Below are 144,179 nucleotides of genomic sequence, written 5' to 3' on the forward strand. Positions count from 1 at the left end.
GGGAGAATGAAGCGATAGAAATTGGCAATTAAGTTTATTTTATCAAGCTATTAGCACACCACTGCGCCAAAACCACCAAGACTGCTCAATAGCTTTGTTTAATCGAAATCTGCCATCTCTGCCTGCTTTTGTCTGTGCAGCACTATTTCCTGATACACTGAAGAAGGATTAGAAATGTCTGTTGACCATGATTAAATGCAGAGCAAATGACTGATTGTCTTATATTGAATGCAGTGTCCTTTGCTAGCCCTAGAATGCAGCTTGGCAATAAATCAAATGTTTAAATTTATTGAAGATGCTCATGCTATACATCATGATAAGCCATATGGCTTATCATCATATATAACTGCTGCCCTACACCCCCCATCTGTGGTTCTGACTCTCACTCTTCAAGAGGAAAAATCCCCTTTTCTCATCTTAGTGTGAAAACATGCACATTGCACAGTTTCTAGGAATAGTAACAGGTGAAAATGTAAGATGTCTTTGTGGATTGTGTTTTCTAAGGGTGTGTTAAAGCCAAGCTTACTGGACTTGTGAGGACCCTTGTTGACTTTGTTCATTCCCAAACCTTAAACCTAGGCTTTAAAGTGTTTTTTCTGCCAATTATCTCAGTGGCTCCTTCCTCATTTCTGTTGGTGTGTGGATCCAGTCAATGTAGTTAAGATATCAGGGTTTGTTTTGTTTCAAAGGAAGTTGGGGTGAAAAAAAATTAATGGCATTCATTTTTTGTGCTGTTTGAAAAATAACTTCCACAGACTTGAAAATTGCTTGTGCCTGGTAATCCATCACAATAAACAGGACGCCTTAATTTAGTTTTCTTATAGTTGCTGTGTTATTGTTGTTTCATTGGGAGTCAAGGTTTTTTTTTCATATTATTTCACACCTACGCTGTGCTTGCTGTCAATCACCTGACAGCCACAGGAAGAAATGGAAGTCTCCAACAGAAAATAATCCCTCACAAATGTCACCTTTTAAAGTCGTACAATTTTATTTTGGGCATATGATTTAGGTGGGACAGTTGACATGTTTTGATAGCCTTAAATATGTTTTGATAGCCTAAAATGTGTTTTGATAGCCTAAAATATGTTGTTGTTTTTTTTAAATACATGTGTGAATAAAAATATCTGGTTATCAGAATATGAGCTATCAGTTAGAGTGACTATTGTTGCCAAAACATGACCCTAACCTGACCAATGTCAATATTTTGTTCACTAAAAGTTTTTCCTCCTGCTTTGGTTATATTTTCCAGATACTTTCACTCACCCCAAGAGTTTGAAGTGCATCTGAACCACAGGCATCACTCTGTGCTCTCACTGTTCTATGGATGAACTCAGCCCCCCGAAAAAATGTTAATAACTTTCCATCCTCAGGCAATATGGACTTCATTAGAATAAAAATGCAAGCAACACACACAAACACAAACTTGTATATACTGTATGTGGGCGAATGGTATTGTAAACAATAGGAATCATTTGTATACAGTATTTGGGTGAATGACTGTGTCAAACACACACACACACACACACACACACACACACACACACAGACAGATTTTCTACCTCCCACTGCAACTTCCCTAAACATACCGAATTTTTATCCCTGACAATACTTTCTCTCCATCGACACAAAAGGTTGATGACACCGCGGCTGACTCAGCCAGACGGTAGAAATCTTCATTGTGCTAATTAGATCCTTCGCTGTCTGTTAAAGACTTTTATCTCTCCCACATCTCCATGCCCATCTAATCTGGCTTTATCTTCAGGCTCCATCTCAAGGTGATTGCTGAGATAGTCTCTGCTATAGAGTTAAAAGGAACACTATTGTCTGAGTGAGCAGAAATAGTATCTCATTTCCCCTCAGTCAAACTTGTCCAAAGTCAGGCTTCACATTAGTGTTTGTGTGCGCTTGTGCATACTGGTCTTTTTGAATTTGCGTGTGTATTATCGCCATCGCCCTGGGGAAAATTCTCTGAATTGGTACAAAATGTAATTTTGTCACTGCAGGCCATCATGCAGCAAACAAAACCAGACACACACATGGAGCTACACAATAAAGTTAAATAAAAACACAGCTGGCTTGTTCAAACCCCAGACAATTGGTTTTGTTGCAGGATAAACATTTTTATTCAATGCCACTACCAGCTGTGTTCAGGTCGTTTTCATAGTGTTTATGTACTTTTCTGCTCACATTTGGTTTGCTACATTGGGAGCACCTTAGGGACTCAAACTCCTGCGTTCTGCTCAAGCAAACATTTCTGTGAAAAAGGCTCCAGATGACTTGGATGTGGTGGTTTGACTGTGTGTTGACACTGCAGTGAGCATCCATTTCAGACAGCTGAACACATGAGACAAGCTCAAAAGCGGTGGCCATGGCTCGCCTGTTTGTAGGAGAAAGGAAAGATGCCTGCAGCTTTACTTTTGTCCAACAGTTTGGCAGGAACAACACATAGAGAATCCGCCTGCTGCTGCACCACCAACACCAGCACTTCAGGTAGCGAGTTCATAATCGCTACATTATTACAATCAAGTTGTGCAAATTGGCTGGTAGTGATCTGAATATGCAATGTGATCTAGACTCCCTGTTGGAGTTGAAACTAAATATGTATTTACTTCCCGGGGATTGATGTAGAAAATATAGAACAGAGATTAGGCTCTGTTTATGCTCAGTATGAGTTTTTAGAATTCCACACAGAATGGTGAAGATGGGTAGACTCACTTCATTATGCATGGGGCGGGGTGGATTAAATCAAAAATGAAATAGCAAAAGTTGTTAACTCAAAGGTAACCATCTGGTTGAGATTGAAAAATGTACTTTTATTAAATAGTTTCCCAGCAGTTTATGTTTAAAGGAAAAATATTTTTTATAATTTAATATTATCTTAATGTGTCTACTGCAGACTGTCCTGCCAAAATATTTTAGATGAAATCTTTGGTTTGAGATGACATTCAATTTGACCTGTTTCATTTGGTCAAGTGATTACAACAGCTTGTAATATTTAAAGAGAAAAAAAGCTTTATAAGAGTTATTTTTTTTCCCGGTGGTAGATTCCTTTTTAGTGATAATTTGAGCCATTTTCCATTCATTATCCAAATTGCTAAATTCAATACAATTATAAAAGTAGCTGCACACTCCAACTTGGATGCAATAATCGATCGGGACATGAAAAGACGGATCGGATCCACCCTGATGAAGGCCTGATCATTTCCATTCTATATTTTTTATGTCAATCCCCATATTGAAATTTCACTCCACCAGCTAATTTAGACAACTTGATTGTAGTAATGTAGTGATTGTGATCTTTCTACCTTAAGCCATCAAAGTTGTTTTTTTTATTGTTCTAGTAAATTATTACTTTGCAGCTAGAATGTGCAGCTACTTTTTCTCCCATGCTTTTGTAACTCTAAATGGCACCTGCAAATAAGTATAGTGAGGTTTAACATCTCTTCACCTCTTTTATGCTGAGAAATAGGCTTTTATGGAGGACACTTTGATGCACAGTAGGACAAACACAGCTATTACGGTTTAAAAAAAAGAAAAAAAGAATGCGTGTCATTGGGATTTCTAGGCCCCACACTCACAAATTCACCTACTGCTTTACTCAGAAGATTCTTGGGGAAAATCAGCTACTGTGTTGGAGTTCACGCAATTGCTGGGTTTACTGAAGTAGTCTTTTTTGTTTGGATTTTTCACTTGTTCACTTATCTTAAAATCTGCATTTACATTTTTGTCTTTTTAACACAGAAGACTTATGCAAGAGAGAGGCAGACACAGAGAAGGCAGGAGAAAGAAAAGGCACAACTTTAAATGAAAACTAACTTCTGAATCACATGAGGTGATCGCATTAATATTTCATAAGCAAAGTATTGTTGAGATATTGCTTTTCACCCACTGTTTAATTTGCAAGATGTGCCGAGATATCATTTCAGTATGTGTATGTATATATATATATGTATGTACTTATGTGAGCCACGGAAATTACATAAAAAACGTAAGTTACTTTGAAAAAACATTACTTTTGTTTTCAAATGAGACACGAATCCCGTTTTCCTGGGTGAAAGTCCACCGTTTGTTGTTAAACTCTGCATCGCTGTCAAGCATTACTAATATGTCAGCAAGATGGCAGCGGGGGTCTAATACATAAATAAGAGTTGAATTTTCTGCCTGTACAAACGCCCTATATTGTCGTTTTTGAGGGGAGACCAGTCTCCCAATAAGTGTTTAGATATTTCAGTCCCTAAAATTTTCAACCCTAGAGACACATTGCAATAGCGTCTAAAAATAACAAACCTTCAGTTATAAGCTATGATGCATCTGGCCAAAACCATCAAAGTTATCCATTACATTTAATGTGTTTTTTATGTTGTCACTGCTTAAATTAACAATGTAGTTGTTTCTGCATCTGTGTGCAAAGATACACAGACCAATCAAGCCAAATTTCTCACATTTGGCTTTGAAGTTGGCATTACCCACATTACCAATCTGTGTTTACGATGCCCGAGCCCCATGTGCGCTGAATACAGGACATTGCATCAACATGGTGGCATCTGTTTGTGCATAAACTCATGAGCACAGTAGTTCAAGAGTGGTACAGACTTCCCCAGTGGCTGCATCAATTGATCTTATTAGATTTTGAAGCACCTAGTAGCATTAATTTCCATGTTAGTCAGGTTAATTGATTTAGGGTTCATATTAAGGTTGCATGTGAAGACAAGTGTGTTAACATATTAATATGTGCTAATTAATGCTTTAACTTGCTTGATTAATGGCCTCATCAGCATGGACTGCTATCTTTAATACACTTTATCGTAGCGATTATTGCAGGATATTAAACAGCTCAAGTGGCTCTTAAACTATTATATACAAGCCTCCAGTGACCAAAGCAACAGGATAGATAAAGGTGTCCCTGTCTTCTGCAGGTTTAATTTCTACCAGACTCTTAATATTTCAACACCTGCTGCAGAAATGTTTCTTCAGCTGTGTCTTGTGATACTATGATGAATGCATTCCCTTAAGATTGTTGTGTATATATATATTTTTTTGTTTCTGGTTCCATGAGACACTACACAGAAGCATCTACATAAAGAAAACTTTACTTTTCTTTCCACAACACTACCTCTTTTTATCTTCCTGCAGTACTTTTAATGGTAACTCTGCCATCTGAGATTTTTCTCAATGCTGCAACCGTCTGAGATTCCCCATTACAAACCTGTCATAGATTTAAAGCATTTGGAATGTAGAGGTACAAAATGTGAGGAATAATGTGCTGTCAGAGACCTGTCATTGTTCGTAGTGGTTAATAATAAAGTGCACTGCAGTCTTATTTATTGGCTTGAGGCTTGGGTGAGCTTTATAGTGGGGAGATGATATTGTAAAACATAATGTAAACGGTAATAAGAAGAGTGGAAGTTTATAGTTTAAATATTAATCAATAATTAGTTAATAATTGATTACATTATATTTATAATGAACAGCACACAGTCATAGCCAGTCTGAATTCAATGACACAGACACACATACACACACACACACACACACAGACACACACACACACACACACACACACACACACACACACAAGACAATTACACTTGAGCCCTGAACACCCACAGGGAGCAGTGTCTACTGGGAAAGAGATGGATCTAAAGTGAGTTTATCACACAGATTTAAACATTAATATCAAAAGCACAGTTGTGAGTCTAAGCATAAAGTATCACACACACACTCTTTACACCACACAAAGACACACACAAGTCACTGCCTTTGAAACATTGAGGGTTTCATTTTTAAGAACCAACACATTTCATTATTGCTTTTTCTTCCTCTCTCCTACTTTACTCTGATCTGGCATTCTCCCATGACAATTTGCTTGTAGAGTAAGCAGATGTCGTGACAAATTCAAAGACCGTGCTTGTGTGAGGGTGTGCACATGTGCGTGTGCGCTTTGCAATGATGATGTTCTACTGTAGTGCTTTTCATCATGTTCATGTTTTGATAGCAGATAACAAATAAGGTTAACTTCATAACCTATCTTTAGCAACAGCATTTTGCAAGCAAGTTTTGATGAGTTTTGTAAACGATCAAATTGGCCTTGTTGTGAACTTGTTTTTATTTTTTACAAGACTGAACCCCTGATTAGAAGTTCAGAAAGTGATAATTAACACAGTTGAAACTGATACCAAGTTATTATCAAATTTTAGAAAATGAATTGAAAGAAGAGTCTCTCTAATTTAATGGTGGGGTATACACTATTTAGAGTATTGAGTGATGGCGTCCCGGCCAGAGAATAAAGTCGCACTCCCTTTATGTGTGGGTTTCTAAGCTTCTCAGTTCAGTCTTCACATTAGTGCGGTTGAGACCCTTCATCTGCACTGTGCACTACCTGGCCCGGTATATGCAGGAGAGCGGTGTTCAAATAGGCTAAAAATGACTTTCTCCTGATCCAGAGTGATGGCATTGTCACAAAAGCAGATCGTGAGTGTGAGCTAAACCGCATTAGCACTGTTAGCTCTGTCAGAACTTTTGTAGTTCTTAGCACTGTTAGCTCAGCTGATAATGAGCTGAGTATTATCTAACCCCTATTAACACTATTATGCTTTGTCAGCACTGTTGCGAAACTGCTGAGGACACTGTTCCAACCAAGAGGCAACCTCTGGGTCTGAGCAGTAAAGCAAACCAGGAAGTGCGCTCAGTCAGGTTGGTGTAGAGAGGCGTGTAGTCAGTGTCATCAGATCCCTCTCGCTCCTCTACAGTCCAAATATGGTCTGCTCCCAGTTTCTGAAAAGATGGCAACAGAAGATGACAATGAGTGTAACGCTGAACCTCCATGCATCAAACGGGCAGTCCACAAAACAATGGATGACGTCATGGTGACAACGTCCATTATTTATACTGTCTATGGTTCCAACCCATGGTGCCGGTAAGGCATGATCAGCCAGGTCACTGTGAGTGTGAGTTAACCCTCATTAACACTGTTAGCTCTGTAAGCACTGCTGCTGTTGTTAGCAACAATAGCACATCTAGCATGGCTAACACTGATAGGCGTCACCAACTGGTCTTTGTCATGTCCATTTGCTTGTGATGTCTGAGGTGAGAGCTGTGTGCAGTTAATTAACCATCAAACTCTGTTAAGAGGTACAGGTATCTTTACCAATCATGAGATTTTAAGTGTCTACTATAGTTAAGACCTAAATTATGAAAATTGCTTTTCTGCATTTCCTATAAGTTTCTCGTTTTTCTAATGAATCACTGATTGTCCTGTTGTTGAGGAAATATACTGTGTTGATTTATTGGCAGTTTACATTTGTACTTAAATTGTTATTCATTTTTCAAATGTTTGCAGTGTGTTACTAGCACTGCCACATCTGGTCTTGTTAATAGTCAAAAATTAGCATTTATTAAAGTCATTTTAGTAGTTCATCTAAAATAATTCATCACCCGGAACAGGGAATGTAATATTCAAGTTTCAGAAGGCAAGTGCTGTTGACCTCCCTGCTCCCTGTTGGGTTGTGCGTATTGTGGCTGAATACCAACACATAGTGAGTTTATCTGTATGTAGTCTGGTTCCCCAGCTCTCCACAAACACCCCATTCTCTATGCATCCTCACTGTTTACAGGTAGGAGCAATGTTACATTCAGTTTCTTTGTTGAGGTTTATGCTACTGCTTATGTTATTTACATCAGGTACTTTCAGTTTGCGAAAAAGTATATAGTGGGTTTCGCCACATCTGATGCTAGCACCAACAACCAAGTCTGTGATTCCTCAGAGCTGCAAGAAGACTAAATGTCTTGGGACTGACTTGTCTTTGAGAGTATATCCTCTGCTCTGATTCATGGTTATAACAGCTGAAGTTGCACAAAGCCCATTTACCATTATTTACAAGACATAAGAAATTCAGTGTGTTTTCCTCAACCAAGATAGGAGACACAACCAATCAACCTATAAATTAGAGAAGCATTAAAACTCAAAATTAATGGAGTTTTAGCCTTCACATGAATTACATTGAAACTGCTGAGCTCTGGTTTTACACACGGCCACGCTTATTGCCATTACGCTTACATCCATGTACTAATGGTCATCATCATCGTGTCACACCACATAACATTTGATAAGAGACTGTCTTCTCCAAGCAAATATGTGATTTTAATATGCATGTCAGGGACTAATTATCTGCTGTGCTAGGCTTAATGTATTCTTGCAGTGAGCAATGATGTCAGAGCCTATAGATGCCAAATATCAACTCTTTGCACATTTTTAAATTCATATAATAATGTGCTCAACGTGACTGGGCTGACTGATGCTGCCTGATGCTGCCTTATTTTTTTTTTTGTTGCCTTTGATTTTCTCAGAAATTCTTATTTCCTGTTTTCTTTTCCATGCCTTCTTCTCCTCTGACTCACACACACACACACACACACACACACACACACACACACACACACACACACACACACACTCTGACACCTACACACGCACACACAAAGGCACTCAGCAGGAGGTGAGACATTAAGTTACAACCACTCAAATGTGGCTCAGCATCTTTTCCAACAACATGTCACTTGAACAAAACAGCTATGAGAGGCAAGGACTTAATGGCCCCACCCCACCCCCGTCAAGACACCACTGCATTGTGGGAAAACTTTTGCTTTTGTAACAAGGAAAGGGTTATCATGGAAACCTGTGTTCAGGAAACGTGGTGACCTGCTGGGGAAGGACGGAAACTCTGACTGAAAGATTATAAATGGACTGTGTGTATTCATACAGTAATAACCAAAAAAATCAAATTGCTGCATGAAAGCTGGATATCTGATCTCAGGCATTAACTGTAATTCAAACATGACAGCTAGTCTCAGCACAAAATCATGGCAGAATAAATAAAAACCATTCAGAAATGACATTAAATGCAGATTAATCATCGACTCGCCTACATGTTTGTGGAATGACAGTTTGTTGCAGATATTCCTGGGCACGATCCAGTGATGTCTTGGTTACTTAAGTTCTTTGCCTCTGTGACAACTCTTACTCATGTGTCCTCCATGCCTGCCCACCACACATCAGTCAAATTGGGCACCACTCCACGTCTCTGCATCACTCAGTTTGCACGGTGATACAGAGGTCTGCTGTACATTCAGACACCTACATTACCATCCATATGGCTGTATAATTTAGTCAGTGTTATCAGTTAAACACACAGAGGATTTGTGGCTTCTTGCTGGCTGTTTTTAAATTTAACTGAGAGCTTTACAATGCACACTGGTATATTATGCTTCTGGAGTTATTTGGTTGCATTGATTTACACTAGGTACTGTTTCCCTCTGTGGAAAATTGAAGTACCACCTTAAAGTTTCTGTTCACCAAAGTTACAAAAAGAAATTAGAAATATTTAATTTGCTCTGAGATTTAAGTCTCCACTACAATAAAATGGAGGTAAATGGCATTTTGTTTGAGGTGCTCACACTATTGAATATTATTTCTTGCAGATAAAAAGCCATCATCTCTTTCCGAACACAATGTACACTGAGTTTAATCGTAAAAAGTTTTCAAACTGTGCACAGCGAGCATTATTCAGAGTAACCATGGCACTGATTCTGAAAAGAGTTGCAATTAGATTTTCTGAATGTGATTTTTCAAGGCTACGAGCAGCAGAAACAAAATTCAATCCACCTCCAACAGTACCGTGATGAAAGAAGAAATCTCACAGAGAATATTTCAAATATTGGGCATATAAAACTGAAACCATCTCATGGTCAGATCCCACCACAGGTAAGTAAGAAAAGACGTCCGTGTCAATAATGCATGTGGTTGGGAATCTGCTGCCCAGTTCCATTTGCCTTTCGGCCCAATACTACTTTCTTAGATCGGAGCTTCAATTCCATGCCCTTCATAAGAAAAGTGTCCCGGGATAAGCACATGGTAGTTCTATTCTAAACACTCAAATAAATTCACGTGTTGGACAAGACATGGACGGGAATTAAGCAGTCCCTGTTTTGCAGGCTCTCCTATAGAGCCTGACCTATGTGAGATTTTTAAGACCAATACCAATTTCACAGGGGAACAATACATTGATAGCCAATATACTGTAATGAATTTTTGAGCTGGATCGACTTTGCAAAGACATTCTGAAGGTTGCTTTCTGAAATAAATAACTTTATAAAAGAACAGTATAATGCATTACTATGCATCATATGTAGTGAACCAATTTAAGTAATGATAACAGATAAAAATAAAATATAAAAAATAAAATGTATCTACATCGGTATGAATACAATTAAAAATAAATATAATAAATAATAATAAAGATCCAAATAATCACAAGCATTGTTTTCTGCATTATATCTCGTGGCTATCTTGTTTTTGTATCTTTATATACACACATATACTGATAAATACCATCATGTCTGTGATAAATCAGTGAGCTCTTGACTAATCAATAGAAAAATAATCGCCAACTTTTAGTATCATAGGTTATTCATTAGTGTAATTTTTCATTCAAAAATGAAATGAAAATGCTGTTTTCAGCCTCCGAAATATGATGATTTCCTGCCTCTCTGTTTTATATCATTAAACTGAATATCATGAGGTTTTTGGATTGACAAAACATGACTTTAAGAGAAAAAAACATATTTTCTATCACTTTAAAGACCAAACGATTAATCAATTAATCGAGAATATAATCAGCAGAATCGATAATAAATAATCAACATTAGTTGCAGCCCTACTATTGTAGAATAAGAGAGGCTATAATGTACTACAAGACACCTTTATTCAAACTGGCTCTATTATCCACTGAGACTGAGGAGCTTAATTTTTGCATGTACTTATAAGCAAAAAAGAACAGTAATTCACATAATTTATAGCCACGGAGGATGAGGCAATAAAATCGCAGCCATTAAACAGGGTTTTCAGAGATGAAATTAGTTTTCATGCAATTACGAGTCTCCACTAATTCTTGACACACAGGCACTGAGCATGAAGAGGAGGAGGTGCTGTGCATCAACAAGGGGAAACACACACACACACACACACACACACACACACACACACACACAGAGAGAGACACCCCCACATTGATACTGTCATACAAGGTGCAAACACTCTTTCTGGGGCATGATTGAGTGCCGTTGGTCTTGTTAGTACCTTGTCATCACGGGAGAATGTAGTTAATTAAAAGTACATGTGATGTTTATTAAGATTGCTAGCAAGGCATCCGCCCACGCTTCCTCAAACCTCTTTCTTAACTTCATTAGCTCAATCCAACACACTGCTCCACAAACACACTGAAGATGATTGGTTTCTCACCAGCGCCTGTGTCTGCGCACTTTAACACAACCCTTTCAAAAATGTACGAAAATGATCTCATTCTGATTACGCTACTTGAAATGCGTGCGTGATTATGTGTGTCCCTGCGAGCGGCACGCACAGACACACGGGCTTGTGCGTCTACATGTGTAAGTGTGAAGGTCCTTTGATTGAGGATGTCAAAGGTGGCTGCCCACGCAGCAATTAGAAGTGCTGGGAGAGTGCATGAGTGTGTATGTATGTAATGTGATCGTGGATTCTCTGAAGGAGTTTTTAATAGAGGTGCAGAGACAGATGGCATGCATTCATTACAGCATGATAGGTTAACACATCTGAAAGGCTCCTCTTCCTATCTGTCTATCCCTCTCAATCAAATATTCTCCAGCCTTTATTTCTCAACCCGTGCTCCATTGCTTGCAGACACAAAGCCCCAACAATCAATGCATTCAGCTAAGACACAAGACCCTGCAACGGCTGCACGGGCCTTGTATCATTTTCTCTTTTACTGGAAGGAAGCACCATAATCAGATACTCTGGTATAGCACATATTCCACACAAAACACTCAAACCCCACTTCAACACAGAAATAGGTTTCAGTTGGAAACGCATTCACAGCTTTGGAGAGGGATATCACTTGCACAAGGAGAGCTGTGTAGAAGCTCTAATGCAGTCCAGAACCATAATACCTCAATAGGGGAGTTGAAATATTAAAACTACCATTCGGCCATGAAAAAAAACTTATGAAAACTCCTGAAATGTATGAGATTTTGTCCGTTCCCACCAGCCCGCCCGCCCCTGTGCTCCAATTTCCTTTCAGAAGAGATTGAAAAGTCTCTTAGAGTCTTCCGTCTCATTTCTACGCCTGTCAAAGATCTCTACGGTGAAAAAAAGGAGAAGAGTGCTAAGAAGGGTGCGTATAGATCAAACACTTTATAATGTAGCCCAATGAAGCTGGGAACTCCAAACGCCATTACCCGCAATGACACGCTGCCAAATCACCATCAGAACCTCCCTGTCAGCTTTTAAGGAAATAGACTTCATTTCTTTTTAAAGAAAAAAAAGAGCTTTTGACAGTTAAGGGGTATGGGGGAAGAAAAGGAGGCTGCTGAGAAATAAAGTGATAGAGAAAGAGGAAGAACAGGAGGAGGAGTAGATAGGATGGGATGAGAAGATGAGAGGTAATTGCCTCTATTAGAAAAGAGGGGAAAGTTGAGGAGGGGAGTGTGTGGGGGTGAGAAGACGAGGATGCGAGATATTAAAGTCACGCCATTCGACTTTAAAAGGTCACCTGTGATGTCTATATGCAGATGTGTCTTTTATGAACACACAGCTGCACTGCACACACCAGGATGGAAGTTTTCTGCTTGCTTCAGTGGTTTTGTTAACCACTGCCTGTTCTATTATCGTGTATTCGCTATATATACAGTGTGCACGTAGTTTGACCCCCACACCGTCTGTATTTGTCAAATGTGAGCCTGGTGCCACTGCCCTCGTAGCCTGGGAAAAAAAGCAATTTTCTCTTTAAATGGAGAGAACAAAAGTGAAATGAGCATCAGCCTTGGTGGTAAAAGTTGCCTCTGACCCCTCCGTATCTCTCTGCTCTATCGGTCTTGTATCTCTGATGCCGGAATGCATAAGTGGCTAACCTGTCTTCACCTCTGTCTTGCTTGTTCAGCTGCCTTTCCTCTCCTCTCCCACCCCTCCTTTCACTCACAAGACCCAAAGGAGGTTTATCAGCACGTCTTTTCTCCATTTTCTTATCTGCCTTCACTCTGCACTTTCTGTTAAGATCTCCCATGTTACAGAGCTTTTTTTCCCCCTTTTTGTTCGGAGTCATCAACATTCACCTTTGTGTTAGCCTTTTCTAGTGTAGCTCAATCACTCTCCTCATTTATCAAGCCTTTTGCATCCCTCATTGGCCTTATTACTTCTCTGCTATCCTGCTCTTTTTCCTCATGATATTACTCTTCTCACATCTTCCCTTCTCTCTGTCCACTTCACCTCACCCCATCCTCTTAAAATCCCCCATTTCCTTCTTAAATCTCTCCTTTCATCACTCATTTAGTCTCGCTCAAATCCTTCCTTTTCTCCCTCTGCTTCATCTCTCCCTCAGCTCTGCTATCCCTTCCAAACTTTGCCCTGCTTTTCCTCTCGTCTTTCTTTAGTCTCCTTTTACCCTCCTCCCTCCCCCACTTTTCTCACTGCCTGATTCCCATGCTCTCCCCCTTTCTCCCTCCCCCTCGCTCCCTCTCGTTCACCTGCCGCTGTACCGCCAGTGAGGCTGTCTGCGAGATAAGCAGCCCCAGTGTAGAGCCATCAGGTTCCTGACAAGATACAGCCCCACGTGTTCAGGCATGACCTACAGCCAGGCAGCCATTGAACTTGTCAGAGAAAAACTGGCGGCTCAGGGCACAAGATGGCTGCTGGCGGACAATGCTCGGCCTCGCAGAGGGGACCGTTTAAAGTATGAATTGTTGTTTAGACACACCGGAGAGGTTTGACCTTGTCCAACCTCAAGCGTGCTGTCAAGAGTTGTAGGCTGGATAAGGTTGAGCAGGGGGCAGACAGAGAGAGTCTTGGGAAGTGACAAAAGCACAAGCACTAGATTCAGTTGTACTAACTCGCTCACTTATATACACACAGACAAGAAAGGAAAATCACAAATTATACTGGGTAAAAGGATATGACAGATAATAGCCCACAACCAGAGACATGACAAGGCTTACGCGTACGAACAAAATAATCATGCATACGTCTCATATTAGAAAAAGTCATCATCATTCTCTCGGCGAGCACATCCGCCCATACACATTCGCTCCTGAATACCTAATCAGCCGCCCACTTACAATCACGCACACACACATACGCGGGCGCACACCAGAGTCCCTGTGGGCCTGATGGCGCTGCGTTTGTCTTGTAGTAGGGCCTGTGGCTCTTACCAATTAGCAGAGCAGAAGAGAGAGATTTAAAACATGATGACACCATGGTGTTTTTTATCCCACAGGCCAACGAGGCCCCAAAAGCACAGATCACAAGTGATCAGATCACATCAAAGTGCTAACACAGGCCAGATGACACACACGCACACACTTACTGTACTTACCTTCACAAACACACACATGCAGGCAGCACACACACTTTACAGTGTACAGTGATGCACATGGGCATTGTGAAGAAGCATTTAAAAGTGACTGCAAGAGACTGCTCATAAAGGGAGCCTGCAAACAAAGCAGATGAATGGATCGAGAAATATACAAAGTATCGTGCAGCATGTCCAACATAATCGATCCTCAACAATTAACGGATGCCATCAAGGTGCATATTATCAAAGAATGTGATTGTGTGTGAAAAAAACAAATGAAAATGGAATGCATCTTGGCTTTATTACTATTATTATTTTAATCACACTCAATGGACATAGGTACTTTGTGGAGTCAAGAGCCATGATAATTGCAAACAAGAGGAAAAAATCTAAGGCACTCCGAGTCCTGAGTATGATAAAAAGCCTTTAATATTACATGGCTGACATCAACGCATCTCGGCAGGAAGCCTTTGTCACGGTGTTGAGGTGAAATACAAACACAGACACTTAGTAGCACAAGGCACGGCATAAATGAGTTACAGGTGAACAGAATTTAATTTGATGTACAAAAACATAAGACTGAAGCACAGGAGACTGCTGCAGGTCAAGGGTTTTTGTGTTGTTTCTTTACAAAGCATGGCCATAATAACCATAATAACCATGTGATTATCAATTATCATAAATTGGTAAATTGTCCTCTAAATTTTATAAAAGTAATTTGAACTGAAACCATAATGTGGAGTAATAATTTTTCTTTTCTCCATATCTTCTAGTCATCATGTCTATGCTTACTGGCTTCAGAGCAGTTTGGTTGAGCAGGTAAATAGAGAACGGATGTGGGGCTGTCAGATCCACTGAAGAAAGACAGCAAACTGGTTTGTAATTAATGGTTTAAAATTCACTTGTGCTGATAAATGGGGCTCAGTGTGCAGACACACTGCCGCTCCACCAGAAACATCTCTAAATGCACAATAGGGCGGCGATCCTAGAGATTAGTTATAATAGCTTAATTATCTTGAAAATTAGTTAACATTGACTTCATAGAAGAAAACAATCAATCATCCCTTCAATAGTCAATACATGATCTGCTCACCGATCAGCACAAGCCCATAACAAAGAATTTGTTCTAACCTAAACCACAATGTCTGGCTAGAACATAGTGTTCTTAGATCTGTTTGTTCAACACTGAATTGTAACAGTTCTTGAGAACAGACAATGCCTCCTTGGGATATTCTAGAGGGCATAGACAATATTTGTTTTTGTTTACTTTTAAATTTGAATGTCATCGACATCGTGAGTTATGGGGTGGATAAATGTGATAGTAAAATCCAATTTAAATGTCAGATGTTACTCTAACAGGAGAAGACAAAACTGTATATTAGAAAATCAGTACCCCAGTAGTAATTGCTCACTTTCAAGTCACTCAATTGAAATTCATTAAAATGAAAACGACAGCTCAAATTTAATGTCAGGGCTGCTTTTTAACTCACTTTCTGTTCAGTGACAAGGCAAAATTGTGGAATTAGAGAAGGGCAGCAGGTTGCCCTACAAGTGATTTGAATGCTGGCTTATGACTCCAGAGTAGAGATGTAACGATATGAAAATATTATATCAGTTACTGTGACCAAAATTATCACTGTTATCAATATTATCAGGGTATTGTAAAATGTGTTCAAAAATTTCAAAAAGTACTGACATCTGACAGTCTTTAACCAAGTTTTATTTAAAAAAAAGAATACTTTTCTTTACATTCACTGCTCAAGACTAGATCTAGTCTAACAGATCCTAGAACTGGTACAGAAAGAAAAGTCACTGTTTTATGTACCTTAAGTAGAAATTCAAATGTACAGATGAAAGCAACACTACCATTTTAAACAAAGTAATGTGGCAGAAACATTAAAATAATAAATAAAAATAAATGTGAAAATTACGCAAGATTGCACCTTGTGGCCATAAGAGGTAACTGCACTTTGAGCATGTAGATAAATATACTTGTTGTACCTTAGGTAGAAATCAAATGTGCATACACTAACATCAAACAAAGTAGTGTGGATGTATACACAGTCCCATTCATATTGCAGTCTGGCGTTGCGGAACGAGGTGGAGGAGACGATAGTGATGTGCGACAGAGCAGCAGCAATGCTACACAGTTAGCTCTGTAGCAGAACAGTATGTATGTGCTGCAGCAGTATATGTTCACTTAGCGACCTCCGTTTGTTTACAACAAGCACTGGACACACAGTTAGCCATGCCAGTTAATTTACTATCAGCAGTGGACACCACGTGTACAGTTAGGCCCGAGCTGGTGCCTGTTATGTTATGTTGCCATGTTATCGCAGGACACACAGTGCAAACTGCGCATGTGCACCCGGTCAGGTGCTGCTGCTTCTCCAGGAAATTAGCAGTATCACCGTAAGTTTTTCTGTAAGCGATCATGGTTTTAATGACAATTAAAATTAAAAGCTTGGTAATTTTACCACGGTTTATCGTCATACCGGTAATCGTTACATCCCTACTCCAGAGTTTAGCTTTCTTATCTACACTGTGCAATTATCTATTTTTCATCACTTGTGAGAAAACTTTTTTGTTTTGAAAAGCAACATGTTTTATCTTGTTTTAAATTGCAAGCTTGACTGAAAATTATAAGTTAGAGGAAGCATTCTGTCAAAAATGTCATTAATAATTTAAGTGGTAATTGGAAAGTTAAATATATATATATATATATATATATATATATATATATATATATATGGGTTAAAGGTTGATTGAATTTATTTTGAGGAAAAATAGCTTAAGTCTGTGACCACAGTGGATACATGGTCCTGCTGGGTATATGCACATTTGTTCAGTGTCTCTGCAAACTATTTATCATAGTGTTCTGAGATTTGTTAGAAACAAAAATACAAAAAATACAACAAAAATGAACACAGATTTTTTTTTGTCCATGTGCATGCTCAGTCACTGTGGTATCTTATATTTATTCATGAATCCATTCTGTCTGTTCTCCCCTTATTTATGTATTTAGATTACAGACAACTGTAGCTGTGGCTGCAGCAGGAGTTCCCAAGATTCCCTTCTGCTCGCTGTCCCAAAAGCTTTGTCAACAAATATGGACTGGGAATCCATCTCGATGTCTGCCCTCGCTGTGAGGAACAGCCTGCAGAAAGATTTCAGATTTAAAGAACGAGCTCTTCTCGCTGAGTTCAAAGCAGTTGGTACAACTATGAAAGATGATTCTATTGGGAGTTGTTAAGGCTTTGAATTAGTTTCTGTCTGTATGGCATTTATATTGTACTAACCCCCATCTCCTGCTCGCTCTCTCTCACTCTCGCAGTCTTTCACATGCTCGCTCTTCCTCTGGTTCAGCATTTCTGTCTTGTCTTTCTAGATGCATCGTGTGGCTTTGCATGATCTGTATGTCCTGCTGTGTTCTCAGCTTGGCTTTCATCCTGCCTCAGTGGGAATACCTCGCTAAAATAAAGGCTACAGGTTTACACTGTGCGTGCCTGACCTTGTAAAGAGCACCATATGTGATCAGTTCACATGTTAAAGGGGTCCTGTTGAACTTGTGAACTGTATGTGTGTGTTGGAGTGTGCGTGTGTGGCTTCAGTCGTGCTTGTAGGCAAAGTGCCCTGAGGGGGGTCACAGTGAAACCACTCAGAGGAAGGATAAATAACCTCTATCTTCAGTCATTACCCCTCTGTTGTCTTTCTCTCTTTCCCCCGATCTCACTATGATTCAGGAAGGAAGGCTTTCTATTCATCTATTTTTCATGCGCCTTGTGTAGTTTTCATCTGTGAAAAGGGTGCAGTCTAAGCTCTCTGCTTCCCTTCTCCCCCTAAATATAAGATACCCTTAATATCATCCACTACCTGCAACCTTCCATCAACTCATCTCCCCTCTCTGCCTCGGGAGGGTTGTATGTAAGTGTGTGTTGTAGCTTCAAGTCCGTGCATCGTTGTGTGTGTGTACTTGTGTGTTAAGAGTGTGCTTGAACGTGTGTGTCTGTGCAGGAAAAACAACTCATCTCCTTACTCATCTCCTCCCGGAACAAATGCTTCCTGAGTGAATTTTACTTTCAGAGGCGCAATCTCCCCTCCAACAATAGTGCTCCCTTTTAAAAGACACCAAGAAAAACACACACACACACACACACACACACACACACACACATGCACATACATGAAGTCTTCCGAACATAAAACCTCCGCACTGGCCTTATGCTTGCCCTAGTTAGGACACGATGTTCACTGTTCCTCAACATGTATGTGGAGGAATAAACATTGGTGTCATGTCAAGAATGACATTAGCAGAGCAGTGGAGTAGAAGGAGGGCAGGAAACGCAAGGCACTGCGTGTGTGTGTGTGTGTGTGTGTGTGTGTGTGTGTGTGTGTGCGCGTGTGTGTGTGTGTGTGTGCCTGGTGGTGGAGGGGTAAGATTTTTATGGATGATTGAGTTTTCTGCGTTTCTCTTTCATTGGAGCTGACCATATGTGATCTGCTTGTGTGTGTGCTTGTGTTCTCATTGTGTCTGAGCTCCTGCTTCCCCTATCTATATGTGGACGATATAAAAACTGCATTTAAATGCACTTCATAATGAATTGTTTTGGTAGCACAGTGGAGACATACAACATCGCCACATCCAAGATCAATTCAGACCTTTTTTCCACGTCCTTTACATCTTTCTCCATGACAGTAATAGTGTATATATGTGGATGTGTGTTTAATGGATGGGAGAGTATTTCTCTAGAGGAGGATATGGAGGGAGCTAGGTGGGTGAGGAGGCGTGCTTGGTAGTGTCCCTCCATGATGACTTGAAAAACAGGATGGTAAATAAATTTTCTGCCAGTGGTTGTGGTTGTGTGCTTCTGCCAGCCAGTCACAGTGCAGTTTACATTCATGTCTGTCCAGACGCATATGTAGCAAAGACAGTACACAATGCTTCAAATATGGATGTTGCTGCAAAGAAGCTACAAAATGTAGATGCTTCACACACATTCAAACCAGCAGCACAGAAGATCCATACAAACAGCAAAGTCTCAAGGTGAGCACCGAAGATTAAGGTCCCCAAGTCAATATCCAACCAAATGTCTCCCCTTCTGTTACTCAGTTATGGTGTTGAATATAGGCCAGAATAGTGTTTATGCAGAACATTTTAATATCAAAGTGAAGTTGACCTTTAACCCTTTGGATATAAAATGTCCTCCCTTCATTATACTTTCTGATTAAATGCCTTTGTTTTAATTAGCGTATAAATTGTTGAGCTTGAGGTTAAAGTGACCTTGACATTTGACCACCAAAATCAAATCAGTTCATCCTTCAGTCCAAGTGGGCGTTCATGCCAAATTTGAATAAATTCGCTCCAGGCGATCCCAAGAAGAAGCATTCACTACAATGAGATGGAAGGACAACCTGACTACATAATGCTTCAGGCCACGGCTGTTGCTGGAACAGAGGCATAATATAAAATGGTATAATGCAGCAATTACTCAATTTCCAATAGAGATGGGGGTGTAAATTATGTGATGTGCTATGTGTCTGTTTACTTTATATTCATAGTCTAATGTTTCTTTTATATCTTTTCTTAATGCCATTTTATGTCTAATGTTCATCCTTTGAAATTGCCTTGTTGAAAGGTGCAATACAAACAAACCAGCTTGCCTTATATGGATGTGAATGGGTGTCAAATTAAAGGAAGAATCAACATATAATACCCTAAATTGTTTGGCCACTGCAAGCTGCCAAAACAAATTCAGTGCTCCTTGGCAAGATATCCTCTCATTTCATTTTGATGGTGGTGGAGAGCGCTGTCTAAATGTCAGTTTAAAGTCCTCCACAGGTGTTAAACTGGGGTGAGATAATGTGACTGCAAGGCGGTAGCATAGGATTCACATCTGCATTTGTTATGTTTTTCCACTTTTGTATTCAGGTTTTCATAAAAATGTGTTACCTGTAACAACTGTAGGCATTTGAATATGCACTGCAACAATTTAAGGTATGCAAAGTGTTTCCGACCATCCTTTGCATGTGAGATGTTTTCTGTGTGTATGAGTGTGAGTGTCCAGGGTTTAGTGGATCTAAGCAGCCTTCCTGCAGAGTCAGTCCGGTCATATTGCCATTGAGCCGGCTAAGATGCCCCATAGGTCACGCCTTGTCTCTTCTTGTCAGCGCATGCAGGTAACATCATGTAATGTATCCCTCCTCTCACCATTACCCCATGGCCTGGGGTTTTGGCACAACTTCTGACCGGTGTGTGCAGCAGTGCACGGGCCATCCTCCCTCCTAATTGAATCATCGGAGTGCAAAAACAGGCATCAGACGGGATTCATGTCAGACTTGCCCCTGAGCATCCAGCTAGCCGTCCAGCCAGCCAGCTAGGCAGGCAGGCATTCTCTGGTTATTCACAGACAAGACAAGCACAGTGTGTGTGGATGCATGCAAGTCCATGTGCTAAGGGCAGGAATGTGTGTAAGTCCAAAGCATTGCGCATGTGTGTGAGTGTGTGCCGTGAGGCTCCGAAGAGAGCACTCTAATTTCCGTCTCAGAGGAAAGTGTGATTGAACACAAACCCTTTTGCCAGCGGGTCGAAACAGTCACACGCTGCAACAACACAAGAGGAGATAAAAAAAAGGAGAAGTCTTATTCTGTCCTTTATTTTCCCTCTACTCTGCCTTTATACTGCCCTCTCAGTTTTTCCTTCTCTTTCATCTTTCATTTTCCCTTTTCTAATTGAATATCTTTTAGCCTTTTCTCGTATTTTTTTCTTTTCTATTTCCACCAATTTGCTGTTAGTGTAAAAGTAATAATGTGTGGAGAGAGGTTAAACAAATTTACTGTATTTTCAGATTGCTTTCCTATGAGAATTTAGGCTTCTGGCCGTCCTCGTGCCTGAATGTGTGTGTGTGTGTGTGTGTGTGTGTGTATGTGCTCGCGCCATCTGGCCACGGGCAGACCTGACTATGGATACGATCACAACAGATTAGAATGAGGTGGAGGGGAAAGCTTCTCTTCTCTCCTTCATTTAACTCGTCCCTCCTTGTCTCCCTCGCTTCATTTAACCTGCTCCACTTCTTCACATTGTGTTTGTGTGCGCGTGTGTCTTAAGTGTGTGCTCGTGTGGAGCATTGGAGCATCTGTGTGTGTCCAAGCTTCTTTCTGAAATGTCACTAAGTGTGATTATCTTTTATTGGTCAGTAATTGAGAACAAGTCACCTATTGGCTGCTAATGGGACGTGTTTAGCTTCTGTGGCTGTGGCTGACATCATGACTAACCTGCTGAATGTTAATCCCCACTGGGTCGGCATGCGGCTAACCCTGATGCTAACGAGTGCGAACACTCCGCTGATTAAAAAGATTAATAAGGCTAATGGGTGAAAAACAGCGTCAGTTTAGGCTTAAGCACTGAGACGAACAGGCATGAGGGGGCACAGACAAAAGGAGGCAGAGAGAGAGACACACACAGAGACAGAGAGAGAGACAGAGGGAGAGAGAGAGAGAGAGAGAGTGTTTGGGCTCCCCTCATCTCTTCATCTGCTCCAGTCTGTTGGCACTCATTCCCCACGAGTAGCTGTGACCCCAGTTTTGGCATGCCGTCAGAGTAAGCTGTATGAGTGAGTGAGTGTTAATATGTGTGTGTGGGTGGGTGGATGCTTGCATGCATTATAACGCCACGGTTCTATGGCTCTTTGTGTGTGTGTGAGATTGTATGTGTGTTTGTTCAAATTTGGCTCTGTGTGAAAGAAGCTAAGTGGGAGTCACCCAGAGAATGATTTTGGGCAATTTGTCTCATGTGTCTGCAGCCCCACGGTGACGTAGCTGCTGCAGAGTCGTTCTGTTCTCGTCTCCGGACCTCCGAGCGAGTGGACCATGAGGACTGAATGTGTCTTACTGACAGACCGATTCCCCGTTGTTAAAATGTGTATTCACGAGATGAGGCGTGCAGTGCACTTGAGGCGAGATGAGAAAGCGCCACAAATTGACCTTGATGGGATGTCGTGGGGAGAGGAGTGGCTTTTAGCCCTTTTCTTTATCTTTCCCCCTGGAGTAGTTCTTGGCACTGTTATACATTTCATTCTTGAAGCTTCATTCACTCCTGCCGCTGGATATTATAATGATGTGCTCTACAGCTTTTGGCTGTTCTTATATAGTGTCCAACAGTAATCCTAATAGAAACCCTGTCTCCTATACAGCAGTGTTCAAAATAATAGCAGTCCAATGTGACTAACAAGATTAATCCAGGTTTTAGTATATTTTTTATTGCTACATGGCAAACAAGGTAACAGTAGGTGAAGTAGATTCTCAGAAAACCAACAAGACCCAGCATTCGTGATATGCACGCTCTTAAGGCTGTGCAATTGGGCAATAAGTTGAACACATTTAAATATAAATAATCTGCAACAGCAAATACATTTGGGAGGAAATGCAATTTATGCATTTCTTGTAGCATAATGAGGAAATTTTGTGAATTAATGCATTTAGAAAGTTGTAAAAATGGTAATGTCGAACATATCAGTACAATGTTCACTGACAAAAGGACTGTTTTTTTGTGCCAAAATATCAAATCTTGCAAAACGATGTCCACCTGTAGTGACTCCAGCATCATTAAAATTTGTATTTTTTAAAGCTAAGGCTGGCACAGTGGAGCAGTTGAGTGAACAGGAAGACAGTTCTGGGTTCAAACCCTTCTGTGTGAAGTTTCAGTATCGTACATGGGTTTTCTTTGAGTTCTCCAGTCAAAGACATGCAGATTAGGTTAACTGGGGTCTCCACATTTCCTGTAGGTTTGAATAGTTGTCTAAGTAGGGTTCTAGTGTGAGTATTTCACTCACATTTGCCCCTGAAAATATGGAATTAGCTAGTGAACGTTAACTACATAGCCAGCCGCTAAATTATTAATTATGCTTCATTTAGACATTGATATAGCAGTTAATAACTATTTACCATTTAAAGATACAGTGGAGTAATGATGACCTGACCAGAGACTGAAGTCACATTCCTTCCGTTTATGTTTTAGCTTCTCTGTCCTTTCTTGATAACTGACAGCAAAACATTTTTGTGGTAGCCTGTCCAGCTGCATAACAGTTGCCTTGAGCCATGTGCTGGTTTGCACCAGGTGTAAGATGAGGCCTTTGTGTTTGATGTTTTAAACGAGATTGGCATGGACTGAAGCCTAGTAATTGGAATGTCATTGAAAATCCATGCACACAAAATTCAATGTTAGGCCTACTCATTCACCTAGGAGTAACCTCAGGTGTATCAAAACCAAGCAGCATGTGTGCTTTGCTTTGTAGGCAGCAAAAATCATTTGTGGAACAACCTCAGCCTCAAAGTTTCTAACTAAAGCGTCTATTAAGATTTCATGGATCTTGCAAGGACAAAGTTCTAAAGCAAACATACTAAAAGAAACAGTAGCAGTAGCTTTTAAGCTGCAACTGACATTATATGCAGACCTTCATAACCTTGGAATTACAAGGTACATAAAAGAGTAGCGTTATCCATAAAGACTCAGACTCACAATGTGACTGATGGTACCCAGCTGTGTGTTTGGCTTAGGTTGCTGAAAGAAGATTTTTCTTTCTAGGAAAAACTGTTTTTTTAAACTACAGTTCACTTTTGGTGGAGATACTAATGTTACATGTATTAACATTTCATCTAATTTCTTCTTCACTTCCTTGGAGTTAAGGATCATGAGCTGAAAGTCAACAGGAACAGAACCATTCTGCTTGCAACTCAAGCTGTGCACGTTTTAAATACTAACTTACACTATTAATTTTACCGTAGGCAAAATACGTCCTCTAATTAAAAGTGCTAGCTTTACAGCATCCTATGCTCTGTAAATCTGTAATATAATTACAATTTTTCTGTCAGGTAAATGTAGTACTGTAATGTTTTCCTCTGAAGTAGAAGTAGTCCTAGAAGCACACAGAATTAGAAGACAGTAGAGTTCCATACATTGAAGTGCTTTGGGAGCCTGATGTAAGTAATTTCGGTGTACAATGATAATGAATAGGAACAAAATTCAACATTTTTCATATCTGAAGAATCACAATGGATCTATGGCTGTTTGGGGATCTTTTAGCTGGGGCCCCAGGCAGTCTGCCCCTGGTCTTTTGTGTATTTCACAGGTGTTTCTGACTGTGAGTGACTATGACCTAGGTGTGTGACGCAACTATCATCAACTGTCATGAGAGGTGTATTGGTCAAGACCCAAGAAAGTGCAGTGTCAAGTGTGAAATAGTTTGGAAAAGCAGTTCTTGATAAAAGCAGCAATAGCCCGTTCTGAACAGGCATGTTTTGATCGTGCACTGCACTAGTTCCTCTTTAATGAGAGAAAACTTGCAGGGTTAAGTCCTGCAACTGTGTGCACAGATGGCATCTCCAACATGCAGGGAAAACAGGAGGAACTTGCCGACTACGAGAATTCATAGAACATCTTAAACCAGAAATCACTCCTTTGAAAACTTAGAAGTAATAATGTGCAAAATATGATTTGGTTCTGTGTTTTAGTAGTTGTATTATCCACAGTGGCTTGGCCACTGACAGTTCCTTGGACACAACGGTACAGAGAACGGTGACTAGGTGATGCAAAGATCGGTGATCACTTGTCTCAACATTTTAAAACAATGAACCATTTGGGCTGACAGAGCATGTTTGCCTGAATACATGTTGGGACCATTGTTACCTCATTTGTCAATACTTCTGATTGACTTAACAGTGCAGAAAAGGTTTGACGTTCAGAGAGGAAATAGTGATTATTTTCAGTATTGAATCATTGCCAATTAGTTTCTATATTAATCAATTATTGGTTGCTCCATAACATGTCAGAAAGAAATTGAAAAATGCCATTCAAGTCACTCAGTCTAAGGTCATGTTTTTAATGGCGCTATCTAACACCCGGGGCAAAACGGCACACAGCCCAGCACAACTGTCATTGCTCATTCAAGACCGATGCAGTTGTCATTTTCATGGCCAGTGCCCACATTGTGGAAGTAGTAAATGCACTTGTGCCTATCTGTGTGCCCATGGGTGTGTTGGATGAGGTGTGGTCAGGCAACATTGTTTGTGCTACACAGTCAGCAGAAAGTGATTGCACCATTGATCAAGCACAGTCTGCTTGTTACACACTAGTGACAAAGTTAAAGTCACTGATCGGCAGGTCAGGTCAAAAAATATTAATTACATTCTCTATAACTGATTATTTCAGGAGCTTAAAGTTCAGTTCTGTCTCCTCTGTCAAGTTTATAAACAGCAGTTTTTAGCTTTTCTGCTTGAAAGTCATTACTGTGTGACATTACTGCACGCATGGAAACATTTTCAATCACCGAAAGCAGCCTCTCTTATCAGTAAAGTAAATCATTAGAGAAAATACTGATACATCAATACAATACATAACACAGCCTACAGAGACTGGTAAAGAGGGAGGGAAATATCCATGTGTGTGCGGGTCTCTAAATTGGAGAAAATTAATTTGGATGGGTGGAGGTTGGATGGTTTATGCGTACTTGTGGATTCAGATGATTCAAAGCCGATCCATGCAATCCTATTACAGACAAAGGGGCGTAAGGTAGCGCTCCTCAGTTAAATAGGTTTTCAGTGCAATTGCTTACATGCAGTCAAATGGAGTTTTTGATGGGACAGAGGATTGGAAGATGGCAAAAACTGCTCGCTTCCCCTGTTTGCTGAATCCACCCTGTAAGTCGCAATGAGACAGGGGCAGCTACACCTGGCTTTTAAAGGGAATGGAGATGGCACTCTGATTGGTTTACTCAAAACACATCAATTAATAATAAAAAATACAACCCATTTCCCCATTCACTTTACTTGGCGCCCAGATTATGCGCTGTGTAACTGGCAAAAGAGAATTGGACAAGCCCTGAATGCACTTTAGACCATGCACTACAGATTGTCTATAGGCCCAAAATGTCTTTTGTCAGCACAAAACCTGTATATATTCAGTTTAACATGATTTTAAAAAAGAGAAAAGCAGGAAAGTACTTTATCGGTCATCAAGATAGTTGAAGATTTGATTTAATCATTGCAGCTCTGATTGTGGTTACGCATACTTTATACAGTTTTATGACATAGAAGCAATTTGTCTGGTGATCATATGAAGACAGCAGCCTATCTAGCAGCCTCTTTCTGTTGAAGTTCACAAAGTTTTTTTAATCCATCACTGAACCCTAATTAGTCAGTGATGAGAAGACATTAACATGCACAGATATCTATGATGATACAGAATAATATTTGTTGAGAAAAAGAAATCCATCTACTTCTGATTGACTTTAATTGGGAAGGAACAGCCCCTTTTATGGCCAGATAGTAATGCTTCAAAGGTTTCAGTTTCTAACAAACACAGCTGGGTCTGTCTGAACCATGTGTTACCCTTCTGTACCTTTTACATGTTTTTTTCCCCATGTCTGTATTTAGTCCCATTCCCCTAATCTAAAAAATAAAATAAAAATCACAGAATTTGCAACAGAAAGAATTTTTGTTATTCTATCTACTGTGGTGATCAAAAAGCATCATAGCACAAGCTTGGCACCCAGTTTAACTGGTGATAGGCAACACCATGATAACAGAATATTGGTTCAAATTGGCCACTGCCTACAAGATGCTTTACTGACTGGGCGAGGATGTTGTTTCAAATTCAACTGCACCTGAACTATCTTTGAAGCTTAATTATACATCTTTGTGGAGACTGTGTCAGAGACATTTCAGTTCAAATGTATGCTAATTTCTACGGCTTGTGGTGTTGATTATATTGCATTGTAAGAGGTTTCAGTTCTTTTGTATCCTTTCAGAGCCTGCACCTCTGAAAAGAATCAACCTAAACTGTATGATTAAAGCTGCGGAATTGCAGGGAAGTTGTATTGAATTTCACACACACTGTACAGGTGTGCATGTTATTATGTCCACTCTGGTAACAAGCCCTCCAAATCAAGTGAACAAAAAAATACATTGTTTGTCCGTGCCCTCTAGAAAGACACAACGAAGACATAATTTCTCTTCAAATCACCTTTTAAAAGTAAAAGTTTTATGAAAATGAGCCAATGTTATGATGTGAAAATGCTATGGTTAGGGTTTGGTTATAGGTTCAGGGACAAAAATTACTAAGTCAGGTTTATGGAAAGATCCTGGATTTTGGCTAAAATAAGGTCTTTGTTGAGAATAGGAAACTTCTGTTGTCGTGGTTACATAAAAACACGTAAAATGAATGGGTAAAATGCAACGATCATGGCTGTCCTTTATAAAAACAAACAGTGACTGTCAGTTTGATACAGGAAACAAACAGCAGTCTCCTGTGTTAAAGTCTGATGTTTTGTTGGCCCATCCATCCACCACTACCCCCTACGGAGACTTTACCTGACTTTCTGCTTTGCTCCTGTCATAACAGACCTCTTGCAAAGCAGACATTTTGGCATATCACAGCAGGAAAAGTAAAGGTGCAATTAATAACATTTTAAATGACTGCATTCCATTTAGGTGAGCCTGTTTCAAGGTCCTGGTATCAAGCATGTTCTCACTGGCATGACTTACTGTGACACTTGATTAAACTGCCGTTTATCGTTGTTAATGGGATTTTGTTTCACCTTTGCTTTTCCTGCTATGTGAGGTCAAAATGTTTGCTGCGATAAAGGTCGAACAAAGGGAAATATCTAAAACCAAAGAGTCAACCCCTATAAAAGAGGCAGAACAATTGCATGATTAAAGTTTAAAAGAGACTCAACAATAAGCTCAAACTAGTTCATTTTATGATGTTGTTTCGCACCACAGAGAAGTAAGGTTCATCTTAGCTACCCAACTAACCAGGTCGTCCATAAAGTTGGAATCATTTTGTTTTCAGACACAATCCTCTGTTAATTGTGGTTTCATTTTCATTGTGATATGTTTGCAAGAGATTGATTAATAACGTTTTGAGAAGATATACACTAAATCTGCCAATAAATGTAAATAAATTTGTCTGTAAATAAAATTGTCACAAGGATTTCATGGAAAGAGGTAAAAAATATTTTATTCCAACTTTATGGGCTGCCGTGTATAATCGCAGAAAATGGTGTTTCCACTTCTTGTGGCCAATCAGCAGCAGCGAAAAATGGCCAACTTTAATCCAAGAACAAGAACAAAAAGGTACATAATCTAGGACAAAGCATTATGATCGGGTGATAACTATACAACCTTAACTATAGGTAGTACAAAAAAACAACTATGACATCGACTACAACAAAAGGTAATGTATTGGTAGTTTTCAGTAGTTCATTAGAAAGCTATCCAGCCCTATATATTTGCTTGTCAATGTGGCATAGACTATATTTATATGCAACTTTTACTTGATGTGTATGCACTTTATTTTGCCATTGAGTATGCATTGGCAACACAAAACAGCTGGTATAATATATGCACTTTCACCCTTTCAAGTTATCCTATCTAGTGAAAAGTTGGAACAATTTCAGCTGGTGCAATACTTAAAATAGTATTAGCCTATTATGAAACTCTGAAATTACATTCAAACTAAGGTATGTTTCAAAGTGAAGCTGGTGAAACCCACTGCTGGTACTTAACATTCATTCAAGTGAAACACATATTCCTTCTCTGTGTGCCATTTATGCATGCAGAGACAGTTTCCCAAACATTTGAAAAACTTTATGCTGTGCTCACAAGTTTGTAACATTTTGAGTCATTACATGTGTCTCTTTATCACAGATAATGGGATAATGGTTTCTAGTCTACTGTAAGTGAAGAGGTGAACATTTACATTTAGATGCGTTTATGTTCATAATATTACCGTAAGTGTCATATTTTCCACTCTGTGTATTCACAAGGAAAGAGAGACAAAGAGAAAGCATGTGCAATCAGAAATTGGAAGGTGAAGGCTGTAATCAAGCCTGCCCCTTTTTTGCCATAATGCAGTGAAAATTACTGACTGTTATTTGAAACCACCCCAAAATACTATTTTTCTTCTTGTACGAAACAAATTTCCACTCAAATAAAATGAATATACACACCAATGGCCATAGGGCTGCAAATAACACTGTACAGTGCTAAATGGAGATGAGCATAGTGAGTCTACATAATAGATGTACTAAACAGCCAGTTTGTCTCCAATGGCCTCAATAAACAGCCACATCGCCATCTAGTGACACTGAGAGGAAACACAAGCTTGGAAGCTGGCAGCTGAAGTTACATTAGCAGCTGCTGTAATGCAGGATAGTGCTGACCTTGTATCTGTCATTGGGAATATAAACATCCATTCAGGTATTCTACACACAGACAAGGTGTACAAACAAATGCACATATCACACAAACAAACACACACAGAGTCCACATAAAAGAGAGTCTGTGCAGAAAGGAAAGAATGCAGCTCATTAAATCATTTTTAAAGATAAGTACTCAAATAGTGACTGCAGACACAAGTAGGATATTGACGAGTGCTCTGTTCATGAGGACAACCATATAAAGCACATACAACTAAACAAAACCAAGTGCTTTGAATACATCTGCTTCCTGATAGATGACTCATAGTCTAACATTTACAGAAGGGCTCTACAGTGCAAGTATTGGACTCACATTTGCCCCTAAAAATAGAAATGTGCAAACCAAAAAAATCATTTACAAGCACAGTGTGCAGGTAAAGATAATAACCTACTAGGGGTTGACATTTCAAGGTAAAATATAATTTGATTTTCACTGTTAACTATTGGACAATTAGTCCAGGATCAGACCTGTGACAAATAAACATGTTGAGTGTAATGTTAACTGAAAATAAACTGCACAGGGTGTACTTTATCTGTGAGGCAGACCTTTTCCAGCTGAGCTGTGTGCACGAGTCTGTCTCACCAGCAAATGTTGAACAGGACTGAGGAGAAAAATCTAACATCCTGGACACTAAAAAGGTTAACATTAATAAACTAGCGTAAAATATCTATGCAACACACTTCATGTAAGAGATGTGCTTTTTTGCTGTGCTGTTCTAAAATAAATAAACTGAATGTGCCATACAGATAATAGTTGTATACACTATTATTTTTTTGGATAATTTAATGACTATTCTGAAATTTCAAAAATCATGACCCTTCCTCCTGTAATCATTTTCCCCCCTCCACTGCTAATCATTCAAAAGCTGCATAATTCCACAAACCACAATGAACCAATCATAGAAGAGTTATCAGTGATGATGCAGCCAATGTCAAGTGAAATGTGAACAACACTGAAAAAAGTAGTGGTACGATAGGCTATGCTATACAAGGTTAACTGACATGGCTTCGCTCTTTGCATTACCTTAACATTTGCATGGTGGATAGTTACAACCAGGTAGCTGAACGAAGCTGAGGTCACCCCTCAAGTTCATAATTCGAAGTGTATATTTACAAAGAACAAATTTTGTCAGTTTGAACATGAAATAGATACTGTTTTTGTCATAATTTCTTATCTTTTTTGACACTCTACAAACTGAACACTGTATATTCTATGTATTTATGTTTCAGACAATGCGTCGCCTTCTTTGGAAACAGGGTTGTAAGTTTTGTTTTACATTTGTGTAATCTTTAACACTTTGATTTTAATATAGTTACTATATAAGATTAATATAATTTTACAAATCCACCTCGGTTACTTTTTCATTTAGAAGGATATCCCTTAGCACCTTCCACAACATCTCTCCGCATATGTACGTACAGTGTCAGACTAGAGCTTGTGCTCGGAGGACTCCCTGCTCTTGTCTGTACCAAGGCCACATATAGAGACTGGTAAATGGCTCTCATGTGGGCGGCTTCATTTTCTTTCACTGCGAAAAAAATGTAATTACAGACACGAGTGACCTTAAATGCTTTTAAACATAACCTCATAGCCTTTCCCTAATGTCTGAAATGGGCAAGTGCTGTGTTCTATCTATATTTTTAATGAATGGTTTAATAAGGAAATTGTGTGCTTTTAATCATCTTTTTTTTTACTTTTCCATATTTATTGTCTCTGTGTAAATGTTTCATAAGGTGATTTTGCTGCTATTTTGTCCAAGACTCCCTCAAATAATTAATTGCATAATCTCAAGAGACCGTCCTGGCTAAATAAAGGTCATCACATTGTCTTGTCATTACATCGACAACACAGTCATTCAGTCGGTAATGATTTGCAGGGCTCAAACATGTCTAAATGTTCACACTGCCCTGGAGGCCTGAATAAACTGTTTCCTGTGTTGTAGTTGCAAAAGCAAATGCAAAACACATTCACGCACACACACGCACACACACACACACACACACACGCACACACTAACACGGGGCTGTAGTGGGTGACCAAGCAGTTGACGTTTGACAAGTGGATGGAAACAGTTGTGGTTTCTGCAGGCCCCTCCCTTGATGCTGCAGAGGGGCTTGAGCTGAAAACAGCAAAGCTGAAAATCCTCTGGATAACATCTGCACCAACTCGCATAGCAACTGTATAGTGAAAATAAATGCACACACACTTGCAGAAACACACAGCCAGACCCGATGCACACAGAGACACTAAGAAAATATAAGCATCTTCCTTTCCAGCATGCCTTGCATTTTACTTCTGTTAATTTTTCAGCCCAGTTTAGTTCATTTTAATCAGCATCATCTAATAAGTCTCCAGGCGCCTCTCTGTCACACACCATTTCTGTTTACCACCCTCCTTGGACTCCAGTTCACTGCTAATTCTTTGGAAATGTAGTCTGCGTGATACTTTAAAATTTTAATGTAGTCAAAGAACAGACCACATCACACACTGTGAGCATTATGCTAACCATGTGATCATATTGGGGCTTGGAGTTATAGTAAACTTTGTATCGATTCTATAACCGTACAGCTACAACTATGTCTACCATCATTTTTATAAAATGCACACACACAAAAAAAAAAATCAAGACAAATATTTGGTTTGGATCCCAACAGGCTATGCAGGGTATTGTGTTTTAGAGAGGGAACAGGAAGAGATATTCTCAGCTTTCAACTGATCCATTTCCTTTTTCCCAACCTCCTTTATTGCAGGGAGACCAGGTGTAAGCAAAAGTCAACTGCCAAGTCAAAAAGTAAGCTGCCAAGTTTGGACTTGGCAGCATTGGTTTTCAAGTTCATAAAGTATGTCTATAATTTTTTCTGTTATATTTTCATGTCTATAAAATAATTTAAAAATATAACTACAACATATTGACCTTGTGAATCCATATACCCAGCTGTCTATTATGTTAACACAGAGTGCGACTGGAGTGTGGCCAATAATGTCATCTGTGTGTCCTAGTTTTGTGAGGCCTCAGTGTTTGGTCAGCAGCTGATTTGAATCAAAGCCACAAATGTAGATCACCAGATCAGAGTGGACCCTATGAATGATGCAATAGAGGGGTTGTTGATTTAGAATTTAGTTTATCAAAACCAATTTTTGTGAACTCAAACTTAAGAACGAAGGTAAAAGCATCGAGCGGCAGTTTGTAATTGTGGATTTCAAAGAAGGGATTATTACATCTTCAAAATTAATAGTGGGGTTGAGTTAAAGATCAATAATTAATTACTTTTGTTTAATATACTTGCTTATCCGAAAAAGGGAGAAAACAGATCTAATCACAGAGGTCTAGTGTCACAACTTTTAAACTGTGGCAGAAAGCTGACCTGGATACAACTTAAAAGACTTTATGATGTAATTAATATAAAAATAGCTTTGTGTTCTTACCACAGTGGACTGAAATACATCTACCCTCTTTACAGGCTGGTTTTGTTGCAATTCAGACACCAAACCTGAGTCACACACAGCTTATATGTGCCGAGTATTGTTTGCAAAAAAACAAAGCAATCTATGACAGCACAGTATCACACTATGAAGTACAGGCATGTGAAGAGACACACACAGTACACAGGCACTCGCTATCAGTGGGATTAAACTGTGTGTGCCCCTAGTGAAGGGAAGCGCATCACCATATTTTGACACTTCATTGTTTCAATCACCTCACTTCATCGAACAGATATCCTCTCAGGTAAAATGTGCTATCAGAAACTGTAAAAGTGTAGTACATTTCGTACTGTCGTGGTTGGATACAACATTAAATCTCCAAAATACCAAATGTTGTCATTTTGGGGCATTTCCTGAAACCCCCAATAGTTTATTTGTCCTCTAAGAGAAAAATTATTTTGACGGGTAAGACATTACAAAATGATGCTGTTGCTTTATTTGGGTGGAAGGAGTCTCGGAAAGATCTTGTAGTCGAGTTTGGCAGATTTCATACTGCTCATGTGAGTAATTTTGTTGGAACGGTCATGAACTTCAGGTTATTTTGTAGGCATCGATAATTGACCAATTTTTATATGAGGACTGAGAAGCTACTGGCCACTGTAAACTGGAAATACATGCATTTTAATCCCATACCATTGCAGGATCATAAGGTATACACCAATACATCAACCCTGAGGACATATATTGTACATACCGTTACCTACATAGGCACTACTGAAAGTTTCTCTAGGCTGAAATCTATCATGTAAATGGTAACACCTCCGTTAGATGTTCAGTTGTACAGGGGTTAATGTTACAGTATGTGTTATCAAGTGATCACGTCAAAAACATCAAAACCAAGATACCACGTCTTCACACCAATAGAACACAACCACAGAAGAGAATTTTCCACTTCATTGGCCAATCACCACTTATACTTCCTTTGACGGAAAAGTCTGCGCGGGGCATTATATCTGTGAGAAAGGCCAGCATCACACATGGACAGGCTGCACATATTTCTGTTCGCTCTCTTAGGTAATTCTTTAGATATTAATTTTGAATGATTTAATGACAGTTGTTAAATTGATTTTTGAGAATAACGTATATTTAGATTGTTATCGTTATTGTGTTGAGCAGGACACCTGCTGTCATGTGAACTCCTGTAACAGTTTTCACATTTCAATGTTTTTTCCAATTGTGTTTGTATTCCAGGAGTTGTTTCCTGCAGTAATGATTCAATTTCTGGATCAGTGTTGGAGGTGTCAGTCAGACCAGGAGACGACATCACTCTCTACTGCGACTGCAAATTATCAACTGGAGTATACATAGTGTGGTACAGGAACTGTTCTCATGAGAACCAACCTTCTCTTGTTCTCAAAGTAAAACGTGAGCGAAAAAACTCCCCAGACAATCATTTTAATCTTCAGATTCTCCCGCGTTTTCTGTTTGTGAGAAACTATTCATCTGAATCCTATGACCTGTTCATCACGAACATCACCATGTCTGATGAGGGCCTCTACTACTGTGGAACTGAAAGGAGTACAGTGGAGGACAAAGAACACATAACTCAGAGACATCTTTACACATATGGCAACGTCACAACAAGGATCACATTCAGTAAGTATTCTGGTTTGACTTCTCTTTGTACCTGCAGTGAATATATCACTGACTAAATGATCATCATAAAGTAGGAAAAGGAGCCCAGATCTTGTGCACTTATAATTGCTATCAAAAAGAGGAAACATTATGATGTATCTACTACACAACAGTGCATATCTTACATATATTTAAAAAAACTGGGATATTGTCTAAAACATGTAGTGAAAACTATGCAAATGATATATTTATGTTCAAGCTCATTAACCTGTTTTTGTAAATCTACGCTCTGTCTTTATGTTTTATAGAGCATCCCACTGTTTTTGTAATCAGCGATGTATAGGTATGTGTAGATTATGTATTTCCACAACTTCTGATTTGGAGAAAAAAATGTCTAATGGTTTATATAAATAATCTTTCCTAAAAGTGAGACTGCATGTACAAAAGTGTCTAAAAGTAATTTTTAAATGTGCACCCAAGACTTTCTATCCATATTTTTATGCATAGCGAGCTATGAGATAATTTTACTTTTTAAATCTATAGTTTAAACAAGGTCAAAGGTTGCATGATTCACTTAATTCTGGAATGAGCCGAAAATCTGATAAACCAGAGACATTATTCAAATGAGAATAGATATTTCTTTTCAGGCAATTCTGAATTGAGGCCAAAGTTGAAAAAAGTCTAGCAAGCAGGCAGGGTCAACACTAAGCATGGGTCTTGGCAGAACGAACAGGAATGTCAATGTAGTTTTTTTTCAGCTCAGTGAAAACTGGAGTTGTTCACAAACTCTACTAAGGTTATTCAGATCCCACAGTGCTTGGAAATATCTTAGGTTCTTGGTTCCTGGGGTCATGGAGCAGATATTACACGTGTTTCCACATACAAGTAAAACTTGGATCAGGAAATTGAAAAGTAAATATATTCTCAATTCTGGCATTTTGTTGCAAACAACAGTTTATTGAAGCTTGTTAAGACAAATGTGTTTTTGATTTAGATCCCAATGAGTCTCATCATGTGAATCCACGAGACTGTGGTTTATGTTGGATTTTGCTGTTCTCGATGTGTCCAGCTGTGGCTGTTCTCTCCTTTCTCTCGTCTCTTCTGGTTTATCACCTCTGTCAGAAAAAAGGTAACTATTGCAAACCTCACTTTCTGAGCTCTAGTTTTTTTATGTCGGAAATATCCATGACAATTAATCTGCAAAATGTATTTAAATCACAAAGAAATCTTGATTTCTTCTTTTAAAGTACTGTGAGTTTTGGTGTACCATGTTGTAGTGATTCTGTATTGGTTTTCTGCAGCTAAAGAACCTCAGGTTGATCAGCAGAGACCTCAAATACAACTGAATCAGGTAGGTTTAACATTGATTTATTCACAATGAATAATGGCATCCAATGAGTACACCATCACGATTCTAAATAACAAATGTCAAATAAATTTTAGGATGAAGATGTGTGTTATGCTGCACTAGAAATCCGTCAGCCATCACAGAGACCAAAGAAGAAGAAAACGCAGAGTTCTGACTACAGCACCTATTCTGCCGTCAATACTTCTAGGATGTGAAAAATGAAACAAATAGTAGTATAATTCAAATAGTATAATTTATCCGAGGTGATACATTTTGTCATCTATCTTCCCTGTTGAAAGCTAAGCAACAATCAGCATGATGTACAACCCCGATTCCCAAAAAATTGGCATGCCGTGTAAAGCTTAAATAAAAACAGAATTCATCAAATTCAGAATGTCAAAGTTTCCCAGTCTGAGCATTATTTATCTTCTTTGTAATGAATTTATTTTAATGTAGGTTTCAAAGCATTTGGAAATCATTGCTTTCTGTTTTAATCAAGTTTTTCACAGCATCGCAACTTATTTGGAATCAGGGTTGTATTGGGGATGCATATCGGCAGATATTGGCCTTGTTGACTGCCATCAACCGATCGGCAAGTAATATAACATTCACTGATGGCAGCGGCAGATATTTATTTTAAATGTCCTATCAGATTTGAGATGGCTACTTGTGGTACTGGTAATTTGCAGTCGGAACATAACAAAACAGTTTTTTCCCCTGGCACAACAGAAGGAATAAATAACCAAACAAAACAAAACCATAAGTGTTGGCATTCATGAGAGCCAAAATAGTTATTTTTAAAACATTGGCATCGGCCCAGAATCAGTGCATCCCTATAATCTTGTAATGATATGTATAAAAACCTGTACTCATAAAATACAGCTGTTTTTTTTTTTAATGTTGAAAGCAATGATGTTTTTAAAAAGTTGAGTCTAACTATTTCTAATTTCCTTACTATATATCAAATAAAAATCTCCAGATAGAAAATCTGTTTGTTGTTGTTGATTGCAATTCAGCTTCAGATTCACTTTTGATTGAAATCGATCTGTAACGTTTCATAATGGCTGTGATGGCTGCTTGTCTCTAACAAGACTTGATTGCAGTTTCCAGGCAATTTCCTGTTTTTATCTCAAGTTAGCCATCAGTCCCCATATACCTTTCACCAGTTTGATATAACTCCAAGTATTTGTTGTGTTAGAGCACATTCTGCTCCAAAGAAAAAAGAAAAAGTAAAAAAAAAAGTATATATATATATATATAGGACATATCATACAAAAGCCAAAATGGCTGCAGTTTCATTTTCTTACTTCGCTTACTGATGTAAGGATGGCCCTGCCGCACAGTTTCCGAGAAGTAACAAGACAATACTGAGGTGACAGCAAAGCTAACCCCAACCACACTGTGTAGCACCTTGTAATCAGTAAAGCTCACAGGAAACTCACAGTGACAAACAACCCCTCATACGACTGCAGAGCTTAACGTGCAGACGGACTGAAACTGCAGATTAGTGTACAGCTTCACTGTCCACAGTTCACTTTACATGCTGAGAATACAGATAATACTTTGAAATGACATGAGCCGTTAATGACAGAAAAGCTTTTGGTCTCATACAGTTTTTACATTATTGTACCTCAAAAATGCTTTAAAGTCATTAACTGTATAAACTGCTCGATGGCGTATTTCTTGAGCTTATGTCAGAGACACTTAGGATTTGATGTAATTTGGCGCACTTGAAACAACAAAGAGAAGGGTGGAGGGCGATGATGGTGTAATCTCTGTAGGCGACGCTAGCTGCAGGTGAAACTCTCCTGACCTCCAGTGGAGATGTTAAGTTATTAACCAGAAAGACCACCGAGCTGTCCCAAACAGCCCGAACGAGATCGAAATGTGCCATGTTGGTTCTAAATTGATTCACCGTAGTTGCAACAGCATCTTAACAAAACATTTTCTAAAACAGGCTGGTCCAATCATTCGAATGAATTTAACACAATAAAATCTGTATTTTACAGCATTTGCCAAGCATTACCTCCTGCTGAAATATTTGTTGCCAGTTTTCCAACTACATATTATCAATCTAATGTGACATTTGCAGATATTAAGAGTGTTTTGCACCCTTTAAGAAAAAGCATATCTCTATTGACTTATCGGTGATAATAAACTGACAATTCACTCAATTCCAATCCAACCGTTTTTGATTGTTTCCCATTGTTCTAGAGTATCTCCTCTATTGGGTGCATGAATGTATATGAATTCAATCATTAAAAAAATAAAAATAAAAGTTAAACATTTATCAGATGTACAAATTAACCTCTAGATAGAAAAGCGGCTTGTTGTTGTTGATTACAGTTCAGGTTCAGGGTTTTTTGTGATTGAAAATCGATAATTTCATTATGGTGGTTGGTGATTGCATCTTTAGACACAAAAGCTGTTTTCAGACAATTTCCTGTTTTTATCTCAAGTTAGCCACCAGCCCCCACATATGCTTCACCAGTGGTCGGATACAATTTCAAGCAAGCTTTACAGGAAAACCACAGCAACAAACAGCCCCTAACTGCAAAGCTCAACATGCACACATACTGCAGCCGCAGATTCGCGGGCCGCTAAGGTTGTTGTGGAATAGAGTTGAACTAAGGAAATGTTTAATTTTATTGTGGGGAAAAATGCTACAAACTGTACACATGGTAGGAATATACATCAGACCGTGAATACAGTGCACAGTTGTTTAGTTCAATCTTGTTATTTATGCTGCCATGCCAAAGCTCTGCAGCCACCTCAGCTACATTTAAAAGTATTTCGCAATTTGCGTCGTGTGTGAGGTGAGGGTAGTTGTGTGTGAGTGACGTTTGTTCGCAGACACAATTACAGTTTCATACACAAATACAATGGTTACCAGACTAGATCTGGGCTTAGACTCCAGATTCACAGTTTCAGATGGATGTTTGTTTGTTAGAATAAATTAAATATCTTTTATTTTGACTTCTGATTAAAATATTTATTCAGTCTTTTATCCACAGCAGCTCCAGCTGAAACTCTCTAGTGGAGACGTTAAGCAATAAGGTTTGACTCAAAGATGTCCAAATAAATGACACAGTGCTATATCATAATGCTAAATTTAGGCTACTACAGATGCTTGGTTCTATTAATATTATTTACAAAAACAGCGTTCTGGCCAACCAGCAATGCAGTGTGAGAAAATCCAAAGTATTCCCTGATGGAACAAAAACACAGTAAAAGATTCTGAAAGTCTTTTACTGTGGTACTTCCCGTGGCTGTATTCACATTGCACAAGAAGTATAATTAATGCATTTCTACACAGACAAATTCACAATGCCTGCATTCTTCGTTTAAGCAGCAACAAAAAACAAAACAAAAATCAGATTTGTGTCATGAATAGCTATCATTAATTAACTTTGCTATTGCTCCTACCTTACTGAAGATCGGTCTGAGTCAAATGCACCGCAAGTACTCAATATGCTCGTTAAATCCCAAAGCACAATTAAACCAGTCCAGTCTCTGCTCCCAGCTCAACATGTGAAACGGGTTTTTTTTTAGCTGAAAGTGCTCAAAATTCAGTTATGTCAGTCTGTCATAAAGCGTAGAAAGACCTTTCACACTGTATTGAAGGCATAAATTGAAGGTAAAAAACTTCCCAAACTCCCCACTGGACGGTCCACCACGACCACGTTAGCATCTAGGCTAATTTTTTAGCCAGATCCGGAACGCACCTGTGGCCCACGCCTCATCACAGGTGTGTTTGATTTGATCACATAGCCTGCTGGTCGGGTGGAGCATCTAATCAGTGATTACTATAGATGGGACTTTCAATCCATATTATTTTATGAAAGTCTTAAGCCCAACCCATAATTACATATTGCTTAATTTAATTTAATTTTGCACATTTTAGGCCCGACCCGAGTGGGGATAAGCGGTTAACGAGAATGAATGAATGAATGAATGTTCACAAAACGCTAGCCCCGCCCACGACACTAATCCTGACACTTGGTTCCTGAAGGTAAATATTTTTTCGAACATATGGCCGATTATTGTCTCCTCTCCTCCTTCCTGCTGCTAATGAGAGTAAATGTAATTCGTTTCCTTTTGTGCCCTCATTAGGTGCATAATAAAGTGTATAATAAGTTTATTTTCTAATAAAAAGCAACAGCACCCATTCTGGCATCACTCCATCTCTAGGCTGTATATAGCCTAAATTACATAAAATAACAATCTATTATTGATATGTATAAGAATCTGACACTTGAAACACAGTTGTTGTTGTTTTTTTTAAGGTGAAAATCAATGATGACCAAATTGTGTTTCTAATTTTCTTACACGTAGGCTATTCTAAATCAAATTTATATTAAATCAAACTTAAAATAGGAATCCTTTTGGTGTTGTTTGATTACAATTCAGATTCAGATATATTTGATTTTATGATTAAAATCAATCTGTAGCATTTCATAATGGTGTTGATGGCTGCTTATCTGTAACAAGACCTGATTGTTGTTTTCAAGCAATTTCCTGTCTTTATCTCAAGTTAGCCATCACCCTTCACCAGCACAGTTTGATACAACTCTAAGGCTGGTCAGGAAAGCTTTGCAGGAAACAGTGACTGCAGAGCTCAGCATGCACACATGAGAAGTTTATTATTAAAAAAAAAAAAAAAAAAGATCACATGGTGGGAATCTCCATTGCCTCTTTGGTGATCAGTTGTTTAGTTACATGTTGTTAAAACATACAGTCAAACCAAACCCTGGTTAGAATCCAGCAGCTCTGCAGTCTCCTCAACTAAATTTATTTAACATTTTATTTTTAGAAAGGTTAATTTTGAATCTGCCTAATGTCAGTGACCACATCCTAACTTTGTTAGATCAAACAAGGTCAACTCTTGCTGCTTTGTGTTGTGTGGTTGCATGTACAGATCCCGTAGCCAGTGAGGTTATACTCAAGATTTCTAACACCTCATGACATTTTTGGATTGATGCATGTTTATTTAAAAATATATATATATTTTTTACTTCTTCTACTATTTACATCTACATTTTTACCCATATGCACATCGTCATATGCAATTATTTGCAGTAAAGATTGGTAGTGGAAAACACTTATTCCTAAAAAGTTTTATTCTGGGAAAACAGAGAAGGGTGAAGAGATGCTGTTGGTGTAATGTCCAAACAGTTCGCCACATCAGCTCCAGGGAAAACTCTCCTGACTTCTTGTGGAGATGTTCCACAAAAATGACCTAAGACTAAGAAGTTTGACTGAAAGATCTCCAAACTTGATGACACAGTGCTATACCTTCAGTTTTAAATTTACCACAGCTGCTAGATTCTATAATGACTCCCCAATAACAAGGATTCAGTCCCCATTTGAAAGCTGCAGTGTATATCTCAAGAGATCTTCTTTAACCTTCTCATCTTCACATTACATCAAAACAAAACAACCACAGAAGAAAAGGTTCCATTCAAGCAGCCAATCACAACTTACTTGTCCTTTAATGGAAAAGTCTGCGCAGGTCGAGACATCCGGCAGCAAGACATGTTTCATTGTCTTTTACCACCACGTCACCATCACACATGGACGGACTGCATATTTTTCTCCTTGTTCTTCTGGGTAAGTTTTAGTGAATTTATTGAGTATTTAATTATGTTGATTATATTTTAATATTGAATACATTCTCTGTGCCGTTGTACTGAGCTGGTACCTGGATTTAATGTGACGTGAAACAATGTTACCATCAACTTCAATTAGCTTTTTTTATTGTTTTTATTGTCATGTAGTTGTATCCTGCAGTCCTGATTGGATCTCTGGATCAGTGTTGGAGGTGTCAGTCAGACCAGGAGACAACATCTCTCTCTACTGTGACTGCAGATTATCAACTGGAGAGAGTATAGTGTGGTACAGGAACTGTTCTCATGAGAAACAGCCTTCTCTCGTTCTTAAATATTATACTTCTGATGCATGGGGACAGAATGAAGTCATTGTAGACTTTCTGAATCCCATCCCTCGGTTCCACTTTGTGAGGAACTATTCCTCTAACTCCTATGATCTGTTGATCATGAACATCACTGACGCTGATGAGGGCCTCTACTACTGTGGAACTGAAAGGAGTACAGTGGAGGACAAAGAACACATAACTTTGAGACAGCTTTACACATATGGCAACGTCACAACAAGGATCATATTCAGTAAGTATGCTGGTCAAGAGTGAACTTAGGTAGTGGTGAAAATGCACCACTCAATAACAACAATTTTAAAAAACGGGGGAGGGGGAGCCATTTCTTCTTTCTTATTTTTACATGATCAGAATTACAACACTACATTTGCAGAGTTAACTTACACAACTTAATGTTTTATCCAGACTCCAGCCACACGATTACACACTGCCCAATTGCAGAAGACTGTGGTGTGTGCTGGAAGCTGCTGCTCTCTTTGTGTCCAGCATTTACTGTTCTTTCCTCAGTGCTCTCCTCCATTCTGGTTTATCACTTCTGTCAGAAAACAGGTAACTACAGTCTATGTCACTTTTCAACATCCTTCTTTCTTCAGGTAATTATATTACTTTGAGTTGAGGTCAGGTGACCAAAGTATCTTTTGTTTCTGGTCTCTTTTCTTTTTTAATCCAGTGCTTCTTCTATGGCAGGGGTCGGCAACCTTTACTGACAAAAGAGCCACTGTTGGCCAAAAAAAGAGAAAAAATGTCATAATGGAACTACAAACCTTATTGTGAGCCTTACAGTGAAGATATAACAGGTCTAAGTCTAAAGTATCCTACCAGCATCAATGAGAGGTCATAATGAACATTTCTTAGTTTAATTTACGTGGCGCCGTAGACTCTTGTGAGCATTTTAGTTGACTAAAATGTTAAAACATTTTTTAATGTCATATATAAGTGACACATTTTTTACAACTGATGAATACAAATTGCTTTGAACCTACACCAATGATAAATGAACATTAAAATGTAAAGAAATAACTGTTTCATTTCGTATAATTTTGTTGTCACAGCCACAGGGAGCCACTGCAAATGGCAGCCTCAGGTTGCCTACCCCTGTTCTATGGTATTGTTTGAATGTTGAGTGTTATATAGTATAATGATGCTGTATTCATGTCTGCAGCTAAGGAACCTCAGATTGATGAGAAAGGACATGGCACCAGAGGCCAAACCAGAGCGGATGAGGTAATTTACAGTATTCTTCATATGCATAGACCCTTTTCATGACAGATATTTTAAATTATCTGACATAGTGTAAGTAAGTAATGCCTTCTGTCACATCTGAATATACACCAATTAAGTCATCATATTTTTACTAGTTACACTTAGGACTTTTCCTCAACAAAATGTTGACTTTTGGAAATGTTTGTTGGTTGCCATGTTTCCATTTGCTTTGTGTTTAATAGTGTGTTGCAGTAAATTATAGTATCCCATTGATACAAGTTTATGATTAAGAATAATGTATGTATATGAATCCTAGGATGAAGTTGTTTGTTATGCTGCAGTGGAAATCCATCAGACATCACAAAGACCAAAGAAGAAGAAAGTCCAGAGTTCTGATTTTGACACCTATTCTGCCATCAACACTTGTAGCAGTTAAAGGGCCTATCAATGTATACAAACTTTGTAAAATGAAGTCATTAGAGTGGTTTTGTCTGTAATTAATTCCATTAAAAGTGACTTTTTCTCTAATTCAGTTTTTTTCTTGGAGTAAATATACATTTTGCAGTACTTAGTTGTTATGAAACTATTACACTTTCATCTGCATCCTCAACAAAGACACAACACAAAGAGACAATGAAGTTGACCTCCACCACATTGTGTTGTTCATGTGATCAGGTCCACAGGAAACCCACACAGGAAAACAGCCCCTCGTGCAGATGAGAATAGTCGTGTGTTAAAGGAGTTAGTGCATGGTGTGCATGATAATGATCTCATGATGCAAAGACAAGGCATACTTTTTTTTTTGACAAGACAGATAAAAGTTAAATTGATAGTTAGAAACTTTTATTGATTCAAATATTGTATATTTATAATTTTCTTATATGTAGTTTGTAATATGGCATTAGGTTGTTAGTTGTTGTCCACATGGAGTGACCAAGATTAGTTAGAAAAGTTAATTATTAGCATTAACCCTGACAATTAACAATACTGAATAATAATAGTCAGTTAAGGCAATGTGTTAGTGGTTAAAAGCTGAGCAATAAAATACAAACATCATCTTTGTACTTTCTATGTTGTTTCTATACATTATGACATGAACACACTGAAATACCTGTCAGACAAGTGAGTTTAACAATCAAAAGTTATTTGTAAAAGTTACTAAATATTACTGTAAAGATTCTCAATGATCCAGGTCATAGAATGTCTAGAGGGATTTAACTTTTAGATAGACTTTAAGATTTCTCTAATATCTCATGACCCGAATGACTGAAAACCTTCTCAGACATATATAATATATAACTCCTATACTTCAAGTTGAGTTGCTGACAACATCCCTAACATCTTATGTCTGGGGTTAAACTGTAAAAGGCCACAGGGCTAAAAGAACGGTCCCCTTCTGGTGGAGAATTGAAGCTCTTATATGTGCTCTCTTCAAAGCCACCAGACTCCTTTGACCAAAACAGTAATTTTACCTTGGAAGAACACTGGAGTTTCTGGCCTACCCCTGCCTTGATAAATATAGCAAATTAATTTGTTTTCTTTTCAGATGGGCCTTTTTCTATATGGATTAAATACGTTGCTGGCAGTTCATGGCTTCCTGCCTGCTTCTTCAAAGTGTAGATTAAACACTGACTATGGATAATTACCTTACACAACCCCACTTCAAAAAAACACTGCATGCATGGCTGAAGCATCTGAGGAACTCAGAAGAATCTTAAACCTACACAGCATCCCTGTTTTTCAAACTCAGCACCACAGTGAGACAAAAGCTTGTCCAGCATCAAGAGCACGCACCAAAACATAAGTCGAGCAAAGAAATACACACAGTCCATTGCAGAGCGAATTGCACAGACATATACATCACGTCGGGAAGATAAAACAGTTGCTGAGCAAGAGCATGGCCCGGTGCAGGAGGGCCAACTTCAGAGATCGATACTCAGCAGTCTGTTTACATTAAAGGACAAAGGTCATTCCTTTGAGGAGAGCAAAGTATTTATACCTATTGGACAGTGAACACGGGTGGTTTGACAAAGGACTGAAGGGCATCTATGTCAATCTGGAACAAAGGTTTTTGCAAACTGTGGGTCGTGCTCTCCATGGGGACACAGAGAGGTTGAAGAGGAGGTGCTGAGGGACAGATGAACTCCTTTGTATCTCAGTCAAAACTTAACAAACAGACACACAGCATTTCTAGATTAAATGTAACATAGAAATAATAGAAACAATACGCTCCACAATTTTTTGAAAAAACATAATGTCTTTATTGATCATTGTCAACAACACATTACATTAAAAAAAACATTTACAGAACACTTGGAAAATGCTTTGTTGTGGTTGATTACACTTTTCTTAATTTTTTTTGTCTGTCTTGGTTATCATTAAATGTCATTTGAAGCACACAGACACACACACACTGATTCCTCACGTTTGTTTTCTCGTCAACTATAGCATTAGGGCCTTTAGATTCTGACCTCTTTATTTTTATTTCTTATCATAAAAGACAAAACTAATGGCCACTGGCCTGCTAACAACTTTACATGTATACAGTGGCCTCTGTATTTGAAATCAGATTGGGTGCCACTCGACACTGAACAAACATGGATTTTAACTAAACCTTAACTTCTGATTGAAGCTATGCATCAGAATCCCACCTTTTTTTAAAGGACCCTAACCAAAATGCTGAACATTTTACAAAGGCACAACTGCAAGTTTTGCTCAGTAGAAACCTATTTCATTGGCAACCAGTTTAGAGGGGAAACATCAAAGCCCAGAATACCATGTCTTTACAACAATGCTTCACACCAATAGAACACAACCACAGAAGAAAATTTTCCACTTCACTTGCCATTCACCACTAACACCTTCTATGACGTAAATGTCAGCGCAGGGCAGGGCATGATATCTGTGAGTAGGACCTGCAGGACCTGCACTGTATATTTTACCTCTCAATCATCATCACACATGGACGGGCTGCATATTTTTATCATCGTTCTCTTGGGTAATTATTTTTGATATAAATGTTAAATTGTTAAGTATGATACCATTTGGAGAATAAAACATTCTCATTGCTGTTGGTTTGAGCAGGAACCTGCACCTGCTGCGTACAGGGGTTAATCTTATTGTACGTGTTGTCATATGTGATCATGTAGAAAACATCCAAACCAAGATATCACGTCTTCACACCAATAGAACACAACCACTGAAGAACATTTTCCACTTCATTGGCCAATCACCACTTATACTTCCTTTGACTGAAAAGTCTGCGCGGGGCATTATATCTGTGAGAAAGACGCTGGCCAGCATCACACATGGACAGGCTGCACATATTTCTGTTCGCTCTCTTGGGTAATTCTTTAGATATGAATTTTGAATGATTTAATGACAGTTGTTAAATTGGTTTTTGAGAATAACTCATATTTAGATTGTTATTGTTATTGTGTTGAGCAGGACACCTGCTGTCATGTGAACTCCTGTAACAGTTTTCACATTTCAATGTTTTTTCCAATTGTGTTTGTATTCCAGGAGTTGTTTCCTGCAGTAATGATTCAATTTCTGGATCAGTGTTGGAGGTGTCAGTCAGACCAGGAGACAACATCACTCTCTACTGTGATTGCAAATTATCAACCGGAGTATACATAGTGTGGTACAGGAACTGTTCTCATGAGAACCAACCTCCTCTTGTTCTTAAAGTAAAACTTGGCAATTTTATTCCTAAGACTCTGAAACATTTTGATTTTTTTAAAAACGTTTCTTCTGAATCCTATGACCTGTTCATCATGAACATCACCGAGTCTGATGAGGGCCTCTACTACTGTGGAACTGAAACAATTAAAGTGGAAGACAAAGAATACATTACTCAGAGACATCTTTACACATATGGCAACGTCACAACAAGGATCATATTCAGTAAGTATTCTAGATTCTATGACTTCTCTTTTGATGTCAATATAAATTATGCAGTATTACTACATATGATGCACATTTTAAAATCCATTAAAGTTTGTGAATGATCATGATGTTTAGTCCAACATACAAAATTGCTCATACGGTTTGAGGGATAGAATCATGTTGTGATAACTAACGTATACAGTCACAAATAAAATATGTGATTCATCCTGATTCCAAAGACCTTTTAGGCTTGAATCGGCTGGGATTTTAAAGTGCAATATTTTCCACATTGAACTTTCTAAGTGTCCTTAATTTGTGGAAAAAACTGCATTTGAGAAACCAGAACATGTGGAATAAGAGGCTACAGATTTCTCCCTAATGCTGACATAAAATCACAAATGAGCCATGTTTCAAAAAACTAATTATGACGATTTTTTAGATAAAATTAAACTGTAAGATGAGTGTGAGATGGAAAAGGTCAGCGACAGAGCAATACAGATGTTCAGTAGACTAATCCACATGTGTATGTGATACAGATTCCAGCCCAAACCCTGACTCTGCACCAACAGTGTCCTGGATGGTGGTGTTTGCTCCAGCCTTCACTATTCTCTCCTCCTTCATCTCCTTTATTTTGCTGTATCACTTTTGTCAGAAAGCAGGTACAATTATCTCACAGTTGTGTTTTTTTTCTTTAAAATTATGTTGAATCAATGATTTAAACATTAGGGAAGCTGTTGTCTGATCACTATATTTACAAACGTGTAGTTAGCTGCTGCTTTGTAATGATGCTCCATTCATTTTTGCAGCTCAGGAACCTCAAGTTCTCCAGAAAAGACCGGACACCACAGGAAAAACAAGTTGGGATCAGGTATGAACACTAAGAACTTGGTATTCTTACTGACTCTACATAGTCTTAATCACAATCTGACACTTTCAGCAGCTACTGCATCTCTTGTCACAAATTTAATCGTTGAACATAATCCTTTTAACTTAAAGGAACACTCCACCGTTTTTTCATATTAAAACATGTTATTCGGGTAAGTAAGACGAGTTGATACAGACCTCTTGCGTCTCAATGCGTGCACTCAATCGCCCTGGCGCGCGGCGCCACTTGGCTAGCACTTAGCTTAGCCCAGTTCATTCATTAGGATCCAAACAGATGGACAGTTAGAAGCGACCAAACTCCTCCACGTTTTCCCTATTTAAATACAGCTACACGAGTAGTTAAACGACCAAGTATGGCGACACAAAATAAAACGTGCCGCTTTTCTAAGCGGATAAAAAGGATAACTATAATGCATGGCGGAATAGCACTTGGGAGCACTTCGACTCGGCGCAGTAATATCATCACCGCCGTTTGTGGTGAGTTGGAATTCTGTGTAACATGACGGCACTATATACCTTTTGCTCGTTATCGCAACCCTTTATGATGCACGTTATAACCATGATTGTTCACAAATATCTTCCGACAACCTGATACTTCGTCAGCTCTGCTCGAACTACTACTCCTGGTGCAGCTCACGTTGGTTCTGTTGACGGAAGTGAGAGGGAGCGGAAGTGAGAGGGAGAGGGAGATGGAGGGGGAGAAGATTTTTCAGGAGTGATGATATTACCGCGCCGAGTCGAAGTGCTCCCAAGTGCTATTCCGCCATACATTATAGTTATCCTTTTTATCCGCTTAGAAAAGCGCCACGTTTTATTTTGTGTCGCCATACTTGGTCGTTTAACTACTCGTGTAGCTGTATTTAAATAGGGAAAACGTGGAGGAGTTTGGTCGCTTCTAACTGTCCATCTGTTTGGATCCTAATGAATGAACTGGGCTAAGCTAAGTGCTAGCCAAGTGGCGCCGCGCGCCAGGGCGATTGAGTGCACGCATTGAGACGCAAGAGGTCTGTATCAACTCGTCTTACTTGACCGAATAACATGTTTTAATATGAAAAAATGGTGGAGTGTTCCTTTAACCCTTGTGTAATGTTCATATTGTTGTTACTCAGCCAGCGTTTGTGGGTCTGATGGACCCGTTGCATTTTGTGGCTTTTAATGCCTCACAATCAAACACTTTTATGTTAAAATACTGAACAGATGTTTACCTTATCCCAATTACAAGCAGTATAAACAATATATATGGTTAATATTTGCCCTTTACCTTTAACACAAGGTTGCAACATTGTTTGTCAACACTGTCTGCTCTCATTTTCTCGCACATTTGACCCTCTGATGCTCTGTGTACCTACACTCTGTCCTCCTCCTGTCTAGGCCTGCTGTGTGTGTGTGTGTGTGTGTGTGTGTGTGTGTGTGTGCGTGTGTGTGTGTGCCAGCACACTATACTTAAACGCCTAGAATGCGTCGCCTGTGCCAGCATAAAGTCTGATTAATAGGCGTGCTTACAGACACGCGTATTGCGAGTACACATTATAACATGGGTGACGGGTGAAAAGTGCCACGAGCGAACGTAGTGGACGCCTGTGTGTGTGTGTAACGCGTGTACGCCTATAACAGTTCAGCTGTTACACAGAGTCTCAGCTTCATACGGGGTTGTGAAAGCAGAACTTATAGATGAACTCCAAGCCCCAACAGAGCTGTCAGGATATTTCTATCATTTTCAGGCCCGTTTTTATTTTCTTGATGATATTTAATGATAGCAAGGGTGGAAGGGATAATTAAAATAATTTCAGCTACTTAAAAATAGTAATAGGCTACTAAAGTGCGACGCTCACAGCCAGTTCCCAGTTCGCTCTTGGACATACAGTTCATTACGCATCAGCTGTAATGTACAAATTGAATATTAAGTAGCCATGCGGACCTGTCCAATGAATAAGGATGCTTTTTTGAGTAATTTTATGCGCTTGGACATACAGTTCATTAAGCATCAGCCGAGCATTGTCCGGTTCTGAGCTTTGTGCTCTGTGCGCGTTCTCATCAAAGGAGCTGCGATCGCGAGCAAGCTTCCCCCATATTCCAGGGATTTATTATGATGCAGCTACTGCATTGCCATGGTGATGAGATAAACAACATGAAAGTAGCTTACTTCAGAAGCGATCAGCAGCACCGGTGACCGGGCTCCGCCCGGTCAACTTCTGCCCGGCGCTCTGTATAACATGTGGCCTTCCCAAACATCAGGCTCACCCGCCGGCATTAGTTATGATTATGATTAATAATCAATAATAATAACTATGTTAATAAATGTGAACCGTGCATGGTTCAGAGAACAGTAGCCTATACTAGTACATGATGATACTTTTTCCCTCTTTTTTATGCTTGATAATAAGTATTTATTAATACAGGACTTTTTTTTGTCACGCAGTGTTGACATACTAATATTAATACCATCAGTATTTCCCAGTATCTCAAACCGAGAAGGTAGTAGTAGCAGATTAACTGCTCTCGTAATTATGAGATCAGGATCTCGTAATTACGAGAAAAGGTGTCTATTTTTTTTTAATCCAGTGAATGCAATGCGCTTCCGTACACAAGCTCTCCCAACAGAGCTCTATAAAGGCTGTACACAATACAACAGTAAAGACAAAACATGCGTATCGGCTCTATCGCACGGCACAATAAATCATTTTATTGCATAAAGTGCCGACTACAGATGAACCCAAACAGTAGATAAGGTGTTAAGGAACAGCATAACATCAGACAGAATCCTCACATTAACGGCGATTGTTGTTTCAGTACCACGGACAGCTCATGCGTAACAGAACATGCGCAGATCATATCCTACAGCAACCAGTTAGTGTGGAAACCAGTAAGGACACAACACCGGCCTTTAATCTTACTGTTGTCTCACGCCAGTGTTTACTTGTACTGTTTAAGGTTGAGCCGCCAGCCGTTGTGAGAAATAAAGCACGACGCGGTGCGAGCCGCAAATATAACGACCACCCGTCAACGAAGAGTTCCTGGGTGGTCACAAGGGCCGAGTTACAAATGCAATTATACATTTATATCCTTTCTTACATACTTGTTTACATTTTTTGTAACAAAATATGTTTTTATCAAACTATGATGGCGAATTTTGAGTTTAACAGCCGCTTCGCTTCACAATTAAAGTAATCCATGTTTTACCAAGAGAGACCTATTACACAGTTTAGGCTGTTTCAGTCTACCTAAATGCAATTTAAGTACACGCCTCGGCTGATGCTTAATGAACTGTATGTCAAAGCGCATAAAATTACTCAAAAAAGCATCCTTATTCATTGGACAGGTCCGCATGGCTACTTAATATTCAATTTGTACATTACAGCTGATGCGTAATGAACTGTATGTCCAAGAGCGAACTGGGAACTGGCTGTGAGCGTCGCACTTTAGTAGCCTATTACTATTTTTAAGTAGCTGAAATTATTTTAATTATCCCTTTCACCCTTGCTATCATTAAATATCATCAAGAAAATAAAAACGGGCCTGAAAATGATAGAAATATCCTGACAGCTCTGTTGGGGCTTGGAGTTCATCTATAAGTTCTGCTTTCACAACCCTGTATGAAGCTGAGACTCTGTAACAGCTGAACTGTTATAGGCGTACACGCGTTACACACACACACAGGCGTCCACTGCGTTCGCTCGTGGCACTTTTCACCCGTCACCCATGTTATCTGGTGTACTCGCAATACGCGTGTCTGTACGCCTATGTAGAATTGTACTTAACAGTCACGCGGGTCTTCATGTCACGTATTTGAGGCGTAGTTCACCCGTCACGCAGCCGTCACGTAGGCGTATGCGCAACAACGCGTTTACAGCGTCTGCGTGACGCCTACGTGACGCCTGTCTGTCCATTGAAAGTGAATGGAATTTACACGCGCACGTTAGACGTTTGATGTCATCGCATAGGCGCTGTACACGCGTTTTAGTATAGTGTGCTGGCATAAAATGCCCCTCATAGTGTGCGTGTGCGTGTGTGCGTGTGCGTGTGTGTGTGTGGTACACAGAACATCAATTTCCACACTTCAATTAGCCCCGGGTCCAGTGGACCCGGACATCTTATATGTAATAGAAATGTGTAGGGGGGGTGTATGGTGTGTGGTCATTAAATATGTATTCTGATATATGTTCTTCACAGAAAATGAGCCAAAGTCAGTGAGTCTCAGTTTGAAAAATTAATTAATTGTATCATTTTTCTTTTAATAAAAAATGAAAACGGGTCCCACAGACCCGAACACCACACAAGGGTTAAAAATGTCAAATTGTTTCTCAGGATGAAGATCTGTGCCTCACACGAGTTGTCTTCCGGGCTAAGGATGGACAAACGCACCGATAGACAGAGGACAGACAGAAAACGCACATTTGCTTTAGACAGACCGAAAGCAGAAAGTTCAAATTCCGGTTTTACTCAACATTTCCTCTGGTTTTTCTGTTCCATTTAATTTACCCTGTGGTTTAAGACCCTGCTGACCCAGATGAGTGAGCGTAAGATTTATTAAATCAGCCAGAAAATGATTGTCTCTTTTTTCTGTTTCATGCATTTTCACAAACTGTTTTAAATTTACTTTTCTTATTCTAACTTCATCATCATGTTAGGCATTCCAGCTGATTTACATGTTGTTTGATTTAGATGAGTTTGTATTAAGAATTAGATATTCTGTTTAACATGTAGAACACGTATTTCATGGAAGTTTCTCACTATATTTGCTTCTTTACTTGTGATAATATTACATTTTAAAAACATGCACCTGCCAAATTTGTGTTTCTAAACTTGTTTCTGAACTGCAAATTGCTAGTAAAGACTTCTCCTTCAATTTACAGTATAAAGAGTTTCCATTTATTTATGTATGTGTCACATTATTGCATAAATTATATAAATGCTGATCAAAATAATGCATATAAAAACATATGACATTGTAATAAACTTCAGAAAAGTTCAGCATTTCAGAAAACAATCAAATTTGTATATAAATATTTTTTTAATATTTTTATTATATGATCATTGTAAACCCAACTTTATGACACAAGTGATGAATATAAATTCAGAATACAGTTTTCTCATTTGTCTTTGGACTGTTGTGATAACACAATATCATCCTATTTTCTCATTAATAATACTGTAGTAATAATAATGCAATAATTTTTTGAATAAAGTGAAACTTATTATCTTTTTTTATTAGCCCTTTTACTATATTGGGCTAAATGTAATGAATTGGTATTATTATTTAGCATATATAAATATAAATAGGACCTGCAGGACCTGCACTGTATATTTTACCTCTCAATCATCATCACACATGGACGGGCTGCGTATTTTTATCATCGTTCTCTTGGGTAATCATTTTGATATAAATGTTAAATTGTTAAGTATGATACCATTTGGAGAATAACACATTCTCATTGCTGTTGTGTTGAGCAGGAACCTGCACCTGCTGCGTACAGGGGTTAATCTTATTGTACGTGTTGTCAAACGTGATCACGTCAAAAACATCAAAAGCAAGATACCACGTCTTCACACCAATAGAACACAACCACAGAAGAGAATTTTTGACTTCATTGGCCAATCACCACTTATACTTCCTTTGACTGAAAAGTCTGCGCGGGGCATTATATCTGTGAGAAAGACGCTGGCCAGCATCACACATGGACAGGCTGTACATATTTCTGTTCGCTCTCTTGGGTAATTCTTTAGATAGGAATTTCGAATGATTTAATGACAGTTGTTAAGTTTCTTTTTGAGAATAACATATATTTAGATTGTTATTGCTGTTCTGTTGAGCAGGACACCTGCTGTCATGTGAACTCCTGTAACAGTTTTCACATTTCAATGTTTTTCCAATTGTGTTTGTATTCCAGGAGTTGTTTCCTGCAGTAATGATTCAATTTCTGGATCAGTGTTGGAGGTGTCAGTCAGACCAGGAGACGACATCACTCTCTACTGTGACTGCAAATTATCAACTGGAGTATACATAGTGTGGAACAGGAACTGTTCTCATGAGAACCAACCTTCTCTTGTTCTTAACGTAAAACGTGAGCGAAAAAACTTGCCAGACAATTATTTTAATCCTCAGATTCTCCCGCGTTTTGTGTTTGTGAGAAACTATTCATCTGAATCCTATGACCTGTTCATCACGAACATCACCATGTCTGATGAGGGCCTCTACTACTGTGGAACTGAAAGGAGTACAGTGGAGGACAAAGAACACATAACTTTGAGACAGCTTTACACATATGGCAACGTCACAACAAGGATCATATTCAGTAAGTATTCTAGATTCTATGACTTCTATTTTGATGTCAATATAAATTATGCAGTATTACTACATATTATGCACATTTTTAAATCCATCAAAGTTTGTGAATGATCATGATGTTTAGTCCAACATACAAAATTGCTCATACGGTTTGAGGGATAGAATCATGTTGTGATAACTAATGTATACAGTCACAAATAAAATACGAGATTCATCCTTATTCCAAAGAATCGGCTGGGATTTTAAAGTGCAATATTTTCCACATTGAGCTTTCTAAGTGTCCTTAATTTGTGGGAAAAAATTACATTTGAGAAACCAGAACATATGGAATAAGAGGCTCCAGATTTCTCCCTATTGCCAACATAAAATCACAAATGAGCCATGTTTCAAAAAACTAATTCAGATTTTTTTTTTTTTTAGATAAAATTAACCTGTAAGATGAGTGTGAGATGGAAAAGGGCAGCAACAGAGCAATACAGATGTTCAGTAGACTAATCCACATGTGTATGTGATACAGATTCCAGCCCAAACCCTGACTCTGCACCAACAGTGTCCTGGATGGTGGTGTTTGCTCCAGCCTTCACTATTCTCTCCTCCTTCATCTCCTTTATTTTGCTGTATCACGTCTGTCAGAAAGCAGGTACAATTATCTCACAGTTGTGTTTTTTTGCTTTCAAATTATGTTGAATCAATGATTTAAACATTAAGGAAGCTGTTGTCTGATCACTTTATTTACAAACGTGTAGTTAGCTGCTGCTTTGTAATGATGCTCTATTTATTTTTGCAGCTCAGGAACCTCAAGTACTCCAGAAAAGACCGGACACCACAGGAAAAACAAGTTGGGATCAGGTATGAACACTAAGAATTTGGTATTCTTACTGACTCTACATAGTATTAATCACAATCTGACACTTTCAGCAGCTACTGCATCTCTTGTCACAAATTTAATCGTTGAACATAATGCTTTTAACTTAAAAATGTCAAATTGTTCCTCAGGATGAAGATCTGTGCCTCACACGAGTTGTCTTCCGGGCTAAGGATGGACAAACGCACCGATAGACAGAGGACAGACAGAACACGCACATTTGCTTTAGACAGACCGAAAGCAGAAAGTTCAAATTCCAGTTTTACTCCTCATTTCCTCTGGTTTTTCTGTTCCATTTAATTTACCCTGTGGTTTAAGACCCTGCTGACCCAGATGAGTGAGCGTAAGATTTATTAAATCAACCAGAAAATGATTGTTTCTTTTTTCTGTTTTATACATTTTCACAAACTGTTTTAAATTTACTTTTATTATTCTAACTTCATCATCATGTTAGGCATTCCAGCTGATTTACATGTTGTTTTATTTAGATGAGTTTGTATTAAGAATTAGATATTCTGTTTAACATGTAGAACACGTATTTCATGGAAATTTCTCACTATATTTGCTTCTTTACTTGTGATAATATTACATTTTAAAACCATGCACCTGCCAAATTTGTTTCTAAACTTGTTTCTGAACTGCAAATTGCTAGTAAAGACTTTTGCTTCAATTTACAGTATATAGAGTTTCCATTTATTTATGTATGTGTCACATCATTGCATAAATTATATAAATGCTGATCAAAATAATGCATGTAAAAACATATCACATTGTAATAAACTTCAGAAAAGTTCAGCATTTCAGAAAACAATCAAATTTGTATATAAATATTTTTTTATATTTTTATTATTTGATCATTGTAAAGCTAACTTTATGACACAAGTGATGGATGTAAATTCAGAATACAGTTTTCTCATTTGTCTTTGGACTGTTGTGATAACACAATACCATCCTATTTTGTCATTAATAGTACTGTAGTAATAATAATGCAATAATATTTTGAATAAAGTGAAACTTATTATCTTTGTTATTAGCCCTTTTACTATATTGGGCTACATTTAATGAATTTGTATTATTATTTAGCATATATAACATAAATCTATATAAGTTAGCACATTATATTTTTTAATATATTAAATATATATTTTTTAATTATATATATATGTATGTATATATATGTATGTATGTATTTATATATATATATGTATTTATATAGGTGTATTGTTTATGTATAGTATAAAATTTGATTAAAAAGTAGCAGAATATGAGCCTATATAATATAATATAATATTATTTTATAATTATTTAATGTGATTGCATTAAAGCTATTATTTTATTTAAATATATTTGGGACTATTTATGCGATGTGATCACTTACAGCCAACAATGGAATTTATCAATTAATTTTCCATGATTTTAGTGACATAAACTATAGTCTTAATAGATGCATTTTGTTTTCTTACATATTCTTTTTCATTTTCATGCAGGCAGTTTATTAACAGTTACAAGACAAGACAGAGTGCACAATGAAGTAAACCGCAACCACATAGCTTTACAGGAAACCCACAGAGACAAACAGCCCCTCATTAAGCTGCAGAGCTCAGCATGATAGAAAGAGTGAAGCTGCAGATTAGTGTCCGGCTGAAGGTTTTGGTGGGGTTGCAAATTGCTGGGCCCTCTCCTGACCTCTAGTGGACATGAAGGGGAGAACCACACCAAAATGTCAGAACAAGTTTAGCTGAGCTGTCCCAAATGTTTTATGGTCAGTTTGATGTATTTTATGATGCTGACAATAACAACAAATCCAAGCTGGCAAAGTTTAGGTTTTTATTGTACAACAAAGCACACTATTTACTAATTTCACCTCCTTGTTTATTTCTTCTATCACCTCTTGTTACGACATCTTACATTCATATTACAAATAAACTTTTATCCTTGTGCAAGACAAGGGAAAGCATTGTATTTATATTTTCCTTACACTTTCTTAAACAAAAAAAATACATAAAATATCTTTTACCAGTGAGAAAATTTAATATCAGTTAAAATTCATTTCTGAATAATTGAAATTCAGATTAAAAACTATTCAAGGCAGATTTGCCTGTAAACAATAAAAGAAACATAAATCAAATCAACAATTACAGCATTCAAAATATGCAACTCAATGCAGTGATTTTGAAAAAAAAAAAAACAGCTAGCAAGAAAACATGTTCATGAGCAATTGGCAAATCAAAGCAGAAGATTTTCAATAAAACGTGGTTGTCCAAGGCTGATCCACAGGATCAGGACAGGTGCTATTATAAATAGGTCAGTATTGGCTATGTTAGGGTTGACCCAAGCACAGAAAATAAATCAAAAATAGTTTCAATTTATGACAGAATGGGCATCTGAGAACAATGTTTTTTAAAAGTTTTTTGTGTCCATTTCAGCAATGTTTTGCAGGGTAACAATTCCTTAAAAGTGCTGATGTTGATTGAAAATTTAAGTTTAAAAAAGGGGAAAAAAGAAGCTGTCTAAACCTTGCCCATAGCTTAGAAAACATCAAAAGCAAGATACCACGTCTTCACGCCAACAGAACACAACCACAGAAGAGAATTTTCCACTTCATTTGCCAATCACCACTTATACTTCCTTTGACTGAAAAGTCTGCGCGGGGCATTATATCTGTGAGAAAGACGCTGGCCAGCATCACACATGGACAGGCTGCACATATTTCTGTTCGCTCTCTTAGGTAATTCTTTAGATATGAATTTTGAATGATTTAATGACAGTTGCTAAATTGCTTTTTGAGAATCACTCATATTTAGATTGTTATTGTTATTGCTGTTGTGTTGAGCAGGACACCTGCTGTCATGTGAACTCCTGTAACAGTTTTCACATTTCAATGTTTTTTCCAATTGTGTTTGTATTCCAGGAGTTGTTTCCTGCAGTAATGATTCAATTTCTGGATCAGTGTTGGAGGTGTCAGTCAGACCAGGAGACAACATCACTCTCTACTGCGACTGCAAATTATCAACTGGAGTATACATAGTGTGGTACAGGAACTGTTCTCATGAGAACCAACCTCCTCTTGTTCTTAAAGTAAAACTTGATCTATTCAACATCAACAAAGACCATGATTATAATCCTCAGATTCGCCCGCGTTTTGAGATTGTGAGAAACTTTTCTTCTGATTCCTATGACCTGTTCATCACGAACATCACCATGTCTGATGAGGGTCTCTACTACTGTGGAACTGGAAAAAGTATAGTGGAAGACAAAGAATACATTGCTCAGAGATATATTAACACATATGGCAATGTCACAAGGATCATATTCAGTAAGTATTCTAGATTCTATGACTTCTCTGATTCTATGAATTCTAGATTTTTATGACTGTCAATCTAAATTATACAGTATTCCTACATATTATGCACATGTGCTTTTAAAAAATAAAATCCATTAAAGTTTGTGAATGATCATGATGTTTAGTCAAACATACAAAATCATGTGTGATGATTAACATATACAGTCATAAATAAAATATGTGATTCATCCTGATTCCAAAGACCTTTTAGGCTTGAATCGGCTGGGAGCTGTTTTTAAAGTACAATATTTTCCACATTGAACTTTCTAAGTGTCCTTAATTTGTGGAAAAATTGCATTTGAGAAACCAGAACATATAGAATAAGAGGCTCCAGATTTCTCCCTATAGCTGACATAAAATTGCAAATGAGCCATGTTTCAAAAAACGAATTTGATTTTTTATTTTAGTTAAAATTAAACTGTAAGATGAGTGTGAGATGGTAAAGGGCAGCAACAGAGCAATACAGATGTTCAGTAGAGTAATCCACATGTGTATGTGATACAGATTCCAGCCCAAACCCTGACTCTGCACCAACAGTGTCCTGGATGGTGGTGTTTGCTCCAGCCTTCACTATTCTCTCCTCCTTCATCTCCTTTATTTTGCTGTATCACTTCTCTCAGAAAACAGGTACAATTATCTCACAGTTGTGTTTTTTGAATTTTAAATTATGTTGAATCCATGATTTAAACATTAGGGAAGCTGTTGTCTGATCACTTTATTTACAAACGTGTAGTCAGCTGCTGCTTTGTAATGATGCTCTATTTATTTTTTCAGCTCAGGAACCTCAAGTTCTCCAGAAAAGACCAGACACCACAGGAAAAACAAGTTGGGATCAGGTATGAACACTAAGAATTTGGTATTCTTACTGACTCTACATAGTATTAATCACAATCTGACACTTTCAGCAGCTACTGCATCTCTTTGTCTTGTTTTAAAAATGTCAGAGTCACGAATTGAATCATTGAACATAATGCTTTTAACTTAAAAATGTCAAATTGTTTCTCAGGATGAAGATCTGTGTCTCACACGAGTTGTCTTCCGGGCTAAGGATGCACAAACGCACCGATAGACAGAGGACGGACAGAACACGCACATTTGCTTTAGACAGACCGAAAGCAGAAAAAACTAGCTCAAGTTACGGTTTTACTCATCATTTCCTCTGGTTTTTCTGTTCTGTTTAGTTTATCCTGTGGTTTAAGACCCTGCTGACCCAAATGAGTGAGCGTATGATCTGTTAAATCAACAAGAAAATTGTCTCTTTTTTCTGTTTTACAGAAAATACATTTTCACAAACTGTTTTAAATGTACTTTTCTTATTCTAACTTCATCATCATGTTAGGCATTCCAGCTGATTTACATGTGGTTTTATTGAGATGAGTTTGTATTAAGAATGAGATATTCTGTTTAACATGTCGAAAGTGTATTTCATGGCGGTTTCTCACTATATTTGCTTCTTTACTTGTGATAATATTACATTTTAAAACAATGCACCTGCCAAATTTGTATTTCTAAACTTGTTTCTGAACTGCAAATTGCTAGTAAATACTTTTGCTTCAATTTATAGTATTTAAGTTAATTTTATTTATTATTTGATCATTGTAAAGCCAACTTCATGACACAAGTGATGGATATAAATTCAGAATACAGTTTTCTCATTTGTCTTTGGACTGTTGTGATAACACAATACCATCCTATTTTATCATTAATAATACTGTAGTAATAATAATGCAATGATATTTTGAATAAAGTGAAACTTATAATCTTTGTTATTAGCCTTATAACTATATTGGGTTGAATGTAATTAATTTGTATTATTATTTAGCATATATTACATAAATCTTTATAAATGATGAGTTAGTACATTCTATTTTTAATATATTAAATATATATTAATTAAATATATATATATGTGTGTGTGTGTGTGTATATATATTATGTATGAATAGTATAAATATTGATTAAAAAGTAACAGAAAATGAGCCTATATAATATAATTATGCGATGAGATGCTTGAATGATTGACCATTAATAGAAGTTATCACCCATGATATCAGTGACATTAACAATAGTCTTAATAGATGCATTTTGTTTTCTTACATATTCTTTTTCATTATCATGCAGGCAGTTTATTAACAGTTACAAGACAAGACAGAGTGCACAATGAAGTAAACCGCAACCACATAGCTTTACAGGAAACCCACAGAGACAAACAGCCCCTCATTAAGCTGCAGAGCTCAGCATGATAGAAAGAGTGAAGCTGCAGATTAGTGTCCGGCTGAAGGTTTTGGTGGGGTTGCAAATTGCTGGGCCCTCTCCTGACCTCTAGTGGACATGAAGGGGAGAACCACACCAAAATGTCAGAACAAGTTTAGCTGAGCTGTCCCAAATGTTTTATGGTCAGTTTGATGTATTTTATGATGCTGACAATAACAACAAATCCAAGCTGGCAAAGTTTAGGTTTTTATTGTACAACAAAGCACAGTATTTACTAATTTCACCTCCTTGTTTATTTCTTCTATCGCCTCTTGTTATTAAATCATCAGATAACACCAGCCTACGACATCTTACATTCATATTACAAATAAACGTTTATCCTTGTGCAAGACAAGGGAAAGCATTGTATTTATATTTTCCTTACACTTCCTTAAACAAAAAAAATAAAAATAAAATAAAATTACCAGTGAGAAAATTTCAAATAAATGAAAATTAATTTCTGAATAATTTAAATTCAAATAAACTACTCAAGGCATATTTGCCTGTAAACAATAAAAGAGACATAAATCAAATCAACAATTACAGCATTCAAAATATGCAATTCAATGCAGTGATTTTGAAAAAAAAAAACAGCTAGCAAGAAAGCATGTTCATGAGCAATTGGCAAATCAAAGCAGAACATTTTCAATAAAACATGGTTGTCCAAGGCTGATCCACAGGATCAGGACAAGTGCTTCTATAAATAGGTCAGTATTGGCTATGTTAAGGTTGACCCAAGCACAGAAAATAAATCAAAAGTATAGTTTCAATTATGACAGCATGGGCATCTGAGAACAATGCTTTAAAAAAGTTATTTTTTGTCTATTTTAGCATTGTTTTGCAAGTTAACTTAAAAGTGCTGATGTTGATTGAAAATTGGCTGTCTAAACCTTGCCCATAGCTTCCTGAAACAACAGATCAACACAGACAAAGCTCTACCATAAATATACAAAGCATTATTTGATAATCTATACAAAATATTATATTAAATAATTAAGATGATTTCTATTTCCTTCCTTACCACTTTTTTTGGTTATAAAATAAATTAATATTTGCTGAAGTCTAGATTTTCCTAGTGCAGACAATTTCAGCTGTCAAACATAATTAAGGCCCCTGATAAGTTGTTTTAAATCCTGAGTAACAATAAATAAAGACTAAAAAAGCATCAACCAAAGTTAAGAAAATAACATCCCTATATATTTTTATTAAGTCTAAACATTAAAAAAAAACTCAGCTAACCTCCATCATCAGGACTGTGTCGGTCAAGTTTTACAATTTGATGATGAAATTACCCCACAGCTGTCATCAAATTCAAATTGGTGCTTGGAAATATATTACATCACACTTTTCCAAGTGGAGAGAAGCACTTACACACACACATCTGTCATGGTAAATAAACAAAATAGGTCTAACTCTGTCAGAAAATTGTGTGTTAATGTGGGACTATTCACAGTGAGAGTGTTATTGACAAAATAGGTTTTCAGGACCTTTAAATGACCTTACTAATTGTTAAGAACATGTAGCTGTATAGAAAATGTCAGAATAGACTGATTCATAATTGAAATTGGGATTGGGGGAAAATGTGATTGGGACATCACTATATTAAAATACATTTCTGTCAGAAAAAAATGCATTGCTTTCTTTCTACTGCAAATAAATGTCCTCAATTGAGGTTTAAACTGAATTCAAGCATTGCCTCTGTTATACAAAACAGTTGCATCAGTTTAACATCATTCAATCCTTCAACCATAGGCAAAGCCACAAAAAATATGCATCTAAAGTAATATATGGTATCAACCATATGTCTAGATAAGACTTAATAACAGAAAATAAATCAGCTTCAGCTTTCCGTACGAGCTATCATCAATGAGGTTCTAAAACTTTTTCATTATCTGATCCAATAAAATATTGAGAAAAAGAAAATAAGAGGAATTTCTCAGTTGATAGTCAGAGTTTCTGAAGGCCACTTTGAACCTTCTCTGGAGAAGATTCAGTTTTCTTTTTAAACGGATTTTTGAGCTTTAAGGATTTCTTGCTCTTTTCCTTATGCTTGCTCTTCTCATCTCTAGTCTCAGAGGGCGATGCTTGAGATTTGAAGGCGACCCTTGGTGGTGGCAATGGTGGCTCCACCTCAGCTTGCAGCCTACTGTGGGGCAGGTTGGGTGTTGAGGCAGACAGGCTGGTTGGGGATGTAGCCACGGAGTGGCAGGACTTCTCAAGGATTCCATCATACACAAGCTGGCTCAGTGGGCCAGTGAAAAGGTCTGATGACGACTTCCATGGCACCTGTGACGTTGCCGTAAGGTCCGGCTGTCCAATTTGACCTGGAGATGAACTTGATTCGAATGCTCCCAACTCCTCACTCAGAACTGATTGTTCAGGTATTTCCGCTGAAACCTCAACTCTGTCCCAGGAGGATTTCCCTGTGGGAGTGTCTATCGAAGTGTCAAGGTCATCTCTTGGCATTCTTGGTATTCTCCTTCTGAGAGAACCAGCCGAAATCTCAAGTTCATCTCTCAGTATCCTCCTACTTGGTGACGGTTCTAAACCGAACTCTTGCTTCTCTGTAGAGGGTGAAGTATCCATGAGTGCTTCTAATCTTTCTCTGGATAGCATTTTAATGGAAGCATCAGCAGAATACTCAAGCTCATCTCTAGATATCTTTCTTGGTGGTGTTCTAGCCGCTTCAACCATTTTGTCCATTGCTAATGCCCTCACAGAGGAATCAAGCTGGCAGTCTCCTTTATTCCAAGGAAGCTTTCTAGAACCTGTGTCCAGGGATGTTCCCATTGCATCTCTTGTAATCCTTTTGGATACTGAGTCAAACGGAAACTCGACATCATCACGTATCAACTTTCTTGAGGCGCTGTCCATTGAAGCCCCCATCATATCTCTTGATATCTTCCTAGGTGCAACATCTTTTTTTGCTTCCATTTCATTCCAAATCATCTTTCTCACATCCAGAGGTAAATCACTTCTTTCTCTGTATACATTCCTTGAAGAAGTGTCCATCAAATCCCCAACTGTATCTCTCTCTACTTTCCTGGATGGAAATTCTGTATCCAACTCATTAGAAAGCACCTTTCTAACTGCAATATCCATGGGAACTTCATTCCTGTCTTTGGATATCTTCCTGGATGTAGCTTCTATCAAAGACTCTTCTTTGAACATCTTCAAAGAAGGGGTTTCCATGGAAGTATCCACCACTTTTTCCTTTGCCATCTTTCTGCTGGAAACATCTACACAAGATTCAAGCTCTTCTACAGTAGTTTTGCGGACTGGAGATTCAACTACAGCTTCTATGTCTTTACTTAATGGCTTTGTAATGGAGCTGTCTGGAAACAGCTCAGTTTCATCATGATAGATCTTTTGCGAGGAAGTGTCAACTGTAGTACTAGGGAACATTTTGCTCAGAGAAGCTGAAGTCATATATTCTGTGTCTGTGTACTTCTCTTGGGAGTCTCTATTAGTGAGAGAAATGAAAGGAAGAATAGGGAAAGGAAAGGAAAGGACAGGAGAAGAAAGAATTAGCAAAGGCTGTATCCCTGATAGAGAGTTGTTTATCATGAATAGTGTTTAAAAACAAATTGGCCTCTGAAAGTTGTGGGCAGAAAGACATACTGTTTCTTGAGAGTTTTCAGGAAGAGCCCCTCTTCCTCGCAAGGGTATGGGGCTCTGATTGGGATTAGTAGGTCGGGGTCCTGAGAGATCATGGTAGCCGGTGGCTGTGGGATCACGCCAGGGCGACGTGACCGACATATGGTGGATCCCCGTGTTCGTGGGGAGCGTTTTAGTGGTGGAGCTGAAATTGGAGGAAGGCCAAATAAGAACCAATCAGAAAAACAAATAAACCCATAAAAAAACTTAACATAGTGGCTCAGTGATTAATATGTAACCCTGGTTTATGAACTTTAAGCTCTGGTAACAACAGAAACTGGCACAGCGCATGGCTCTAGAAGCTAGGCGACATAAAGACTACTTGCAGGGCTTTTCAGTAAACTGCAGCTAACCAGTAACATGTTAGCCAGCCGTAACATGCGAGTCCATTCAGTCACGATAGCTTTTCAAGCTGTGGTCCATTTTCTCTCTACTGTTTTCCTGTCAAGGATTATTGAAGAAGGAAAAGAAAAGCTAGCTCTGAGCTTGCCACCTGAATATGTTTCAGTTAGCAAGCTTGCTTAGTTTCTGTGAGCAGCATTGTTAACTCAGCTAACAGGACAATAGCTTCACACAGTTCTGTTTAGAAAAAAAAGGGTTTTACTTGTTCCATTGACTCATGGTTCATAACTGTAAGCAAACCACGACACTTGTAGTGCAATGAATTCACAGGGTTCAGATTAATTATTTTACTCACTGAACACATTTGCTAAATTTGCTGTTTTATTGACTGAATCATATGCCATGGTCTACACAGTCACACACTAATGGGGGTCTCCAAAAAAAGCATAAAAAGTCATAATCGCTGTTACTTACCTGACATCTGTTGTAAGATTGGAGACTCCTCTAACAGATCCTCAATAGATCCTTGGAGGGAGCTGTGGCATGAACAAGATGGTTGGGGTACTCTGGGAAGTCCCAGGGCGATTGAGTCTGAGTAGAGCTGGGCAGTGAGATTTGCTAGTCCAGGATTCCTAATAATAGGGAAGCCACAGAGGCGCTCGATTTGCTGCCAGCGATGGAGGCGCTCCCTTAGGCAGGCTGTTACTTCAGACAAGGCATTCCTTTGGGATACACAAAGACCTTTGTGATGTATGTTACATATTGACTGCGACAGACACAAACAAACTTACACAGGAAATGTTGTGACTCACTTTGCCTCCAAGATCTTCTGGTCAACTTGATCGAGAGAGGAGCTGTGGGCAACATGGAGAGTCCCAAAAACAGAACTCCTCTTCTTCTTTATTCTCTCTGCCTGAGATTATAGATACGTATCAGCTGATAGTTTTAGTTAAAAATTCTAAACACATCTTTACACATTACTTTCTTATGCATCCAGTGCAGTCACACAAAAAATCACCAGTATGTTTTGATGTCATGTGTCATGTTTCCCCCATAGAAATACAATGTACATTGAACACTTTTCTGTGATCATTTGACAAAAGAAAATGGTGACTGTGACGTTTATTAGTTTGCAGATGGACAGCTGGCTATTTAGCTAAGTGGCTTGTCTGTCTCTGGAGCTGCCGAAGTACGGTGATGCTGCCAAATTAGTCTCCTTGTGTTCGGGAGTGAGGAGCCATTAGACCTTGCTAGTTAGCTAGCAAGCTAATTTCACGATGCTTTAATGTTAGACTGGATTCAATAAAATTAGCCGAACAAAGTTGTCAAAAGTTGAAAAGCAACACGCTTTACTACACTGTGACAAGAGTGTGTGGATGAAGCAATAAGTTGTAAAATTGTACTCATTTAGCAGCTGGCTTGCCATGCTTTGTACCACAATTACCTCTTCCTTGGCACTGCCCAGCTGTAGTTCTGCTCTGTGCTTCTTGACATTGTAGTACTGGACCTCTACCTCATGTGTCAGCTGCAACCACAGCTGGAGGCCCTCTGAGGCATTCCAGCTAGCCTGCATGTCCTTCTCTGCCTGTTTCAGTGCTCCGCGGATCTGAGGAGATGACACCAGTCAAATGTTAGAGATCAGTATCCAGAATAATATCAAACTGCTGTTAAAGCTTCAACTAACGTTAACTAACATTTCAAACTATAGCAAGGATGATAACCATCTAGTGCAGCATTCCTCTAGCTGTGTGACTACCTGCTCCAGCTCTTCTTCTGCATATCGGAGGCGGCTGAGCTCAGTGACAGCTCCCTGCCTCAGCTCGTGCAGGCGGTAAGCCTCCTCCTGCGCCCCCATGATTTCATCCCTCATCTTGTCCTCCAGGTTCTGTTTCTCCTCGGCGACGTTACGTTTTTCTTCCTGTGCTCGCTCCAGTCTGAGAAAATGAAATGTTGGTGTTGCAAGTCAAACAAAACAAAGTCAATTCAGTAATGTCCGGTAAGTGTGACACTGATAATGTAATACTTACTGTTCCTGCAGATCTGTGAGGCTCTGTTCAGCCCTCTGGAGACTTTCCAAATCTTTCATCATCCTGGCAATATGGACTTTACTGGCTTTGTTCTGGGCCTGGGCAAACCAGCAGCCTCCAACTCCCATTACCACTGATACAATGAGCAGCAAGTCTTTCATGTAGTTATGAGGGGGACCTGTGGTTGAATGGAAGGTCATGATTATGAATGGTGAATGGATCAAAAATGCATCTTAAATTATGGAATACTAAAGCATAATTTAATTTACACATAAAGCTAGCAACACAGACTAAAATCTTGCACATTTCGATTGACAAATGTTATAGACCATTTAAACTCACACAGGAGCTTTCATGGATAAACAACACAATGGGAGCGTGTTAATAGTTGTCATTTAAATACTGAAAATAGTCTGAGGAAACTGGGAGAGTTCATAGGTATTCAAACTTAAGAGGCAAGTAGGCAGAAATGTCATAAGAGGCATAAGAGTAGGAAGGAGGAATAGGGTGAGGACTTGTCCTTACGTGTGGGTGGTCCAAACAGAACAACATCCAGAGCTTTGATGTTGAGCTTCTGTTTGTCTCTCTGGTCCTGAACCCTCAGATGGCCACTCAGGAATGAAGGCTCATTGGCTGCAATCCTGCACACAGGTGTCAGAGTATGTTGATATGACTTTTCACAACAACTGCAAACTAATGGTGTGTTCCGGTCACTTACCAGTTCCCTGCAAAGTGAATTACATAGGGTGTTCGCCATGTTAAGCAAACCATAGCAGGCAAAAAATACTCCCTTCCAAGGGAACTATAACTGAACAATGGTAATCAGTTAGCCAGAAATTGACAAACCAGATTATTTTACCTCGTCATTGTAACTACTGTTACTATTTACAGTAAGTGGTTGAGTTACCCACACCAATGCTTAAAAAAATCACAAATACAATGAAATTAAACATGTATTCGTTCACCTTATAACTACTAGCAAGCTGCCAAACTTGCGTGGGTTTGGTTAGCATAGCTATATGTTAGCCAATCTAATATTACAGCTCTGTGTTGTGTCTTCTATATTACAATAAATGTTAGTCATCAGTGCTAATATTAGCTGCTGTAGTTAGAAAATAAGTAACATAACCAACAGTTGAGTACAGTAGCTACTCATGGTGCAGCTGGCATTGTGCTCTGAATACGTTGCTGTTGTGCTTTAACCAAAAAGAACATTACAGGGAGGCGAAATGCGGCCAAGAATTATCCAATAAGTTCTGAGGAATTGCTATCACACTTTCAATATAAATTCAACAGGCTGTTGGATGTCTGGAATGGAATGCAGCTAAAGTCTAGCTGACTACATAATAGCACCACCGCACCTGGGAAGTGTGTTTCCATTGACCCTAAAGTCCTTAAAGTTCCGTTCATACTGGGGCAACTCAACAAAGTCCTTCAGCCAGCGAAGCACGTCATCTTGAGTCCAATTATGTACTGAGAAGTGAGACAAGGACATAAGACAAAGTGAGACAAAGTAGAGCTTGACACCTTGGGACAAACAATCTCTCATACACACACACACACACACACACACCTTCAGACGACTTCCAGCCCCTCCAGAGCTCCTCAATTGTGATGTGTTGGTCTTCTCTGTGCAGGTGTGAGTGTTTGTTGGTCTGCTGCTGCTTCATGTCCTCAATGATGAACTGCAGACAGAGAGGGTCATGAGGACAAAGTGAAAAATAAATGCAAATAACATCAGATGCATCTTTTAACCCCTTGGTTTTTAATTAATTTTTTGGTTGTTTCCTTTTCTTTTAGAGCCTGTAGCTTTCCTCGTTGCATTGACAATAAGGAGGTTTTTTAGCAGCTTACACAACAGAAGTCCAATCACCGAAAATACATAAATCTCCAAAATGTCAAACATTTTTTAAACTAAATCACATGGATTTTTCATTTTTGTTCCAAAGGTCTTGGTGTGTTGATGTAATAATCTGGAGGGGTTTCTTGGCTGATTTTCAATTCTTGAACTAAAAAAAAGCATCAACCTAAAACTTGCTGCAACAATTTATGGGGCATAAGTTGAGCATGAAAATTGACTTTAGAAAGCCAAACATCAATGTGAAGTCTTATACACAATTGGTTTAATAATTTGATTAATTAATTAATTTATGACCAGAGCACCTTGACACAGTGCTGAGCTGCATCTCAAATTAATCTTCAGGTTCCTAGCTATCTCCACCTAAAAATGCACTGCCCACAACCCCTAATTCTCAATAAAAGGGGGCACAATGATAAGGGGTTAAAGAGCAAGGTTAGTGGTCACAAGACCACACAACATTAGCTCAGCCAAACTGCCCAGTCCAGAATATATTGGGTGAATGTTGTGTTGCAGTGTGTCATGTCCTTGGATTTCAATCTAGGAATGAGGAGTGGGTGTTTTGAGTGTGTATTTATTTAGAATACATGCAGAAGCATAAGAGCACTGCAAACGTCTGTGTGTGTGTGTGTGTGTGTGTGTGTGTGTGTGTGTGTGTGTGTGTGTGTGTGTGTTCTGTCTTGGCATGTGTCCTTGGCTGTAAGCGGAGGCTTCATATGATGGTGAGAGGAATCTTGGGGCTGTTCAGATGGGCCCAGCCACCCCCTCCCATCCCCCCACCCAAAGTCTCTATGGCAACCGCAACCCGAGCCCCTGGATACTGTATCCCTGCACTGCATTCTAGAGGGCAAAGGCATTCTAGAATTCTGGGTTTACTACCAATGTCACATACAACTTGAAAGTCACACACTCTGTGGACAAAATACAGATTCACTCAACACACACCAAAAAAACTAAATCACAAAGGCACACTTGCACATGACCAAACAACAGGCACGCACACACATACCGAGCCACATGCAGAGATAAACAAGTGCTCACTTGCGTACATGACTAGATGAAAAAAAATTTGGGGGCAGGGGGGGCTCATTCACAAAATGTTTTTGTAGAAACAAACCACATTTGGGAGCTGCAATATATAATATATGTCTACAAAAGGCAACAGATAAATGTATCAAACCGTGCTTTGCAAAATAATTTTTAGCGCTTAATTTTTAATCTTAATATGTAGTAATTTATTTAACATGTTTTTTATGGAATTCATGCAATTAATAAACATAAACATAAATGACATTATTTTGCAGAATGTATAAAACCACTATGGTAAGAAGAGTTTTTTTGTTGTTTCGGGCAACTATAACAAGCTGGCTTAAGAATAAGGAAAGCGGGAGTCAGGAGACATTAAGAGCAGTTATACTGTTAAGTCAGACCATGAAGGTCACCAGTGCTGCAGTATTCTATTAGTGCAAACCAATTTTGTCACTGAGCCAAAAGCAAAGTTATACCGTTGCTATCCTTGAAGCAACATTTGACTCTTCCACCAGCCAGGACACCTGTTGTTGTACTGCTTTACCCTGTCTGTCTCTTGCAAGAACATACATGCACAAGGATTTAGAAAAAGTAAGGAAATGGAGTAAACATTTCATGAAGCGTGAGTTTTGTACCTCCACACTCTCCTCAACCTCAATCCCTCCATCTTGGTCATCGTCCATCATCTGGTGGATGCTCCGCAGGGCCTCCAGGCTGTAGCGGTCCGACTCACTTATACATGGTGGATACACTACCATGCAGGGGTCTACATGAGTCAGAAAAGAAATGTTATTATATCCATTTTTATTTCATTTGCTTGTTTTTAGAGGTAATCCTTAATGCAGCTCAACTGTTTAGTTAAGCTTTAACTCAATCTATCTAGTGAGCACTTCTTTTTGCATAACATATGCTCACTGCTCCTTTTTTAGCAGATACAAGGAAATATCAGCTCATTTTCTCAATACCGAGCAATTGTCATTATTTTGGTTTCAACAGGGAATTCACCATGAATCTTTTTAATGAGCAACAAAGACGGAGAGTGTGCATGTAGCTATTAATTCTCAAACAAAATCAAACACCAGTCACTGGACATGATTTCTCTTAAAATACAAACAAAGTTTTCCATCAATTATTAACTGCCTGTTTATCAATATGAATTATTCTGGGTACCCTGTTAGCCTAGTGATTAAGACTCATACAAGAAAAAAAAGACTATTATAAACATCAATCTCTCCTATTTTATTCTGGACAGAGACACTTGTTGCTTGACTTCCCTTCTCTCTCTTTCCCTCAGTTTTCTGTCTGTCCCGGTCAATAAAAATGAATTGACTGGAATATATTTTAAAATAGTCCTCTATTAACAATGGATATACTTTTATTTCGATCAGCATATCCTGTATTAGGCAACAATGGACCATAAGTGGAAAGTTATTTAGCAAGAACAGTTTTTGAGTATTTCCCCCAGGATTAAACAATACAAAATAAATGATTTAGCAAAGTTGAGATGTCTTATCAAAGCAACCAAACAGCAGTTTGAATGATATCACCTGGACTGCACACAAAAAACATTACTTAGGAAAATAAATCAAAACAGAGATATCTGCATAATCAGTCCATTTGTTGACAACAGTCTCATTTCCAGATTCATTTAGCAGCTACTTTGGACCTAGCAGTGCAGTACTGAGGTCAAGAATAAAATAAAAATAATGCAATAGATTACAAGCCTGTCTGTTCATCACTCATTTAATTTCCCCCCAAATCATTAAGTAAAGTGTTACAGTTTGAGCCGTTTTTTCTCCAGATTATATGATTATTTGATAAATATATATATCATATGTATAAGTCTGCACCAGAGCCTGCATGTACTTCTAATGTTATTTATTTGAAGACTTAAAGAATTAATTATAGTAGGCAGATACCACTGAACCAAGAGCCTGACACTGAACGATAACTGCTGTTTGTTATAGGTGTCCATAGATGATGTGTAAAGTAAACTGTTACAGTTACAGTTTTAAACTAAATACACTATTTTTACACTGTGATTCTGAGACAAATCAAAGGAACTAATGGTCCAGATTACTGTCATACAACTGTAAAGCTGATGAGGCTCAGTCCTTGACTCCAGCAAACTACAACACAATGTGTATGAATGGCAAGGATTCTCTAGAAAACTGATCCTCCTGGTAACATCAACTGTTGCAATTAAAGTTTAAGTCGTACAGTATGTTCCAGGCTTCAGTATAATACGGGAACACTAATAGGCTACAGGAGATGACACATAGCTTTCTATCATCGCCGCCATACTGAGTCAGAGCCCATTTCTGTCTCTGTGACTGTGTGTTTTGGTGCTCCACGGAGCTAAAGGGACCAGGGGTCAAAGGTCTGACAGTTTAACCCAAAGCCTATCGAAGCCATCTCCAGTAACATCAGCTCCCACTAACTCTCCACCCACAATGCAAGAAATAGTAACGCTATGGGGAAAAGAGACCTCTGGGAATAGAAAATGAATTTATATTTCTCAGAGTTCTGACGTTATACCCTGAGAACATTTTTGCAAAAATATTGGCATTGACCTCAGAAGTAGTACCATCTTGTTATGTGACAGCAATCCTTGTGCCGCCGGCCAAAGTCAGCACAGGACTGAGGAGTATGCAGAAAGAACACAAACTGAACATAATAATGAATCATTGTGTTGATTTTACATCAGCTGTGAGGGACTCTTTTCAAGATAGATATTTGGCATGGTAACAAAAACTAAATTCCTGACAATCCACTGTTTCACTTGTAATTGTATGTATACCTAAGACTTTTGACAGTAGCTGTCTATGGCCCATGAAATGATTTGTGCACTTCTCATTCCAACAGCCAGGCAGGCCAGGAGATCTATACCAATATGCAGAGCAAAGACATTGATCCCCTGGTTGTTGATGAAACTTGCATTTCTCAACAGTGAGGAGACCTCTCAGCTGGTCAGGCTATCAAATATCAATGGTGTATGCAAGGACCCTCTGAAAAGTGTGTGTGTTATCTGTGTCCCTGTGGGACCTCCACATATGACCTGAGTTTAACTCTTTCCACAGGTAAGCCTGAGCTGTTCAGGTCCTGAGCACAGGACTGGAGCAGGACGCAACCAGATTAAAGGGACAGTTCACCCCAAATCAAAAGCATTTTTCCCCTCTTACCTGTAGTGCTTTTGTCAATCTAGGTTGTTTTGGTGTGAGTTGCCAAGAGATTTCTGTCTTTGTGATGTCTGCATCTCTCAAGTACAACATTAACTTTACTTGGTCAGTAATCCACAGACCTTGTTGTGAGCCGTTTTATCGTATAGTTCCACAACAGGGTCTGTGGATTATTATGAGAAACCAGGTCATGATAGAGACATTGCTCTTGAATTTTTCTTTTGAGTCAAATTTATTTTTGGTGCTTTCAGCACCACAAGCAAAGGGCCATTATACTTCCATTATTTTTTAGGAGAATTCAGACACTCTGTAACTCATAAGTGACTAATAGAACTACACTAAAGGGGAAAATGCTTTTAATTTGGGGTGAACTGTCCCTTTAACTCGTGAGCCATGAGGTTACACTTTTAAAATAAACCTCCTGACAAAGTCCTGCAAGATTTAGAGTGAGATACAAAAAAAGAGACATCTTTGTTTCCTAAACTACTTTTTGGTAACGACTCAAAAACATAATTTTGTTAATTGGTGTGCTCTGTTTTTCAGAGTCAAAATTGACTTAAAGGTCTGAAAAACAATGCAAATCTGTCAAATAATTAATTTATTAAAGGCTGAATATTTACAATGTTTTTGCATCTTATATTTTTTAAAGATTGTAGATAATATCATTCGACTGCTAAATTAGAATAAAATTCAATCACGAAAAGCAAAAGCATTTGGAAAGCAAATGTCAGCACAGACGCATGGCAGTCTGTCATGCTCAGCAATGCCAATGTGCAAACAAGATTCATGTCCTGAACTATAATAGTTATTGGCGATGATAGAGCAGATTTGAAAACAATGCAAAGACTTTGTCAAGCATAAGGATCAGAAGTGATGTCCTGCCTTCTTATTTGACTCATACTCTCATGTGCTATACCTGTTGGGTCAAAACCTGCGCTCCCACCGGGGTGAAAGGTGAAACCCTGGAGGTCCCCGGCGCCTTGCGCGGCCACAAACAGCGCAGCGGGTAAAACGAGGAGCAAGAGAGGGGGCAGAGGCAGCATTTCAGATGGTAGATAATGTTGTCGTCCAGAGTTGAGAAACTCTTCAAAACAGATGCAGAAATAACATAAAAGGCGCCAGCCCCCAGTTTAGGAGGCACCGAAGTCCGTTTTCGAAAAGCGTTGCGCTATCTGTGTTGCTATTTCAGGTACAGCCACAAGCGAGATGTGATACTGATGATTCGCTTGAGAAATCAGGCAAGCTGGATTACAGTGCAGCTCGAGGTGTATGAAAGCGCACAAAAAGTTCCAAAACGCGTCAGAAAGTTTGCAGTAATGATGTGCAGAGAGACATCCAAACACACAGAGGGCTGTGTGTAAAAAAACTCGAAAAATGAGCGATGGTTTCCGGAAAAACTACAGATATTGCTGTTATTAATCCATCCTGGGCCTAATAAAAATCAGGATAAAAAAGTCACGAGGCTCATCCATCATTTATAAAATCCAGTGTCAAAACAAATCATGGAAAATGACTTTATGACGCATAAAACCCTCCTTTTGGCGCATGAAAACACCTTTTTAAAAAGATAAGATGTTTAAATAGAAAGGCAAAAATAATCCTGCTCAGGGTGCAGTCTGCTTCTCTGTTCCTCGTGTCCAGTTGGAGTCTGTTTTGGTCTCTTTATGAGCCAGATAATCGCACTTGTCCAGTCCTGTGTTCTCTCCTCTGCCCCCCCTTTCCCAAAAGAGACGACGAGATGTGACGTGCGAACTGAGCACCTCTCCCCCCCTCACCCCCACTCCCCCACCTCTCTCTCTCTCTCTCTCTCTAGCAACAGGGCCCCTAACACTTTATTATATTTCCTAGCCTACCCCCAGACCCAGCAAACAGGTCTGCAGCACTGATCCAGTGACCTCAATATGCAGTTTTGGGATAGGCTTAGTCCATCATTTGGAACAGAACCGAGCAACTGCATAAACTCCATCACACTGATGTATGAAACCAACAGAACCTCCTGGTTTAATTGCAGGATCCATTAAAGCCCCTTGGACCACACTTTGGGAACTGAGATCAAGACTATCCTGCCAGGAATAGCATGTCATATTTCACGTCATTGCCAGGCTGTCTGGGTCTGACAGTTGTATCCTTGTTCACGGATCTTCAGGCTGTGTGGGTGGACTTAGTAGATGTTTGGACACCTGCTCATGAGGTTTCTAATGACATCTATATGTGACATGTCTTTAACACAGTATATCACCTTAAACTAAAAGTATCATTAGAAACGTCAAGAGTGTGAGGGACACACACACGCACACGCACACACACACACACACACACACACACACACACACACACACTAAAACAGTAACAAAGTGTCAGGTTTCATTCCAGCTATTCGGCTCACAGTTTAAAAATAGTGAGGCAGCTTTGACCTCTACCCTGTGGAGCATGCCCAAGTGGCACATGTCCAATATGCAGGATCTGAGTGAGTGTATATATATGCATTTTACAAGATTGCATCCAAATTTATTTATATACAGGTACATCTCAATACATTAAAATATCATGTCCATTTCCTGTAGATTAAGTCAAATAGCCCCAACCAAGTATTGAGTGCATATAGATGGACATACTTTTCAGAGGCCAACATTTCCATATTAAACATACTTTTTTTTAAATTGGTCTTTTGTAATTTAAATTTAGTTTGAGACATTGAATTTTATGTCTTCTTTAAATGTAAGCCATAATCATTATAATTAGAAGAAATTAAATAAATTAATACATGACATTTTTCATTCTGTGTAATGGATATACTGTATATAATGTGTTATTTCCACTTTTTGAATTTAATTACTGACATAAACAAATTTTCTTGATATTCTAATTTATTGAGATGCACCTGCAGCTCCTGCTCCACTTATTGATGATGAGAGAAGCAACAGCAAAAAAGAGAGGGAAAAAAGCTGCAACAAAATATTAGCCAAACATGAGTCCGAAATTTAAGATTGCAGATGTTTATCTTTTGTCTTGCATCAATTTTGCGCTGACTGAATGTTGTGTTACTTATTTGCGGTTGGACTAGGGGGAAAAAATCCTTAAAAACAGTTATTTTTATGTCAAGATATCTTTTTTTTGCTGGCATAAAAGGAGTAATGAAGAAAATAAAGAACAGAAAAAAAATCTTTCAACGGCCAGATTATTATTTTAAAGATTGGTATAGACAGTGTGAGTGTCATAATCAGCTGCATCCTTTAAAAAGTGATCGAAATACTCACACAAACAGCCATTAAAACACCTTCACATTTAGCTTTAGCTTGTTTTTATTCATGACCTTTCACTGAAGAACCTTGGAAGATTTATTTATTTATTATAGAGTAACATACCAAACTGGAAAGATGGAGGGATGTCATCATGTTAGGTAAGAGCAGTGAAAAACAAAAGGAAGGATATGAGAGGAAAGACACTTATTCTATATACATGAGAGCTGTGGATAGCTCATACAGCTGCCAGTATGACAACATGTTGCAGTTGATTGAACATGTTAGTTCACAGTTGACCTTATGACAGTACTAATGATCCTCCCAGCTGTCCTTGTCGATATTGTGTAGTACAGTGATTTTACTGACCAAAGTATCAAAGTACGGCACAGGTGTGAATGCAGACACAAAGATAAAACTAAAAGTAGATTAAAAATCAAATTTTTTGCAGTTTGTGCAGAGCTGCGCAACAACTCAAGCAAGCAAAGATCAAACAATAGATATAAAGCACTGAATCAAATGAAGAGTAAAAGCATCAATTTGAGTGCACCAAAAAAAAAAAAAGATTTTGTTTAGATGTGACGCGATGCTACCACAGAAAGGTGTCTCTGAATTTTTATGATTTACATACTCAACTGTACAGTTTACTTTTTAGGCATGCTGAAAAAACATGTGCATGTACTGAAGAGACACCCCCAAATCAAAAATACGTATTTTCCTCCTACCTGTAGTTCCACTTAGGAATCGATGGTTTTAGTGACTTGGCCAGTGTTGGAGATATCAGCCATAGAGATGTCTGCCTTCTCCTGAATATAACGGAACTCGGCTTGTGGTTCTGAAGCACCAAAAAGACAAATAAACATTTGAAAAACTCAACAGAAATGTCTCTTCCCAGAAAGCATGACCCTTTTATTTTAGTTCCCACAAGCAAAGTGCCATCTAGTTCCATTATATTTGAGAGAAGGCAGACATCTCCATCACTCAGCAACTCACATCAAAACACTGAGACCCTAGACTGATGAATAGAACTAAAGGTTGGACAAAAAACAATGTATTTTTGATTAGGGAGCGAATGTGCCTTTAAGTGATTTACATCATTCTCATGAAAAACAGTAAGATGGTCAACGTGCCACGTTTACTTGAAACTTTTAAAACATGACATATAGTATGATACAAAAAGCCTGAAGGTAATCAGGACATTATGTGAGAAAAAACAGACAAATACTGTGGGAAGTGGTTTTTAAGGCAACAACATGTCATCATTCCTGACTAGTTTAGTAAGTCAGTTAAAAGAAAGTTACATTTTTATGTTCACACTGCTGGACAAGATTGAACAAACTAGGCATCGCCTCATCGATTAAGAACCAAAGCACAGATAAGATCTACTGCATTTACAGTCAGATGCCATATTTGACCAAAACAGATTTAACAATCCCAAGGCATCAATTTGCTAAATTTAGGTGGACTGTGAGGAGCTACAAGGCAATGATGTTAAAGCTCTCCTTTAAACTTCTTTGAACTTAAGGCCCCCTCCAAAATGTCTATGGCACGTGCATAGAATAATCTTTACATGACCACACAGATATTTGTTTGACTTTCCTTCTTTGTTCCTTCACTTAGTGGAAATTTACATACAAACTTAGTACTGCAAATTTGTTTAAAGGCTTAATCCCTGTGTTATAAGAAGCAATGGTGTGTACACAGCCATGGTAATGGAGGCACTGATTATGTTTAGATTTGAGTTTAAGCAAAAACAGTACACTGATCAGAAAACGCAGGCCTTGGTCTCCCAGAATACACTGATCCTAGCGTATTACAAATGATCACACATACACTACACTCAATCAAAAAAGTCATCTTTGATATAAAAAAGTTGGGTAAACATTTTGGGACTGATTGGTTAAGCCCAGTGACCAAGAAGATTGAGACAGAACTCCTTAAAAAGTACTCAACAAAATGAAAAAATCTATTTGGTAACATAAGTGAACTTACTATGCAGTTTTATACAACAAAAATGTCAAAAATGTACCTCAACAAAAGCTTATAAAATATAATATGAATAAAATAATATAATAATATTCCTTGGTCCGTAAAAACTATGTTACTCTTACAACATTTTTTCCCTTGCACACAACAAATCAACAAGCTTTTCAGTAAAAACATAGTCTCAGTAGAAAGAGAGCATAATGAAAATAGCTTCCCAACCCACAGGTATATAAAAAACAAAATGCTCTCTTTGTGAGAGTTCGATGGAGTCGTCTTCCTTTCGGTGAAGATCTTGAACATTGAGGTCCTTCAAGTGGAGCTTTTGACATGTCCACAACAAACCAGAAGAGGGAGCCAAAGAGAGTGTTCAGTTCTCCCAAAGAATTCTCTTTGACCTAGCCTTTAGCATTCCCGATGATCACAGTTGCTCTCTGATTAAGAGTTTCTGAGTCTGTGTGCAATTCTTCACAGGTCCATGAGCCTCTTTGGCTCACAAGTACATGCACACATTTTCTCAGTCATTCACTCAAAGCACACGTATAAAAACAACAAACAGAAAAAGAATTACTATGACAGCACCGACATGGTAGACGCCCCGGACGACATGCCTGAGTCACTGCTAATGTAAGCCCCGTGGCCGTCCCCGAGCCCGCCCAGCGAGGATGAAGGGGAAGATGAAGATGCAGGTGATGACGAGGAGGTGCTATGTGTCCGCAGAATGGCCCCGGCGGCGCTGCAGTGGGGTCGGGGCCCCGGTTCAGGGGTGTAGGTGAAGGTGAGGGCGGTGGAGTATATGACTCCATCATTGCGCACAAGCGTGACGGGGACCTGAACCGGCTGTCTCACCCAGCGCCAGCCCTCCCTGAAGGCAGAAATGTCCGGCACCACACACAGGACGCTCTCTCCACACCTAAGAGGACAGACCGATGAGACATGAGCTAAGTATATGAGCTATTACACATTAATATTCACACTAGGGATGGGCGTTTGGAAGAAACCTGCCAACTCGATTATCTAGAATGTTAACAATCAATTAATCGATTAATCACTATGTTTTATACATACTGCAGCGTGTATAAAACATGCATACATGGGCAAAATAAGATTTATATACAGTACTATGCAAAAGCCTGATTTGTTAACGGACGGTTTTATTTTGAAAGGACGAGACTTCCTGTTGATCGCAAAACTAACTCAACTGAGATTATACTGTAAAGATAACATCAAAAGTTCAATGTTTTAGCCCTCGAAGAGGCATGAGGTTTATTTTCATGCATATTTAAATGCGTTTTGTGTTTAAATAAGTTTTTTGATAAAATTAAACCTAGTAATTCATGCTAGCAAGGTTTGATACAGTAAGCTAGATTTGCACTATTTAATACTTGTATTTCTGTGTGTTTTATAATTGTTATTGCAACTTTCAGTTTGTAAACTGTAGCGTTATTCAACTTAATTCTCAGCTCATTGGCTTATTCATGTACGGCGGCAGAACTGAGCGCTCAGCCGTGTTTCAGTTCAGTAAGATGTAATACGCAGTCATAGATAAAATTAAAATTAAAAAATACACAGATCGATTAAAAATTCCATATGATTAACTGTCTTTAAGAATTTGGTCAATCAATCATCGATTAATTTTTCCCATCCCTAATTCAAACACAAATATAGAAACTCACCTGTACATGGTGTCAGCCTCCACATCTCCGAACCACACTCTGAGGTTGGGGGTGAAGTTCTGCCCTGTCAGCTCCAACATAGCCACATCTCCTCCCCCGTTTAACTTAAAAACAGACATACAAAAACATGTCTTTAAATGGTCCCTACAAGCTGACGATAAGAAGAAGTAATTGGTAACTAAGCTGCCGCTCATGTTTGTTGATAGAACACATAACAAGCATATTTTCATAAGAAACGGTTACATGCATACCTGCAGACTTTCCACCACAGGGACAGGTGTGACCGGTGTGGGGACGGGGCCCATACCCTCATAAAAGGTGTACTCTGCCTTGTCAGTGCTAATGATAGTCCAGGAAGCCCCATCGTTAACAATCTCCTTGTTAGTCTCTTTGGAGCACTGTGTGGCCTGGAGAAAAAAAAACAACAACATAGAAAAAAAATTTCACTTCCCACTTCTATATCTAACAAAAGGGGAAAACACACTTGAGCCAGCTCCCAGGAGTGTGCCGCTGACAGGATCAGAAGGCGACAATCCGCTCTTGCCCTGGAATGCTCATTAAAGAAAAGAAGGTAGACCTCTCCTGTGGGTACTAATTTCACAACACATACCGCCTGTATAGAGACAAGTTAATATTCTTCCATCTACAGGCAGAAACAGCAGCAATATCCCAGCTTTATGATAACACTTTTGGAAAAAAGTGGCTGATAGAAAAATCTGAGGTAACATATTACCAGCATAGACATTCTTCTTTTTACTAAAGATGCTTTTGTCATTTACAAAATTTTAAAAAGTGAGGCACATTTCAGATCATAACAAAATCTGACTGAATGAGTCTAGAGTCGCAAAGTGGTAAAATATCTTACGTCCACTATCGATCTAATGTAAAGGGATTCATAGTTTTGCAATGACCATGCTCGGGATGGGATTCATGCCTGAAGCAGTTGAATTATCAGTACAAAAGATGAACAATTTCATTAAAAAAATATCTGGAGAAAAGTTGAAGGTGCATTAAAATGTGTTGCTCTGACAAGTGATTATAAAACCAGCAACTTAAACCAATTTATGCTTGAATTCTAGGTACATTTTGAATTAATTTGGCAATGATGGTGATGAGTTTTGTTTTCCAACTCCAAAGACAAAGCATATGAATTCACTACTGTCCTTGAGTTATACCTCTGGTAGTTTTCAAAGTAACAGCAGTTGAGTTTAATGCATAGACTATAAATAATGCAAAATGAGTCATTGTATTTAAAACACAGAGAGACAAATTTGATTTCTCAGAAACAAAGATGAATTATTTGAAACTACCACAACATTAATGTGATTTTTTGCCACCTAAAAAAGTACCTGATACAATCCAACTTAAAAAAAACCCCAAACTTCCCTTTAACCTGTAGCAATTTAATATCATCTAGAAGAGCCACGTTTCTATGGTAATCAAGAGAATCCTGGAAAAAAACTAACTGGCAATACATAAACAAGCAACCCTCTCATCTAAGAAATAAAAATTTTCATCAAAACCATCTGTTTTTTTGTTGTTGTTATTTAACCCAAAAAAAAAATACTAGAACTGATAATTTACAAGAACCAGATTCAAAAAGTAGAATTAAAGATCACACAGAAAACACCTACTCAAACCTGTATGTGTGTGTGTGTGTGTGTGTGTGTGCGTGCATGCATGCATGAGTGCGTGCGTGCACCTGGAACTGGATGATCCTCTCCTGTGAGAGACAGAGATACATTCGCTCTGTATCTTTCAGGTAGAAGGCACACTTGTGAAGCTGGGACACGGGGTCATCTGCATCCATTAATGCAGCCTGCTTGTCCACTTTGCGAATAACCTGAGAAAAACACAAACAACATAATTACACAGAAACAAATAATTTGCATTTGTCCAAAGTAACACATTAACACACCCCTGTGGTATGACTGCCCTCTTTCTCACAAACCACAGACAACTGAAATATGAATTTAAATAGACACATACCAGTCTGGGCAGGGCCATGCCAGTAACAGAACAGACCAATTTGACAGTCTGGCCATAGTGAATGTAGCCATCTCTCACAGCAAACTCCTCTCCTTCAGACTCCTCATCATCCACTAAACAAAATCACACAAAAATAATGTAAATTTCTATAACTTTCTCTCTAACTTTAAATAGATGCTCCCCGTTATCACAAATATTCAAGGGACACATAAAAAGAGGTAAGACACATGAATAAAAATGGGAACCATAAATGGCTACAGAGGATAAAATAATTTATAAAAATGAAACGCATATAAAGACTTACAGAGGTGGATGAAGAAGGCTCCCCACTGTTGGGAACTGGCAAGAAAATTTCCCCCCTCTACATGGAGATACCTGGTGCTGACTGTTTGAGAACGCAGACGGTTAAATAACGCCACCTTCGTCCCAGAAGCTATGCACACTGGGGACACAGAAAAATGTAAAGGAAGAGATATAATTGTCAGTGTGTTGTGAAACCATACAGCTGTCTTTCCATGAGCTAGTGTGTATGTGTGTTGACACATCCTGCAACTCACAATCTGCATTTTTCAAGGACTGTTTCTTCTTGGAGGGTTTGGAGATGACCTTGATCCTCTTGCTGAGGAAGACGCCAATGTTGGCACTGTTCCCGTACAGCATCTTCACAGACAGCATGAAGTGTTTCCTTTTGTCTGAGTCACTGATGTAAAGTGTCTTCGCTGTGCAGAAGTGCTAACGCAAGGAAAAGATACAGGTTAGGGTTTTTTGTGTGAGTGTGCGTTGTTTTGTTTGTCCCCCTTTCACTTCCCTCTTGTCTCCGCCTGAAAGCTCATTAGTGGGACTGGTGTTGTGAGAAAAAACAGGAGGACATGCAAGAATATCAGCTGTAGTGTGAACAAAGTTATAGCACAGAAAGAACAGAGGATAACCCTGCAGTACTGGGTCTTTATGAAGACCCACCTTCCCCTCCAGATTGAGTTGCTGCATCTCTTGCTCACTGTTGCCTATCCCAATGAATGCACATGGCTGAGCTTCCTGCTCTGTACAACCCTCTTTCTCCATATTCTCTGACTTCTTCTTCCAGCCACTGCCCATCAGATACACACATGGTGGAGGGCAGAAAAACCTATTTGACACAAGCAGAGGTTAAATGCATACAGTACAGTCTTGAACAGTTGATATATCTCCATCAAACTCAATATATGCAGCTTCAAACAGTCCCACACAAACCTTTTTTCATTGCCATACGACTTCTGTGCAACTTTTGCATGCAATATGAGCACCGTTTGATCGTCTTTGTCCTTCAAGTAATTCCTCATTGCCTCCCTGAAATGGGGGGAAAGAAGTTAACACTGACAGAACAAATTGTTCTACTTTAATCAAGTTGTTTTCACTTATATTTCCATATTGATCTAAATGTTTTGATGTGTTTGAATGGTGGCATGGGTGCATGTGTTTCCCTGTACCTTGTCAAACGCTGAGGTCGCTCACCAAACTTCCTGCAAAACAAAAACATCAGGGTGCAAGTGTTTACTTGTGGTTTTAGCACTGGGGTAATGAAGCAGAGGAAAAAAAACAACAAGGCTGACTGAAACTAAGGGAGAAAGTGCACAACACCAGTGACATCTAACACAGGGGCACGCGTACTATCATATCAGTGTTAAGACGACCACAGATACATAGATAGTAAAGGTTTGTATCTGTTTTTAGGCTCATTTTAGACTTTATATGGTGATAATGTACATTTACACTAATATGCTAACGTAAATTTAAGATTTAACAGTACAATAGTAACACTATAAACTGTGCATTCACTTTTTAATATGAGGGGAAAAAAATTAAACTAATAAGTTCGTATTGAGGATGATGCTTAACTCAGCTTTGACTCTTTAACGCAACTGCTGTGACGTTAATATACAATGTTGCAGTCTGAGAAGTTTGTGAAGATATCACATTGTTGCTGTGCTCAACTTGTTGAAACACAACTGAAATAGACACGGAACAAGTAAAAGGGTTAAAAAGCAAAGCTGTTGATGAGAAAAAAGTTTCTAAGTGGTATAAAACAGAGTCAATATCGTACGACAACTCAACAAATGGCAGAGAAACCACTCGATACTACGAAGAATAGTTTGGCACAACTGTCCCCACATCAAGCCACACAGTAGCAGTGTGTTTGTGCTGAGCTTAGTGAGGATAAGGACCTAAAACATCACTCAAAAACACCACTAACTGCCAACAACTCACCCCCACACAAACTTTTTAAAAATATCATTATGCTTTGAATTTCAGCACTTACCCCGTAACAACGGGCGCCATCTTCCAAATAACTCCCCCCCCTGGAAAAAAAAAAAGTCCAACAATCGCGAGATCCCTCCCCCAGCCCCCCCACCAGAGCCCACGGCACAACAGAAGAACCAGACTGGAAGGAAAAGCAGGGAGAGAAAGAGGGGGGAGGTGTGACGGGGCACAGGGGTGAGGAGAGGGGGAGGGAGTGGCGACGGGCAGAGGGCAGACGCCAAAACAACAGGCGTGGGAAAGTTACAAAGTCACGCGAGAACGCAAAAACTCTCACAATAGACATGAATGAAGAGCGGCCGCTAGTATCGCGAGATGTAGAGGCACTCTCACAACTTGCTTTTTTTTCTTCACCAGGCACCCACACTGTAACTCGATTCCCACGCCTTATTGAGCAATAAAGCAAACTACACCTCTCTATGTTGAAGAGCTGGAAACACAGCTTGAAGATAAATAAGTGTTACGTGAACTCTAATACTGGAAATATATATTCTTAGATAAATCATTCATCGCCTTTATATCACTAGTTATAATCAGTGGTGAAAGAGGTTTTCAGACCCCTTACTTAAGTAGAAGTATTAATACCACACTGTGAAATTACTCCACTACAAGTAAAAGTCCTGCATTCAAAACTTACTTCAGTAAAAGTACAAAAGTAACAGCATCAAAATGTACTTAAAGTATCAAAAGTGAAAGTACTCGTGATGCAAAATGGACCCACTCAGATTGTTAAATATATTATTTGATTATTATTTTTGGTGCATTTATGTAGGCAGCGTTGTACTGTTTTCAATGTAGGGCTCATTTTATCTCTTATATATATTAATATACTGTTATGTGATTTAATTTATAAACATGCTAAACATAAACATAATCATGCTTTTCTGTTAAACATTGACCTGAAATGTAACTAAAGCTGACAGCTAAATGTAGTGGAGTAAAAAAGTACAATATTCCCTCTTAAATTTAGTGAAGTAGAAGTATAAAGTTACTTTTGTGGAAATACTCAAGTAGAAGTACCTCAAAATTGTACTTAAGTACAGTACTTGAGTAAATGTACTTCATTACATTCCACCACTGGTTATAATGAAACCTCTGTATATCTTGCTTTGAAGGCCCATCAGAAATACATTTTAAGATTAAGATTAATTACTTTTATTAATCCCACAATGGGGAAATTCAACCTCTGCATTTAACCCATCCTTTTTTACACACAAGTGAACACACCATGCAAGGAGCAGCAATGATATTTTGGAATATGTTTTATTACATAAAGATATTGTCAAATGGTGAATATAAAAAAATAAATGTATAAAAGTTTGGCACAATGAATTTCATCAATTTAGACAGTACTAGATGAACAAAAATCTCCCACAGCATTTGGATATTCCACAGATTAAATGTATAAATTTGCAAAATGCGTTAATACAAGTAATATTAAGTTACAATCATAGAAGGGGGCACATTTACACAGTTTTGTGAGAGTAATGGCAACAGTTTAATGTTGAAACATCAAATATATATTTCTAAATCTTGTAACTAAGCTACTGTACATTGGCAACTTACAGTATCTCTGCTTTCTAGAAAACACCTGAAAAATGTAACACAAATTGTGTCATTGTGCCAGTGCGAACATAAAAAGAGGGAATGTGTAACCGAATAAGAAAGGTCAGTGCTGGGAATTCTTTTGAAAACCTAATCAGAAACTCAAACATATTATGCATGCTTTTGCATTAGCCAAAATGCAAAAGAAAGTGACCTCCAGTGGGTTTCAATAGTCATGTGACATGTCCTCCTTCACTTCCCCTCAGCGCTTGGTAACACGCAGCATCATATGTCAGGACACTTGCTGAGCCAGGGAGCAGAGGATTGCAAAACGGAAAAAAGACAGCTGAGGAATGATAAAGTGTAGATGTTTAACATTCATATTTGAAAACTTTAACATACTTAACTCTATATTATTGGTAGCCTTTTCTCTTGAAGGTACATAATTCAATTTCTCTTTCTGCTCTTGAAAAGTCAGTCTCGTAAAACCCCACTTCAGTTTCCAGAGTAATGCAACAGAACTTAAGATGGCAGCAGGGATTCTCCCAAGGGGAAGTCAACAAGGGTTTGTTAAACCACGACAACACCCTGCTGCTGTAGTCTGTGGTACAAGATGAGGAATGAAAACCAGCGTCTATAACATGGTCAAATAACAGATTAACAATGTCAGTCTTCCCAGTTCTCGAATTCTCAAACTATTCTTAGTTCTTCCTGAGTCAGTTAAGATATTTGGCAGGCATCAGCTGCTTCATATCTGAAGGTCTTTGGAAAAAGTCTTTAAATATGTATGGTCCACAAAGTAGTGACTGTAATTAAAAAGAAATTAAAAAAGTGCTGTTTGTAAGAAGAAACCCACATAAGTTCAGAGACAGAGAACCACCATAGCTTTAACAAAATAAAAGTCTCTTGTTTCCCGTTTTCCAAATGTTTTCAGTTTCTAACTCCAGCAATTCTGATGTAAACAACGTCCTCTGATATTGTTCTCTGAATGTCCCATTATCATTAAGAGGCTCCCCTTCTAAATTTTCCAGAAAATCTTTTTCCTGTAGAGCATGTAGGAGATGAAGACCCAACAGGAAGTTGCCACGAGGTTCTGCGTGAGGTGCTCGGCGTGGGATTGGGTGTTGGCCATGCGCCAGCGGAAGGGAAAGTACTCTTCAAACACTTCATGGCCCACGTACACGAGGATGGAGTTCATACCTGGAAGCATGCACAGAAGCAAAAGTGAAAAGTGGATTTAAAAGTGGCCTATTTGGTATATCTAATTTATCTCTACCCTTATAGATTGAAGTTAACAATGGATAGATAGATGGATGGGTAGATTTTAAAAAATAAATTACAGAGCCGGGGAAGGAGGGGAATATTTGGAGAAAACTAATTAAGAATTTCAAGACTTAAGTCGTACATTCAAGAGAAAACAACTTGAATATTATCTGACATTGAAGTGGGAAATTTGTGACAAGCACTCACAAAGTCTTGCATCTGTCTATTGCGTTGTAGGTGATGCACCAGAACTATCACCTCAACAAAATCAGTTTTTTTTCTAAATAGACCCAATTCACGGCAATGTCCCTTTAAAGCCTGGACGCTTAGAATAACATGACGATTCTGGGCTAATATGCAAAGGGAAAAGATGTGCTTTCTTGACAAGAAAGAGAAGATTTGTGACTTTAATCTCAGAGAATTTCTACATTTTTCTCACAATTTTATTACTGTATAATCTCAGAGAATATTCTTTTTTTCATGAATGTGAGTTTTTTTTTCTTGTAAATGTATCACTTTAATCTCAGACTTTCTGGATTTTTTCTTTGTATATTACCCCCTCCTGTGGCTCCATCATTTTATTATTTAATTTATTTTTTAACCTTCAATGGCCCAAACACACCATTGTTGATGTCATACACGTCAGTGATTGTGTAGACCAAATAATAATACAAGTACTGATATTGAACTACATCCAAGATGCAACATGTTTATTGATACCAGACTAAATGAAATGAGAAATAGAAGACTAAATTAGGTCAGAGTCAAAACAAACAAGTGTTAGGCCACTGCTCATTTGTGACATTATTACCCCAATGAACCTAATGCCTATTAGTAAAATTCTCTACTGATCCTGAACATATATATGACAATACAGTGCAACACTCACCAGGATAGAAGAAAGGTGCTCCTGACCACCACTTCTTCACATCCACTGTGTAGTAGACCAGTACCAGCAGCACATATGCAAAACAGGCCAGTGTTGTCACATAGGACAGAGACCTGGAAGTGAAAAAACAGACAAATGCAATATGAATTAAGGATATATATGTGAGGGTTTGGGGAGCTTTCATTTCTCTAGAGAATTATTTCCCTTCTCTTGTCAAACTTTCATTCATGTCACACCACAAAATCACTTTATTTGCAGTGTTGTACTGAAGGTTAACAACTCCTGACTGTGCCAGTGATCCCATCCATGCATGGATCAATGGATGACCACCTCGGTGTTTTTAAAACAGGTCAATATTGTCATTGGCCCATAAAGACATAAATTTGAGCAAGCCTCAAAAAATACACCAAACAACAGAACAAGTAATAGTATCAGAGCTACAATAAAGTCCTAAAGCACTAAAGTACTAAAAGAATCAGGTGATTTTCAACAATAACACAAGCTAGGACTGCCTCCTAAAGCTTTTTAAACTGCCTATTCCTTAAAGCAACTTCCTCATCCAGTCAACTTGTGCTAAAAAGAAATTGCTGAGGAAAGCTCGTTCCATCTGAAAGTGCATAAAAAGCAAACTTTACCATAGGTTCTTGTTAACAGGAATGAATCCCTGGTCTGTGGAACACTTGGTCAGAACTGCTGAGATGACTCCCTGTGTGTCACAAGAGACTTTATTATTCACCCAGGAAAGCAAAATAAAACACATGCATGGAGTAAAATTCAAACATTGAAACCAAGATGCTATTTAGCAGAACAATGACTCATTTCTTGTACACGTGTGCACATTTTATAGAAGCTTAAGATGTGATACAACAGCTACATGTACTCACCAATAACAGACCCCAGATAAGAAACCTTGACATTATACTTGTGTGGGCATCTCTGTAGTGTAAGATGATTTTTCCTGCCTGAAAAAAATAAAAATTGCATTTGATTGTGTTTAGTTGTTTCAATAAGCTACAAATATTCTCAATTTTGAGATCAGGAAAATGAAGAAAACCAAGAGAGAAGGAGTACCAGACAAATACACATTACAAACCTGTAATCCAAGAAAAGCCATGAGGACAGAGTTGATGCTGCCAAGAACACCTTCTGGATCGTATGGCATATGAGTTGCATAAATCACCTGAATTCAAATGGAAACAGAAGTGGATTTTTGTAAATAGTTAAGTTTACTCTTGCATCACCTGTAACGTTAGCAATTCTGCATGGGCGTCTTGGAAAGAAACCTGATATCTGACATCCAGAGTTACAGAAAGACTAAATGTGACTACTCCTGGAATGTTAGGGGTTGTTTTGCTGGTTACTGACCCGTGACGAGGGGTTCTGGTAGATGTGGCTTTCTCCAAGCAGCCATCGGTCAATTAAACCAGCCGCGCCACCGGTGCAGTTTGCATACAGGCCCATGTCCCCAATCCCACCTGGTCCCAGATAGCCTCTGTCCAAAGAGTCAGTGAAGTCAGTGTTAACAATGTAGGATAAAGGACATCAAGTGCAAGGCCAGGGTTTTATAGAAAATATGAAACTAACGATGACACTTTAAGGGATTTTATAAATTCTAATGTAAAGGACCCATATTGTAAAAAGTGAGATTTGCATAATTACAACCCTGATTTAAGAAAAAGTTGTGACGTTGTCTAAAACAGAAATTTAAAAAAATTGCAATCATTTGCAAATTTTTTTGACATATATTCAATTGAAAACTGTACAGAGGATATTTAAAAATCAAACAGATTAACTAGTTTCTGTAGACATACACAGAATTTGATGGATTCTATTTTATTTACGTTTTCAAACAGTACCCTGACTTCTTTGGAATCGGGGTTGTATAAAGCAGGTACATGATACAGTGTAATGTCAGATCAGACTAAATGCTTCTATAAATCTGGCAAAAAGTATCAAAATACTTTATTCACAGTGGGCAAGACCTTGTTGTTTGAGGTTGTTTTTTTTAAAACAGATAAAAAAAAGATTCCTGAATTTACTCACGTTGGGCAATCTGGCACAGGAAGTAGGAAAGTGAGGCATAGCCAGATGATTTCTAGGAGAAGCACACACAGCCAGGCAGGCCAGTATAGCAAGATGTCAAGACCAGGGGACCACCAAGCCTCCTGGACAACACAGACAGTTTTGCTGTTCTTCAAAATACATTTATTATAGATAGGTAGAAAAGAGATCACATTCAGAACATCAGAATGTATTTATGCTTCTTTGTATGGCAATTTTTAAAAGGCAACTTCACCAGTTGAACACTAAACAGACGTTAAAAAAATCACGGTATAATTGAGCAGTTGACTGACCGTTGTAAGGATGTCAAGATGGCCTCTAGCCACCAACAGATCCAGGCAGGCTACAGCTAAATATGACCAGGCCAGGCGCTGCAACACACCGGGGATCCGCAGGTTTTCAAAAGATACTGTGGAGCAGATGAGGGTTGAGTGTGAGCACAAAGGAAGGCAGGAAGCCAACAAAGAAAGGTAGAAACAGTTTGGAGCAGTGTCAAAGAACATGGAGTATTATCAGCATCAGAGAGGTGTGTTTGTACTCACTTGGTCCCTGGCAGTAGTTTGGGTTGATGATGAAGACACCGATGAGGAAGAGCTGCACACTCCTCCACACAATTTTCCTCAGCAGTGAGCAGCGGGTCGAGCCGGCGCGGAGAAGGGAGTTGATTGACAGGGCGACGGACGTCCCCATTATGAACACAAACCTGTTGAAGAAGAGTGTGAGAAAATTAGACAAAAACAGGTGTAAGATGAAAAAGTTTACACTTCTGTTATATTTTCTTTTTAGAGATAGACGTTTTTGTGTTGAGCCCATTTTTTAAATATCCAAGTGCCACAAAGAAAATTCAAATCTTTATTCATCATTCAATATTATTTGACAGAATAAGTAAATAATATAATTTTAAAAAAGGACTTTTAAATGCATTTTACCAGCACAAATAGACAGGAAGCATGGGAAAACACAGCTTAGTTAAAGCAATAAAGCAGGTTTTGCATTAGCTTTATTTCGTGTACAAATTCCACAATGTAACTGGAATAAGAGTTCATGGATCTTGTACACTTTCAATACATGGAAATGAGTATTTAAGTAACCATCCAATTTCAGAATAGGGTCAGCTAATAAGCTGTTCAAAAAATCTGGCAATACGACACCAAAATTGCGATTCTTTAATCTTATTTTAGGAAAACTTTCCCAGTGTAAGAACACACCACCATATGCATTAAATCTGAGTAATAAAAAGATCACATTTTTTGCAATCAGCAAAGTTGGATCTGCATTTTAACAGTCCCTGTGACATTCTACATAATAGCACTTCTGTTGTAGTATTTGTCTATCTGCTACAAACCTTTGTATGTAAACTAATAATTTAAAATTGATACAATGATTCAGTGATTCAATACAGAGTCACAAAACATAAAATAGTGAACACAAGTGTACTGATATTTCCCAACAGTTAAAAGACATGAGGGAAACTGACAGTAAATTTAAACTGAGCTTACCAAGGGAAGACTAGATCTGCAACAGTAAGACCTGTAATTAGACGCATGGAAAACCGGCTTCAAAATCACCTTTAATACCAATATAATAATAAAAAGATCTGTGAATAATTTGTGACATGGTGACAGAGTTAACAACAGAATCAGGCGGGGCTCACCATTCCAGCTTTCATGTCTAAAGAACCAGTATCGTCCCCCTCCATAGTTCACAAACACCATGATGACTAAGGAGATACTGAGAGGAAATAGAGAAAAATGCAACAAGCAGTGAGATTATACCAAACAGTTACACAGGCCTGTTTGTTTTAAAGAGGCATCAAAGTTAAAATATCACAAAAACACAGAGAAATTGGTCCTTTGATACAAATAGTTCAACTTCAAGTCACCAGATCTATGTTAATATCATTAGTCATGGCTCATTAATGAGTCATGATTCCAGTGTCAGCCTGCCAAAAGTTCACGCTGCATTAAGAGTCACATGATACAGTCAGATCAGGCCAAGTGGTAATTCTCTTCATATCTTTCTTTGTGGAAAGTGAGCTGCAGGGGGAGGAGGGGGGGACCTACCCTCTGAATGTGTCCAGAGATCGCAGCCTTTTGCTGGGGCTCGGTGGTGGAGGGAGGATGTTGTCAGCAGCTAGTGATACGGGCCTGCCAGGGGAGCCAAGTTCCTGAATAATAAGAGAGAGATATCAACACTGTTCAGCTGGAAGTGTGCACACATTATGGTGAATAGATTTCCCACTAAAAAGCCTATAAACCTCTCCACTAATATCTTAAATTATTTTTTGTGTTAACAGTCCCAAGTGATGCATCTTTCCTCATAAAAATAGGCTATATCATAAAAAATACAATTTGTGTCACTTTTTTCACAATATACTTGCAAAGTGCTTTATCATACAACATTAGAACAAACTCCCTAAGAAAAGATAAGATGTCTGGTTACTTATTTAAGTATAGTTTTAGCACCATCTTGGCTTAAGAATATCCCCTGGACCAACACTCACAGAGTTGATGAGCCTCTCTGTCTCCATGGAACCACTTATTCGGAAGAGGACAGCCCTCACTACATCAAGCCTGGACAAGAAACAATGGAACAGTTGAGAAATAATTCTTACTAGACTCAGACAACAACAACAGCAGTAGTAGGAGAGGTTTGTGCCACAGCGCTGTGATAAATATCTCAATAAAATGATCTAAATCTAATAAAATCCTAATTTAATACATCATATGTGGATTTTATTCCATGACTGTAGATTTTCCAACTGGTATGAAACACACACACCGAATGAATAGAGAAGAACAAAGCAAAAAAATGACTTTACCCTAATATTGTTGTTCCAATGGCAGATGCCACGGCTAATCCAGCGAAGATCAGAAAAGCTACCAGGATCGCTGTGCAGAGAGACAGTAAAACATTATTTAAATGTAGCATGCTGCATGTAGCCTTCAGCATGACAGGGATGAATATAGCATCAAATGCTTGACATGCATCATTTTAATGTAATACATGTTTATGAACGCATTTATTTGTGTGACACTTACGTATGTAGCTGTTGCCAGGGTCTGCATCAGTCACTATGGAACAGTTGACCATTGAGGAGTTGTTCAGATTCTTCACCCACAGAGAGTAGTTCCCGTGCTCCCCGAAGTGGAATGGGACCCTAGGATTAAAAATGACAAGCTATACCAGGCAGCAACCCAACCATACTGATTGATATATGTACATCTGCTCAAAGTCATTCCATAAATCTTTAATTTTTATAAATGTCCATCGTCTTTCAACAATGTTTTATTAACAAGACAGCTTGTTGATACTTGCAACTTGATAAAATGAGCAAGAAGTGGAATTTTATGTCTGCACTGGTGAATTTGTTGGGCAAAGTTTAATTAACTACTGATATACCATTTCTTAATAATGGTTATTATATTTTTATTGAATCATAATTAGCCCAGCTGTATTATTTTGTCAATGTGTGCGAACTGCAGTGTACTACTGTTTCTCTAAATCCTATAATATGTTCAATTGTGTTAGATACAAATATTTAGGTCAGTTTAGTAAAGCTAAATCCAAACTTAAAGCTGTACTGTAAATGAGAATTTAAGAGTTAAATTCAAGGCAATAACATTAATATTTTTTTTTTACTGTATGCTCCAATATAGTTCCAGTTCTGGTGTTAACTTACGTGCAGAGCTCCTGGTTGTCAGTAGAGCTGTTGAGCTGTAGTGTAATTTCATGCTGTGTGCCCACAGCAAAGTCTACTGAACTGGGCTGACCAGGACTCTGCCCTGCAGTGACCACCCCCAACTGTTGGTACAGACACTAGCACACAAAGAAAAAAAAAAACAAGGGTCCAGATCAGAAAACCAAGTATAACCACAGGATCACCTGCAGGGAAAAAATAATCAGGTGTGTGTGTGTGTGTGTGTGAGAGAGAGAGAGAGAGAGAGAGAGAGAGAGAGAGAGAGAGAGAGAGAGAGAGAGAGAGAGAGACTACCTGATAGCATCTCTCTGACATCCAGTACACTGCCACTCCAATGTCCAGCTCATTGTGGACTGTCAGGAATGCCTCATCCATCTTCAACACTGTATGTTTTTGGGGGGCAGCTGGAGTAAAGAACAGCAGTACATAATGTACACATTAGTCGAAATCAATTAGCAGATTTAAGATGCTACAGCCTACACTGTGGCGGACCACACCCGTGTGAAGCCTCTGTTCACTGATGCGTTTATATAAGTAGAAACAGATAGCATGATGTTTGCTGTAGCACTGCTTAGAACAAGGACACATGCGTTAAATAATCCCAGCTCTCCTGACTCCATGTTGACCGACATATTGAGAGAAAAGCACAGTAAAGGCGTTGCTTTTCGTAGATGCTACAGCTGTGCAACTAGCTTTCTGTAACTTACCTCAAACCTTTGGTTCGCTGCTATCGTTATGGACCAGAGTGTGTGGTCGCCAGACGGGTAGCCAGAGTATAAATACACTATGCAGTGTTAAATGCAAGCTAGAGCCAGTCAGCTAACGTTGCTGGGTGAAAGAGGAGAGCATGTGAGAGGGCTGAAGTTATGTCTGCAGAGCCTTGGTCACATGCTAAATTAATCCGTAAACTACCCCCAGGAGGGAAGTTTAAACGACTGGGACTCATTCTTGTACTGTCAACTGACCCTTTATGTTAATGCTGTTTTGGTTTAATCAGTTAGCCCAGAGCTAATTTATAGGAAGACATTAACGCTAAAAAGCTGTCATGGTAAATTTCCACTTGATTGATGAAAGCAGCCGACATTGATTCAAGGCGATTTAAAACACATGATGCCATGGAAGTGATGGGAAATTGTGCTCTAGATTAACGCTAAATTATTAGCCATTGCTAAACTAGCCACGAAGCACTGTCCTGCTGTTAGTTTTCACTTGTCAATAGTCCTGGATACTTACAGGTCTGAGCGGTCAGTGGCCCCACGCAAACTGCTACAACCAAAGCAGCGACAGAATATAAAAACATACATTTCTGTGGTCGTATCATTTCCGTCTGCTCTGACTGTTTCAATCCTAACACTGCAGATGTGTCTTTTGACTTCTGTAGTTTCCTTTTTGCCATAGTATGCTACTTCCGATCCATCCTTGTTTTGACAGTGTAGTGGGAGCCATGAGGGCCAAAGTACATTATTGACGCAAGTTACCTGTTCAAAAGTCAGGGTCACTACCGTATATTATTATTACAGTTATTATTTCCCTTTTTCTACTGTTGGATAAATTATGTTAGATGAAAAAAAAACTCATGTATGGATTGTTAAGGTCAGATTTGGGCTAAAATACACTTACTGTTACTATGCAAAGGTATATTTTTTCAACACATGAATTAAGTAGTTCGCATTTGTGTTTAAAAGTGTTCTTTCTTGATTAGTTGTTACAGACAATCGACGTTGAGCTCTTTATTCAGGTAATCATCAGGTTTGTTTTAGGCATAGACTGCATAAAAAGAGTATATTTATATTATTTATACAATCAATGGTTTTAGGAGTTTGCTGACGCATGCGCATACGACGTGATAACAAGGACTGCCAATCGATAATCGAGTGAATCAACGGCGCCTCCCATCGGATCTTATCCATCACAATGGCAGATAAACCAAATGCTCAGAAAAGGTAATATTAATGTTCAACCGTTAGTTATGTTTAACAGCTGAGCTAAAGTTAATAATAAACAAAAGTATGAATAAATAGCCACAATAACAATAAGTAACAATGTATCCAGTTTAGACGGCTAACGAATTGGCTAGCTAGCCACGTTAGCACTGTCATCCTTCTCTCTTTATCATGCCCTCGGTCACTGTTGTACTGTTTTTCTATGTTTACAGTGTCAAAATAGCCGCTGGAGCCGTAGTTTGTGTTGAAAGTGAAATTAGAGGAGATGTCACCATAGGTAAGACTGGGTCTTTTCCATCTGCTGACTTGCCAAAACTTGCATTTGTTTACCTCAAATCGGATTAGACTTTCAACTGATTCTACAGGTTTAGCGACGTTATCTTAACCTACCCTTTAAATCCCGTGTTGTTTCCAGGTCCCAGAACAGTAGTCCATCCAAAAGCTCGTATCATTGCAGAGGCAGGACCCATCGTAATTGGAGAAGGCAATTTGATCGAGGAGCAAGCTCTGATAATTAATGGGTAATTCAATAGTTCTTGTACCTATACACTAAATATGTTTCTTACATTTGTTTAAATAGAATAGTTATTGTCTTTTATCTAAAAACAGAAATTCATTAATTATATACCTATATTGTGACTTATTATGCTGCTACACATACAAAAATAATAATCTTTGCATATGGTTTCTTTGTTTTGAAATCATCAATAATTTCAAACTTGTTTGTTCTACCTTACAGTTACCCAGAAAACATCACACCAGAGTCTGAGGTGGAACCAAAAACAATGACCATTGGCATGAACAATGTATTTGAAGTTGGCTGTGGTATCCTTTTGACTTGCCTGATGGCTCTTATTCTATAAATCAAATTATTTCATACTGTAACATTTTTATGAATCATAACAATCTAAAATCACATTTGCCTTAGCTAAGAAACAACAGTTTCACAAGCCCTGAAAATTGGGGACAACAACGTGATTGAATCCAAAGGTGGGGTGCTTTTGTCTTTATTTGGCTTCCAGTGTGTTTTGATGTGTGAACCCACATCTGCAGAGGAGGATGGAACATTTCAGTAAATTAAGCCACTCACTGTGTCACATATCCTCTATTTCGTTGTCTAGCTGACGTCGGTAGGAATGTGATCCTCACCAGTGGCTGTATCATCGGAGCCTTCTGTCAGGTCAACACCTGTGAAGTCATACCTGAGAACACAGTCATCTACGGCTCTGGATGTATGAGGCGGGTTCAGACGGAGAGACCACAGGTACTACAGCACTCCAATACATTTTGTGCTTCCAGGTGGACCATTAAAATGTATGTTCTTTATGAAAGCTTTACAGAGATGTTGATTTAACTTACCGGTAACTGGAGGCTATAGTCCATGGTGGTGTTTTATAGTAGAATGCATAGTACACATGATACATTTTAGACTGTATGCAATATTTTTTCCTGCAAGTTCCAGGGACTATGGGAACCATTAGTTTAACAAACTACACCATAATACATGTTGCAGCATTTCAGTTTATGTTTTTCCCCGTAGCTTACTCATGTTGAGTAAAATCATTGTATTTCAGCTCTACTGTGGTTTAAAGTTGTACTACAAGATTTTCAAACATGGCCAGTGTTTGGAAGTGTTGTGATAACACCACTTGTATATGTCCTTGTCTTATTAACATGTTGGTTTTGCCATCTTTACAGCCCCAAACTCTTCAGCTCGACTTTCTGATGAAGATTTTGCCAAACTACCACCACCTGAAGAAAACGGTTAAAGCTGGCCACAACGCAAGCTAAAATGCAACGTCACACTTTTTAATTTGAATTGTTAATGGCTACCAATCCCATATTTAAATAGATCTTTCTGGAAGGAAGCATGAATGTATGTAATTAATATATGTACCTAGCTTCATCAGTACTTTTTCTAACTTACTGATAAATATTTTCTACTCTTTCTGCAACAGCTGATTCAGCGTTTCCTCTTTCTCTTGCTGTGCTGAAGTACCCTTTTCTATGATTAATTAAATTACTTCAAAAATGCTGATTGTGTGCTTCATAAATTAATTTATGATCAGTGGTTACCAGTAATTTCATCACTACAGAAGTTTGTTTATAGTGCAGCAAGAACATATAGGAATTAGTAGAAGGCTTTAAGTGCTATCCACAGTTAGAAAACTTGGGAAAATGCCAACAGTAACAGCTATTTTTAATAACATTTGTACTAATTCTCTTTGTATTTTATACAGAAAACTTTTCTTGTTAGCATTTGAAATAAAGACTTGGTTTGTTGCACATGTAAATCAAGCCATGAAGCACAATCCTGTAACAGTGTCATTTATTAAAATAAGTTCAAAAAGTTTTAGTATTTGAAACCCCTATGTTGTGGTGCTGCAAAGTGAAATTCCATGACAAGTAATGTCCAAGATGTTTCATGCTGGATGAGAGACCTCAACGTGATGCACTGCACAACACAAACATGTCTGCTGTTCCTAATAAAAGGATGGAAGGTTACCATCAGATAAGGATGGCAGCCCTTTCAAAATAAAAGCTTCCACACACACACCTCTTTGCAATATAGTAAATAAAATGAAGACAAGTATTTACACACTTCAACCGCATTTACATAACAGAAAAGGTTGCAGGCAGCCCCCTTAAGTATGGTAGTTTTGGTAAGGGTGTTCAGTGTCCCAAGATGGTCTCCGTTCTCTTTTTCTCCAGTGTCCTCCAGTTATCACTGATCAATAAACAAACTAAAAAGGATTCCACAACACAGTTGCTATTCACTCCATGTAATACAAGACCACTGATCACTGGGAGGAGTGCAAAGAAAGGAAGATAAGCTAGTTTGGACACAAGAGACAGCCATGAAAGAGTCTTTGTATTGTAGTGTGGCCAGGGTCTCCATCTCCAGCCATTTTTCATTTACAGGTTTCTACTCCACTCCTCTGAGGGCATGAAGCAGCAAGGGAAAGGATCTCATTTCTTAACAGGAACACCCTCTGAATAATCCTCCAGTACACCAGCCAAATGGTTGTTGTGAGTCTTGAAGTGTCTCTTCCTCTGCCCACTTTGCTTCTTCCTCTTTTGAACTGGTAACTGCAGGGAGCACAGAAACACAGTTAGTAGTGATTATAAGATGCTTGATAAACAAACTATACATCAACACTCGGAGTGAAACTGTCTATACCATGATTTTTTCTTAAGTAAGTAATGGAAAGTAGATTTAAAATTTGAGAAAAATGAAAGTCAAGGAGTTTGGAGACCAGCAGACACTGACCACTTTCTTTGGTCCCGTTTCTTGCATGGAGGAGATGCCTTGTTTCTTCAGGTACTCCTCAATCTTCTCTTCATCCATGGAATCCACTGGAACACTCCTCCACAATTTTTGGAATTCTACAATTAAAAGGCAAGTTTTTGAGCCAGAAACAAACTGATGAACCAACTGGTCATCCAATTATTTATTTTCAATATATTTTGGGCATTTTATAGCTTTTTTATTGATGGAGAGATATTCAGAGTGAAAGGGGGAGAGAGAAAAGAAGGAAAGGGCTCCGGGCCGGATTCGAACCTGGGCAACACCTGCTCACGTGGACTGAGCCTCTATGGTATGCGATCTACCAGGGGTGCCACTGGAGACAGTCACCCAATTATCGACCCAATATATGAGATAACTATAAGGGCACTCAGAGAGCACAGACCTCCATCGAAGCCATGCCCTATCTCACAATTAATGTTTCCACTATGTGATTCCGACCTGCTCAAATATGTCCTGGGTTCTTCCTTGGCCTGTGGTACACCCTTCCAACTAGTTTTATGAAAATTGGGCCAGCAGTTTTTTCTATAATCTTGCTAACAGTCAAACAAGTGCCAGACTGGATGAATTGGCAAATACATATGAAAGTAAGCCTGAGTTTTGATATAGTTCTATGATTATATTGGCAGAGTAATATATTTTACATGTTAAAGTAAAGTGCAATAAAAAAAACATTTATTGGGTGTTTATGTCAGTATAGTATGTAACTGACAAAAATATATTTAAATGCTACGAAATGGAGAAGGTTGAATACAAACTCAAAAGTCTTTGTCTGTTAGAGGCTTAGGAGTTTTACGTTTATATGACAACTTAAACAATTTATTATAGATATAGCGGCAGTGACGGAATGAAATAAAGTCGAGACTGACAGATAGCCATGACACAGCTGAGTGAGAAAGCCGACTTGCTCACCTTCGTCTACCACAAACTGACAGTGCTTGTCGTTGTAGAACAGGATCTTCTTCTTATCTGGTCTTGTCACAAAGATGATCTGATCTCCCAAAGCCTGTGAACACATGAGAGCTCATGTTTCTGCTAATGCACCCTTACTGTTAAGTCTCCACAGTGTTTACTCATCATACGAAAGGTGTGAGACAAAAATGTATGTCCCTTCCATTAGTAAACACAATGTACAGCATCCATAAGTTAGTGGATTTAGCCTAAATAATATTTGTTTAGTGCTACCTTGATGGCCTTGGCTGAGTTGGGCAGCCCCTCCTCTACATCATCCAGCAGCACTCCTCCCAGGCCCAACTGGTCGTGTTTGTCCAGCAGCCTCAGTAAGGCTTTCTTGTCCTTCAGGTTGTACTTGGGCTTGAAGCCGTAGACTCCATCCCGGACGTCAATTTTAGGGTTGTTGACCAAGGCCTGAGATCGTCAGAGTAAATAAGTAGAGTCAGCTTTAAGTCTCTCATTGTGGGTAATGTGTATATGTATTTAACAATTATGTGATGTAAATATAATATGATTTATAGAACAATTCACAAACCTAATAATTCAATTCACAAACCAAATACTTATTATTCACTCATTTCTTTAACATGCACACTTTGAACCACAGCACAGCATCGAATGTTCTATGATGTGTGTTATCAGCATCATCGCTCAGCTTCTACACAGTGGCGAGCTTCTTTTCACATATACAGGATGTTGTGGTTGTGGCTCACATCATCTTACAGATGCCTTTGAAGGGAAATAACTTCTGTGGGGATTTTGGTTGTAAAACAGGTCAGTGAAATGGTGCATGACAAGGACACGTGTAGTCTTGGGTTGTATCAAGGTGTTACAGTAGACCATTGTGTTTAGAAATCCAGACGGTATGGTTTTCAATACCGTCAAATATAGAGACGTTGCTCTCTGGGGTGAGGTGAGATGACATACTAAGGCGATACATTGTAGTGCACAACACACACCACCAGAGGTCAGTCTCTACTGGTGGGATAAGTATTGTTTTTTACACCTACTTTGGGTGAAACCACGTCAATGACGAAAACACTGCTAGCTAAATGGTGGATGACAAGTTAGTTTGTCAATGTACTAATTCCACACGGGTTAATGTGCAGATCAAAGTTGCTCACCTCACAATAGCAATGTGCTTTTCTATGCTGTGATAAACGCTTGTTTTTGTTAATATACACTCTGAATTACGAAATGGACACATTCTCTTTTTATTTACGTTTTACATAGCTTCCCAACTTCCTTGGAACCTGAGTCGTATTTAAACCAATCAAGACTTGTCTAAGCAGGCTGATAGTATATGAGATAAACAGCATTGTAATGCTATACATTATAGTAATGCTATACATTATGCTACAATGACTTTATCACCAGCAGCTCAGCCTTCCAGTTTTTTTTTAAACTAAATACAATATATAGGTATGGCCCTGGGGAAATATCAGGAAGGAATCATAGTAGGACCAAATATATAGTATCCAAGCACAGACACATGTACTCCTGATTATTAATAATAGGTAGCATAATACTCAAGAAACACACCTCGGTCATGAGCCACTGTTTCTGTTTCATGCTGATGTCCAGAAGTTTGGTCTCATCCAGAATCTCTTCTAGGGTCAGGCAGTGTGTATCTCCATTCTGATGCCTTGTCTGAGAGGCAAGGACAGAAAAGTACACAGATTTACAGAAAGAAAACAAACATACAGTTAACAAAATAGAAAATCTTTCCAAGCACTTATTTTAAAATGTAAGCAATTCTTAGCTCCCACCTTTGACAGGTCTTAAGCCAAATGTCTACAGTAATTTTGCGCCTCACATCAAACTGTCAGGATATTTTACACGGCTTAAAACTGTGTATTCAACAGATGGCATAAAAATGCACACATTAAAAGGAAATCTGTCAAGTTGAGTGTGAGATCTGCAGCGAGGGATGAGTCAGACATTCAGCTAGTGTGACAGGTCCTGGCTGCCTCTTTGCGGAGTCACAGCATGATAAACAAGCTGTTAACATACCAAAAGAAAGACTGGGGACCAAATGTTACGCAGCGGACACAACTGACTCACTGGGCTGACACAACAGACAACAAGTCAAGCTTTTAGAGAGCTTTGATTGAGATGACAACAGGCTTCAAATTGGGCAATTATGTTAATGCTGTTGTGTGAGCTGAAAATAAACTTGGAGGAGACTGAAACACACCTTTTGTCTAAAGCAATGTTCATTTGCAGAGGAAAAAACTTCAAGAATTATTCCAACGAAGTGTGTATTTGCGTCTGGGTAAGAATAGTCACACAGCATTTATTTGGCTATTTGCACCCCTTTCTCTTAATCCTGAGTTATTATGGATCCCACTGCATTTCAGAACAAGACCTGTGACGCAAGGATTGGTCAGGGCCGTGCCGATTAGTTAGCAAAACTAACAGGTAACAGTAACTGGAGGGTTAAGGCTAACTTGTAAGGCCATGGCCAATGTGTGAATATAGTGCTCCTTTGCCAAGTTCCTACAAAAATGACTCATAATGATAGGCAGAAATTAATAAGTCACTTTTCATTAATTTTTCACTTAAAAAGTAATACTTGTTGACTATGGACACCTGGGTGCTCGTCTTTGCCATGATATACAGCCACATTGACTATCTCCCCTGGTAGCAAATAGCATTGGTAGCTACAGACACCTTGGTGCTAATAGCATCTGTCTGAATACAATTACCACTTCATTTCAAGTGAATGTTTGTTTTTTAAAAGATGAAATCTCTCTGGAGCCTTACCTTCATATAATTAACTATCTTGGCTAGGCATCCAAACTTGTACCCAGAGCTGGTCTTGATGTTGAAACTGCCATTACTTGACTCTGTGGAGAAAAAGAGAAAACAATTTAGGCTTAATATTAAAATGTCACAAAAGTGACCACAAGGCCAGATAGCAGCAACCGGTGTCAGTGAAAAGCTTTTTGTTGATAAAACTGTTCATCATCCTGAACATTTAAACACGAGTGGCAAAACAGTTTTTGTTAAAACATTAGAAAAAAAGCCAAAAAGTTAATGTTATTATTTACCTTGAGGTCACTTATCTTTATTTAATCACTCTAAAATTGAACACATTATTCCAATTTTTTTTAATGGTCAACATATCCTAAATCCTCATCCTCCCTGTCTCCTATGTGGACAATTAAGACTCAGGCCTAGTTGTTCCTACGGAGGATGTCATTCTTAAAAAGTGTCACAAAAATAGACTTAATTTATTGCTTTAAATTGGGATTATTTTCAGCAATGAATTAACACACATTTGGTGTGCTAGTGAGTATTTATGCCAGCAGGACAGTATTAAAATAAGTTATAGTGGCCACAGTTTTGTTCTCTTTATGGGATTTTTTTACAAGAATAATAATATATATAATATCACCAGCACTATCCTTTCATGTAACAAAATAAAAATACCGTAAACAATACTGCAGTTTATGAGCGTAATCTGCTATTAATAATTTGATGTTTAGCCAGCTGGTCTTATTCTCTGTTGGAGTCCAACAATGCTGCTCCCCCATTGAGACTGTCTGAGGTCTGGACTAAGCGCTCGCCAATCAAAGCTGAAAACAGACACTGGTTCATGAATGATTCATAGTGTGGGCGGGAGCTTCTGTAGCCGTGAGCTGCACTGTGGGCAGGACGCTGAAATTGTGACAGGCCGCTGAACGAATGGTGCAGAGGCAGGGCTAAAAGAAAAGAGCCAATGATGGAAGAAGCTCATGCCGTTCAGCTGTAACGAGAAGAGCTGCAAGGAGTGGCGGAGGGAGTGAGGGAGTGCGCGAGCGACGGCTGAAAGTGCGTGAGAGTGCTGAGCAGGAAAACAGGTCGAGGAGTGAACGCGGAGGAGGAAGAGAGTGGAAGACAGAGCGATAGGTGGAGCACCAAAGACAGGAGAGTGCATCTGTTGACTTGAATCTTCTAAAGACTGATCCAGACACACAGGTGAGTCTGCATATTTTTCCAGAATGGCATCATCAGAATAATGCGTGCCTGTTTGACATCAACAGATCATAACAACAATCTTCTCGATCTCCCTGTGTAGCTACATTTGGGGGTTTTTGTGTGTAATCCAGCATTCGCAGGGTAAATCATCAGTTTTAACTGCAGCAGATCTATCTGTGAAGCCAATTCGTTCTGCACTGGAGGAATCTAAAACTGCAAATCACCTTATCTAACAACTATGTAAGGAAAACGTAATTCATACTATAACAGTAACTGAGCTTATAGCTCTAGGTGGCCACTGTAATATTTAGGCCAAGACAGAGGGAACACGCAACGGATTAAATAAACATGGGAATCTGTCTGCCTGCACTCTTCCCGCAAGAATACCAAACATCAGAAACTCTGTGTGCATCTGTATGTGTACTCATATGTATCCTGTCTGTGTTGGTGATGCATGACTCGCTGCAAACTGCTTTCAAGACAAATCAATGAGAGACTGACAGCTGTGAGGAGCCAGCCAGGGGCATTAAGAGTGCATAAGTGTGTGTGTGTGTGTGTGTGTGTGTGTGTGTGTGTGTGTGTGTGTGTGCGTTTGTGTTTGTGGGGCAGCCACCCTGTAGCCATAGAGCAATATATGATCCTACAACACCTTTGAGAGCCTGGCTGGGGTGGGGCTCAATTTGGGCAAAATAACAGATGCTCTAGAGAGCCAATCTGTCATTGTGTATGTGACTGCTCTGACAAAAGGGAGCAACAGAGAGACCATACAAGGGGCAATAACAGGCGAAACAAATTAGTAAAAAAAAAAGAAGAGGGTTGTTGTCATGGTAATGAGTTGAAGTGAAGTTGATATTATGAGCTGGGTCTGCAATAAGAGGATGCTAAGGAGGGAGTTAGCTGCATCAACCGAGAAGTAAATTACCACAAAACATTTACCACAATCTGTACATACTCTAAACAGTCTGCTCTCATGAAGCAATTACCAACTAACAGTAAATATAGTTAAGTGTGTGACCCTTTGATAGTCAATATGTTCCTGTCTTACCTCTCCTAAAATAATAAAGTGCAACTAATTTAGGTGATTTCCTGAGTTGAAAATCTCTTTAGACAATTCAAGTCACGACAACAACCGGCATGATCACATTACAGTGTCAACTTACACGGAAAACCAAGTTAACGTCACACAAGAGGCATTCATCTGTCTCTGTAAGTGCACGAAAAAAAGCCCCACAAATATACCTCATATTCTAAGATGTCAAAAATATATCCATCAGTATGAAATCATTTGTTTTACACACAGTAAGCCCAGTTTCAATTATACGATCGTAGAAAAAATTCACACAAAAACTTACGACTTATAGACTTAGGTCTATATGAGGTAAGAGGTTTCTCGCTACCAATGCCCAGCCCCAGGTTAGCCTAGTGTAAAGGAGAAGCACTAATACCCCTCTTCCTCAACTCACTTGGTTCACTCAAGTAATCTGGGTCAGCTTTCTCTGTCTCAGTCTGTTGATATAAAAATGTCTGTGGTTGTGTGTGCCGATGCGTGTTTAGAGCATGTATGTACACACGAGTGCATGTGTGCATGTGTGGGCCGCGACACTGGCACACTGTTCCCGGAGGATTTTAAAATGGGAGGCTTTGGCTGAAAATGTGAAACGATAGCTGAAGAGAGACAAATGGCCTGACAATATGCATACTGCAGAACAGCTTTTAACTTCATCACTAGATTGCAGTTCCTTAACCTTTATCAGGTTTTATGTCCAAAGTGCTGCAAACCAAGAGTTGAAGCCATATTTCCCTGTGCAGCCAGAAGCCATCCTTTTCTACCAGGCTTTTAAGTCTAATTTTTGTTCAGAGCAGATGGCCTCAATAGGGTTTTTGCTCTTTAGCAATATAACCTTTTGCTCTAACAAATTGTCTTCTCATTTAACTAACAATTCTATCCCAAGTGAGACTATGTCCTTGTCAAAAGCGAAAATGAAATTCAGGCACATGATCTGTAGAGATTTCTTTTTTGAGACATTCTTCGGCTACTTAATTTTTTTAATCACTCTCACCATGGAAACAAGTATTTTACAACCACTGTTCTCTAATTTGGTCTCCCTACTGCTGTCGCCACCTCGCAGCGAAGTCGAACGCTGTGACAGGCATTAACAATCTGTCCGTTTCTTCCATCCAGAAATCATGGCCAACATTTCTACCACAATACACCCAAGTAATGTCCCATGGCACCAAGAGGCGGCCCTTCTCTCCCGCGTCTCCTTGCAGGTCCAGGAGGTCTACCCTTTCCATGATGGCTGGAATGTGGCCTGCTTCATCATCCTTCTGCTCTTCATCCTCACTGTCGTGTCTCTGGCTGCCTTAGCCGTGCTCTATGAGCTTCTGGACTGTGGGTGCTGTGCCAAAGGGAAGACACATCACCAGCTACAGGAGGAGGGGCCGGGCAGCTGCGGCAAGCTCATGACCAGTATTTGCAAGGAGCCGGAATCCCATACTGAGGTGGTATAGGGGCAGCAAGGATGAATATAAGGAAGGGTAGGAATCTGGGTGTCAGTTGTGAACTGGGCAATACAACGTTGACTCCGATGACCTGACAAAAGAACTTCTAAAATTGCCCAATAGTGGTTCAATTGCTCATAGTTAGGAGGATGCAGAAGGAAGGTGGCAGTTCGTTACTGATTTAGAGTCAAATTAGTTTTTCCATTTCAATTAGGAGGAAATAATCACACATCTGCATTTACTCCCACTAAACACACAGGGCGGACCCTGAAAGACATATTTTACACTAAAAACACCACCAGAAGAAAGACAGAGCACCGAGTAGTATAATAGTACTAGAAACAGTACTAATAGTGTGGCCACGTTGACATAAAAACACTGATAACACCCAATATCAGCTAGTTTAAAAGCAAGTATTCTTCTGCCCTGCGAGTACGGTGCACACCTGTGTGCCGGCTGCAAATACAAATGAGCTTCTATGAGACGTGATAAAATGTTGTACAGAGTCAGAAAATGGTGTCTATATCTGAAGACTTCAATATCCTAGTATCCCTACAGGACCTGATGAACAACAAACAGATGATCGCGCCTAGCTGGACAACAATATTGCTTTGAATAAAGCCTGTGTTTCTCTGTTCTTGTAAAAATGTATGCCGGTGTTGTAAACATGTTTAGCATTGCAACATTTAACTCATGAGAAGTGATACTTGTTTGCTGCACAGATGTAATTTATCATGTCATTTCAAGCACAATGTATGAGTTCAAAGGCCTTACCACAATATGCCTAATAAACTGTCACTGAATAATGCGCCAGCCTGTTTTTCTGCTAGGACAACCCTGCATTGCACCTGCTTTATGTTAGTTCACTCTTAAGTTAGGGTCTAAAGTTGTCACTAGAGGCTTAGTAACTACAAGTCAGTTTGTGACTAAGCCAGCTTATAATATTGGTTGCACCACGACTACTTGGGGCAAAACCTAACTTATTTGGTCGTTCAGTTATATCTAAGGGAAGTAGCCAATCAATTATCAAAGATAGGGTTCCAGAGTCATTGTTAACGTGTGCATTAGCTTTGTGGCTGGCATGAGCCACATGGCATTGTATCACATTGTAGTAAGTTCGATCGATACTGTAATATTAATACATTAAATCTCTGCTTGATTAAAAAATGGCTATCAAAAAAATGTGTGTTGGATTTTACCACCAAGTAATTCTGTGACATTTTATGATTTACACATACTCTTTGTATCCATGGTGCAACCATTTTTATTTTTTAGTAATGCATAAATCACAACTTAGTAATAATGTACGTATCTAGGCTAACTTTGAGCTAACACACAGCTGCTTTACTAGGCTGCAGGTCATATAAAGGGTTCAGGAAGGGGAAAATACATTAAGCATTTCAGGTTAGAGTCTACCCTGACCTAAACTGTAGTGCTGGGTAATGAAAAAGAAGAAGACATGCTTTATCATTGCTAATATTGTAGTCTCCAGATTCTCAAAGTTCAGAACTTACTGACTAAGATAATGTGTTCTTACACTGGGCAAAGCCTACCTTACTGAGCTAGTAGGAAGTGCCTCTTCAGGAAGCACAGATCAGGTCAAACGCAGTTCATCTTGGTCAAAAAATAGGTTACGTAATCCTAATCATGCTAGGGTGAATATTTATCAGATAAGCACAGTTTCCATTTCTGTGTTTATTTGTATGCAGTTTGCCTCTAATTGAAACTAAAATGGCTATTGTAGCAATTATATTACACCCTGTTTCTAATTCATTCATTTATGTTCATAAAACTCTCAACTGAAAAAAGTTAAATGTTCTGGTGTTAAAATATCTATAATGGTGCTCTATAAAGATCCTGAGGGTCCTAGGGTATACAGAGTGTTACATTTTTTAAATTCCCAGTAAACTGGATGCAAGTGATAGCGCAGATAATGTTGTGTTTAGCCTGTTTGGCCTCATGATGGCACTGTTAACTTACTGTTAACTATGAATAAATACAGACACAATGATAAAAATGTTGGATCACTGTCTCAGTAAAGCAATGGTGCAGCAACTGGCTGTCAGGTATAGTGCAGAGCAGCATTTTCCTTGATATCGGAGGGTTTTGATGACAGTACCCCAAGAGACAAAGATGCACCTGAGGCTACAGATGATGAGCATTGATTTTCTTTTATATAATTTATGGATCTGATCATTTAAAAGCATAATTGGAACATGAGAATGACAAAGCTAGCTCAGCCAATATGAGCTCTAAATTAGACAACAGTTAAGCTACTATCCAAGTGGTCGTCTTAAGGGAGGTTAAGGCTGATAAGGAATCTTATAAAGTCACCTCAACTGCCTAGAACTTACTGCATTAAACATGCAAGTAGTTTTCCTGACCAAATTTCTAACTTGGGAATCCAGAAGATCTTACAATATCTGGCTTTCAGCTGTTGCTGTCATACTGGAAAAAAGGAAATAGGTGTCTGCAAATGTTTATGATGCTCTAAAAGCCTTTGGTTTCAGCAGAAAACAAACATTGAGACTCATATTGACTTGGCTTATGTAATGGTGTTATAAGACAATCTGTATCAGCTCTAAAAATGTTGATTGGTGCATCCCTTCTGACATTTACAAGCACCAATCAATGATAATGTCAGTCATTGTCAGTAAAGTCTTCACTTACCAGCACTGTGTTTGGACCCCGAGGAGCTCTCCTTGTCAACTTTGGGCTTCTTCTTCTTGTGTGATCCAGAGTCAGATGCAGCCTGTCTCTTCTCTACAGCTGGAGTGGACAGAGCTCTTTTCTTGAAGAGCTCCCTCTCTCTCAGCAGAGCTGGATCCATCCTGGCTGACAGGAAACACATTCATATTAAACACAGAAACTATTAAAGCCAGTCTCTACTCTCTCTCCAAACTGTTAAGGCCAGACATTTCACATAAACCAGGTACTTTTCAACATGCAACGAGGCGAATCGAAAATAACTAAATCATTTTCATGTTGGTACATGAAAAAAAAAAAAAAATGAAAAAGTTGAAAAAGTTATCCCATTGTTACCAAAACTGAATTAATCAGTTTGAAAGCTCTGTGGTAAAATATGCTGTTGAGACTCTACCAGTCTCTAGTATGGATAGGCCATACTCTCCGCAAACCAGCCACAAACACCACAAGACAGTCCTTCAAGTGGAATCCCCAAGAGAAAAGAAAGAGAGGTCGACCACGAAACACCTGGCGCAGAGACTGGGAGGCGGATGCCAAGAAAATGGGCTACACTTGGGGACAGCTTGAGATGCTGGTTAAGGACCGAGATGCATGGAGAACTCTTGTTGGCGGCCTAAGCCCCAGAAGGGGTAGTAGGCGATAAGTAAGTAAAAGTAAGAGACTCTACTGGTCCCATCACCCATTAAACTTCTAGGGGCCTATGGATCAGAGGCTTCAGGGACATTTGCCTGTTTGGTTATGCAGTTTAAATTATATTGCTTCTAGCTAAGATCTAGCTTTGTACCACAACAACTGATCCCAGCAAACAGCAGCTAACCATGAACATGTAAATCGTCACACTGTTAAAATAATTGCCTGAGTCATTTTTTGTCAAAATTGTTTTTTTTGCCTAAATCATCTCCGCATGACACTGGCCACCTATGGTAAAATCGCCTACATCCTCAGTTGATCAGATCATGTGATTTTTCCCCTTTAAGATAATGGTCTATGTCAAGTGTGTGACTTAAGTGGATTTATTATGCCTAAGTCAAAATAAAATGTGACTTAGGCAAGTTTTTTAACATGCCTTTGTGACTTAAGCAAGATATGGTAACACTTCATTTTGAAGGTGTCTACAGAGTGACATGAGCGTGTCATAAACATGACATGGGATGTATCATGAACATTGACACTTTGAATTAATATTAATGCTCATGATACTTGTCATGTCATGTTTCAAACAGGCTTGTGTGACTCTTATGTAGACACCTTCAAAATAAAGTGTTACCATATCTTGCTTAAGTCACAAAGGCATGTTCAAAACATTGCCGAAGTTACATAATTTACACACAGTGTTATTACTATGCCAATAGCCATCCTTTTTGAGTGAAATGATCAATAAATATCATATGTTACACTTTTGGTGACGTTTTTTGTGTTTCCTGCAAAACTTGAAAAAAATGAGTAAGGTGATTATTTTAACAGGGTGACGAAATACTACATATACACGAATTACCACTGCTCTTATGCAAAGTTAAACGGGCGTCAGATAAGAAAATGCACTGTGGTAAGGCCCTCAAAATGTAACGTTACATTAACAGCTAAATTAGCTTACGTTAACATTAACGGTAGCTAAGTTAGGTTAGTTCGGTTGCCAGCCGGTTAAAAAGTAACTAGTTAGTAAGTTGACATTGTTCTAAGTTAGCCTGTCGTTGTTACTTTATTGTCATAATATGAATCCACCCAAAAGCCATCGCTAACGTTATCTAACATTGCCTCATCAAACATAACTGTCTATTTGGGTTAATTGAATAACACCGTCAGTAACGTTTAAGCAAACGTTACGACACAGTCTGACACTATGTTTGTTAGCATTAGCTAAACGATTTGTTCAATCCATCTTTGTGAGCATACCTGACACTTTGTTCCTGCTCCCAGAGAAAGTGACGGGTTACTCCACGACGACTGTCTAATTTCTGAAGATATCGAACAGAAGGAAAGCTTCCTTCAGCAAATCACCGCCTTACTTCTTCCTTCAATGGTAATATCAGTTACCGTTTGCTAACTAACTTCGTACACAAAACACCTCTTTTTTTCCTCATGCTGCCGCTTCCGTTTCTTGTTCGATTTGTCGGACATCAACAGCGATCCCTGCGACGACGTCATCACGTATGACGCTTCACAATTGTACAGAAAAAAGGATAACAAAACCATGGATGCAATAAATGGTATGCTGATTACATTACACTAATATAGTAGGCTACTACAAAAGAAAGCAATTATTTAAAACAAATTATTCAAAACTAGATAAGGAAATATGAGGTATACATTTATTAATTGAATGTGAATGAATATCAATGGTAAGAACCACTGGAGAATTTATCATAAAAGAGGGAGCAGATTTTAAATAAGCTCAGTCAAATTGCATGTCTGGTTGGTTTATTGTCTATCACATCTCTTGCCCATGAATCTGAAAGTATCCCTGACAAATGGTGGTTATCAATAGAGGGGAAAAAATGGCATAAGTGCGCCACTTAGTGGTTCGTTTGTGCTACTCCCTCACAGACGCATGCTTTTTCTTGTTCTTTTTCTATTCTGAATATAATAATTTATCTCTAGCATCAAGGATTGACCGAATAAAAATATTTAATTCGTTTTTAGTTCAATAGAAATTGTCCGCTGTGACTCAACAACCATCAGATCTTTTAAGGGGGAGTATCCCTTTATTCTGACTCTCATGTTGACAGTACCATATCTCTAAACTCAACACGAATGGTTACTTTCATTGCAGGGAGATGAGAGAAAAACATATGACAGACCTACTATCAAGAACAAGGCAGAAGAAGAAAGAAATGGAACAAATTGAATGTACTGCTACATTGATCAGCAGACCACCACCATTGCACTGCTTTCATGCTGGCTGGTCAGAAATATTCCCTACAACAGGCAGGTGAAAAAACTTTACAAATTTCAGATTTATGTTCATTTGTTGTTTCGACTGTTTGGAATACAGTTGAAATGATATTACATTTCTTCAGGATCAGAGTACAAATTTTAGAAAACACATAAAACATCTAAAGTGTATCAAATACAGTACAATCAAATATTGCGTTTCTTAAAAAAAGTAGAAACAGGAAATCTGTTGTTTGAATGTGTGGAAAGTTAGACACTGCATTGATGAAAACCCTGTCTCTGTTCTAGAGATTAATGTATGGAGGCAAACCCTACAGGAGTTTAGATGGGAGGCCTTGACAGCACACCAAAGCCCGTCGGTGTCCTCTGGCATCCTTTCAAAGAAAAAAATTCACTCCCTACAGGAATTGACTATCATTATGTGCCTATAGTGCAACTTTGGCCATGGCTGAGGCTATAATCTATTCTGCACATTGATCAATAAATATGATTCAGCCTTACTTGTCACTTCGCTGCATTTCAAAGATGTGCCATATGGGAGGCTGGAGTCAGTGAAAGTTTAAAAAGGCCATAATGTCCGCACTACAGAGACGGTTGTTATGAAACTGAGTACATCAGTTCATCCGACTGAAGCTGGACTTTGCTGACTGAAGAGGGAAGGCAACCCCAGCACTGGGTAATCAAGTGAGAGGAGAGGTGAGATAAGGCCGCAGTATAACCAGGTCACCAAAGCAAATGGAGAGCTAAGCACCCAAGAGCAGCAGAGCGTGGAATATAAGATACAGTAGAGCTGGACCATAGCGTTAAGCTGAAAATAAGAGGGGAATGGAGGGCATTTTTCCTACAGTTCTCAAATCATACACACGCATAAGCTTCCACGTATAGATTAATTGGAAAAGGATTTAACATAAAAGATGCTGCCTCATGTTATTCAGGCATTATACAGCAACTTGTTTCAATGTGAAAGCTCCGTAGATATTAACAATTTCACAGCTTTCTTTATAGGGTGTTTAGTTTAAACACACTGCAAGAGTGTTTTCTTTGTGAATTTAGCTGCTTCGTGATGTGAGGGGCATCACATGGGTGTGACCTCACCCCTCCTACATTAGCAAGATGAGCCCTGCTATTTCCCACATCATAGATTTCAAGTGGCCATGCGGGATATGTTAGAAGTGGGAGGCTGGGAATTCAGGGGTGCATGCTGGGTGCTTTTAACTGAGTGAGTGAACAGACAATTGAAATACAACTGGGGGAACTGAACAGTTAAACCACGGTGATGCACCCACAATATGAGTGGGCATTTAACACGTCTATTTCATGAGCGATAAATATATGTGCAGTGCAGTCAGTACATTTCTAAGATCTCAGAGTGCAAAAGACACAAAACAGTTACCAATACAGCAGAGTATGATACAGTACAAAATAATAGAAGAGAAAAAGAAGCACCCTTTCTCCAATACCAGCAACAATCTGACAAAGTATTCTCCTTTATGTACTCCCTAACCCTGCAGTCCAGTGGAACACAAATGTACAGTATCACAGAATTCTTTGTAAATTATTAATCAATAATTGAGTATGGTCCTGACCCGCTCTATATAAAAGTATCTTGAGATATCTTCTGTTATTATTTGGCCCTACATAAATAAAACGGACCATGCTTCTACTGACAGGAAATGTCAAGAGATTCACTTGTGTTCAGGCAAAGACTGTGATTGGGCTAATTGTTGTCCTTTATTTAAAACTGGGGATTGACGATAAATTGCATATTAAATTGTTTAATCAGATATTCAGATACAGACTTCTAAATTATTTTGTCAGAAAATTCCATCTTGTTTTTTTTCTGTCCAGCAAAATTCAAATTACAAAATGCTCAAGGGTAATGAAATATGAATTTTAAATACATTTAATTGCAATACTGCCCATCCCTGAGTCGGCTAAGAAAAATCGTTAAAGCTATTATGCTTTCTGTGTGTAGATGTGGGATTATCTGATATGATTTCGCAGTGACCAACAACTCGCCAGAATAAACCCAATCAGATTCTGATTTAAAATGATTGCGTAATTCCTAAATCCTGATTGGTACAGGAAGGAATAGGACACGGACTCTTTCACCATCTTCAAACCACTGAGAAAAACAGAAAATGAAAAAAACAACAACTGTTGTAACCTTAGCAGTGTTCAGAAGAACCGTAATGCTTATCAGAAGAAACTCATTGAGGAAATGGATTCTTAGGTGTTTAAAGAAATATGAAGGTCTCTTTTACAAATATTTTCAATTTGTGGAAATATTGTGAATTACTTTTCAAGTTGTTCAGCAGTCTGCAGGTCTGTATGAACACACAACCTTGTCCATGAAGTAAAATGTGTGATTCAGTATTGGGTAAAATAACAAATGTAAAAAAGAGTAAAAAGCGTATACTTTTATAGTTTGAAGTAATGCACCATTTATGCACCTCACACAGAGGTACTCTAAATGCTCGCTGAACTGATTGTTACAACCCACACTGAGAGAATATGCCCCATATTGAAACAGAGTTTGCTTTTTCTTTGTTCAGAGTGTATGCTGTCTGCTGATCCCTCATGTATTTGTTATAAGGACCATAGCATGGAGAGCCAGCAGGGCGCAACAGCTCTCTGATTACTTCTGATGTGAATTGTGTTCGGAGTTTTAAAAGCTTTGCCAGAGTTTTTTTTTTTTTTTTAAACACCACGCAACACACTGTAGCACACAAAGTGTATTATTAGCTACTCCATAGGGATATGAAAATTTGAATAGGAGCGTGTGTGCATATTTGTGCACATTAGTTGAATATTCTGCTCAAGACTCATCTTATCTTGTATCCTCCATCTGTTCCTGGGCCTTCATATCAGAAGCCCGAGATGTCGATATTAAACAAATCAGTATGACCTCTGGCTTGTTTGTGTGTGTGGGTGAGTGGACACAAGTCCTCAGTCAGGCATATTATTCCGAAAAGTGTATGCTCAGTCCTTAGATAACAAATATTGCAGAAGCTTTTTTCTATGCAGGTACAGAGCAGGAAGTGAAAAACAACCATCAGTTCATCCAACTTTCAGATGCTCATGCGGATCATAGAGCAAATTAGCATCTCCAAAACTCCTAATTAATGATTCAGCAGGCCAGTCAAAGAAGTGAGCCCACATGAATGATTAAATATGTGCTAACCTAATTTAGGGCCTTATCCATAATGAATGAATTACACTGTTTAGTCATAGCAGAGACAGAATGGAAGAGCGGAGGAGAAGATTTAGACATCAGAGACTAGCGAGACTTGTGAAGTGACAAACTATATAAATTATTCTGCTTCAGATGGCTCGACCTCACCATTACTTGGACTGCAGTGGCTGTCAGGCTGCAACAACCTGGGAGAGTCAAGGTATAACAGGGGCCAATTAGACCAATGCTGTCACTATGGAGTGAACAGACCCGATCCATTTCAGGAGCCACTTTGTTCTTTGTATTAATCCATCGACGGTTAGCGTGTTGTTGTTTTTCACAGCTAAAATTGTGAGAGACGGTCATTTATTAGCAGGTGTCCGGGCTGGAGGTATGAGAGAGAGTCGGTGGATCATGTACTACAGTAAAAAAAAAGAGAGAGAGAGAGAGAGAGAGAGTCAGCGCTGTAATCTAGAGGTGAGGAGTAATATCAAAGAGAAGAGACGAGTGAAATCCTTGGAGCTGCAGCCAACCAGTGCAAATCCTTGTGGAGGAGAAAATCTCAAAGTGACAGCTTTCAATTACAACAGTAAAGCATGTGTGTGTGTGTGTGTGTGTGTGTGTGTGTGTGTGTGTGTGTGTGTGTGCCACCTGTCAGCACTTCTGGGCTTCACTGACAGTTCGATGTCACAGCTTCTGAATCGAAATGTGCACAGAAGGAAATCCACCGACACACACACCAGCACACAGTGTTTCTCTCTCCTGTTCTTTTGCTTTTTCTCTGTCTTGTTCTCACATTTGTCTGTGCCTGTATTCTCAGGTGTCTGGGTCGAACTGCTGTTGGACCTAAAACCAAAGAGAAGAAGAGGCAGGTACTGCACACTGGAACTCAGTGTACTGCTGCGCCTTGTGTGTAGGTGTATATAATCTGTGCCTGTGAGTGATGGAGAGGACGTGATGGATATAGATTGTGTTTTTTTCCAGCCTTTACTTAGGAGAATCTAAGGTCACAAGGGAGCAAATATAAGCGAGGACTGTATATTTGTTCGTTTAACATGGACACTATAGATGAATATTGTTAAACAGGCAAGGAAATGCAACAGTTTTCAGAGATTTTCTGTAACTCCTGTCAAAGTTGTGCAGTATCTGAAAACACTATGTGGCAAAGTTTATATATTTTTAAAGAACTTTTGGTGCAGAAAACAATGCTTGGGGTTATTAAGAAATGGTACTAGCTATTTATTTTATTTTCATTTATTTAAATGAACAGAAATGGAGTAATACTGAACATACAGTACTGATGTTTATTTAGCTTTTAATCTTTATTTATTCTGCATTTTCTCAATTTTTTTTTCGAGAACTGGTTGGCAGTGTGATATATTGTATGTATAATACGTATAATAATGTTAGTTATTCTTGAGCAAAGGTATTTGTTTAAGAAAGCAGCTCTCTGAGCACATTTGCATTGTCATATCAGTGCAAAATCAGTGCACCACCCACACAGAAAAGGTCTATTTTCAGCTTTAAAAAAAATTCACCATATCAGACACCATATCAGTATTCGCTTAACTTTTCCCCTTTAAAATATAGCAGCATCAGTCTCAGTCTCATATCGTTTGGGCTCTACATGTGACCAAAGTATGGGGAATACACCAATTGCATCCTTAAACCATGGGCATTTCTCTGCTGTGAGAATAGTCTTCTGAGAGCAGTTTCCATAAGAGTTTGTAACCTGGCTGCAAGGATTTGCTCCTATTCAGCCACAGGAGCATTAGTGAAGTCAGGCAGTGATGTTGGCCGATAAAGCCTGGCTCTCAGCCGGTGTTCCACTTCATTTCAAAGGTGTTGGATGGGGTTGTGGTCAGGTCTCTGTGCAGACCTGTTCTTTCCTTATGGACCTCACTGTGCTATACCATATTGAAACAGGAAGGAGCCCACGAGGCTACAAAATTGGAGACACATTGTTTAGAATATCTTTTTTATCTTAATATTGTCTAAAAGAATTAAAGTTTAAACCATGAAATATCTCCAGACCAACACAAAGGTTTGTGTCCTGATACTTTTGGCCCCATAGTGTTCATTCTAGTCCAATATTCATATCAGCTTTATTTTATGTAAGTGTGATGTGTGTCGAGGTGCAAATGGTTCATTTTGTGAATAAATGATTAGCAGCCATATTTATGCATGGCGTTAATAAGTAGTTGTTAAGGCCTAATTTAAGTGGCAAACGTTTTTACCTTTGAGAAAAGTGCAAGTGCCAAATGCTCTTTAACTTTAATGAGATCATTTTATGAGGAGTGATTCTGGAATTGGACTTTCACGGTGAAAGCGACCACAAGGTGGCAGTAGAACAGCATTACTTTGTGCTGCAGCCTGATGAGTGACTCATCGAAGCAGAGGAGCTGCAGCCTCTCAGACAGACAGCGAAGATAAAAACAGCCAAACCTGCTGTATTGACCCCAGTCTCCAAGCTGTAGCTCATCTGCTAACCTCTCCGAATGAAAAGCACACCGTGGCTGCAGAAGCATCCAGATTTCCTTGTTAGATATAAATAGAGAAGATCATGGAACAAAGCATCTCTAATAGAGGAGACGTGGAGGTCTGACATGCTGTCACGCTCTAAACCAGGCCAGCAGTCTGTGGCTTTGTTCACACACTTTCGAGTGTGCCCTTCCTACAAACCTTGCATCAAAGAAATCAATGATGTGGTTTTGACTGACTGGAGAGAAGTGCGCTGGTCAAGCCAGGCAATCCTTTGCTAAATCTGACAATTTAAAAGACGGGAAAGACGCCTCTTAAGGATTTTGAACAAGCTCACTTGCTGTGAGGTGGCTGGTGAGGCATCGTTATGTAAGACAGCATAGACACTCGAAGATGGGGCAGAGTTTTGTTGCTGAGGCAGTTTTTTCTCACTATTCTCTACTTTGTAGCAGAAATAATGTCCCAGAATGAGTCTTACATGCTTGTGAATGCAATATGATGAACAGCATAAATGCATTATTCTGCTCTTTATGTAACAGGAGGAGGGGGTTTTCAGAGATATACAGCAAGGGTTAAATGCTCCCCCTCCCCTTTTTCGCTGTTTTCCTCTGAGACACGCACACATCTGTATTTCTATACCTGTGAGGACCTTCAATGACTATTTTAATTTCAATTAACCTCATTCCCTCATGTCAGCCTTAACTAGCAAATACCAACTAACGCTCAAAATACACAGTCGCCCATGAAGTTGGAATAATTTTGTTTTCGGACACAATCCTCTGTTAATTCTGGTGTCATTTTCATTGTGATGTCTTTGGAAGAGATTGATTAATAAAGTTTTGAGAAGATATACACTTTATCTGTCAATAATAAATCACATTGTCACAATCATTTCATGGAAAGAGGTAAAAAATATTTTATTCCAATTTTATGAGCAACCATGTAGATCGCAACTGATATGGGAGCTATGACACTTTTACTGATACTGATTTTAGAAGGGAAAAATTCACTGGTAACCAATATGGCGGAGTAATAAGAATATTTCACATTATTTTCATTATTATAATTTACAAAGTCAGTGTATTACTTTGTCAACCAATTCTAGAAATGAAAACAGAGGGAAAAAAGAATACATTTTAAAAATACATATATAGCTAAGACCATTTTTAAATCACCCCAAACATCTTTTTTTTTCTGCATTATGTTCTGTAAAAAATTTTTTTTTTATCAAACGGCATACACACTGAAACCAATCGATATTTATATATCAGTAGTCCCGTTTCCACCAATTAATTTCTGTGTGCATTTTGAAGATTTGCATAAGCATATTTTAAGCTTGCTTGAGGTGGTTTTTGTCTTTTTCGAAAAATAGTTAATGTGCTAAACAGGAGATTTTTCCGAATACATTCTGACATAGCCAACATTGAACTCACATGACTGATCAGCTGTTTCGAGACGAGCTGACGAAAACAATTGTAAGTTGCTCAATTGAATCTAATTCCTGAAGAATTCTCTCCAGCTTCTCTTTTGGGTGGCCAAAGTTGTCTGATTAGCAACCTCTTTTTTGTTCTTGTTTTTTCTCTCTTTTGCCACATCTACTTCTTCTACAATTTACTGACAGATTAGCCTACAGCAATACATTACATTGCCATCTTCTAATGTTACAGTAATTCAGCATGCGTGTGCACATAGTGTATATCTATGTGTGCATTTGTTGGTGCGCCATGTGGTTGTGTGGGTGGCACCCGAGCACGACAGGACAGCCAGGCGAGACGAGTGTGTGCTGTCCAAAACCTGCAGGGGCAAGCTAATCCTGGTTCCTGATGTTAATCTGAGAGTATTGAGCTTCTGTGTGGGGGGCCCATGCTGACACCTGATGGTGTGGAGGTCAAAGCTGTTTGTGTATGTGTGTGTGTTTGAGTGATGCTCCTCTTGCCCTTTCCAAATGTCACAGAAGGGCCAACTCCTGAGGAGCGGGCCCATAATGTGGGCCCACACATTATATGTGTGTGTGTCATGATAATCTCCACTATTAAGCCCTTCAAACACATCATTTCTACTGATGTTTGTGTGTGTGTGTGTGTGTGTGTGTGTGTGTGTGTGTGTGTGTGTGTGTGCAGACAAGAAAGCGTGCACGCTTGTTTGTGTGCACAGCCTGTTTGCGTGTAACTTTCTCTTCTGCATCCAATTCTCTATTCTCTTATTGCATCTTTAATAACCGCCGTCCACAGTACAGTGCAGTTCACAAACAAAGTCTTCAAAACAACATCTGCTTACCACAAAATTTCAAAATGGATTTTCATATATTTTTCCCAAGTGTTTTATACTTACGTCTTGATTTATATTCATGAACAACTCTCCTAAAGTTAGAAATATGAGAGCCAGTGCACTATGCTGCAGGGCTTTCAAGTGTCACTTTATTAAGTGAATGGAGGGCCACTTTTTCTAATACTGCATGTACAATAACTAGATTTGTAAAGCAGGGATGGCCTTGTTTAAAAAATAATTGGTTCACACATGTAGAAAAACATTGCACAATTCAACATGAACAATCAACAAGCCTGAACTTCATGAATCCCCATTTATGTATTCACTATTTCTTACCCATGTGACTAATGTGGGTGAAAACAAAAACGAGTGCTCTGTGGTGCTGGATCCAGGCTAGCATTGTCCGCCTACAGTCTGTCACCAGTCGGTCCTAATCTATTCCTTACGGCATGAAAAACAATTAGCAGAGCCACAGTGTTTGCTTGAGAATTGTTGACCATCACTGCCAAAGAGAGACAGAAAACGTATGTGTCAAGCATTGCTTTATGATGCTAATGCTTGGTTTTTTTCTGGGGGACTTTTCAGCAGCACATCATTTTTGCCAGCTGGGAGTGTGCAAAAACACAAGACAATGGACAACTGGAAGCAAGCGATGTTTGATGTATTCCTTCTCCTTTCTTTTCATTGCCTGTTCCCTTATTTTCAGTTTCTTCTCTTGCTTCTCTTGCTTGTTTTCTACATTTGAGGGAGTGTTCTTTGTGTTATAAACACTGATTAAGCTGTCCAGAATTACAGGTATATTCTAAGATTGGTTTTCCTTATTGCCACCACTCTAAAGTGTTATTTTCACTATATTTTAGCCAGTATAAAAAAACGATTTCAGCAGCACAGCAATTTAAACCTATATTGAAAAGCACCCGATGTGTGTTTATAAGCTTTAATTTGCAAAAACATGATGAAAAACAATTAAATGCATCCAATGCTTCAATATTTCATTAGTGTATCCTGATAAAAAGGTGCGTATTTACAGCTTTTAGAGTCAAAATCTGCGGGGGGCAAGGAGTGGTGGTGGTACAGATGGTAGGGGGTCGCACAAATAAAGCCAAAGTGCGGTTTATAAAACAGTTTCTATGACAATCACAACACGACGGGTTGCCTTACTCATGGGCAGAACCCATAATGATGGTGTTTGAATCCTGCAAAATACTGTCATTATTAGAGCAACAAAACTCCTAACACAGTGCAACTGCCACATTACTAGAGGAATTGCAACTTTTACTTCGCCGAAGAATAAAGTGACTTTGCAGTGGTGTTGTTACATCATTAAACAGATATGCCACTAATGGTTTATATGTACTGTATATATGTAAAAAGCAAAAAAGCTTGAAAGAAATATTGTATTACATTTATCGCTTTTGTTTCTTCAAGATACAGAATGGTACATTTGTTTTGATTGTTAAAAAAATACCTTGAAAAGAGCAAAACCGACAATAACTTTAGTCACTAACAAGTATTTACTGCGTTGCCATTAAAATCCATAGGCCTTTTTCATCAACATATTGTTTTTTTGCAACCAGTACATGCAAAAAACAGATTGGGAGCTGGAGCTGGATGCTATTGCTAACGCTTGCTAGCTGGCTTAGTTAGCAAAGGACAATCATTCTTCTAAATGAAGAGCAAACTCCTTTGAATGTCTTTAAGTTCAACCGAACACTGAACACAACATTTTTAAACAAGTTAAATGTTACAGTTAAAGTTAGATTGTCTGAAAAAACATTGAAAGGGTAAAGATGAAAACAGCCATACGCTAGCCTCGGCCTAAACATTCCCTGCTTTACTATCTATTTCACTCTAAATGGTACCATCATTTACAAAATGAACATGATGCTGTATTGAAGAAGACCTGCAAGTAACAATCAAGACCATAAACTAATTATGAGAATCTTTACTGAGGTAATGAATCAAGTGAAAAATAGGGTCATTTTCCTATTGACTTACACACAAATGGACTCCTTTTTCCAACTGGTGGTTGCATTAAAAAGAATGAAGGTTTAAGGCACTTCCACATTGGTCTCACTGTTCAGGCCCAGAGGTTGCTGCTCGGTTGCAATATATCTTGGGTAGTGACTACAGCACAATTAAACATTTTATGGTTGTGAGTTTAGGCAACAAAGGCACTTTGGTTAAGGTTTAAGAAATACAGATTTGCAGTCTCTAGGAGACTGGGTTGTCAGTGGAAATGAGTGGGCTTGGAGCTGAGTGCAGACAGGGTGAGAGAGGCGTCAAGCATTGAGAGACTGACTAACATTGTTTTTTCTCTCTTTTCATTTGATTTGTTGACAATAAGAGAACTATATAGGGAGAGAAAGGCCACACCTATGTTTCAAATGGCTCACCGGGTATTTATTAAGGTGATAATGATTGAGTCATCCATGGCATATCATTGCGATGGAGTACTGCTAATCACCTGTTAATAAAATGACAAAAATGGCACTTTTACACAAGCCACTCATATCCACTCATCTATTTCTGTTCTGGGCCGACTCACTCATGCTTTTGTGAATTCCTCTCATGTTCTAGGATGGATTATTGTTGCTTTCCTACTTGACCAGCTAGACTAGATGTCGTGGGAACAGTTAGGGTCAGTCTGTTTTAGTGATTGTGTATGAGCTTGTATGTCTATGCATGTGTATCAGTGTGTGCATGTGTGCGTGCGTGTGTGTTTGTGGACTAGATTTATTCAGGAATTCCCATGATATCAGCTGGCAAATATTACTTTCCCAGCCTCTCTCATAATCCTCCTCCCTTTTCATAAGTGTTTCCTGACCAAAATGGAAAACCAATTGAATAATGAAGTACAATCTGATACTTCACATATTTCCCCTCTTATCATCTCCACTAATGAGGCAAACAGGGTAGCTTAATAGGCTGTTTAGGTTGGGCATTATGGATAATTTAAAGGCCATTCCTTTAGAAAACAGAAAAAGAGATTCATATTCTGTCCAGTATCTTTCTGCTTGTTTACATTATATTCAAGAGTGTAATAGGTAGCATTTATACTGTACCACAAGCACTAATTGACCATATTATATATATCCACAAAATTCATATTCCAGCTCATATTCTCATTTGGAATAAACACTCACACACAGCAGAGTTTCAGCATACTGCCAGCCCCTTTATAAACCCAAACCCATAGAATTAGTTCCCTTTTTATATCAGTACCGTTATTTTTATCAGCTGCAGATCACCATAAGTTTGGTTAAATAATTAATTAAAGGCCTCGATTACATAATCCTCTGGATGTAATAAATTTGGAGTGTACGACAAGGAGAGTGAATAATGTGCAATCCTCTGCAACCGAGGCCTGACATTCCTTCTTGAGCAACATTTTGAACTTTATATTTTAGAAGAAATATATAAACTGTTTTCAAGAGCAGTGATCTGCATTATTTTTGTCTCAAGGTATCATGCTTTTTTTTTTTTTTTAGGTCTCTGTATGTTTGTTTTATCTATTTCCCTCTTGTGTCATCTGTCTGTTAGATCACGAAACAAAGTGTTATGAATACCGTCCCTTTAAAGCTGAATTAATTGATTTTCTTGGCCAACTGGGGGCAGCACAACAAGCTGTCAATATTATCATCTTTGGTGCATTTCCACCATAGTCGAATACCCAGAATGAGGCATGTCTCCCTTGCCGAAACTCCCCTAAATTGAATGTGAGCTGCCCTGAGCAGTCGTTTGCCAGACTTTTTTTTGGCCCTGTCAAAGAGCAGGGCCATTTTTCTCCCCTGAAAAAAGCTTGGTTGCTGATTGGATAGAACACTAAGCGGGATGTGATGTTGTACTTGACGCCACAACAATAAGTGCCATTTTTAAAAGTCTGCGAATAGTCACAACATCAGTAATCATTGCTGCCATGTACATAAACACACCGACAAGAAACACAGCAAGCTCTACTTGTCTTCTTCCTTATTTTTTACGTTTGGTGCGTCTCCCGTGTGAAATCCATCACGTATGTGAGGTCACGGTCAAAACTGTTGCTAAGCGCTAATGTGACTATTGAAAACCATACTTCAACTCCGGAGTCTCGTTAATCCCTCTGAGGCCTTTTTTTGTAATGGAGACACAACGAGTGAGCAGACATTTGAGAGGGTGTGGCCCAGCGGCTACTTTTTACCCTTATATAAACGCGCCTATTATAAAGTTGTTAGCATGTTAACAACATTAGCAATTATTTAAGGTCATGTTTCTAATGTTTTCTTTAATGTTGTGCCTTCTTCAATGTCTTGAGTTCTGAAATGTTGTTGTGTTGTCTGAAATGTTGTCTTTTTTTTCCTGAAATGTTTTGTTTTCTGAATTTAAAAAAATATATATATATTTTCAGAATTTCTTTTCTGAAAATATTGTGTTTTTGTAAATGTGTTGTCTTTAAAAAAAAAAAAAAAACCTTTTTGACCCTCAGGGCCACCGTACTGCTTAGCTGTTTCAGAGAAGTTACCCTCAGGAATTTCTGCCAGAATGTTTTTTACATAACCACCTTTTTTTGTTCCTAAACCTAACCAGATTTCTGTCAGAAAGCCCTGAAGGCTAACTACACAGCCTAACATCTCTTTACATCTCTCGGTACTGGGCAGGTAGTGTACAGTGGCTGCTGGAAAACATAAGAGAAGATTAGAGATATAATAGTGGGTGATAATTCTCACTTCACAAGTGAAACAAGTGGAAGTGCTAGTGTGGTGCTAAAAATAGTGATTAAGTGCAACTTTAAGTCATAAATATGCTGTGAGGATATTATTCGCAACATGAGCAGAATCATTAGCGAACCCACAGGATTCAGATCACCTGGAGAATGATATAGGAACACAGTGCATGCTGTTGCATAATGAAGACAACCCTTTAAAGTTGGTGTTCTGGTCTGGAGGCTGAATGTGGAGGATCAAGCTCACTTCCATTTTGGATGAGATTTAATAGTCATTACGAGGAGATGATTGCCTCTGTCCAGCGTCCCTCCCTCCTCCCACACTCCCCTTCATCTCCCTCTTTATTGGAGCTTCCGCAGCTCGTCGAGCACATGCAGCCGCAGATCCTTCAGAGGACGCCGAAATAACTCCTCATTTATCGTTGTAGATATTTATTCTGTATATGTGTGTGTAAGCATTTGAACCTCCATCCGCACACAAACACACACACACGGGGTAGAAATATCAACCCAGCTAAGGCCCAGCTACCACCAAGCACTTTGGATGAGCATATGGTGGGCAAATGAAAGTGTTGTGTGCAGGAGACAGATAGGAAATTGAAGCTGAAAGTGTATATGTGAGTATTTAGATAATGCTACATATATACTGTTGTAAAGACACAATGTGATACCTAATGATTTCCTTTGTGATCGATGAGCAAACCCAGAATGTCAGTATTATATTATAAAATTTATCAAATGTGTCTGTTAGGATCTCTCACCTCACAGCTTGCTGTCACATATCCGGTGTTTATTTAAGCAAGCGGCAGCACTAAAATTCTCTTCATTCTTTGTGTGTCTCACACTTTCCTACCCCATCTCCTGTGACAAAGTTAACACCACAAAAGCTATTCTCTCTCTCTCTCTCTCTCTCTCTCTCTCTCTCTCTCTCTCTCTCTCTCTCTTGCTCTCTCTCTCACACACATTCTATCTATCTGGCTTTCTCCATCTCACTCTCCCTGGCTGAGCTGGGGTGTGTGGTGTAGGCAGCAGTGATATTTCAGTTGTGGGTATTATTAGTCTCTCTAGAGAACTCCACCTGTAAACAAGTCACACCATTGTCAAGGAAGCAGGTGAAACCAACTGTGAGACTTGGGCAGCGGGGGGGGGGTGTAGTGGAGTAGCACATTAATGAGACAATCGGCAGACACAGAGAGTCATTTTCAAGGAATACGTCACCCATTTTTTGAAGTTATTACTCCTCCTGTAATGAAATGTGTGATATTTTGGTGTGATGATTGGTTTGCAGGAAAAGTCCCCAAATGCTATTTTTGAGTCAATGTTTATGTTAATACATTAGTAAACGCGGCGACAAAATGTAAAATTTAAAATCCTTTTTAAAAACCATCTAAAATTCATCGATTTATTTATAATTTAAAGACAGAATAATGAAGTGGAATTATTAATTGGCACATGTAAAGATAGTTTTAAAACTTTTTTTTTTACTAATTGTTTTTTAATTGCTCAATTCAAATGCAAATTTAATTAATCACTTAATAACTTGTTTCAATGCATCAATTAATTAATCAATTATAATTAAGCAATGAAAAAGTCTATAATTATTTCAGTGGCACACTTAAACCTCTATACAAATTGCCCCTGAGGGACATAAAAGATATACTGACTTGTAGTGAATAGCCATCTGAAGCGCTGAGGTCAGCATGGTCAGCTTTAATAGCTGGAGGCTACAGGTCTCTGTCACAGCATGTGGCAGCTGTTATCAGAGGCAAAGGTGGTACAGAACAGGATTTTTTCTGGTCATTGAGACGATGGAGAACTGAAAACTGTGTGTTTGTCCATGTTCCTATGTGTGTGGGTCTCCTAGTTGTTGCTGCAAATCAGCCTCAGCAGCTTGTTTCTCTCTCACTTTTTAATCCTTTGCAGTAGGACAGATTTAACACCTTTTTTCTTGACACTTTTAAAAAATCTAGCTGATGTAATGTGCCTGTAGAAATTGATAGTTTAAGTGATGGTTTAAACTCTTTGCAGGTGCTTTATGAAACATTAAGAACATTAACACAGCAGTAAAGAAATAACTGATGCAAAAACTTAGTGAGGTAATGATGCCCTGACCAGAGAATAAAGTCACACTCCCTCTGTGTGCGTTAAAATCCGAGCTTTACTGTAAAAACCCATTTTTATTCACTGGCTTTTAACTCAACATGAGCGTTTGCTCTGTTTTATTTTTTGTTTTTATTTGTTCTTTGTGGTTTTTTAAAATTAAGATTAATTTTAAAATTGAGATTCATTTTAAAACCCACTTTTATTTACTGTTTTTTGTTTTACCCAGCATTAGACTCACTTTGTTTTAGTTGTTTTTGCTTGTTCTTTGTTTTTATTGTTTTTATTGTTGGTCTGTCTTGCCATGTACAGCACTTTGTATCAGCTAACGCTGTCTTAAAGGGCTCTATAAACAAGTTGATTTGATTTTGATTTGATTTATTCTTTGTTGGGTCAGGCTGTGTGTGCATGTGAGTATCGTTGCGTTGGAAAATCCGGCAATAAAGTGACATCCAAAAGCGTCCATATATGACCAGTTGGGAATGACAATGAGAGCAAATGGAGTAAATGCATACATCCATTATCCTTAACTGCTTATTCTGCTCCCTGGCTTGCGGGGGGCTGGAGCCCATCCCAGCTGACATTGGCCGAGTGTTGGGGTACAGCCTGGACCGGTCACCAGACTATTGCAGGGCAGGCACAGAGACAGACAACCATTCATGCTCTCATTCACACCTACGGGCAATTTAGTCACCAATTAAACCTAAGCTGCATGACTTTTGACTGTGGGAGGAAACCAGAGTACCCTGAGAGAACCCACGCTGACACTCCAGACACCACTATACTGTGTAGGCCTAAATGCATAATATTACCTAGGTTAATATATAGTACTTTATCAACGTGTCCTTATGAAGAGGTTTGTATGATATCTTTCAAAAAATGATCTTTCTGTTTAACTTGTTTTAAATGTGAAGAACATTGTTTAAAATAACATATTCTAAAGGGGTTATGACTATTAACGGAAACTTCTGCATCCCAATTTGTATGATATCCTATGAAATGTGACATGTGACAAGCGCTGTTTTCAACATGTGGCCGCAACACATTACTAACTCTTAAGACCAGTCTTCTGGTTGAAAGACCGGGGGTTTGACTCATTGCCACCCCTCCCACCTGTTCAACAGGAGACTTACTTTGCTTCATAACTGAACAACATCTCATGGGATACCTATACATTCTAGTGCATTACTTTTCATAGGAAATCATCATCAATCAAAGTGTTCATGAGGACAGTCTTACAGTTTAAAAATATTAGTAAAATTGTGAGAACAAACTTCTGAACTTCATTAGGTCTAGGCACCAGAAATAATTGGTTAACTTTAGGCAACAAAAATACTTTGTTATTGTAAGAGAAAAAGATCAGGGTTTGGGTTAAAATAAATTCTTCTGTACAAAACTACTGGACGCAATTACATAGGTGATGTAGAACGTATACATATCTACGCATGGAAGATAAGAATAATTTATACGGATTGACTTACTTTCAAGTGACAAAATCACCAGTGCCTTGCCTTAAAGTATGGAGTTTGTTTGACCCAGCATAGTAATACATGAGTTAACTGTTCTGTCAAATATTGCATAAGACAACCCATTGTTTATGGTTTACAAATGGTATCATACCTGTTGGACTCCGAAATATGAACCCGTTTCTCTGTAATGGAAGCAAAAAAATCAATCTCGATTGACTGATTGGAGCATCCTTAGTTTATAATGATACGTAAATTGATGGATTTAGCAGTCTGGAATAAAGCACTTACTCATTGTTGTCTTGTTTGTTTATAAATCAAAAATAGCATGAAAATGTTTGCATGATTTACTCTGATGTGGGTTCTATAAATGGCATTTGGTTTGGTATCTTTCATAGCCAGTAAAACTAAATTAGTCATCATAAGACGCCTATTTGTCTGTGCCACTACATATATAATAAAGTATGTTTGTGACTGATATTGTTGAAAAAATAATTAATAATAACTTAAGATATTAATAACTGCTTATAAAAAGTGAACGATAATGCACATTTATCAACAAGGTAAAGCAACAAAAGATCTGTGTGAGAGATGCAATGTAGCTATTATTTTATTTTTTCACATTGGCAAGACTTTCTCTGTGACTGCATGCATTGCTAAAGCAATTTCAGAAGCCAGCTGAGCTGAACACAGCCTCTGTGCATCAAATTCACAACTTCTGCCATCCAACCTCCACTCGCCCTCTCCTTTTAACTCCTGCTTTTTAATATCACTTTCACTTTTGCTATCTTCACGAATCTTTTAGCGCAACCATCTCACTCACTCTGCCGCACTCGCACACACACCCTCACTGTCTCATTTCCTCACACACCCAGCAATCTTTTCAAAATCACTTCCTTGATTCACATCTTTGCCCTCCCCATTTATGAGCACTTTATTGAGAAGCAGAGAGGTGGCAGAAAAACAGACATAATTGCCTAGGGTGGTAAGTTATTGGAAAATGGATGAATTGCTTTCTTCAGGGAAGAGCTGTGAGAGTGTCAGGAATAAAGAAGGCTCCTTAATAACACTGAAGGTCAGGTGCAGGTATGTTGGGGAGTGATTTCTTTATGCTGCAGCAGTATGGGGGATGAATAAACACACATAGCATTTTTCTCTCCCTTGCATATGCAATTTATCAGTGTGTGTTTTTGAGGGCAAGTGTGTTTGTGTGCATGGAGCATGTTTGTTTGTGTGTGTGTTTTTGAAGAGGATTGGAGCCACTTATAGTGTTATTCTTTGCCAGCCGGGCTTGGCTGACTAAGGTTAGGGCTCCTTTTGATAGGGTCATTCAAGTTCATCTCCATGGTTACAATCAGATACCATAAGGTGGTTCAGTGAGGATGGGTATAGAAAACAAAATAATATTGCAGCAAGAGGTACACGTATTCAGCCCAAAAACAGCATCAGTCTATTGAGTTTTTATCATGTCTGTGTGTGCACGGTGTGTATTTTTGTCACTTTGTGACATTTTCAGCGTCTCATTTCCAACTATTTCAAACCCAGTTTTAGAGTTTGGGAAAGTGCGTGGCATACTAAAGGTGCAAGAAACACTTTTAGAGCACTGTGTCTTTTTCGAGGAGAGTCAGGTTGTTTACAAGGTTTCTGGTATTAGAATAGTTTTAATGAACATTGCCACTTTTACATTTTGGTTGTGCCTGCAGCTACAAATGAAAACTCTTGTTTTCCTCCAGTTGCAGTGAATTCTGTCGTGTTGCTTCATGACCAATAAGTAACATTCACTAATTTTCTGCAACTGTCAGAAAAAAAGCCTCCAAAAAATTGCCTTTATGCAAGGAACATTTATAATAAAAACTCATTAGTATAACTCGAAGGGCACTCGGATATCGCAGAACTCTACCAAGGCCATGCCATCTCGCAATGCTAACAAAAGTGAGAAATAATTTGTGCATCCACCCCATGACTCAGGTCTGCTCCACAATTTAATGGGTTCTTCATTGGCCTTCACTGCTGCAAACAAACAGACAACCAAACCAAAACATAACATAACACTCTTGCTGGAATTGATAATCAAATATGTGAGATGAGGAAAAACCCTGATTCAAAAAAAAAAATTACAGAATGCGATAATTTGCTAATCCTTTGTGAAATATATTCAGTTGAAACGGTACAAAGACAGTAAATTTAACCTCTAACCCACGTGCCTTTCACCGGGTAGGTGGGTTTGTTTGAACTGATGTAGTCTAGGTTGTGTTTAAGGTACATGCTAAACAAGCACAACTGAAAAACTAGTAGATATTACCTTTTCATTAGAGCCTCAAACATGCATTTTGGCCACACCGTTCTTCTGTTATAAGTCATCAAAATGATGTTTTTGGTCTAATTTATTTTTTGGGTTTCAAAAGATTATTGTTCAATCTGATAAACTTTCCTGTTTCTAAATGTAAACTCTGAATTCTGAATTTCATAGATTCATCAATGTTGTAAATAAGAATGTAGTCACATAAAAAAAAAAAACAATGATTAGCAATAAGACCAGAAAGTTTAAAAGTGATATTGCAAGGGAAAGGCATTTCTAGGTTGCTACCTCAGCAAACAAAGGCTTTTTACCACTATCTCACAGCCACGATCAAACATTTGTCCCAGTCTAGTTGACTTAATGCTGCTATTGAATTGTTACCCCAGTCAATACTGATCAATGTGTGAAAGGTAAATGTACATAAAAGAGAATGTGAGCCAAACGATCTGTTTGGCAGCAAAATACTTGCATTTAGACAGTCACCAAACTATATAGGGCACATACATACTTGAAAAGAGCAAATAAAAAAGCAGAAAACATAAGAAATAGCAACAGAAGCACCAAGTACGTAAATGTTTTTCCTTGTTTCCTATTAAACAAACTGTTTGTCTCTGTCTAAACAATTGTACCCATTTTTTGTGTGTTCTCAGTAGTTAAACCTTCTCATTTTAGTTTGGTTAAATCTGACTCATTAATTTCTTCCTTTTGTGTGACCCATTTGGACAGGCTGTGAACATAATAATGGTACTCAGGTGTCGACCAAAAACCAAAAGACCAAAAGAAACCACACAGATACCCTTTATTGTCCAGATAATTGTGGTTATGGTCAAAAATCCACTCTGCTGTTGGTATAGCACTGCTATATTAATATCGTATGCTGAATTGAAAGGTTTCCAACCAAGATAAGTACAGCTGAAGCACAGCCAACTTTCCAATTGTTCAGACTCTTGTTATGAAGCCTTTAGAAATGGCTTCCACTGTTAGGCTCAGTGCTTTGAGCTAAATCTGGTTTTGTGTGATTGCTGAGGGAAAATGGAAGGTTTGTTGCATTTGGTTTTACTTGCCTAATAATCAAAGCTGTCCAGTTGAGACCAAATCACTGCCCACATAAATGCTTGGAAAAGTGATGTAACATCCCAACGCACTGGTCTTTTGTTGGGTTGTTGTCACATAGTTAGTTACTCCTACTGATTTTTTTCTTTCTGTATATTTAAGATGTGATTTGGCCTCAGCTTGTTGCAAAGCTAATCTAGATTTGAGTTGATCTGTCAAAGCAAGTTACAGTTAATTTTTCATGCATTGTTCTTACTGAAACAGTTCAGATGTTCAACTGTGATGATGTTTTAGCAAAAAAGAAAAATGTGTTGCTTCTAATAAAAACTGTAAAGACTGTTCTACATTTGCTTTTGACAAGAAGTAATGACATCTTCCAACACCTGTCTCTGGAAACACCTGCCCTCTAGCATCCTGGAACTTTCTGTGTAAAGTTTACACATTCTCTGCTTTTAAATCAGACACACACGGGAAAATATATGAGTCATTAATATATATGTCTGAGTGAAATCAATCACTCACCCTCACTCATGTCCTCTATTTCTATTTATTGCATCTCTTTCATGTAGCCCATTAAATTAGTCAATGCTGACAGATGGACGCCTGATGAAAATAGATGTAAAGGCAACTATCTGCACCTCCAGCAGACCAGGGACAGTCAGCGCATAGCTGCCATTCTGTGGGTGGATTCCTGTGACCAATCAGTAAGAGCTGACTGGGAGCGCCAAGAGACTTGAGATGTTTGTTGAAGTTTTTGAAGGCAAAATGATAGAATGTTCTGCATTTTCTGTCTGTTTCTGTCAATTTCATTGGCATGTTTTCACCTCTCGTATTATGAACTGCTGTAAATACTTTATTTCTGTATTGCTCTATCGTATCTTTCCCTCTAAAAGTCATACCGATCACCTGTCATTGGTATCTTGTTCAGAATTTGACGGATGATGTAGAGATGGGCAGCATTCCCTCCACCACTCAACCTGACACGAGGCATCGTTTCTCTCTCTGTTGCTGCTGCTCCACCTGTCAAAAACTAATCTCAGCTTGTTCGGTTGGGCTGGATAGAAGATTTTCAACTGGACAGGTATTTTTGCATTTTGATACTGACAGTAGAGAGATGACACAAAATAACGGGTGGGGGGTGGCAGAGAGAGAGAGAGGGAGAGAGAGAGAGGAAGGATTTGAAGCACGGATGTTGCCGTTGCATGATCGGCATCTTAAACCCCAAGGCCACCTGGATTCAGCTTAATATTCTTCTCTTCATGTGGCACGAATTCAAATGCAAAATCTCCACTTTTTTGCCTGGCAGTGAGGACAATGAATTAAGCCAAATTTATTTTTTCTTGATATATACCAAAATGGGTTTCAATTAAATGGAAATAATATTACTGGGAATAAAACAGCAACGCCGCACTGCTGAGAAAAAAGTGTAATTACATTAATGTACAACACTGTTTATAGGAGTTTTCCATTGCATTCTTGTCCAGCTGATGTCACACTGAATCAGACCTGTAATGAGTTCTGCTTGGGGGCAAGTTTTGGATGGTATGTTGGGGATATAACAATGTGAGGTAGAGAAGTGTGTGTGTGAGTGTCAGAGGATGGGATTTCTATAGACTAAGCCTATCATAATTACAAGCCTTCCAGACAGCCCCGAAACCACGAACGCCAAGCAGCACTTATGTTGTGCTGATCTGAGAGTTCAGCTTTTTTTATCTATATGCAGGCGACGCCTTGTGCCATCACTGCCTGGTCCCCCAGGAGGACGCAAGACCTGACATCATTTACACAGAGAAGACTACAGCAACACATCAGTGTACATCTTTCTACACATTGAAAATGCTTGTACACGCGCACACGTTTCCCAACAAAGTCTATAAGAGTTTCTCAGTGGGAAACTGGGACAAACTGTTCTGGCAGGGGAAAACGTCTGTGCTCAGAGAGCAAATCTAACTGTTTGGCAGCCAACGAAGCGAACGGGCGGGCAAGCATGTGCGCTGGAGTGACTACACACACACAAACACACACACACAATCACACACACAATCACACACACTGGTACATATGTAAAATGGATGACATCTGGCTGTAGCAAGGTTCGCACTCTGTGTTCATGTTTGTGCTATTACCCTGAGAAATGGAGGGAGAAGTGGCTAAATTTGGCATGACCTCAACATCCAGAAGCAAACAAAATCTACGTCATGGAAGATTGTTTTTTTTTTGGTGCTCTGGTAAATTTCTCAGAATTAAAACTAAACTGCTTGGTCAACCTTCACATCATCAACTGCACATAATAAAATACATTTCTCATTCTTTTGGACCAATTGCAAATGCTTTGGCATTATTTCATGCAAATAATCAAACACTCAAATTGTGTGCTTTTTTCTACATACATCTGCTAAAGTCATGTTGATCAAAATGTATTATGCTCTGTTTTATAGTCTAGCCCCTTAAAACACCGAGGCATTAGTTAATTGCATAAGTCAGCACATATTTTATATACATTTCTATTAGACTTTTTAAATGTAAATGTATCCTGAACTGATGAATTTCTTTCGAGTAAGGCCTGACTTTACTAATTGAGGGGAATGTGTGAAATGCTGGATTAACCAATGACCATCTAAAACAGCTCCATACTCCACACTCCATACACAGCTGCATGTAGCCTAAGGGCTGTTTTCCATGTTTAGATTTCTAATTTTACTTTCTGCTATGCACTGTAGGAAAACAGTCTTGCATGTTTCTCAGCTGTATTGCAATGCCCCGTGATGTCAACAAATTACAGTACATTCATTCATTAAGCTCAACTAATTATCCAAACATGGGTCACAGGGGCTAGAGCTGATCGCAGCGGACAATGGGTGAGAGGCGGGGTACACCTTAGACAGGTCACCCGACTATCACAGAGCTGACACATAGAGGCAGACAACCATTCACGCTCTCATTCACTCCTATGGACAATTAAGAGTCGCCAATTAAACCTAAGCTGCATATCTTTGGACTGTGGGAGGAAGCCAGAGGAAGCTATAGCTAAGCTCCACTACACCACCGTGTAACCCACAGTACAATCAGTCAAGGTGTAAATGTGAATCTGGTCTAATCTCTTGCAATGACTCTACCAACATACAGTAATGTGAATTGTTGAAAGTGATATATGTACGGAAAAAGCGCAACCTTGTGCATTTTCAATTATTGACATCAAAACTTAGCATCAGATTTGCATCAGATATACTTATAGGGTATACTATGTACATGTTCATTGACCTAAATATTTACTTTTGATGGATAAGATATGGATTTTTAACAAGTCGTGTTCTTTTTTCCCCCCAAGTAATCCAATTGTTTGGCGCTGTTTGTAAGAACTGTTTCAGAAAATGCACTTACTGTTATGCAAATGTTCAGAAATGATTTGCGAAATGTACCACAGTGACTGAAATAACTGATTTATTACCTGAAGACAAATAGCAACCCAATGTATGGAAGATGAGTGGGGGAAAAGGTGGAGGTGAAAAAGCAATGAGAAGAGCTGAAAATAGGATGTTCAGGAATAAAGATGACACGATATGAGAGCAGAAAGAAATTAAGGTAGATGGGAAAAGCGAGGAGGGAAGAAGAGGAGAGGAGGAGGAGGAGGAGGAGGAAAAAACTGAGGAAAGGAAGTGGAAAAGGGAAGAAAAGAGAAACACTGTGGAGCAAAATAAAAAAAAACATTTTTGATCTCATTTTCTCTCACTTTCATTCAATCTCTCTTTCTATTTCTTTCCCCCACTGCTGCTCTCATGGGAACTAAGTTTTGAGTTGCTTGAGCTGTTTTGAGGTGCTGCGAGTATTTACCAGTTATTGCGTGTGTGTGTGTGTCGGCGTGTGTGCATGTGTGTGGGAGGTAGTAAATTGAGCAGGTGTATAAGGAACAAAAGAGCAGGGAAGATCAGTGAGTCAACTATTGCCATGCTGTGTGTGTTTGTGCACATTTGCGAGTGCATGTGTGCATGTGAGTGTGACAATGTGTGTGTGTGTGTGTGTGTGTGTGACAGAGAAAGTGTAATAAAACTGTCGACCTGGGGGATTTGTCAGGGGAAACAACACACTGTGAATCCCACTTAATGTGCAAGTATATAAACACACTCATACATGTACTCAAACATACAAAGACACACAAGTGCAGAGCAGAACTGGATTATGTTGATTTTTGTCAATTCCAGTAGGCACTCAGTGATGCAAATATGCTTCTGATTGTCTCATGGTTTGAGCTGAAGAAGTGGCTCTTGACAAATAATTTCCAAAGCTTTGTTTTTTTATTTAAATTTTTTTAACATCAGCCTTTATAAACTGTTGCTCCCTTGAACACACTGGACGTCTTCTGCTCACACACCATAATGGGACAGATGAATGACATAACATTATGCTATCTCAGTGTTCCTTTATTGTACAGGACACAATGTGTGTGTAACAATATGCAAATCCTATTCAACTGCAATAACCTGAACACGAGTGAGTCAACAATATTATTCAGTAGGCTACCGTTGTCATGGAAAAACTTAAGCTCCAGATAATAGCAGAAAGGAGCTTCATCTACTTGGGAAACAAAGACAAAATGTTTCACAAAATGGCTTCAGATATATCAATATTTAAGCAGATACACAATTTGCCAAATAAATAAATAAAATGTTTTTTGTATTTTTTTCTTTTGATCCCTCTCTTTCAGTGCTTTAATGAGGTGCAGCGTGGGTGCTGCTTTCTCTTTCTCTCTCTCTTCCTGCCTCCCTCTACTCCTACTATTCCTCTTTTTTTTTTTTATCAAACACACCCCAGTCCGATCAAACTGCCTCCACGTTCCACAGGGGGTCCTCACAGAGGTGGCTTTGTGAAAAATGTTGGTTCTTAGTGAGTTGTAATGAGTTGCCTTAAAAAGGTCCACCATGCAACATTTGTGACATTCAACTTTTTTCTATATTAAATGTATATGCAGTCAGTCTGTAACTGTTCAGGGCTGCCAGACAATGCATACAAATTGCAGATTAGCTCTTATTTCCATGTGCTTCTTCATTGCTCTTGTTGACTTGTTGACACTCCAGTTACTAGCCATGTTTCCATTAAAGACTAATCTAATTTTGAAGCACAATTTCGTAATGTTGCATTAAAGACAATGTGAATTAAGGATATTTCCATCAACTGGTATAGAGTGGAAAAAAAACAAAGCTGCATAAACATACTTTGGTCAGAAGATGACAGTGTAATGCATTGCTGTAGGCTAAAACAGAAGAAGAAGAAGAAGAAGAAGAAGAAGAAGAAGAAGAGAAGAAGAGATGGAGCAATAGAGAAAAACTAATTTAAAAAAGGGTTAGTCCGTCAACTTCGGCCACCCATGAGAGAGAAAAGATATTCAGGAATCAGATTCAATTGGGCAACTTCCATTGTTCTTTTCTGTCAGCTGAGCAGAGCAGAAACTGTTGGTCAGACATGCATCATGAGTTCAATATTCGCTACATCAGAACTTATACGGAAAAATCTTTTCCATCTCCCATTTAGAAAAAGACAAAAACTACTTCAAGCGAGCGTAAAAACTTGTATGCACATTTTCGAAAGTGTTATCGAATTTTGGTGTTTACATCAAGCTTTTTTTAAACAAATCTTCAAAATGTGCATAGAAATTCATTGATTGAAACTAGACTACTGAAAGATGACGATCTAGTTTTTATTTTATTTCATGTTTAATTATCATAAACTCAAGTCAGTCCAAAAGTTATAGTTATATTTGGGTTTTTATGTTTATGTTCATACATTTTTTTTGATTGTTTCAAGCACTTTTTGCAAAATTATTTTTTTGTTGTATTTTTTTTCTTTGTAAGGGCACATTTTTAGAGGTTTAAAAAAAATCGGCTGTTCAGGAAAGATTTATCACCTGCCTTTATTTTTTTGATTAGTCACTTCACCTTGTGTGCTTGCTGCTTTTAACTCCACTGGGATTCGATCCATGTTCACCATGTTCTTCTGAGATTCTGGAGGCGGTGTACCTCACTGCAAGATTATCCTCAGCATTGAAGAACGCAAAAAAATTGAAGGCTGATGGAGGCATCCAGGAAAATGTGCCTTATGCAAATACATTTATACACATTGTAACATTCACTACACATTTTCCTCCTTGCAGACCAGCTGAGTAAGCACAAAGACTAGCTCTGATTGATCCAAACTCCATTCAGAAAACAAACAGTTCAGAGTTGTTGTCTTGAGGACAGGCCTGACAAAGCATGAATTTAGACTTTTTACAAATTTAAATCATGTTGTATTTATGTCGGCATACTTTTGATCTGATTTATTATTTTATAATTATATTATAAATCACACCAAACTCAGTTTATCTTGCGTACATACATATCTGGGACTGCCGCAACAGGTACAAATAGTGGCTATTTTGGATGATGAACTTAAGTGATGGCAGCATTGTAGGGTGTCTCGCTCCAGTAATGTGAATAAACAAAGTGGTCATGTGGTGAAACCCTTGGTGTACACATGCACGACATAGGCCAAAATGTGGCCTGCAACAGACTAAGTAAGGCTTGTTTTTATCTTAAGTGATTACCAGGAATTCCTTGACTATGTAAATGAAGCAGGTGACTTGAAAACCCTACAGGCTGGATAAGTGGAGTGAGGAGTCAGCAGTCAATGGTGATAAAAAAAAGAAAAGAAAAATAGAGCAGGTTTATCAAAAATTATGAATCACTGCAACAATGAGAGGTCCTGGCACTTATGCATTAAAAATAACGAGTGCAAGTGCAGATATACGCAAACTGAGACACAGCACCGCTCAACTAACATCCCTGATGTCTGTATTTACTGTAAGTAATATATTTAAAGTGCTTTAGCGCAGCTATAATGGTCCTCTTTGTTTTGTTCTAAGGTTGGAGAAATACAGACTATTGCTTATTGTTTTTCTTTGAGATTACTATCTGACTGCAAATGCTTGAGTGCCTTAATAAAATAAATAGAAATAGTTTCTTTTGCATTTCTTTTTTTCCCCCAGTTGAACAAAAAACATATCAAACTGGCCCCAAAACTGAAGTATCAGCCCATGAATTTTGTTCAGTGTTTCAGATATCTATAGTGTATATTGATATATATATATATTTATATATACACCCCTTTAAACACCCCTTTACATTTTTCACTCTTTGTTTCACTGTGGCCGTTTGCTAAAATCATTTAAGTTCATTTTTTTTCTCATTAATGTACACTCAGCACCCCATCTTGACAGAAAAAAAGCCCCGGTTGGTGGAATATCACATTGTCATAAGTATTTAGACCCTTTGCTGTGACACTCATATGTATATTTAACTCACGTGCTGTCCATTTCTTCTGATGCTCCTTGAGATGGTTCTACTCCTTCATTGGAGTCCAGCTATTGTCATTAAACTGATTAGACTTGATTAGGAGAGGCACAGGTCACAGTGCATGTTGGAGCAAATGAGACTCATGAGGTTGACAGAACTGCCCGAAGAGCTCAGACACAGAATTGTGGCAAGGCACAGATCTGGCCAAGGTTACAAAATAATTTCTCAAGGTTCCTAAGAGCACAGTGGCCTCCATAATCCTTAAATGGAAGAAGTTTGGGACGACCAGAACTCTTCTTAGACCTGGCCGTCCAAACTGAGCAATCATGGGAGAAGAGCCTTGATGAGAGAGGTAAAGAAGAACCCAAAGATCACTGTGGCTGAGCTCCAGAGATACAGTGGGGAAATGGGAGAAAGTTCCAGAAAGTCAACTATCACTGCTTCTCTCCACCAACCGGGAATTTATGGCAGAGTGACCCGATGGAAGCCTCTCCTCAGTGCAAGACATATGAAAGCCCACATAGAGTTTGCCAAAAAACACATGAAGGACTCCCAGACTATGAGAAATAAGATTCTCTGGTCTGATAAGACCAGGATTGAATGTTTTGGCCTTAATTCTAAGCGGTATATGTGGAGAAAACCAGACACTGCTCATCACCTGCCTAATACAATTCCAACAGTGAAGCATGGTGGCAGCTTCATGCTATGGGGTGTTTTTAAGCTGCAGGGACTGGACGACTGGTTGCAATTGAAGGAAAGATGAAGGCGGCCAAGTACCGAGATATCCTGGAAGAAAACTTTTTCCAGAGTGCTCAGGACCTCAGACTGGGCCAAAGGTTCACCTTCCAACAAGACAATGACCCTAAGCACACAGCAAAAATAACAAAGGAGTGGCTTCGGAAAACCTCTGTGACCATTCTTGAATGGCCCAGCCAGAGCCCTGACCTAAACCCAATTAAGCATCTCTGGAGAGACCTGAAAATGGCTGTCCACCAACGTTCACCATCGAACCTGACAGAATTGGAGAAGATCTGCAAGAACGAAAGCACTTTGAGTTGCATTTATATGTATGAAAAGCGCTATATATAAAGTTTGATTGATTTGATTGATTGAAGAAAGAATGGCAGAGAATCCCCAAATCCAGGTGTGAAAAACTTGTTGCATCATTCTCAAGAAGACTCATGGCTGTACTAGCTCAAAAGGGTGCTTCTACTCAACACTGAGCAAATAGTTTGAATACGTATGACCATGTGATATTTCAGTTTTTGTTTGTAAATAAATTTGCAAAATGAGTGTACATTCATGAGGAAAAAAATGAACTTAAATGATTTTAGCAAATGGCTGCAATGAAACAAAGAGTGAAACATTTTAGGGATACTTTCTGTACCCACTGTATATATATATTAGCCTGGCTAACACCAGACTATTCTCAAATGAGGTCTAGTCTGGCAACGAGCAATGGATTTCTCCGTAGAGGAGGTGTGGTTTACGATCCTCCAGAGCCGTTTATTGGATGCTTAGAATGTCTATCAAAAGTGTCTGTAGGTAGCTCTTAGCCAATCAGATCAGTTATACCAGATGACGTAGTAGAGCAACAGAAATGGATGTTTGTTGTGTGTGTGTCTGTGAGAGAGTGTTGTTTGCTGCTTTGCTCCTCCAGTTCTCGCTTTCTGCAAGATTATTTATTTTCACGCTTTATTCCCCCTCATGTCATTCAGCCACACACATCCACGCTAATAGCCCCGCTACCATAACGCCGGTGATCTCAGCGGAGCCGCCGAGAGACCTTTCGCCTTTCAACTTTCGCTCTAAACTATTTAAAACACCATCTACATCCAAAAGGGAGTTTCGCGTCTGCAGCAGCCATGTTGGATCCGTGCCGAGTAGTACGCGTCATCGTCTTGCCGTCCCTCCCCGCTCTGTGATTGGATCCCTAAAACAGGGCTAAGAATCCTTCCTGGTTTCCAGACTGGATGGAGGTTTGAAATTAAATTCGAGCGCGCAAGGCAGTCTGGGTATACCCAGGCTATATATATATATATATATATATATATATATATATATATTTATTTATTTATTTATATAGTATGTGTATTTATTAAGATACATGTATAGTATTGCTGGTTATTGCACTGAGATCAACAATGCCAGTGAAGACAGTATTATTAAACTTCTTGTTAGAGGGTGTGTTGGTGTGTTTTCTGTTTGTGTGTCTGAGTTGCACTGGTCACGGTTTAACAAAACTTTTCTTGCTAAGGATTAAGAGAAATGTCATATCAAGAGAGAAATGTCATTATCGGTGTAAGGTTCTCATGTGACAGATGGGATGTGGGTGTCAATAACTCAGCCTTTGCTGGTTCCTTTATGTATGCATGTTCTGTAGGCGTTCAGACCTTCTTACCTGCATTTTCTCTCTCTCTCTCCGTTTCTCTCTCTCTCTGTATGTTCCATCAGCCCTCCTCTTTAACTATGCAGTAAATTTATGTGGTGGCGTACAGATAACTCAGGGTAGGATGGAGAGTGTGGTTCTACGTGGGAGTTTAAGAGGGATGGAGAGAAAAGATGGAGCAAGAGAGAGAGAGGTAGAGATGTGAGTGAGAAATAAAGGGCAGGAAGGGTGGATAGAGTGAGAGAGAGATTTGCGCATAGCCATGCAGGTTATAAAGAATGTTGTGTGTGCAGATGCGTGTCCTCTTTACAAAGGGACATTGTGTATGCAGCATTTTACACCTTTAAATATAGATATTTACAGCACAGGTAGTGTGTTGAGAGTGAAATCATCTATCCATCCATTATCTGTAAGTGCTTATCCTATTCAGGGTTGCAGGGGGCTGGAGCACATTCCAGCTGACACTGGGTGAGAGGCGGGGAACACCCTCGACAGTTCGCCAGGCTATGACAGCGCTAACGAGACAGACAACCATTCAAACTCACATTCACTATACAGCCAATATACAATCTCCAATTAACCTATCCTGAATATGTGGACTGCTACTGTAGATACATGGCAATGCAACATGAGGATGTAGATTGACGTAGCGTGGACCCAAATGCAGCACACATATAGCCAACAGCAGGCACATGCACACATAAGGCCCTAGGGGGCCTTGAGCCCCTGCCCTTTTTGCCTCGTATTAAAAAGTGCCCTCTGAGTGTTTTTTTTTTTTTTTAAATAACATGAATAAATAGGGATGTAAAAAAAACAGTTCCACAAAAACTCCACGGTATTTTACCGTGACAGTGGAGCAACTTGAAACTGTGAGTTATGGTCTAACTCACAGTTACTTATTGCGCGGCTCGCTAGCCACATGCAGCTCATCAAGCTATAATTGATAGCTCGCATGGTAGCTTTCTATGTGGTAACACAGACAATAAATTTTTTTTCAAATGTGCTACATAAACATACAACACGGCAAAAATGCAAAAATCTGAATTATACTTCTCCCTTCACCCAAATAATGAAGGTGATAGGAAGTATTTCAAGCCTTAATGGTGCATCCTAAAGGGGGCATTGTCAAACCTGGCAAATCAGCCCACATGCCATGTGGCATTGTTTACAACACTTGACCTTAGCGCACGTTAGCAGGCAGGCTACATTAGCTCCGCTAGCCAGCGTGAAACACAAAATGGACCGTTTTTTAATAAAAAAGGGACAGAAACAAGCTCAAAATGCAGACGGACAGACACACAGTGTTGTAACAAGCAAACAAAGATCACCACAAAGACACCGGAGAGGGGACGAGCAGGCAAATGGCAGGTGTAACGTTACCCAGTAAGAAACGAAAAATACGAAGCATACAAGATGAGCACAGAAAATTTCAAGATAAGTGGACAGACAAATTCTTATTTGTTGTGCATGCCGTGAACCCTCTGTGCTTAATATGCAAACAAATCGTGCTGCTCTTGAGAATGAAATACTTGAGCTACAAACAAATAACATTCTCCAAGTTGAGCATTGAATAAACTGGCAGTAAATGTATGTGAGGCCTGGTATATATTGGCCTGATTAGTGGTCTGAGGCAGCTGGATGAGAAAAAGTCTTGCAAAATGGTTGAGGTTAGGCATTTACCTTGGATGGTTAGGGTCAGGATAGGCTTACATGAGTTTCATTTCACAAATCTGGACAAATCCTACACACAGGACCATAAATATGTGTGCGACGGAAGCAGGAAGTCAACAGAGGAAGTCTTTAATGTGCATAATCTCAACTAGCTCAGCTGAAGGACTCTAGGGTACATGCTCTCTGGGCAAAGAAATTCAGTTTTTTTTATGGCATATGCATCCTAACATAATGTCTTTGAATGTGGTATTCAGACAATGTACTTTGTCATTTCATTTGGATTACTTATTGATTTGTTTTTTGTTGCTAGTAAATCAAAACGTCACCCATCTCTGCTATTTCTTCTAAAAACCACAGGCGGCAGTAATGAATCTCAGTTAATCCTTTCTCTATGTATAGAAGTTTCATGTTATTTTCTTAAGATGCACATGTGCCTGTTGGGCTCCATGGTGTCTGTAGGCGTGACTCTTTCAGACCTGAGGTGTTGTTTAGTATGTGTTGTTGGACTCTCCAACTTAAAGTGTGATTTAAAATGAATACGTGGGTGGACAACAGTGTTAGGTGTTGGCAAAAGTCTGAATTCAAATGCCTTTTGCATTGTACTGGCCACCTGGACTGTCAACCCACTTATGCTATATGTTGCAAAGAGCTATAAGCTTGCTGTGATCAAGGTGGCTGCACTCTCACAGCTGCTTGAGTTCACACTGTAATCAGGTATGTCTGAATACATTTTCTGTGGCGTCAATGTCGACTCAAGACTTTTCAAATTAAGGTTCAGACTACTTTTAAACCGGATACAAAATATACACTGCGGACTTTTCAGAGCACAAGTGAGTCTTACTGCCCCTGATCCATTATAAATGTTTCTGACAGACATTTGAATTGCCTAAGAAAGTAAGACTGATTAAGTGGTCAGAACAGACCAGTGATTTCAGAAAAATATCACTTCAGGCTTGTGGCACCAGCGACAAATCAAGCTTGCCAATTTTAGCTTGGCAAGTCTTTGACAGGAGGCTCAGCCATCCAAGGTCATACCATTTAAGTGGATATAACAAAATATAAAGTAGAACATTTCAATATGGTGGGTTGAGGTCAGATGAGGCAGAAAAAATGATGCCAGGAAAAAAACAATGCGGGTAAAATAAGATAAGAGATAAATGTATTACATGTTCTTGGATTGCTAAAATTAATTTTCAGATAAGGAGAGACAGAAAGACTAAGCCAGCTGACAAGTGGCCAGATGGACACTAGAGTATCAGTTTGGATTGACACTTTTGGCTAGAAGCAACAGCCAAACTCATCACAGTTTCCAAACACTGAATGGATCCACAAATGACTTTCCAGAGATGTTGTGTTTAAATTAATGCTAACCTTAAATTTACAATTACATTGTTGTTGGTGGCTTTGCCAACATCAGCAACTCCATTGCTCTTTCCTCCCTCGCCAGCAGCTTGTCCATTTTTGGTTGTGTCCCAAATCACTCCCTTTTGCTCCTATAGTGTGCTGTATTTACTTTCCACATTAGGAAGTGCATTTGGC

At 38.8% G+C, this 144,179-nt stretch overlaps 7 protein-coding genes and 1 long non-coding RNA gene across 13 annotated transcripts; 4 read left to right on the plus strand and 4 right to left on the minus strand.

The window, feature by feature from the left end:
* The first annotated feature begins 41,830 nt into the window (after positions 1-41,830).
* LOC131969603 (uncharacterized) lies at positions 41,831-52,811 on the plus strand. 3 transcript variants are annotated; one of them, XM_059330691.1, is made up of 5 exons: positions 46,116-46,190; positions 46,715-47,098; positions 47,617-47,739; positions 47,887-47,948; positions 52,271-52,811. In XM_059330691.1, exons 1-5 carry the CDS (start codon positions 46,154-46,156, stop codon positions 52,331-52,333), a joined length of 669 nt encoding a protein of 222 aa, XP_059186674.1. In that variant the 5' UTR covers positions 46,116-46,153; the 3' UTR covers positions 52,334-52,811. The 3 variants fall into 3 exon arrangements, with proteins under 3 accessions (XP_059186690.1, XP_059186674.1, XP_059186683.1); XM_059330700.1 differs by having other exon boundaries at positions 46,135-46,537; XM_059330707.1 differs by lacking the exons at positions 46,116-46,190; positions 46,715-47,098 and adding an exon at positions 41,831-42,221.
* Positions 52,812-61,996: 9,185 nt separating this feature from the next.
* stim2a (tromal interaction molecule 2a) lies at positions 61,997-74,259 on the minus strand. Its single transcript, XM_059327461.1, has 13 exons — positions 73,748-74,259; positions 70,261-70,391; positions 68,312-68,423; positions 68,100-68,211; positions 67,264-67,379; positions 66,739-66,916; positions 66,468-66,645; positions 66,156-66,317; positions 65,524-65,624; positions 65,191-65,433; positions 64,689-64,699; positions 64,334-64,514; positions 61,997-64,175 (listed from the first exon to the last, which is right to left on the minus strand). The coding sequence occupies exons 1-13, from the start codon at positions 73,845-73,847 to the stop codon at positions 62,660-62,662; spliced, it is 3,141 nt and encodes a 1,046-aa protein (XP_059183444.1). The 5' UTR covers positions 73,848-74,259; the 3' UTR covers positions 61,997-62,659.
* A 2,892-nt stretch (positions 74,260-77,151) lies between these two features.
* On the minus strand, positions 77,152-84,038 carry rbpja (recombination signal binding protein for immunoglobulin kappa J region a). Its single transcript, XM_059338487.1, has 11 exons — positions 83,988-84,038; positions 83,158-83,190; positions 82,922-83,017; positions 82,652-82,817; positions 82,249-82,423; positions 81,996-82,133; positions 81,692-81,804; positions 81,405-81,545; positions 79,954-80,109; positions 79,703-79,806; positions 77,152-78,939 (listed from the first exon to the last, which is right to left on the minus strand). Exons 1-11 carry the CDS (start codon positions 84,005-84,007, stop codon positions 78,597-78,599), a joined length of 1,485 nt encoding a protein of 494 aa, XP_059194470.1. The 5' UTR covers positions 84,008-84,038; the 3' UTR covers positions 77,152-78,596.
* Positions 84,039-85,233: 1,195 nt separating this feature from the next.
* On the minus strand, positions 85,234-94,873 carry hgsnat (heparan-alpha-glucosaminide N-acetyltransferase). Of its 2 annotated transcripts, none has more exons than XM_059338498.1 (18): positions 94,678-94,873; positions 93,739-93,848; positions 93,427-93,563; positions 92,786-92,904; positions 92,566-92,635; positions 92,248-92,317; positions 91,808-91,911; positions 91,399-91,475; positions 91,244-91,274; positions 90,287-90,447; positions 90,038-90,153; positions 89,727-89,848; positions 89,049-89,175; positions 88,777-88,863; positions 88,568-88,645; positions 88,319-88,389; positions 87,684-87,796; positions 85,234-86,731 (listed from the first exon to the last, which is right to left on the minus strand). In XM_059338498.1, exons 1-18 carry the CDS (start codon positions 94,838-94,840, stop codon positions 86,550-86,552), a joined length of 1,938 nt encoding a protein of 645 aa, XP_059194481.1. In that variant the 5' UTR covers positions 94,841-94,873; the 3' UTR covers positions 85,234-86,549. The 2 variants fall into 2 exon arrangements, with proteins under 2 accessions (XP_059194481.1, XP_059194489.1); XM_059338506.1 differs by lacking the exon at positions 94,678-94,873 and adding an exon at positions 94,152-94,350.
* A 433-nt stretch (positions 94,874-95,306) lies between these two features.
* LOC131975773 (dynactin subunit 6-like) lies at positions 95,307-97,421 on the plus strand. Its single transcript, XM_059338536.1, has 7 exons — positions 95,307-95,387; positions 95,600-95,664; positions 95,803-95,908; positions 96,127-96,212; positions 96,330-96,377; positions 96,509-96,651; positions 97,086-97,421. Exons 1-7 carry the CDS (start codon positions 95,359-95,361, stop codon positions 97,176-97,178), a joined length of 570 nt encoding a protein of 189 aa, XP_059194519.1. The 5' UTR covers positions 95,307-95,358; the 3' UTR covers positions 97,179-97,421.
* A 278-nt stretch (positions 97,422-97,699) lies between these two features.
* Positions 97,700-110,918, minus strand: gtf2e2 (general transcription factor IIE, polypeptide 2, beta). 2 transcript variants are annotated; one of them, XM_059338526.1, is made up of 8 exons: positions 110,713-110,918; positions 108,784-108,944; positions 102,415-102,497; positions 101,191-101,298; positions 99,880-100,062; positions 99,607-99,700; positions 98,659-98,774; positions 97,700-98,477 (listed from the first exon to the last, which is right to left on the minus strand). In XM_059338526.1, exons 2-8 carry the CDS (start codon positions 108,941-108,943, stop codon positions 98,358-98,360), a joined length of 864 nt encoding a protein of 287 aa, XP_059194509.1. In that variant the 5' UTR covers position 108,944; positions 110,713-110,918; the 3' UTR covers positions 97,700-98,357. The 2 variants fall into 2 exon arrangements, with proteins under 2 accessions (XP_059194509.1, XP_059194500.1); XM_059338517.1 differs by having other exon boundaries at positions 108,784-108,948.
* smim18 (small integral membrane protein 18) lies at positions 103,487-106,921 on the plus strand. The gene is made up of 2 exons (XM_059338545.1): positions 103,487-103,611; positions 105,794-106,921. The coding sequence occupies exon 2, from the start codon at positions 105,799-105,801 to the stop codon at positions 106,120-106,122; it is 324 nt and encodes a 107-aa protein (XP_059194528.1). The 5' UTR covers positions 103,487-103,611; positions 105,794-105,798; the 3' UTR covers positions 106,123-106,921.
* On the plus strand, positions 110,520-112,205 carry LOC131975788 (uncharacterized). Of its 2 annotated transcripts, XR_009394753.1 has the most exons (4): positions 110,520-110,839; positions 110,944-111,026; positions 111,590-111,748; positions 112,000-112,205. It is a non-coding gene; the product is annotated as an uncharacterized LOC131975788 (long non-coding RNA). The 2 variants fall into 2 exon arrangements; XR_009394752.1 differs by lacking the exon at positions 110,944-111,026.
* The last annotated feature ends 31,974 nt before the right edge of the window (positions 112,206-144,179 follow it).

The sequence above is a fragment of the Centropristis striata genome, chromosome 1 (genome assembly GCF_030273125.1).
Source record: "Centropristis striata isolate RG_2023a ecotype Rhode Island chromosome 1, C.striata_1.0, whole genome shotgun sequence".
NCBI lineage: Eukaryota > Metazoa > Chordata > Actinopteri > Perciformes > Serranidae > Centropristis > Centropristis striata.

Coding starts and splice junctions, on each gene's coding strand:
- LOC131969603 (XM_059330691.1), top strand. CDS start 46,154: ATGGACGGGCTGCATATTTTTATCATCGTTCTCTTGG. Junction 46,191..46,714: donor TTTTATCATCGTTCTCTTGG/GTAATTATTTTT, acceptor TTTGTATTCCAG/GAGTTGTTTCCTGCAGTAAT. Junction 47,099..47,616: donor CACAACAAGGATCATATTCA/GTAAGTATTCTA, acceptor TATGTGATACAG/ATTCCAGCCCAAACCCTGAC.
- stim2a (XM_059327461.1), bottom strand. CDS start 73,847: ATGCTGCCTCTGCCCCCTCTCTTGCTCCTCGTTTTACCCGCTGCGCTG. Junction 68,212..68,311: donor GGGCTGGAAGTCGTCTGAAG/GTGTGTGTGTGT, acceptor CTCACTTCTCAG/TACATAATTGGACTCAAGAT. Junction 66,917..67,263: donor TCTGTTTGGACCACCCACAC/GTAAGGACAAGT, acceptor ATTCAACCACAG/GTCCCCCTCATAACTACATG.
- rbpja (XM_059338487.1), bottom strand. CDS start 84,007: ATGGCGCCCGTTGTTACGGG. Junction 83,191..83,987: donor ATGGCGCCCGTTGTTACGGG/GTAAGTGCTGAA, acceptor TTTGTTTTGCAG/GAAGTTTGGTGAGCGACCTC. Junction 82,818..82,921: donor TCGTATGGCAATGAAAAAAG/GTTTGTGTGGGA, acceptor TGTGTCAAATAG/GTTTTTCTGCCCTCCACCAT.
- hgsnat (XM_059338498.1), bottom strand. CDS start 94,840: ATGGCAAAAAGGAAACTACAGAAGTCAAAAGACACATCTGCAGTGTTA. Junction 89,176..89,726: donor CCTGTGCCAGATTGCCCAAC/GTGAGTAAATTC, acceptor CTCTTTGGACAG/AGGCTATCTGGGACCAGGTG. Junction 87,797..88,318: donor CCTGTTAACAAGAACCTATG/GTAAAGTTTGCT, acceptor TTTCACTTCCAG/GTCTCTGTCCTATGTGACAA.
- LOC131975773 (XM_059338536.1), top strand. CDS start 95,359: ATGGCAGATAAACCAAATGCTCAGAAAAG. Junction 96,213..96,329: donor TGTATTTGAAGTTGGCTGTG/GTATCCTTTTGA, acceptor AAGAAACAACAG/TTTCACAAGCCCTGAAAATT. Junction 96,652..97,085: donor TTCAGACGGAGAGACCACAG/GTACTACAGCAC, acceptor CCATCTTTACAG/CCCCAAACTCTTCAGCTCGA.
- smim18 (XM_059338545.1), top strand. CDS start 105,799: ATGGCCAACATTTCTACCACAATACACCCAAGTAATGTCCCATGGCAC.
- gtf2e2 (XM_059338526.1), bottom strand. CDS start 108,943: ATGGATCCAGCTCTGCTGAGAGAGAGGGAGCTCTTCAAGAAAAGAGCT. Junction 100,063..101,190: donor AACAGTGGCTCATGACCGAG/GTGTGTTTCTTG, acceptor TGACGATCTCAG/GCCTTGGTCAACAACCCTAA. Junction 98,478..98,658: donor AAACGGGACCAAAGAAAGTG/GTCAGTGTCTGC, acceptor TGCTCCCTGCAG/TTACCAGTTCAAAAGAGGAA.